This window comes from Aulostomus chinensis, chromosome 1 (genome assembly GCF_037954235.1).
Source record: "Aulostomus chinensis isolate RoL2024-O1b breed Wild chromosome 1, RoL_Achi_v1.0, whole genome shotgun sequence".
Classification (NCBI taxonomy): domain Eukaryota; kingdom Metazoa; phylum Chordata; class Actinopteri; order Syngnathiformes; family Aulostomidae; genus Aulostomus; species Aulostomus chinensis.
This window is the reverse complement of record NC_141320.1, coordinates 67,232,229-67,366,675: the sequence shown is the minus strand read 5'-3', so window position 1 is coordinate 67,366,675 and position 134,447 is coordinate 67,232,229. Positions and strand designations below refer to the sequence as shown.

Here is a 134,447-nt window from a genome sequence, read left to right as displayed (position 1 = left end):
GACACAGAGATGAAATGGTGGATGAAGCTGAGGGGATGAGAGGGTGGAGGAAACTTGACCGGCTTCAGCTTTTGTTTGGTGCTAATTAGCTGGGTGTGATGGGGGGGAGTTGGTTGGACAGGAAGCAGTGTGTGTGTGTCAGTAAACACATCAGGACAAAGTGGCCGCTCAGGAGGAACACACACACACACACACACACACACACACACACACACACACACTGCAAGGGCTCCTGACCTCAAACAAGGGGCAGGAAATTGGGCCCAGGGTTCCCAAACACAACAAAGTCACTTGGTCGTCACCAACAGCAACCAGGACAGATGAAGCTGTCAATCAACAGCTGGACGCTGCGAGTGGACGTGGCGAGAAATCCACCGCCAGACAGGCTTTTTAATGTACGAATGACAAATACAAGAAACAAAATGTAGCTGGAACTGCATTTGATGTTGGCAGGTGAATCACTGGAGTCAGGAGAGGGAGCAGAGTCGTTCTGACACACACACACACACACAGTCACCCCTCTGGACACACACTGTGGTGTGTATTTCCTGTCACATGCCATCTCACCGGGACTCATGTTTAATTATCTACCCAGCATGCCTCAGTGCTGGGAAACAACGCTCTGTCTAATGGGATGTGAAAAGACACACACACACACACAGATTAACACACAACATGTGAGTCTCTGCGCTCAGCTGACACACACACACACACACACACACACACACACACACACACACACACACACACACACACACAGTGGTTAATTAGTGCAATTAGCCTCTCCACTGTCCAGAGCTGTGTGTATTCAGGACTTGTTAGCTTGCGATGACACAAACACACACACAAACACACACACAAACACACACAAGCATCCAAATATACGGCGAGAACTCCGTTTATCAACTGGAACACTCACATCGTTGGCATCCAGACCCTCATCACCTAAAAGCCAGGAAGTAGAAATCTGGACCAGAAGCTGATCACGAACACACACACACACACACACGAACACACACACGAACACACACGCACACACACACCCCTCCCCTAGCAACTGCAGCAGTGGGGGAAGGCATGCGTCTCCAAGGTCCAGCGGCCTCACATTTCCTTTGCGTCTTCAGGAAGACAGAAGGCTGGAGCCCTGCTGATCACACACACACACACACACACACACACACACACACACACACACACACACACACGCTGGGTGACACCTCCAGGCTTTGTCCAGGGGCTGTGGGCCGTAGTCTCATGTCCAGCCTCTGTATTCCGTCTCTTGGCCACAGCAGGAAAGACAACCCCCCCGGGACATTCCGTGATGCTAGCTGGCCACGCCCCCCTAACACACACACATGGGAGGAAGGACGTCAATGAGATTCTTCCAGGTCCCCACACTGTCCCGCTGTCCTGGCCTGTGTCTCCCATCATGCATCTGAGAGGACATCAAGCTCAAATATGAACCATGTGACTTCATCCCCCAATCATGTGACACGTTTACGTCTTGGGTTTAACGAGCCATTTGCAGTCTCGCTGTCGCCGCCGTGTGAAGACACGAGCGGAGTTATGGCGTCCATGCATCATCAGTGATGAGTCTGTTCTCCATTTCCTGCCCCCCCAGGATGTGTTGTTATTTTGTTGAGGTGGGAGAGGGAGGGGGGACAGCTCAATATCTCCCCCGGGGGCCGACCCCCGGCCCCCCTGAGCCTGGACTAATCCCAGCGGCCTGAAAGAGCCTCTGTTGACACGGAGGGATTAGAGCAGATTAGAGCGGCGCAGCGCTGGATTAAACACATCAGCAGTTCATGACACTCCACTGGGAACAATGGCGTCCGTGGCCCTTTGCCTGTCACCTGCGCTGTCGCTCCGTGTCTTATTTTACGTGACAGGAAAAGCAAATGTTTGGTTTTATTCAAAGACTTTAATTTTGTAGTCACAGCTCGCTGCACTTCCTGTTTCAGGGAGGAGCGTGAGCGCTGGATCCGGGCGAAGTACGAGCAGCGTCTCTTCCTGGCGTCTCTGCCGGGCACGGAGCTGTCGCTGGGCCAGCAGCTGCTGAAGGCCACGGCTGAGGAGGACCTGCGCGCCGTGGTGCTGCTGCTGGCCCACGGTTCGCGCCAGCAGGTCAACGAGACCTGTGGCGAAGGCGACGGGCGCAACGCGCTGCACCTGGGCAGCCGCAAGGGCAATGTGGTCATCACTCAGCTGCTCATCTGGGTAAGATGATGATGTCACTTTAATCAGAAATTAATTGTTGATGATGTCAGAAGCTAAGCGGCCACTTTGTCTCTGCAGTATGGCGTGGATCTGATGGCGAGGGATGCCCACGGCAACAGCGCCATGGCGTATGCTCGGCAGGCCAACAGCCAGGAGTGTGTGGACACACTGGCGCAATACGGCTGCCCTGATGAGCGCTACCCGCTCATGGCCACGCCCAACTTGTCACGCCGCAACACCAACCGCAACAATAGCTGCAGCAGTGCGGGGAGCGCCGCGCTCATATGACCTTCACCGCCATATTTCTTCTTTGGGAGAACCCTTTATGTTGGGAACCACTACCTATTTTGACGCTTCTCTCCGCCCACCTCACCTGACACTGCTGATACCTTCAGACAGTGGGGGGAAAGAACCCAAAGCATGCTGGGAACTGTGGTCCACAAACTTGTCAAAAAGAAGGAGCATTTTGGGAAATTATCATGGCGGCTGGAGCGCTCATACCTCATCACGCCATCGTAACACTAACAGCCAGTTTCAAGGACTCGTCCAGTATCGCAATCAGAAACATATCTGTGACGAGCGTTTGAGAAGCCATGTGACCTCCACGTCATCATCCTCCTCTCGCCACCCCTTCGTCTGTACCCTTTGTTTTTAGGAATTCTTCTAACTTTCCCGCCTTTTTTAAATGTGAAAATATCTCGATGTAAAAAGGAAAACCAAGTTGTGCGATGGCCGCATGTTTTAATCGAAGGCTTCTTCCTGGTTGTGAACATGGCGTCTGGAGGAGGGCGGGCTCGTTTTGGGTGTATAAAGTTGTTAATGTGTACGGCTCAGGGACCCGACGCCATCGATGGTAAACGCCCAGCAGGTCGAACCGGGATGGAACCACGTTCCATGTTCAGGTCACAGTTTCACCTCCTCGTTCACGACGAACGCCACCACAGGGCCGACACCAAAATCCTGACATCATGGTGGCAATTTGGATTTATCAGGTCTGTTGCCATGACGACTTTCTACAGCTTCATGAAAGTGTTCGCCATTTCACCTGCGCTGATAAACAATTAGCATTAACATTTAGCCGCCATGTCAAGTTACTGAGCGGGATGTTCCACAAGCCATTTCCTGATGATGTCACGAGTCTGTACCATGAAATAATGCTCATGTTTCAATTTCACTACTTGTTGTCGTCTTGTAGGTGTGTGTCTGACAGCACGCCAGCTGAAGCTGGCCAAGTCCTAGCCCCTCGCTCCTGCTTCACGGGGGGGCTCTGTAGCTCGTGACTCCTTCACGCAGCTGGAGTGACGTTGGCTGGCGGTCCGGGCCGCTGAACTGCGACTGATGTCATGATGGTTTCGTTCAAAACCTCCAGAAATGTTGTTGTATCTAAAAAAAAAAAAAAAAAAAAAAGTGCAGCTGTGAAGCCTCGTGGAGAGAAAAGGGAATCTCGTTTTTCATGTGTTGATGGTTGAGGTCGTCAGTGAGCGGCGAGCAGAAGACGCCTCCGTCTCTGACCCGCGACCTCTGACTACGAAATCTGTAAATACTCTTCCTCTGTTAGAGTGACGTCGTGTAAGTAGAGAGAAAGAAGCAGTGGTTCGTGGCCCGTTGGTGGGGATCAGAAGCTCCAACCGGCGGTCCCCCCCCACGGAGCAAAGACGGGAGGAGGCCGACTCCTGGCGCCTGCTGCAGTTCCTCTGTGCCGCCAACACCGGACACTAATTTAGCCTGTTTAGCCATGCTAGTAGAAGCGCTACACGCTAGCTTAGCTTGTAGCCGTGGACACTGAATGTGCTGCTGTCACTCTGGGGGGGTCGGGAGCCGTCGGTCTGAGGCTTGAGCTGCACGCCAGTCCAGACATGCTGAATGTTTGTAGCTGGATGTGAAACGTGTCCACCGGCAAAAGAAGGGAAGAGAAGCTCGCCGCCACGGGGGAGGGAGGGGGCTGGACTGTATCCAAGCAATATTTACGCACGTCAATCACCATACTTCATACGTACTGTAATATTACCGCCCCACTTTTCGTAGAAATTTTAGAAAGATTAAAAAAAATACATTTTTAACACTAAAAAAAATTCCTTTCTGACTTTATCCTCTGATTGCGTCTGAGTGTGTGCCACGCCCCCTTGTTACCCCGCCCCTTGTTACCCTGCCGCTCATCTGAGAGATGAAAATACTGAACCAACAGGTTTGACTGCAACTTGTGTTTTATTTTGTGTTTTTATATCCGACTCGTCCTGAACCCTCAGCAGGGCAAAGACGTCCTTTCACAGAAATGCACTAAATCTGCATCAGGTGGTCCGTCTTCAGCTGGCGTTTCCTCGACGCGTCTCTACCTCTCTTTCTGGTGGAGGCGTGTGGCGTTCAGGCGTGTCTGAATATGTCTGGAAAGGCCACAAATGTAGATGTAGCCTGTTAGCAATGAAGCAGATGTTTGTAGTTCAGCAGTAAAATAATTTCCCCTTCAACATGAAAAGGAAGAAATGAGAACAGATACATTTGCGACAGCTAATGCTAGCAGTCTGTTAGCTCAGCTACAGCTAGCAGGTAACTACCAAGCAGTTTCCAGTGAATGGTGAGAACAGGAATGATGCTACGACTCGCTAGCACTTAGCAAGGACATATTTGATCGCACAGCTGCTCAGATCTGGAGGCAAGAAACTGTGTGCCTAAAATAGCATCGGCGCTAATTCGCTCCCGCCAGCGGCTCCTCACCTGTACATACACAGAAGTTGGGTTGTCTTGTGTTACCTCACACCCTTTCAAGTTTTTGTATATTTTTCTGTGGGTGTTCCAGTTCATCCATGTTTTAATATTCTGATTTATCATCCAGACACCTTATCATTATTATTATTATTATTATTATTGTTGTTGTTGAGTTTTGTTGGTTGTACAGTAACATTGTTGAGAAAGTCTACCTAATACAGAGTCTTCTACTGTCATGTGTCTCTTTTCAATAAAGACCAGAATAATGCTTCTTAATATAAACCATCACTCGCCGTCTCAGTCTGTGTGTCGTCTTTGTTTTGTTTCACAGCCGCTGAATGTTGCCGTCCGGTTAGCCAGCTCGCTACAGTAGCTAGCCAGGTAGCTACCTGGCTAGCTACTGTAGCGAGCTGGTGGTCACTCACACCTGTGGTTACCGGCGGCTGACGCCACTTTGACTTCTTTGTTCTGAGTTATTGAGGTTTTGCTGTGTCAGATTTTGATGGCTGATGTGTTTTTATTAAGATGGACGAGCGCTTCAGGCCCTGTGTCGCCGCCGTTCGCCGTCCTTCCACCTGAAGCAGCACAGCTCAGGTGCTCCAACGTCCAGCTCTTATTTCGCTTCACAAACCCACACTCAAACATGTTCTCATGTCACGCAACAGTTACGAATTCCGCTCCCAACAATGTGTCTGAAATTCACAAAAACCGGAGCGCCTGGACCCCGAGGGGCCCGGGCAGGTGGCGGCTGAGGAAAAGTCATGTCTTCAAAATGAAGTCTGACTCACAGCAGCGCCTCGTGGACGCTGAACTGTACGTTTATTTCAGTTCTGCACATTTTGGTGACTATAAAACAAACAGAAGCGTCTCGTCTGTGCCACCCTTCAGCGGCTGCTCCTCGGCGGGCTGACGGCGCTGAAATGACCTCACGGCGCTGAAATGACCTCACGGCGCTGAAATGACCTCACACCCCAGTCTGAAATTCAAGCAAAGCTGGCAGAGGAAGAAGTTCAGTTGTTTTATTCGATGATATGAAAAGATCTTTAATACTTGGAGCTTCTCGTCATTTGAAAACATTTCTCTAATTGTCTGCTTGTGTTGGCGCTCCTTCCTCAGAGGTTCCTGTCACTGGCCACCATTTTGCTGCTCCTTTCTGCTGTGGTTTTTTGTCATTTCTCTCTCCAACCGCGGCTTCTTCAGGTGCAGCAGCTCTGCTCCGCTGAGGCCCGTCCCAGGTGTCCAGGTGTCCCAGCAGCAGGTCCCTGGTCCAGCCCTCAGGAGTCTGGCGGTGGAGGCCTCCGTCTTCAGGCTTCATCAGCAGGAGCTCATCTGAAGCTGGGGGGCGGCGGCGAGCCCCCCCGGATCCCATCCATCAGCCGCGTGGCGACTCCACTTGATTACAACGTGGAAGCAGATTCATCAGAGCCCCTGCGACCGCAGCGCCGCCCCGGGGTGTCGGGGCCTCCATCTCCCTCCAGGCCCCGTCCTCAGTCGCTCCTGGGCATGACAATTGTGGTGACGTCATGGAGGAGTGTTTCTCCTCCCGTCAGTTTTAGACTCAAACTTCTGCTCTGTGTGTCGTCACTGCCGGGTTTGTCTCTTTCCGTGCATTTATACTTCAGAACTTTTAGATCTCAACAGCTGAACTTTTCGGCCTCGCTCCAATCACACGCGTAAAGGCACGTGGAACGCGTTTACGTCACAGGCGCGTCGACGTCGCCACAGCGACCCGGGACACTGAGTGTTTGATGGCGTGTCCGGAGGGGAACGGTCGACGACGGCTCGTCCGTTACCGTCTCCGCGTGGTCACGTTTTCTCCAGCTGTTAGCTCGCCGCCGCTAGTGCTATGCTAGCTGTGCTAGCCGGGGCCGGAGCAGGAGTTCAGCAGACGACCTCGAGGCTCCACGCAAGCGCAGAGGGGCCGCACGCTCGCGCACCTGCTACCAGGTAATGAGGAGCGACTCAGGCAGTCACGAGCCTCGGTCGCCGGTCCGGTCCGCGCAGGGACGGGGTTCGGGTGAGCGTCGGGGTTCGTTTAATCAGCGGCCAAATTTCCTCCGTGCTTGAGAACCGCGACTCCAGCAGTGACGTCAGAACCGTGAGTGATCGAGAATAAATAAAAATAAATAAATGAATCCATTTGTCGAGGAAACTCTGGAAGTCCCGCCTCCTGCTGCCGGGGCGAGTTTGTGGCCTTCAGAGGCCTCGGACCTGCGCTGCTGAAGACAGCCAATTATCATTAGTATTGTTCTTATTATTATTGTTATTGTTATTGTTATTATTATCATTGTTATTGTTATTATTATTATCATTGTTATTGTTATTATCATTGTTATGATTTGTAATATTAATTATGATTATTACGAGTGCGATGACTGAGATTATTTCGTAATCATCGTTCTTTTCTCAACGGTTGTTCTCATCATAAAACATCGCTGCAGGAGGCGCGCCTCGGCCGGAGGGGGAGAGGACAGGAGGACCGGCAGCGTGGCCCGGTTCCGAGCAGCAGACAGCGGCAGGCTGCGGTCCCGTCCAGGCCTGAGGTCGGAACCAGCGGGTCTCCGTGTTGATGCCAAGGTACCTGGAACTTTGATTTCTCCCTCATAAATCATCCGATGGTCGAACATCCCAACTCTTCACCGTAGAAAGTCAAAATAATTCAAACCAGAATAACAGCAATAATGATAAGAACGGAAATGATAACGAGAACAAGAATAATGAGAACAAGAATTATAATATCAATCATAGTCAGTTAGAAGAGCGCAGGCTCTGGCATGGGGGGTTTTGTTTTCCGGGTGTGTTTAGTTCTAATGATCCCGGTACCGGGTTCGGCCCGGGCTCACGGGCGGGTCTGCTCCATCTGCTGGTGCTGGCTCCTGATGGCGAAGCGGCTCACGTGCACCGGGATGGGCACCACGATCTTGGGGTTCCGGGACGGCTCCCCGGACTTGTTGTTGACGTTCCCGGCTTTGACCCGTTTCCACTTGGCGCGCCGGTTCTGGAACCAGATCTTGACCTGCACCTCGCTCAGCTTGAGCGCATGCGCGATCTGGGAGCGCTCGGTGAGCGACAGGTACTTCTTACAGTGGAACTCCTTCTCCAGCTCCAGCAGCTGCTCGCTGGTGAACGCCGTCCTCCGCCGTCGGTTCTTGCCGCCGCCGCCTCCCGAGCCGGAACCGGAGCCGCTACCGCCGTGAAGGTGCGGGCCGTCGTCCGGGCCGCCGCCGTCGCCGTCGTCTTTGTGCCCCAGAGCCGCGAGGTTGTCGTCCGAGCTGTAGTCCAGGTCGCTGTCCGGGGAGAAGCTGCCGTCCCGCCGGGCAGCCTCGTCCTCCTTCCCGGCCTCGTCCCGGGCCGGCCCTCGCGCTGCCGGGAACACACACACACACACACACACACACACACACACACACACACACACACACACACACCGGGTCAGAACCGGCCCAGTTCTGTCCGCTGAGCCTCAAAGTCTGGATCCAACTTTATCTCAATTTAGAATTTTTTTTTGTTCAAAATGACGCGATAATTATTATTGTAATAATTAGGGTTATAATATAATAATTATAATCACTGTTGTTATAATTATTATGATAATTATTTTAATTTATATTGTCTTTATCTTTAGCATTAATAATTATTATTATTATAGATAATAATTATTAAGGATTGTTATTATTATTAATAATGATAAATAGAATTAATAGTAGTAGTAATAATAATAATGATAATAATAATAATAATAATAATGATAATAATAATAATGATAAATCTCGGTGACACTCAGAATATTGTGACTCCCGTCCCCGCCAGGCCCGCGAGCCCTCACTGGACCACAATCAAATATTTAGAAACTAAAATTTCATTTTTCTACATTTTCCTTCTTTCGGCGCGGGCTGACATCCGGGTCACTCGGCCCACCTGTCGGCGTCTCGTCCTGCTGCTGTCAGACCAGAACTTCACCAGACGAAATAAAAACCTTGATCGACGTGAAGACCAGAAACCCTCCACGCGAGGGGAAGTGACGTGTTTGTTCTAAACTGCGAGTCGCGTCCCGGGACCCGGCGTTTACCGGGACCGCGTCACCGGGGCTCGCCTACCTGTGGCCGCTGGCACCGTCGTGTCCGTGTCGTGGAAGGCCGTGTGCGGGGGCTCCTTGGCGGGCAGGAAGCTCTTGCCGCCTCCGTCCTCCTCCAGCCGCAGCTCCGCGTGCAGCGCTGGAGAGCCGAACTTGCGGGCCGCGTCCTGGTGCTGCGGGGCGGGCGGGAAGCCGCCGGGCAGCGACGCCATGAGCGTGGAGGTGAGCGCCAGGCTGGAGCAGAAGCCGCCCTGCAGGCCGGCCATCTGCGGGTGGTGTCCGGCGGGCAGAGCCTGCTGCAGGGCGGGCGGCGGCGGCGGCGGCGGCTGCAGCACCACGGACCGGTAGGGCATGAACATCGGGTAGCCGGTGTAGACGAAGTGTCCCGGGCTGGGCTGCGGGGGCCCCCCGATCAGAGAGTCGATGCTGAAGGCGGTGGTGCTTCCCAGTGGCCGCTGCATCACCATGAAGGAGCCGAACGCTGCGCTCATAGGACCGCGAGGAGCTCGGGTCACACCGGGGAGCGGGCGGCGCGGGCGGCTGCTGCGGGACGGGGGCGCCCCGGGGGGGCCGCGGGCGGCTCTCTGAGGACTCCGGAGCTCAGAGGCGCGGCGACCCGACCGGAGCCGAACATTCCATCGGTGCTGCGGAGGAGAGGAAGAGGAGCGACTCTCCGGTCCGGGTCCCGGCGGCGCGTGGCGCTGACTGTCACTGCGCGCGCGTGTGTGTGTGTGAGCGAGCGAGGCAGCGGACGTGTGTGTGCATATGTATGTGTGTGTGTGTGTGTGTGTGTGTCTCAGCTCCTCCAAAGACGTTTGGGATTTAAATTGCGCTCCCCGCTGTTTAATTGCGCTGCCTCCTGCGCGCGGGCCCCGCCCCCCCTGCCGCGCGCCGGCCCCTGATTCGGCCGTCGCTGATGACGTGGCCTCTGCTGCCGGAGCGTCACGGTCAATAACAAAACACCTGAGAGTGGGTTTCTGAGGCCGGACGTGAGAAGACCACGGCCACGTCAGACACGCAGCTGGGGGGGGGTCCACTGGGCTCCTCCTCCCTGAAAGCGGTCAGAACCAAAGGTCAGTGAGTTGCAGTGCATTGTGGGACAGGTAAGAGAGCAGAACAGGTGAAGGTGAGATGACCTCAGGACCACGAGGGGACAGCTGGTGGTCTGAGTGGACCCGGACCAGACAAACCCAGCCAGGAGTAGTGACATCACAGCATCCGCCGCCCCTCTGCACATGCAGCAGGGTGACCTCTGACCCTGAGTGGAACCCCCTGAGGGACCCCCCCCAGTCAAGGGCACGCATGGATGCCCCCCCCCAGGGTCACGGGGACGTGGTCTCATTCCAGGCGGCGGCATGCAGACATTAAATAGCAGTATTTTTCAATTAGCGCTGACAAATTCAATCAAAACTCCATAGATTAGCGAGAACGAGGCGCGGGTCATTTACAGGCTTTAATCGCGCGGCCATTAGACGGATCGCACGGCGCTCTGTGTCTCGTTATCAATCACGGCAGCATCAATAGTAAAAGGTTGGGGGGGCTGCATCAGTGCAAGTTTGTGTGCACGGGGCGCGTGCTCGCCGCCGCGCTGCCGCCGCCGCACAGCAGCTAATAAATACCCTCTTTTGTACTTATAAATTATCCAGTTTAATTAACAACATGGATTATGATTGGACTGTGATTTAATTAAACCTTTCCTGCACGCACGGCGAGCTCGCCATCATCCATTATGGGGGGCAGGGGGTGGGGGGGTCAGCTGGAGTGTAGATGAGGAGCTGCTACCTGGCGGATCATCACCCGCCGCAACAAGCGGCTATAATCAGCATCTGAATGGCGGTGCGGCGTTTAAGGAAGTAAACCAGGTTGATGTGGCGATCCCCCCCCCCCCAAATGGCACAATCTCCCAGCGCTTGCTGATATTAGCGTGGCGTGTTGTAAAGTGGGGGGGACGTGGCGAGGACAGCAATTACAAAGCACTTGCCACAGCTGGGAAGCCCAGACGGACGCAGGCCGGCGGAGGGAGGGAGGGAGGGGGGCGGCGCCCCGCGGCTCAGTCAGCAGAGCGGCGTGGCGCCGTCAACCTTTCCATCAGCCTGCAGAGCCTCGTCCGCTCACTCGGCTCCTGGACGGAGGCTCCAGCTGATTGGAGGCCTCGGCCGGCCGTGAGGGGGCGGCGCCGCCGCTGACCTCAAGCAGACTTCTTGTCAATGAAAAGTGACCATCAAAATGAAGCCTGTGGTTGGTCGGTGACCCCAGAGGTTCCGCCGCGGGGGTCAAGCTCTGGTCAGAGGTCCGATGTTCGGTCATTGATTTCAACACGAGGAGAAGAAAACCGGAGCCAGGACCGCGAGGCCCAGACGGATCGGCCGCAGCTCTAAAAATAGAACACGACCTCGTGGTCATTCTGCTCCGGCTGTTTAGACGTGAGCGGATACTGATGACATCATGAGTATTGTCACCCTGCACCCCCCAGTGTGAGCACACGCCTCCGGTCACTGCCGAAGCTGAATGTGGAAGCTCAGCCGCTCCTGAAGCGTCAGCGTCTCCTCGCGAAAGAAGTTTTGGGAAAGAAGAGTTTGGGAAACAGTGTTTGGCTGGACGTCTGATGGTGGCGGCGGCGGCGGCGGCGTGGGAGCCAGCACTCGTGCGTAGCTCATGTTGTTCGTGAAAACAACAGAAGGAAGTCTGATTGATGCCCGGTCTTTTCTGCAGCTGCGCCGTTCGTCGGAGTCTGGACCTCAGGCGCGCCGCCACAGCCGCACGCCAGGCGGAGCGCCTGCTTTGGTCCCACAGCTCAGATCAATCAACATCTGGAGCGGCGATCGGATTTTTGATTATCAGAGCTGAGAGGGACTGAGGTGACCTCTGCCCTGACGAGGGCCGGTCCAGTGAGGGAGGACGCTGATGGCGGTGTGTCAAGTCTCTCCTGGCAGCAGGTGAGGTCACTGTCGATTGGTCTCTGCAACACAGCCGCCGAAAATATTGAAGTGATGGGCGTGTCCATGTAGCGACCCCAGCCAACCAGACTCCACCCAGAAAACGGAGCTTCTAAGAATCGTTGGCACGGATGGATGTCAGGGCCAGGAATCAGACTGGTGCTGCTCTCCTGGGAGTTCCCGCCAGCTCATCTGTTGTCAGGCGGATCGATGAGCAGCGATCGTCCCGCCATCGTGAACACGTGGCAGCGCCGAAGAAAACAAGACCCACAAGTTTATGAGCCGGACCGGACCGGACCGGACCGGACCGGACCAGAGTGCCGCCGGCCGCTAAACGGAGCGGCCAGTTTGAGGATGAGTTGGAAGATGAAGGCGACGTTTAATCCCACGTCTGACGAGGCCGAGCGATACCAGCGCCAGGGGCCGGCGCCAGGGAGGAGGACCGTGAGAGCTGCGGGAGTGTGAATCAGGGCAGGCTTGATGATGGCGTTAGCGTGGTTATGTTGAAAGTGGGCGTGTCAGGACACGTAAAGCAGGATGTGTCTGTCAGGGGAAGCCGTGATGGGATTCATGTGCAACTTTTCTCATGAAAGACAAAACCCTCATTCACTCTCGTCCAGGACGCGGCGGCGCCTAACAGAAGCTGACACAGTTGAGCCGAAGGAAACCAGCACAACGAGGCACTCTAACCCAATTTTAGCCGCCGCCGCCGCCGCCGCCACCACCATCTCTTTGCATCCTCGCAGCCTTGATTCCTGCTGTCATAATGTGATCAGTCTGGGCCTGCCTACATTCGCCAGATCTAATTAGCTCAAACTGCCGTCTGATTTTTCTGTGCTGCTGCAGCATCTGGATGCCTCTACCTCGCCGTCTATACTCGCCTGTTTTTATGGGCAGGGGTCAAAGGTCGAGGTCACTAAAGAGGAGGGAAGGCTGTAATAACCGTCATTAGCAGCTGCAGGCACACCTGCTCACGGCTGTGACCTCGTTTTAAACGGTCACAAGCAGCTGGCCGCTCAATGTACGGTGCTCCACGTCATCGCGGGGAAGTCTCGTCCGGCCACGAGAGTTCAGCAGCATCCAGAGAGAAAACGTGAGTGAGACGGACAGCGAGAAGTCAACAGCGGTGCGAACCCCAGACAGGAGGAGTATGATGGAGCGGCGAGCACCGGCCTCCCCTCGCCACTGATCCAACATCATTAGCAGGGAGAGAGACAGTATGCTTCAGCCCGCTCTCCCGCTAATGAGCCCTCGCCGTTCATCCCTCACGCCGTAATTAGTGGCGAGCTCGGCACTCGGCCCCCCGCTTGCCGCTAATGGAGTGAGGAAGGCACAAGAGGAGCGTCATTAAGACGTGTGAAACTCTTGAAACATCATCATCATTCAGGCTCCTCCGGGACGCCGTCCGCTCCAGTCAGAGCAGGATGGATGTCCTGGCGGGAGGAGGTCTGGTCGGCAGTCAGCCATCTTTGTAGTTCGGAGCACGACTCACTCAGAAGGTTCCGGTTCAATTGTCCTCGTGATGTCACAGAGTGTTTGGTGTGCCAGGGCGATGATGTCACATGAACCAGAGCACTGGGGGGTCACATCACTTCATGACAGAAGAATGTTTTGATGTCACCTGTGTGTGATGGGTGATGGGGCGTGGCCACGAGGTCAGGGAGGTGATTGGTTGTCAGAGGCGGGTCGTGGTCACTCTGGTGATTCTTCACAGCTTCGTGATTGAAACCTGAAGATGAAACATTCAGATTCACGCCATTCAAACTCGCCGCCGTCGTAATGTTAGAACGTCTCCTCTGAGTTCCTGAACGATGGCGATGACGATCACTGGTCCCGGCGCTGCTGCAGCTACAGCTTCAGGCTGAACCATCTGAAAACGGGGGACAGCTGCTGTGTGTGTGTGTGTGTGTGTGTGTGTGTGTGTGTGTGTGTGTCGAGAGGCTAATCATATAGCTGCTGTAGCTCCGCCCCCACGCCCCTAAAGGAACGCACTGAAAACTTTGTTCTGTAGATCATGAAACGAGTTTTAATGACACGATCAATAACGAGGCCATGTTTAACCTCATAAAGTGACATCATCAGTTGGTCTGAGGCGTAACCCATAGGTTCCTCCTCCAGCTGGTGGCGTCCTTTTGTCAACATGGCGGCTGCTGGAAGGTGTGTGTTAACCCATGTGAGTGTAGAATCGTACACTTAATATTCCATCACCATCATCCCAGGGCGGGGCCAATCTGAACGTCCAATCAAATGGGAGGAAGATGAGATTGACTGTAAAATAAACAACCATCCTCCAGCTTGTTTGTTTACTGGCCTGCTGCCGAACGGCGAGCTGCTGGATGTTTATGATGCGGCGTGCAGGAACGTCCCTGAACTGAAGGTCGACCCGTTTCCCCCTCCGTCAATCAATCTAACAGAGGCGGAGCCACCACGACACAAAGGAGGCGGATATTTACAACGCAGCATCTCCTCAGCGGCGTGAGCTGATGGTGGATTCCCGAGAGGGTTCGTCCCGGGGTCGCCGGCTGATCATCACCAGCGACCCCGGGATGTTGCATCCATCACGTTTAATTGAACCTTATTTCAAAACTCTGCGCGCCACGAAACCGCTAACGTGGATGCGGATGATGTCACTGGTGCGTCATGGACAAAGCAGGAATTAGAAGCGTTTTTTTTTTTATTTTTATTTGAGTGCTGTTGTGATGTCACACAGTCAAAAGGTTGTTTCTATCTGTCATTCCAGATGGTGGCGCTGTTCTCAAGACTCACAACTGTAAGTGGGACCTGACAAGGTCCTGCTGTCAGTGACAGTGTGTGTGTGTGTGTGTGTGTGTGTGTGTGTGTGTGTGTGTTAGCTCCAGGGCTAACCAGTGGCGTGGCCCCTGGTCATCCTGGACCTGCACCCGTGTCCCTGAGCTCCAAGACTCCTGACTGAAGACAGAGGACAAAGACACTGATGCTGAGGAAGATGAAGAGGAGGATGAGTTCATCCTCTAATTAGGACTCTGTGTGTGTGTGTTTTCTCCTCAAGGGACCACAACTGGAACAAACGCGGTGGCGTCTTCCCGCTCCAGGGCGTCTTTCTTGGCGAGGAAGGCGGCGGTCCGGACACTTTGTGAATAATTGGATTAACAGCAGAAAAGGTGAGTTTACTTCCGCTGGCTGAGCCCACCTGCTCCGACATCCATGCAGATGAACGAGGTCACATCCTGAAGAACACCCAGCTGATGATGTCATCATGTGCTGGCCACTCCTCTCATTACGGTAAACAGATGAGGAGGGCACTGTCTAACTAGACCATAAATAAAAGTGTACACGGGTTCTCAAGGTGGGCTCCGGGGCCATCCTGGGGTCCCTTCAGTGCTGAATTCAGCACTCATGTCTCCAGGGTGGAACACTTCCATGAATGTGGATCCTCTGTTTACATGACAACCATTAATAACCATGAACCAGGAGACGCCGCCTTTAATGGTAATGAACCGGGTCGACCGGAATAACCTGGGACCAGGCCGGCAGCGGAGTTGTTCAGAAGCTGCGTCTGCAACAGAAACGTCACCTGGAGACAAAGAGGCAAAGGATCTGGTTTGTACCGTGCGTCCCGCCAAAGCCACGCCCCCACAGTGATGACCTCAGTGTTGGTGGGCCTCTCAGCTGTAAGAAGAAACCTGAGAGAGGAAGTGGGTCACTGCTCACGAGCTCGTCAGCGTCCGTGTCAACAGTCGTGATCCGTGCTGGAGCTCTGCTGGATGCGCGCACATTGAGCTTCACGCTGATGGAGCCTGGCAGCGAAACCGCCTCAAAGCACTTGCTCACTCCGGGCCATCTGCCCTCACCTGATGGAGCAGGTCGACCAAGATGGACCCTCTATGATGACTCTGCCCACCATTCAGCAGCCTAAATGTCACCAGAAGCCCAAGAAGGCTGCGTCCGAATTGCCAAGTGGCAACCTACGGCCTACCGCTGCACGGCACAGTTCAGACACCCTGGATTGGTGGTGAAGCACGACCTCTGCTGGCAGAGCACAGATACTGCAAATAGGTAGACAGCACCAACGAAAGCCCCACCTGCTGGCCTGACTGTGGTACTGCACTCCACTCTTCCCTCATCCTCTATTATTAAGCACACTAACACACCTTTAGTCATCAACAACTATAAATGTTGGTGTTCATCAGAATGGGAGACTGTTGGTGGCGCTAACTTGGCTTGAGGGTCCACAAGTTTTTAGGGGACGAAGAAGAAGTCCGCGGTGCATTGTGGGCCATAGGTTGCTCCGTAGGATGCACCTGAACCGACCTACAATGTGGGCGTGTTTAGGCTGGAGTTTAGGTTGAGAAGTAGGTCGCTACTCACGCCAGGTGTGGTTTGGGACAGCCTCCGTCGTAGCAGCAGGTCGTAGGCTGCCACTTGGCAATTCGGACGCAACCGTAGATTTGAAGGTCCTCCCAGAAGTTCTCCCAGCACTGCGGTGGCTGTGACCTCCACCACAGCTGCATGCATGTAGGATGGACAGAACCTCAGGACAGGTGAGGAGAACTGCCATCACACTGAGAGAAGTTCTCCTGGTGCTTTGATTGTTCTAACTCAGGGGTCAGACCTCACAAGACTGAGCTTCATGTCGTCCTTCCCAAGAGACACAGGTGTCTTGGAGTCAGTTTTGTGACGCTGTCACCCAAAGGGAGGGTTGAATGGGACGAACGCAGATGTGAATGTGCCAAGTGGAGCTGGAGGGTTAGAATGGGGCTGAAGAAGAGGGGGTGAGAGCCAATCCACCTGTAGAAGAGTACTTGTGCTCTGTACGAGGGCGTTTGGAGCCTCCCTGGGCCAGCAGACGGCGACCGCGTGTGCCAGAGACAGAGATTTTAGTTACTAAAGGTAAGATTTAAGTTACTTTGCTAACTAGAGAGAGAATCTGTGCTTCAGTCACACCCCCAACTTATTTTAGTAACTTGTTACTTATTTACTTTAAGTAACTAAGGTGGCGACTTAATAAGTTTCTAAAGTAACTTATTTTAGTAAAGTAAACCTATTAAAAGAATTACTTATTTTCCTTGAGTAGCTAAAAATTTCTCCACTCTCACAAACACGACGCCATCATCACCTGAAGGACAGAAATGACAACATGACACACATCAGTTCTACAAGCGGCGTGGTTCTGGTGGCGCAGTGGCGTTAGGCTTTGCAAACACATGAACCTGGTTGAAGACAAGAGGTGGTGGGATCGATTCCACCCTCTGGAGACAGTTTTGAGACGCCGTCGCCCAAAGGGAAGGTTAATTGGAACAAAGAAAGACAGCTGTGTGCCAAGTGGAGCCGGTGGTGCAGTGGTGTTGTGTTGGCGTGGAAGGGAGGTGATCAGTAGACGAGAGGCGGTGGGATCGATTCCACCTCTTGGAGTCAGTTTTGAGACGCCGTCGCCCAAAGGGAGGTTAAATGCGACAAACGAAGTCATCGTAGTACGAAGACACCCTGGTACGATGGTTAAACCAACGGACTGGAGCGCGGAAAACGGGCGGTTCGAATCCCCACCAGGGAGAGTTGGCACGGATGTCTCTCGGAAACGGAGCGGGGTGGGGGAGCTGCGGCGCCAAGAACTGAAAACCAATGAAACACAACAAAGCTACGGCTAGGGGGAGCCAGGACGCAGGGACAGTAGGGGGGTGTGGCCGTCCCCCCTCTCACTTTTTTTGGGTACAAGTAATGAGAGAGTGGTTGTAGTAAGTAAAGTACTAAAGTAAGTTTAGTAAGTAAGTAAGTTGTTAAGTAAGTTAAAAAAAACTTACTTACTTTAGTAAGTTACTTTCACTGTTCACAGTAAAGTAAGTACTTAGTCATTTTTAAGTAAAGTACTAACTAATGTTACTTAAGTAACATTAACACAAGTATGTTAAGTACTAAAGGTAACGTAAGTAGTTAAGTACTAATGGTACTTACTTTACCTACAGTATGTACTTTACAGTTACATTAAGTAAAGTAAAGTAGTAAAGTAAGCTAACTTTAACAAGTTAGTTAGTTTATGTTTATTCATAATGTTAGTTTACTTAAGTCATTTACTAAAGTAACTAAACTTGAAGTTTTGTGAAAGTACTAAAGTAAGTTACTTTAGTAAGTTGTTAAGTAAGTTAAGTTTTAGTAAGTTACTTACTATTTATTTACTGTAAAACAGTGAAAGTAACTTACTAAAACGTAACTGTGTGAACTGTAAGTTTTTTTAACTTACTAAAACTTACTTTACTTTACTACTTTCACTGTCATTAAAAAACTTAAGACTTAACTTTAACAATAACAGAAATTAGTAAGTGCAACTTTTTACTTACTCTACGTAACTGTAAAGAACTAGTTAGAAATATACTTACTTAGAAATTACTAAGTACTTTACTACAACCACTCTCGTTACTTTGCTTCAATACCATACCCAAAAAAAAGTGAGAGGGGGGACGGCCACACCCCCCTACTGTCCCTGCGTCCTGGCTCCCCCTAGCCGTAGCTTTGTTGTGTTTCATTGGTTTTCAGTTCTTGGCGCCGCAGCTCCCCCACCCCGCTCCGTTTCCGAGAGACATCCAAGCCAACTCTCCCTGGTGGGGATTCGAACCGCCCGTTTTCCGCGCTCCAGTCCGTTGGTTTAACCATCGTACCAGGGTGTCTTCGTACTACGATGACTTCGTTTGTCGCATTTAACCTTCCCTTTGGGCGACGGCGTTGCAAAACTGACACCCCGGGGGAGGGGGGGATTGATCCTGTGGTCTCAGGTCCACTGTTGTCCACAGTTCCGTGCCAGCTCTCACGCCACTGCGCCACCACTTGCCACCCAAATGTCTTCGTTTGTCGCATTTAACCTCCCTTTGGGCGACGGCGTCTCAAAACTGACTCCAAGAGGTGGAATCGATCCCACCACCTCTCGTCTACTGATCACCTCCCTTCCACGCCAACACAACACCACTGCACCACCGGCTCCACTTGGCACACAGGTGTCTTTCTTTGTTCCAATTAACCTTTCCTTTGGTTGGCGGCGTCTCAAAATTGTCTCCAGAGGGTGGAATCGATCCCACCACCTCTTGTCTACTAATCGTGACCATCTGATCTGACCTGAGCAAACCCTAACACCACTTCGCCACCACACCTGTGACACTCTGCTGCTCACATTTAACCCTCCGCTTTGGGCAGCGGTGTCTAAAACTGATTTCTGGTGACAGAATCGATCTCGTGGGCTCTGGTCTTCAGACCGTCTCAAGTCTACGCCAACGGTGACACCGCCAGAACCACGAGGAACATGGAAGTGTTGTACTAAATTTATACAAAGTTCTGACAACCAAAACGTCGCACATTTTCCAGAGGAACAAACTGGAACCGGCGACATGACAAGAACCACAGCTGGATGTCAACTGTGAACCGGTTCAATAAACACGTCAGAACTGAGTGTAGGGACGACACGGGCCTCGCAACACGTCAACTAGCAACGTGAGACGGGGGTGAGTTTAACAGGAGGATGAACCAGTTCAAGTCCAACCCACCTGGAGGTGAAGGTGTGTTCACCTTTGCATTGATTGATCGATTCCACTGCCTGAAGTCACTTCAGAGAGAGTCACCCCACAGAGGCCTGTGAGAAGAGGCCTTAGGACACCGGTGCTGAGGTGGCGAAGCGGATCGTACGCTGGTTAAACCAACCAAAGCAAACGTGGGATGGCAGCGGTTCGAATCCCAGTCATGGTTAAAGTACACGGATGAAGGCAGAGCTACGGTGGGCGCCTCTGAAAACCAGTGTTGAATAAAGAATCACATGGGGGAGGACGTAGTCACCAGTGGTCCAGGGCCCGGTGAGTGTTTGAGGTCACTTCACACTTGTATTCTTTATCTCACACACAGCTTCTTCCACTGTCTGTGTGTGTGGAGGGGGGGCAGTGACATCACAGTCCTTCTCTCTCATTGATCAGAGGTGTCCTGCCCAGTTGTGATTCCATGGCTCCATCTGGTGGCAAAAGAGGAAAACTGCAAGCTGTCAGACAGCAAGATGAGCTGGGAAATCCTGGGCTTCCTTTAAGGTCAGAAGGTACTACAGGTACTACAGGTACTACTACTACTACTACTACTAGTGTCTGATAATAGAAAGTAATGCAGTGGTTCATTATTTTCCAAATGTGTCTGTCTCTTAGCACGAGTTGTCAAGTTCACAACATGAGTTAAAGCACATCGACACTGCGGCGCCTGGAAGCTTTGGTTCCACGTGAAACCGCCAAGAATGAAGAGGCTCTGACGAGGAGGACGTGGTGGAAAAGTGGCACTTCTGTTACCTGGAGCCGGTGACGTCGCGGCATCGGGACGGAGCACTCAAGCAGGAAATGACATCACAGGACAGCAGTAGAAATCATAAGCAACAACATGTACATTTACTGTTCAACACCGTCATGTTCATTGGTATTTAAAGGGTTACTTCTTAATATTAAAATTAAATCTTGTTCAGAAATAAAGAGTCAGTTTGTTGCTTCAAGTCTGAAAACTCAAAAAGGAGCAGTTTGAAGGAACTTCTTCACGATGGTTTATTAAATAATCCTCATGGCTTTGACATCCAGAAATATGACATCATCGCGAGATCGGATGAACTGTGTTTTCAGAGCATGAGGATGTAGAATTCTCACGTCGCTGTTTTACAGCTCACATGGAAGGAAGGGGACGTACAGTCTGACACGGGCGGAGTCCTCTGACGCCGTCACAAGCACTTTACATGAGGGGGCGCCAAGCGAAGCGGCTCAGTTTTGATCCTGAAAATCTGCCGTCATCTGGAAGACAAGAGGGTTCATGACTGCAGTGAACGCCAACGTTAGACTGAGAGGACAAAGACGGCAGCACAGAGCCTGCAGGGCTGGGGTCACGTCCCTGTATCTACTAATAGGTACAGGGACGTGTGTGCGTGGCTCAGAGGTACAGAGGCCGTCTCGCAGGTTCCATCCCCACTTCCCCCGGTAACCATGTCCAAGTGTCCTCGAGCAAGACACTGAACCCCTAATTGGCCCTGGTGACCCGTCCAGGGTGAACCCTGCCTCTCACCCATAGGCTCCACCCCACCCCAATGGATATGCAGTCTAGAGAGTGGATGAATGAGGGAGGGAGCTGTGGGACGCTGCTCACACAGAGGCGGTCTGGTGTGGTCGGCCCCTCCCCTCTGAGCCTGCAGGGAAGCGGCTGAAGCTGTTGGTGTGGAGGGAAGCGGCAAGAGAGCTAAGAAGTGGAGCAGCTGAGCAAAGCTCTACCTCAAGATCAAACTCTTCAAGTCCAAGCAGATTGGTGGTCTGAAAGCAGAGAAGCACAAGTGTAGACACACAGAAGGTTTGACAGCCGGAGGCACAAACGAGTCCTGAAAAAAGGACAAAAGTTGCTCGTGGACCGAGGCAGCAGCCGCCATCATGCCTGCCCGCCACAGACCACCAGTAACTTTCTATTCAGCTGCCACTTTGACTCAACTATTCATCTCACTCTCATCTACTCACTCCTAAAAGTGACTCGCGCACATTTTCATCACTGGATTTCCAAAAAGCTATAAAAATACAAGCTGTAGGAAAACAGCAGTGATGGAGGCCTCCTTCCAGCTCGTCTTCTCGCCGCCACCTTAGGGTGAAAGCTGCTCAACAGATAAAGTTCACCATTTTTATTGAAACATTCCCATTTTATTGAGGGAAAGGAAGGAGGACTTCTGATGCGAAGAGACTCAAAAATGCTCCATGATCTCAACCTACGCTCCCAACGAGCGGCGCTCTGTCGATCCGGCCTCGGCAGCGCTCACGACGCCAACAACTCGACTGTCACACTGGTGTCCAACTGTGACTCACCGCAACGTCTATGTCTCTTGAGCCGAGAGACATCTCCAAAGCTCTGTAGTCTTCCGGAGACATGGGCATCATGTTGTCCTGCATGGTTGACGGATGTCTTCACCGGACAGGACACGAGTGTTAGGGACCACAAGACTGATGATGACATTCATGATGGATAAGATGGATGCTCACACTTCAGAGACGGAGATCAGCTCTGTCTTCAGGTACTCCCGCTTCTCCGTGCTGTCCACGTCCATCAGCTCCACAGCTGAGTCAAAGTTTGCTCCATTAAAACCTTCAAAAGGACACTTGGAATCATGCAAATGGACGAGTGTGTGTCTTACTCTCTGTGGGTTTGGGGTAGTACTTCCCGAAGGCCTTGTCTTTCGGGATGTCAGGGTAGAGGAAGCGCAGCGGGTTCTCTGGAATGTTATCAGCCGCCATCATCTTGTAGGTGCGAATGATGTCAGGCAGCGAGACGGCGCTCAGCTCCTTCTTTGTGTAAGGCTCCACCGAGTGGAAGATGGGCTTTTCTGGGTGGAGACGGCAACAAGACATTTACGCTGAATCAGAAGTCAGCGTGCCACAGTAAAGTCTGCGGCAGGTCAGAGTCCCAGGGATGGACACGAAGTCGGGACCAGATCTCAGCTCACCGTGCACGTCGAGCTCGATCCAGGTGAAAGTGATGGCTCCCTCTCTGCTGCTCTCACTGAACCGGAGCAGGAAAGTCCCCGGACACTTGTCGCTCAGCAGAGCCTTCTCCCGCTCCTTGCTGATGAAGCCCATGATGGAGCTGCAGAGATGGAGGCTCTTAGAGCACCATGACAGTGGAGAAGCTCTGGTTCCCCTGAGTCCCGCTGGCTGGACCTACTCACCCGTCATTCCAGTAGGACAGCAGGTGTCTTTTGATCAGATCCAGGATGCCTTCAATCCACAACCAGAAGGGGAAAATTTTCTCATTGGCACTTTGCTGCTGGACAAAATAACCCAGAGAGATGATTGTTACAAATGCGAGCTTTCCTTTGCTGCTGGAGCCTGAGGCCTGACTACGGTTGTGGAGGGCGCTACTCAACCACGACCTACGACAGTGATGGGATGTACATCACCGACTTGATGCCTGCTACTGATTTGGAGAGTGAAGTGTGATGAGGCGCTGCCGCTCACTTTACAGAACTTGGTCCAGGGGATGAGTCCCTCTGGGTTCCTCTTTGCTTTGGCTCCTGCAGAGAATCACAGTCACACGTCACTGTGGAGTTCAACGATTCACGGGTCAGGTGGAGAACACGGACGGGGTTCTGACCCAGCAGTTTGTCCGCCAGCATGTTGAGTTGCTCCTGGTTCAGGCCTCGCTTGGTGACGGAAGAAAACTGCCAGCTGAGAACCTCCGAAAGCTGAGACCACTTCGCTGGTGGAGGAGACAAGAAGAACTTCAGGTTCTGTGGAGACAAAAAGCCTTTTAAAAGGGGACAGTGACCACTTCAAGACCCTCATGAAGCCAGCAAAGCTACGCCGAAGTCAGTGGGCGGGTTTGGCACGGACCCATTTCCCGTTAAATGAAACAAAGAAGCCGTTGTAGTTCATCAGCGTTGCCGTGGATCTTTGCTCAGGAACTCAAATTTGAGTTGTGATTTAGAGCTTTTGATCCACTTCTCTGGAAATACTGCATGGACCTTGGGAGTCTGTGAGCCAGGTAACTTCAGACATGTGGCCCGTGACATCACCTTGGAATCAGTGGTCAGCATGTTGTACCACAGGATGGAGGCCCAGCCGCTGGGCAGCTGGCAGACGTTGGAGATCACCACCACAGGCAGAGAAATGGCCTGCAACGACATCAGGTGGACAAAGACCACAGTCACAAGAGACTTTAGTGCCAAGTACGATTTTACACACACGAGGAAGTTTAGTGGTGCTGTTGGTGCATGCAGTGCAATCAACTACATTCTTTAAGTGCAGAACATACAACAATAAAATCTATACACTCTGTTGTACCAGTTGGCGTCACAGCTCTGACTGGCAGGACGCAGTCAGAGCCGCACGGCTCACCTCCAGTTTGATGTCGAGTCCAGACTGGTTGAGCTGCAGCTCGGACTCGAAGCTGAGCGAGTGGAGCTCCTCGGTGACGATCAGAGGTCCCTGGACGCACCAACCAACCGCAGACCAAGTTTTACAGTTGAACCCAACACTTATTCTTTCAGCAGTGATTCAATTCAATCAACAGTCCAAAACGCCACATAATGAATCAGCAAGTCATCACGTTTTAGTCCCTGAACAAATGAAATGGCAGCCAGCGTGCATCGTGATATTAAAGCCGTGCCGACTGCATCGGAGCAGCCGCTACATCTACAAATATCACAGCGGTTCTCACCTCGTTGGTCCGGTTCCCAGCAACTTTCTGCTCTTTCAGTTGCTACGAGGGAAAGACACCGAGTTACCAAAACACACCAGCTTTCCTCCAACGACTTGTACTTCCTGCATATTCTTCTCATTCCCAGCTTTTTATTGTGAAAATTCAACATCCGATTTTACAGCGTCTTTCTTCATACACAGTTAGAACACATTTGAGTTTCTTTTCACCTGAAACACACAAATTGCACTCCTTCGTTCTCCTCACTGGTTCATGAACAAAGGGGAGGGTTGAGTGGAACATTTACCAGATGGCGGAACTCTGCTGCCAGGCTGCCGTTCGACTCCTCCATGTTCATGACTTTGGTGTTCGTTCCCAAAATGTTGAACTTCCGAAACCTGACATGTGAACAAGACGACGATGAGATGTGTTACCGTTTGGAACAAATCCCCAGGTGCATCCGGCGCTCTGCCTGGTTCCTTTGGTTGATTTTGAAGGACTTACTTACATTTTTCCATTCAAGTGCTTATAAATGTTTGGAGACGTACCCTTTCTTTTCTGTGACGTCCCTGAGGAAATGAAGACGCATTGGATCAGAAATGCATCCACGCTCAAATGTGAGCTGGCGAGAGGAGGAGTAAAGCTTACTTATCGAAGAGAGCCTTGACCTTGAGTTGGTAGTTAAACTCCTGCAGCTTCACCAGAAACCTGCACAGACAGGAAGTCACTGAGCGTCAACGGAGCAACAAACCACCTACAAGACCCGCAGCCCTGCAACCTCATTTATGAAAGGGCGTTCCTGTTTGGTTGCGTCCTCAAAGTTGGGATCGGCTTTGTTTCTCCTCTAATTTGGCTCAATTGTTAAAGCACAAGTGGAATTAGTAACTGCACACAGCAGCTGGCCACAATTTTTGATGAAATCCATGGAATTTTATCATTATCATTGTTACAATATTAAATGTGGATTAGTTGGGGAATGAAGCCAGTTGTATTCTTCAAATCAAGATGACAACTTCTCTGACGCTTCGGAGGAGAGAAGCTGAGAACCACGCGCTCAGCCTCGACAGCATCACTGGTCTCTCACCGCAGCTTCACGGTGAACTGCACGCCTGTCTTCAGCACCAGGGGCCTCTGCGGGTGGGTGGGCATGCAGGGCTGCCTCTCCACAACCAGAGAGCTGCGCACATCAAGCATCAGAGCCTTACAACAGCATCAGATGACCACTGACAGCCAATCAATGACAAGCGCAGCAACAAGTACTTGGAGAGGAGGTTCTTGAGGAGCTCCAGCGCTCGGGTCTCCAGGAAAACCTTCTTCTGTGTGATGGGGTCGTTGTCGTAGGTGAACTTCTGCTCCAGCTCCTGCAGCTTCTTCAGGTGCTGACGGACCTGCTGGAGAATCTCTGCTACTGTGGTGAACCTGCACGAGGAGGAGGTGTGTATGTGACGGACTCGCACTGACGCCAATCCCACCTGTGTTCAGGAGTCGGCTGGTTCTCACCAGTTCTGCAGCTGGTCCATGCAAGCATTGGGAGGCCCGCCGATGCAGGCGATCTGCTGACGCTGCTTCCATTCAGGCAACTCCTCGGAGATCAGCTCTGACAGCAGAGTTTGAGTGACGTCCAGGAGTTCGGTCAGCTGGAAGACCACGTCCTGGGAGCAGCGGGGACAGACGGGGTTACACATTTCCCCCTCACTTCATCTCTACACTGAAGGTCGTTTCAATAATTTCTCTGCCGAAATGAGGCGGAGTAGAAGTTGTCGTCTCCAGCATTGGTGCCAACTCTCCTGAGGTCTAACTCTACAAACCTGAGAAGCAAATAAGGTCAGTCTTTGATTTCTACTTTGGGAATATCAGGTGTGTTCACTCGTCCTGGTTCAAGTCCACCCATGCGGTCCAGCCGCTCAGTTGGACAGCTGACAACTGCCGCTAACTTTTAGTTTCAGTGTGCAGGGAAGAGAACCACTCAGGAAACATCTCTTCCAGGACAAATGTCCCAGGACATAAAACCTCTCTTCCTGAAAAAGAAACTGGAAGCGAACTGATGATAGATTAAGAAATAAAAGCATCAACCTGTCGTTTGGCTTTCAGTTCGAAGCACATCCTCCCGATCATCAGCTTCTCCTTCTCCAGTTCCTTCTGCGTCATGCTGTTCATTTCGTTCTCTTCACAGACACAAAAACTTGAGTTATAAATCACACCATCCTGCTCAAGTTGAGGGGAGACCCTGGGAGTGAAGGCAGGATGGAGAGTTTGGCCCCACCTCTGTTCTTCAGCGTGTTGAATTTGAAGTCGTAGTCATCCTGCAGATCTTCTAGACTTTTGACGTTTTGATCCGCCACCTGAGAGGGAGATTCGACAAAATGCTGCACTTTCATGACTTCTTTGCTGATATGAAGAAAGACGTGTGGCTGGGTCAGGAGGACTGGAGTCTGAGCCCTGCTGCCTGCACCAGCCTCCCTACACCCCTGCTCGTCTCCATGCTTCCAACAGCTACTGTGTCACCTGGACTCTCTCTTTCATTTCCTTGACTTTGTTATCCAGCTTCTGTTTCTCGATGACCATGGCCGACACCGTGCCCTCGCGATCCTGCTGCGGAATGTGAAACTCATGAATCCACTGAAGCACAAGCACACACAACTGTGAGAAAGAAAGACATCCAGCCTTTAACTTTACCTCGACACTCTTGGCGCTGGCCAAGATTCTCTGCTCGTCCTTCAGGTTTTTGGAGATGATCATGGCCATGTGGATCGGATCTTCCTGAAATCGATCCTTAAAAAACAACAAGAAAAAAAAAACAGTCCTCCTATACTTCGAATGTGTCACCAATTTTCTCCAGATTATGGAATCAAAAATGCTTTACTGGGTCGGTGACTCATGGTGTTCTCCCTGACTCCATGCTGTCAGTGGTCCTCGTCCCGGTCATAAAAGACAAGGCTGGTCAAGCATCTAGCACTGGTAATTACAGACCTATAGGCCTTGCTAGCATTCTCTTGAGAGGTTAAGTGTCTGTCTGTCCTCTACTGACAATCACTTTGGCTTGAAGCCGAGTCACAGCACTGACACAAGCACGTATGCCCTGAAAGAGGCTATAGAGACTTAGAAAAGCCAAGGCTCTCGTGTGCTTGTGGGTTTTGTTGATGCTTCTCCAGCATTTGACCGGGTTCACCACTATAAGCTCTCCAACAAGCTCAGAGTTAGGGGTGTCCCTAGTATCCTAATACACATGCTAGTGTACTGGTATGCCAACCAGAGTGTGCAGGTAAAATGGGGGAGCATCCTGTCTACCCCTTTCAAAGTAGGGAATGGGGTTGGGCAGGGAAGGATTGTATCCCCAGTCCTCTTTAATGTGTATATGGCCGACCTGTCTAAGCAGTTGGGGGCGTGCACTACAGGCTGTGTGATGGGTGACACCCTGGTCAATCACTTTATGTGTGCGGACGACCTCGCCCTGACATCGCCCTGCTCCAGTGGGTTCCAACAGTTACCCAACATTTGCTCCAACTATGGCATTGACTATGATGTTAAATACAATGCCAAGAAGAGTGTGGTCCTAGTTTGCAGAACTACAGATGACCTTGAACCTAAGTTTCCCACTTTCTACCTTGCTGGAGATGCACTGAGTGAGTCTAACGATACAAAGTATTTGGGTCACATGATAACTGACTCTGGAAGATGATGCGGACATGTCTGGACAGAGGAGATTCCTCTATGTTCAAGCTCACGTGTTGATCCGTGAATTCCACTGTTGTCCTGTTGATGTAAAGGTCGACCCATCCAGACCCTCTCTGTACTGCTCCACTGTGGGTCGACTTCAAAAAGGAGAGCCTAGGCAAGCTTAAAGTTGCGTATAATGACTGACGGATCCTTCTAGGAGAACCAAGGAGCACGAGAGCAAGTCAACTCTTTTGCAATCTGGGCCTCACACCTCCATGGCCCTGCTGAGGAACCGTGCGTATCGTTTCATGAGACGGCCGGACCGTTCTCCTCACATTACTGCCCTGATGACAGACCCGGGATGCAGTCCTGTCAGGTTCACCTCAAAAATCAGGGAACACTGGCACACGTGCCTCTTTTTTTAAATGACTACTTCCTTTCATCTTTTTTTCTCTCTCTTCTTCTACTGTGTACTGTTTGTGATCATGTGTGGGCTATGAGCCAGTAAATAAATAGAATAAATAAATAAAAAACCTGCTCTGACCTGCAGGTTCCTCTTGATCTTGCGGATGTTGTGCTGCAGCAGGAAGTTGTTCTCCAGGGCGAAGCGGCTGTGTTGGTCGTCCAGCTGAACCAGGAGTTCGTGAAAGCGAACAGTGGCCAGCGAATCCTGCAGCGCCACGGTGTCCCTAAGAAGGCCAAGACAGAGAGGAAGACGGCAACTCAGGTGTGCTCAGGCAGGACCATCCAACGTTTTAAGTATTAATAAAGAAAATGCCTATCAAGGTGACAAATGGTTTGTTCCGTGCTATCAAATCTAGTCTACAATTTTATAAAAGGGGAAGGATCCCGAGAGCGGCAGTTTGAGGTCTCACCAGTCGATGCTCTCGATCCACCTGCTCAGGTACTGCCGGATATCCATGGGAAAGGAGTCATCATAGAGCTGGTCCACCTGCTCCAGGTACTTACTGTCCAGCATCTGAAGTTGGCACCACTGCGCCATCTTCTGGGGAGCAAGTGCAACTTCATCAGTGTTGACAAATTTCCCTTTACAAACAAGAACTCTGATATTTCTCTCCTTTAAATCAAAACCGACATACAGAAGTCCTTCACTTTCATTCACTGAGAATTCGGGCAGGGGTCTTTATCACAGCCAGTGATGACACAAACCACAAAAAACTGACAGAACAACAACATTCCACGTCAGGGCAGCACGGTGGAGCCCCGGCTGCAGCACGGGGTCTTTCTGGGTGAGTCTCCATGTTCTCCTGTTTCTGCTGGGTTCTCTCTGGTACTCCAGCTTCCTCCACAGTCCAAAGACATCAAGAGGGGACCAGGTTAATCCAGACCCTAGACCAGGGGTGGGAAACCATGTGCCATGGAGGACCACGTGTATGCAGGTTTTCCTTCTGACCACACACTTCAACGGGTGATTTCACTGCATTAACAGACCTTCAGCCACGGAGGAGTGTTAATCAGTGGCCCTCCATGGCACCTGGTCCCCCACCCCTGCTCTAAATTGACCGTAGGCGTGGCTGTGGGATGGTTCAACCATCCATGGACCTCCCTCTTTGGATCCACTGACACCAACTTCTGCTCAGCACAGAACAAAACGAGGCGCTTTGTCTGAGTCAGTTATCGTTACTGACTAATTAACCTTAGCATAAGTAACGATAGCGTTACTAACTAACCTTAGCATAACTAACCTTAGCGTTACCAACTGACCCTGCCAACCTTAGCATAACTAACGTTAGCGTTACTAACTAACCTTAGCATAACTAACATTAGCGTTACCAACTGACCCTGCCAACCTTAGCATAACTAACGTTAGCGTTACTAACTAACCTTAGCATAACTAACATTAGCGTTACTAACTAACCTTAGCATAACTAAAGTTAGTGTTACTAACTAACCTTAGCATAACTAGCATTAGTGTTAGTAACTAACCTTAGCTTAACTAACGTTAGTAGTACTAACTAATTAACCTTGCTAACCTAAGCATAACTAACGTTAGTAGTACTAACTAATTAACCTTGCTAACCTTAGCATAACTGTGAACTTCATTTTCCTTACTGACGTTAACGCCCTGCTCGCCAGGTCACGTGGTGTAGGTGACCTTGAACTCGTGCCTATGAACATGAATAAATACATGAACGTACCTTGAATATAGAAAATAATATGTGAGAAACGCAGGCTGCCACAGGACGTGTCCCTCGGATGGTGACGACTACGACCAGCAGCAACGCAGCCTGCCTCTGCTGAAGTAGTCAGCCAATCACCGCTCAGAACGCCGGGCATCTGCCCGCCCCCTGCTCGTGACAGCCAATCAAAACGATGAAAAACGGCTCTTCCGTGACTCGGTAAGCCACCCAAAAACAACAGTGATGAACAGAGAGCTTCCTCACCTCAGGGCTGTCACCTGGGCGCGAGGTGAGGCTCACGCGTGTGGTTTGTCCTGATCTACCGGGCAGCGCCAGCGCTCGGGTCCAATCCGCCATGAACGGAGCTCAGGAACGAGACGGGAAACCTTGGGGCGGGAGGGAACTCAGCTGAAGGAAGAGCCTGCAGTGACCACGTGTTTTCAGAGAAAGCGGCTCGGAACTTGTGAAACCTAACTGCTGAGGAAGAGTTTCACTGTGAGAATTCAGAGTAGAAATGAAAGTAAATCATTTTACAATATTTCATGCTTGGACAATCGATTTATTAATGATGCAAACAATCATGAAAGGATGTTTCCTCTTGGTGGACCTGATTCAACACCACCAGCATGAATCACGATGCTTCATTCAGTATTGACACCTGTGCCCTTTGGGTCTGACAGCCTTCAATATACAGTGGGTCATAACATCAGGAGGGGAAGGTGTCTGACACGATCACAACACCAGGGCCACTGTTGGCCAACGTCACATCCAAAACAGGTCCAGAACCTTTGAGAACCCCCACTTTAGGTTTTTGAATCTTTTTTATAAAAGGAACCCCCCCCACCAAAAAAAAAAAAAAATCTGTTTTCTACATTTCCATAAGTTGATCAAGCAACGTTTGTAAAGATCAAATGATTTCAAGCAGAAAAAAAGACCAGATAACTCGTTAATATTGACATTTTTACCAAAGTTAACTCAAGTTCAACCTTCTGTCCCAACAGCAGGCGTTTTGGGTCAGAACCCCCCTGTGACACACAACAACAGCCAGGACATCTGCACTCAGCTTCACATCGAGACCCCCCCCCCCCCCACACACACACACACACACACTTTCATCAACTGGGATTGTTCTTTTCTTTTTCAGATCTGAAACAACCACTCAATTTCACAGGTCAAAGGTCACGTTTTAGTGAGATCCATGTGAATAAATCCATGAAAAGTGTGGACGGCGTAAAAGCCTGCATGACATCACTGATCTGCAGTTCCACTACTGCCCACTAGAAGCCGCTCCAGTCCCCCCATCAAACATCTCAACCTCTCACAACACATCTGCCAGCGGCCTGCTGAAACCTCCTCACAGAATATTGTCTTTGAGTGTCTCAGCAAGGCGTTTGCAAACAAGCACGGGGGCAGGGAGGGATGGCCTGTCAGCTCCGTGTCATCCGGTTCATGTTTTTTGAAACCAAGGCACGCGGAGGACGTCCCACTGGGTTTGTTCTGGTCAAGGCTCAAATCAGGACACGTTTTCCTGATGTCCAACAATCTGTTCTCTCACGTAGTTCAACAACTTGATAAAGCAACAGAGACAGGAGCTGCAGTTCTCCTACACAGCACAAATCATTCTGGTCAGACTCCAACTCAACCGTTACATCTGATTCTTTGTAAAGAGATTTTCTAAGAGTTTAAATGCTCAAGTCATTTCATCAGAATCTAACTCTTCTGAGACGTTTCAGCCTGTAATCACACAGGAAGACATGGATCTGATGAAGGAATCCTTTTTGAGTTCCACCTTCATCGCGTCCTACAAGCAACATCAGTTTCTGCTGTTCTTTAAAGGCTTTAATCAACCCTAACGTCAGCCTTCGGTTACAAGGTCACGGTCATTCCCCGAACTTCAGCTGATGTTGTGACGTTAGCATTAGCTGCTAGCATGCTGTCCTCAGGCAGCCTATAAATACTCCAACCAACATCCCGACTGTCACCAGTGGTCACTCTCCATCCAACTTCCTGCCGTCAAGCTTTCCCAGCATTACCTACTTTGGATGGAAGCTCCATGGGTTTCAGCTTAGTTACTTTGAGCCGTGTGACGACGGCCGCATCCAACAGACTAAGTCTCTAATACAAAAGTAGCATCACTCACGGACCAGTTTTATTTTGCTCAAGTCAATTTTCTGCCGCCATCAAGAACTCCTGCTGAAAACTTGCTCAGTCACCCTGGAAACAACTGGACGAAGCGTTGCCATGGATGGAACAGGTTAACAAAGGTTCCCTGCTGAGGGTTCTCTCCCTCCAGCCGAACGGGCTCGTTCTCTATGATGAAACTGTGACAGGGGGCAGGGACAGTTTGCTTATCTACAAATACATTTAGTGGCCTTTATGTTCCGCCTCATTTTATCAGTACGAATAAATGCAGAGTGCATCGGGAAAACCTGTTGATTGGCTTCTTCAAGCAGATTTGGTGCAGCATGTTTGTGTGTGAATGTCGCTGCCATGCTGGACTCGCTAGTTCTGCAGGGAGCCTCCCTCAGGAGCATCCGCAGTGGTCCACCACCATGGACGGGATCTTCCCGTAGATGATCTGCTCCTTGCGGTTGAAGTAGAGCATGTTGATGGGTGACATCTTGGTGGGTGTGCAGCAGGGACCTGCTGTGCCTCGAGGGTTGGCCTTGTTTACCAGGTGGGCATGCGGGTACTGCTGAAGGTGCAAGAACTCACACTCCCCTGAGCAGTAGTTTGCTCGATATCGCTTGGGTGCGATGATCCAGTCCCAGCCGAACACCTCGAAGTCGACGGTGAGCGGGTAGCGGCAGCAGCGTGTTTCCTCCGACTCCTCATCACAGTTGAGGCCTGCGTCACGGCGGGACCTCTTAGGGCTGTCCAGAATCTTCACCTCAATAAACGGTTGCTAGAGAGGGATTCAAAACGCACAGGTGAGCTAAAAACTAGCGCAGGTTCACCAGGCACAGAAAACGCAGAGACGACAACAGAGAGTCTCAAGTCAAACAATTGTGTGATGCGATGGAAGGGAGAGGTGGAACCCCCACAGTTTAGCATGGTTGGTTCATAGAACATTAACGTGTGCTGCCATTTGTCCGGCACTGTCCTGCCCTCTGGACTGTTTCTTACTCAGGGAGGCTGTGGGGTTACAGTCGTTCCCATAGAGACGCACAATTGGATGTAGAGGCTGTGTCACGGAGACAGGAACTGTCGGACAGAGCAGGGCGTTGGTGGTGAATGAAACTGCAGCTTTGCACAGACAGATGGTCTCAGTTTGAGTCCCACGAACCCAACCCAGCGTTCTGGATGAGAAGCCTCTGCCTGACACCACGAGCGTCTGTGCAGCTCCATGCACACACCGGACAGCCAAGTCTGCGAGCCAAGTGGATTCCTGCTTCTCACCCCTGCGAGTTCGTTTTTTGCTTTTAAAATCGTACGCCATGGCATTCTAAGATATTCTGTGTATAAATCCTCATGATAGAATCGCGTCACATCACACTGATGAGTTCATGGGAATGAAACCTCAGTTGGAACACAATCCCTGGAGACAGCCGAGCTTCCCGAAGCTGTGTGCGCTTCCAGGTGATGCCAGGGACGCAGACACGACAGCTTGTCTGTTCCCGGGGAACCTGGAGGCGGGGCAGGTATTTCTGCCATGCTTGATGACAGAGGTAAGCCCCTCTTCTCCACACAGAACAAATGAATGTGAATATATCAAATAAACTCCTCCTAAGGACGGTTTCTGTCATTCTGGACTCTTCATGCTGATGTCTGAGTGATCATTAAAAACCAGAGGAACCAAATCTGCTCTCACCAGGCCCTCCTCTCCCGGCTCTGCTGAGGTGACAGCCAGGTCTTCTCCTTTGGGGTCGTAAGCGTTGATCTCGATCCCGTAGTTGCTCTCCGGTTGACGCAGCCAAGCTTGCAGCAGAGACTTGATGTCAATACTCTGCCAGGAGCCAGCACCGGCATCAGTGTCAATCTTCAAGGAGCGGACTCTGACGCGAGTGCTGTTGCCCTCTCTGCTGGGTTTGAGGCGGGAGATCTGCAGGAAGACGGTGGTGACCATGTTGCCGGGCCGCAGGTGAACCCACAGCTGAGCGCTCAGGATGTTCTCAGGATGAATCTTTGGACTGAGGCTGAACAGACAGTAGGAGGACAACTGGTCCGGGGCCGCTGGGTCAGCTGGGAGGAATTACATAAGTTAAATACCCACATCAGGGAAAGAGCCAAACCTTCATCATCAGATGGATCGTTGTGCATGGGACAAAACCCTCAATCACCACCAGCAGTTTGAACATTTAGCATAAATATCTAATAATAATACATTTTGTTTGGCGCCTCACAATAAAAGATACAAAAATAAACTACAACACTGAATAATAAATACAAGACAAGAGAGAAAAGGAGGGGAGTGCCAGGTTCTGTCACGGACAGGAACGAAGCCCTGATGGTTCCACAACTCTGATGAACCTACAGTTTATTCAACAGCATCGCCGTGAAATCGGAGGCGTTGATCTCTCTGGGAAATCTCGGGGCTGCCTTGACAAAGACAAGTTTACAAAGACGACTACCACTACTCCTAGAGTACTTCTACGACACTCCCACAGGTGACTGCAGTCCTCACAAGTGGTTTCAACACAACTTGGGGGGTCAGTTTCTGCTCAGCTACTTTACTCACAATGTCCTATTTATGCACAACAGTTGTAGATAATTCCCAGTGCAGACTAACAAAAGGGAAGAGTTGGCTTGTTTTAGTTACGCTTGGTTGCCATGGTGATGATGGTCTCCATGGTGGCGTGGTCCTCATCCTCCACCCGCGGGTCGTACTGGTCCAGGAGCTGTGTCAGAGGAGGTGCTTTGGGGAGCAGCTGGTGGATCATGTCCCGGCTGATGTTGGGTGCCTGCTCCAGCCGCAGGATACTGAGGATCTGGGACTTGATGTTGTGGATCCTCATCTGCTTGATGTGCTCCCGGAAATCGCAGGCCAAGCACTGCTCTCCGTTCTCCGCCAGCAGCTTGGAGGTCTGGTTGAGCTCCAAGGAAGAGCCTGCAGAGAAGAGGAGAGTCAGGCAGAGCAAGACGAGCATCCTGGAGGGAGGACGAGGTCAGTGCTGTGACGCTGTCTGTTGTGAGATTGTCTGCTGGACTTGGGACTGAATGATTGGCTGCTAGGAGGGTCCAGTTTTAATCAGAAGGGGGAGTTAAAGAGGTAGTAGATGTTCCTCTCACACAGTGAGGCCAAAATTCCTTTACATGCAGCCGATTGGGTTCAAAATGAGTGGAACTTTCACTTCTTTCAGATGCGCGTCTCCTTAGGCAGGAACGTCACGGTCCACCGGTCGGGCGAAGTGTCCCCTTCCTACACTTCATACTGACATTTGTCTTCATGTAGTTTTGTCCAACACAAGAGAAATTAAAGGAAGATCAATCTGAAAAGCAAAACTGTGTACAGAACAGTTTTTATGAAAAGTGTCAAATGTTTCCACAGCTGCTTTGATTCTGGGTGGGGTTTTCTCTCCTTTTTTTTGAAATTATTTTCATTTATTCTTTAAAAGTGATGTCAGTGGATTTGGAGATTCCTTTTCAACTAAGATCAGAATTCCCACCAGATGGCAGCCCAAGCTCAGTCTCCATGTCGAGCAGCATCTTTCCTGGCTGACCTGGGGTTTCCACAGCCCCTGGGCTCCCAGCAGGCGTTCCAACGGGAAGGTGAGGTGTGCGATGAGCTCCTCCCACCAACCTGCAGCAGGTGGGAGGTGGGTGAGCCGCCTGTCTACCAGACCAGCAGCAGGAGGATGAACAGCTACAATCACAATTTTCATCATAACTATCATTCATAATCAGATTTAGCTCAGACATGAACCGACACCGGACTCTGTTTACGATGAGTTACTTTGGTTTTTCTTTCAAATTACAGCCTCAGAAAATGACACGTATGCAGCGAGTCAATGTTTTATCAACATTCGGTTCCACAACTTCTTTCTCTCGATGTAAGAGTTGATATTGTCATGGGGGTTTTTGTAAGAACCTCTGAGGAGGAAAGACATTTGAAGGAGTTTATTTACAGAGGAATGAATGGATGACTGTGCTGGGTCAGGGTTGTTTCTGGAGTCGCGGAGTCTCAGGAACTTGTGGAGAGAGTGAAGAAAGGTGAGGAGAAGATTTATGGACATGGAGATGAAGATCCACCAGGTAGGGATGAATGGAATCCGGGAGAATGAGTCCGTGTGGAGGTAACTCAGAGGAGTGTTGGGTGAAAGGACAAGAGTTTGTCGGAGGGCAGACAGGTTATGCTGTGGCCGAGGGAGAGGAAGGAAGAGGAGCCTGGTGAAGCCAGCCGTGGGTGGAGGAACCCCAGAATCTTGGGGAGGGCGGGTGCAAGATCAGGTCCAGAACGCTAGTAGAGTTTACCACTGTAGGTGAACACTCCGGAGCTGACGAGTTCCTCTTAACCTCTTATCCTTTCCCAGAGTGATGCTGAGAAACAGGTGCATGCATTCATCACTTCTAGGCTGGACCACTGCAACTCTCTCCTGTCAGGATGTCCTAACAACTCTCTAAAGAGTCTCCAGCTGGTCCAGAACGCTGCAGCCAGGGTTTTGACGGGAGTTAGAAGAGAGAACACATCTCTCCACTTTAGCTTCTCTCCACTGGCTTCCTGTAGGATCTAGAATCCACTTCAAAATCCTTCTGCTGATTCATCAGGCTCTCAGTGATAAAGCCCCATCCTCTCTGAAAGAACTCAGTCCCTCCTGTCCCACCAGAGCACTCCGCTCCCAGAATGCAGGTCTTTTAGTGACTCCCAGTATCAATAAAACAGACTGGGAGGTAGAGCCTTCAGGTACCGGTTCCTCTACTGTGGAACCAGCATCTCTCCATGGGTCAGAGAGGCAGACCCTCTGACTACTTTTAAGTCCAGGCTTAAGACCTTCCTCTATGACAGAGCCTTCAGTTAGGACTGGTTCAGGTAGCTCTGAACCATTGATAGCTATGCTGCTACAGGCTTAGACTGCTGGGGGACACATCAGGTTACATGGAGCCCTCCCCTCCTCTCCCTGCCTCCCCTTCCATGAACCAGTCTACCATCCAGTCCCCCATCAAGCTGGCTTGCTCTCCCTGCCTCCCCTTCCATGAACCAGTCTGCCATCCAGTCCCCCATCAAGCTGGCTTGGTCTCCCTGCCTCCCCTTCCAGAAGCTTCCTTCTTCAGCTGTTATTAACATTTCCATGTTTCCTCCATTCTGTGTTATAAACTGTTGTCTTGTCTGTACCAACATCTCCTGCACGTCTGTCCCTCCTGGTGAGGGATCCTCCTCCCCTCCTCACCCTGAGGTTTCTCCCATTTTTCCCTGTTAAAGGTTTTCTATGGAGTTTCTCCTCAGTCGATGTGAGGCTCTGAGGGCAGAGGATGTTGTTTTGATGCCATGAAGCCTGGAGACAAACTGGAGGGGAAAACAGGCTACAAAGAAAACTGCCTTGCCTTAACCTCAGTCTGATGAGGCTTGATGATCTACAGGTGTGCACCACACCTGCTGAAGCCCACCCTCCTGCAGGGCTGCAGCTCTACAAGGCCCTCTGGTGGAGAACTGCAAGAACTGAGAGGTGAAAGGAACTGCACACAGACTCATCACCCCGGATCCCAACAGAAGATTCAGAATATAAAAGCTTCATCAAATGTGGATTAAAACAGTAACGCACCATTTGGGGTTCTGGGCAGACAACTGTTGTATCCCTGGCATTGAATCTACAGCCCGATGAACTGAAGACATAATTTTTCTTATTGAGCAACAAAGAAAGCCGATTTATTGTTTAATGATTTCAATCTGTTTCATGGTTTCTGCTGGGACACTCGAGTTAGGAGCCAGCGCTGACCCGTGCGCGCTGATACAACCGTCTGACTCGTACACGACCACATTTTGAGTCAACGTTCACAGTCTGGACTGCATAGATGGAGACGTACAGGTAGAACTCATGAAAAAGGCTGTGTCTTCCCCAAAAAATATTTAATTCCGTTTGAGAGCAAAGCATCAATCATTTTACAGACGTGAACATGATAGAGTGGATCTCCCGCTCAGGTGAGTGCTCTTTTGTACTGCAGCTTGCTTGCCTCAGCCAACATTCAGGCAACTCAACATGTCTGCTCCCCTCACTCACGCCCAGCAGAGCTCTGCAGCCCAGACTGCTGCTGCACCGTCGATGGTTCAGCAGGTCAAGCTTCACTAGACGTCTGCTGGTCAGTATGGCTGCTCGCTGCAGGACAAACTCAGGTAAAACCATAAAAATCTTGTTGCTGCGGCACAGTTGCGTCACAAGAGGAAACACCTGAGCCCGTCTGGCAGTCCTCCACCCGCATGGCAGAAAGCACGTCAGTCACATTCCTATTGACTGCTGGTGGCATTTCAATGGAATCTTATAGCTTTGCAGCACAATTAGAACTCGTTGGACGAGCAGCTACATGTTTAATTATATGTTGGTTTTAACATATTGAAGGTTAGCTGTTCTACCAGTGCCCACGACCACGGGAGGCCCTGGGTTTAGGCCCACGCTTCTCGTGATGGCAACCACCATCATTGTCGTTTCCCTCACGTCAACTGCTTTCCCCACTGTGTTCATCATCTCTGTTGAGAAGAGTTTTCCTCGGTAAAAACAAATGAAACTGGATATTCTACCTTCACCTGTGCCTTCAGAACTCCCCCACACGTTGCTCGTCACATCGGCTGATGATTCCTTGATGGTTGAGCATTAAATAAAAGAAAACAGGGAGGAGCCCAAACCAGTCGGACAGCAGAGATTAAAAATTACAGGCTTGGCAAAGCGGCACTTTGATGTATCAAGAATTTTAACTTTGAAATCAAACTTTAAGATGCAAAAAGGCTTTTGATAGCATTGCTGGATTCACTTCATTAAAATGTTGCCTTTCAGCTTTGAAGAAGCTTGGCTTTGTTTGGTTTAGGTTAGGTTAGGTTAAGTTAGGTTAGTGGACTCTCCACCAGAAACTGCATCGCAGCAGCTGTTCCCCCTAGGGTCCAACCTGTAGAACTACAAGTCTTGTTCTAGATTCTGACCAGTGACAGAAGGTTTTGGCCTCTAATTGTGTTCATCAAAGTAAATAGGAACTTTTCGTGTGCTTCTGCTTCACTGGGAAACACATAAACCGACTTTACACCAGACCTGTACCTGCGGGAGATCTTGGAAAGTTTTCTGGAAGCCTTGCAGTCTATGAGAGTCCTGAAACAGAAGAGTGAGCTTGTGGACTTAGATGGACGCGAGTCACCGCCAGCAGCCTTCCTCGAGTGTGGAGGAGACGCTCTCTCATCAATAACGTCCCTCTTGAGCAGCAGCACTCTTGTTGGAACACATCACGTATCAGGTGGGTGCAGTGACAGGTGCGTCTTGTCGTATTTACCTCCATTACAAAGCCACAACCAGCGCTCCCGTACGTCACGTCGAGTTTGTCTTCGCACTGTGGCGGTGACAAGGTGAGGGTTGCCATGGTGAGCCTGTTCCCTGGGTTTCTCCTCCCGGTGGTCTCCCACCTGACTCTCCTGTGTGGTCGGGGAGTTTGTGTTTGTTAGTGGCTTGGTTTTCTTCCTGTTTGTGCTCCCCATGTTAGAACGCGGTCTTCAAGGTCCACGTCTCCTCCTCGCCTCTGCATTTGAGTCCACCTTCCTTGACAGGGAAGCCTTGCCAAGTTCATTTAGAACAACTGTGAATTTTACAGTCGCACTTCTTTGTATGATGATAGAAGTCAAGCTCTGACTGACTGAACTCCTGGGCTGAGAGTTCCCAAACTGTCAACCCCAATAAGTGAGCAGAACTCAAAAAAACCTGAGGCAATCTGTTGCCACGATTATTTTGAGCTCTGATTTACTCAAACGTTTGAGTAAATCAGAGCTCAAATGTTTGGAGTTTATGTTAAATACGCTTCTAATTTTAATTTAATTAAATTTACCAATTAAGCCAACTCAAACATTTTCAGTTTCTGCAACTCAGGATATTCCTTCATCTTTCTCATTGCAATAATTCAAGAGAACCTCATCATTTCAAGTACGAAAACTCAGGACTTTATGTTCAATGAACTTAATATTTATTAGTTGCTTCTTTTGATTTTTTTAATTACCATTTACCCCCAAACTTGAAATATTTGTGGCAACTGATTTCCTTAAACAGAAGTATTCCTGACTCACCCAAAAAATAATCAAATTAAAAGTCAATATTTTTTCTATTTCGGAAACATACAAAATATGAAATAAAAAACAAATAAAAACGATTCAACAGCAGCAAGTCTGCTTCGGTCAGTGATGGCGACCCTCTGCCCTGCGTGTTCCAGATAGTCCCCTCTTCCAGCACACCTGATTCGGACGATCAGTTTGTTCAGATGCTCTGCAGCCTGAGAACAAACCCTTCATGTGAAATCAGGTGTGTTGGAAGAGTAGACTATCTGGAACACGCAGGGCAGCATGTTCCCAGGACCAGGACACTGCTTTAAGATGAACCAGGCAGCTCAAACTGTTGATACAACATGACCAGGAGGCCATCAGCAAGTCTTGGGTAGTGACGAAAACTGAGTTTAGAAAGATTTGCCCACACCTGTACCTTTCAGCACTAAATGAGACAAATCTGAAAGACAACAGTCCTAAAAACAATAAAGAATTACAAAGAACTATGAGTGCGTGCTCGGGCCCCAATAACAAAGGCACACTTAGGGCCATCTGGTTGTTAACTTCAGTATAAACAAATTACTTATAAATTCTTCATAACAAAATGCTACAATTTCAAAACTGTACAATAACATGTCCAACGGCAGTGTGTAGCCCTGCTTTGGCGATCTGCTTTAAATATCAACTTTAAGACCAGCAGTTGAACAGGAGTCACAATGGACCTGACGTGACACATTCACATTCTCAGTGAGCCAATCAGAATCCACCAGTCTTACACTGAAAACATCAGCTCATTCTTGAGAGTCTGCAGCTCGGGTGGCAGTTTAGAGTCATCAAGACCAAGTCAGATTTTCTGTGTGACCCAAACATGTTGGTCAGTCCCTTGGGACAGCTGAGATGAAGTGCCTAGATTAGGCCGAACATTACCAGGAAGGCATCAGCAAGCCTGGGGAGATGGACGATCACCTCACCCTCGAGGATGACATCACTGACGTTGTCAGGAGGGCCACTGACCCCAGGTCAGGCTCATCCATTTCATCCTGAACAAAATGAAAGGGAGATCCTATATTAATCACATTTACTGAACCTACGGCTGTGGGAACTTTGCTTAGTTCATTGTCATATAAATAACAATAAATACACAAACACACATACACATGTACATATACGCACACACACATATATACATGAATATATACACACACACACACATATATATATATATATACACATGTATATATACAAACACACACACACACCTATACCTATATGCACACACATATACCTATATACACACACATATATACCTATATACACACACATAAATACCTATATACACACATATATACCTATACACACACATATATACCTATACACACACACACATATACCTATACACACACACATACCTATATACACACACATATATACCTATATACACACATATATACCTATACACACACATAAATACCTATATACACACATATATACCTATACACACACACACATATACCTATACACACACACATATATACCTATACACACACACCTATATATATACATATATACCTATATATATACCTATATATATATACCTGTATACCTATATATATATACACCTATATATATATACCTATATATATATACACCTATATATATATATATACCTATATACCTATATATATACACCTATATATATATATACCTATATATATATACACCTATATATATACCTATATACCTATATATATACACCTATATATATATACATATATACCTATATATATACACCTATATATATATACCTATATATATATATACCTATATGCCTATATATATACACCTATATATATACCTATATATACACCTATATATATATACCTATATATATATACACCTATATATATATATATATACCTATATATATATACACCTATATATATATACATATATATACCTATATACCTATAATTATTATAGAATTACAACGGCCGCGATTTTTATTTTTTCAATCTTAATATTCAATCAAAGCAAGTCTGATCCAGTGTTTAAGACACTGCAGTAATTGCTGTCCTACTTGAGCGACAGTCCTCCTCACCAATCACAAGTGCTGCGCTCTCTATTCTGACCAATCCGAGGTGTATATCGCGAATTAATCGCAATTGCAATATTGCCCAAAATTATCGCAATTACATTTTTTTCTCAAAATCGTTCGGCCCCAATATGCACACATGAACGTGTGTATACGTGTATACGCACGCATAAACGTGTATACACACGCTTTTATATATATATATATATATATATATATATATATATATATTATATATATATATTTCTGTAAATATCTGTCTGTTCTGTAAAAACCTATTCTGTTCTCTCCTCTCTTACTGTGCTATCTCTTGCTATGAGTTCAATTAACATAAACCTGCACCGGAACACAGAGGTAAACAAACAACATGGACGTCGTCTAGTCGAACGTTAGCGTTGTCGTTGGGTGCATTGCTATGTTTCTCTTTTGCAAAGCAGACAAACTCGGCGCAGACTGGAAAATGTCCGAGCGCTGATGCAGCGAAGGAGGATGGAGTTTTGGGCTGGACTGGAAGGGAGCCCAAGAAGCTACAGGTGAAGGCTGACAGGCGGCACCGAGACAAAATCAGGATGTGAGAGGACGGTCGCGTGAAACCTGACACGACGCGGGTTGCCTTTTTCACAACGCAGGCGACCCGAGCCGCTAATCACCCGGGTCGCTTGGCGAGTCGGTCCACGCGGTTCGAAATGCCGAGTCGACCCTTTTTCGAGTGCCCCAAAACCCCTGTTGACCCGCCTCAACACACACACAAGAACTCGAGAGGAGCCACCTGGCTCACGCGCCCTTCAACATGGGGAAGCTACATGAAACTGTGTTGAAAACAAGTCCAATATGTTTTAAAATGAATGAATCAAGTGTCTCACTATAGCAGAGCTGATATGTGACACGGGACTGCAATCCTGTTGGATTGCATTTTAAAATAAATCATAAACGTACAGTTAAAACAATTTAAATATACAAAAAACTTGTAAATGGGGGCTTATTTTGCTAATAGATTCAGTAAGACGCGTTGAACTGGCCCATTTTGGAAATGTCCAATTTGAAATATCCTCTAAAGCTCCACAGCCGGCACGCCAGCTGCTGCCCTGAGGACTCCTGTAGCTGAGCGATGAGCCTGGCGTGGCACCGCTTCGCATGCTACTGCTGCCCGAGCATTGAGCACAGCACTGGCGCTAGGGTTAGCTTCTGCTTTCACTCACAACACCCACAGAGCTCCGACACAGACTTCGAGATTTAATTAAGAGTCCTCTCATTCACTGTATCCTACTGTCCACGACTGCACGCTGGGCATCACCAGTTTTTACAACTACATTGGCCTAGCCATGTAGCTTGTACGGTAACTCCGGGATGACTTTGCATGTTAGCTTGCTAAACGAACGGTTGACCGTTTTACATGGCTAACGTGACTTACTTTTTCCGTTTTAAAACTACATTGAAACTCCAGAAACAAACATTCAAGCAAGTTTTATGTTGACGACTTACAACTGAAAGGTGCAGAACTCAGTGTTAAGTACTCCGCTCATGAGTCTCCCGCTCTTTTCCTCATACTACAAAATAAAATGTGGGCACTTCCGGTGGAAGCGATTTTCTTTTTGTCAATGTAATTTATTATTAACTAGCCAACCTTGGAACATAATTTTTTTTTTAATAAACGTGTTCATTCATACACACTGAGTATATTAGCTGTATAATAACATACAAATCTATTGACTTATTCTTAATTTCATTTTTTTTCTTTCTAAATATATAAATTAATGTTTAATCCACACAGTTTGAAGTAACCTTGACTTAGTTACTTTAAGTAGCAGTTACATAAAATATAAGAAAGTTAATATTCGTGTCAGGTTTATCTTCGCAAGAGAACATGCGCTCGCTTGACTACATTCATACCTCACCCGCCTCCAATTTGCATGGTGTTGTGGTACGTGTGTGTAGTTGTGTAGCGCTGCATGAGGTTGTTGTGCCTCTCTGTCTTGACCTGTGAGGGTCTGCAGATGCAAATCAACTCTGAGCTCGAATCTGCTACGGCGCATCAAATTCTAACATTCATGTTCTGAAGTGCACAGGTCCCTTTCAAATTAGTCAAAGTCAAAAGATCAATAGATCCTCGAAGTCGAGCAGCAGACCTGGACACCTGAGACCGCCATCTTTGCTGAGGCAGGGGTTTTGTACCTGCACTCATCACATAACTTCATCTTCAGGTGAAATTCTCACTGAGCTTCAGACTTTAGCAGCTTTTTGAGAGAAACACTGATTCAGTCACCATTTCTCAGATTCGTGGACTGCCCAGGAAAGTCACCCCCCACTGGACTGTCCTCCACATGTCGCATCACTTCCTGGGAGGGAGGAGCCTCAGAATGATCACCTGAGGTGGATCCTTTTGCTCTTGAGCTAAGCACCTGGCTGGCTGTGTGTGAGACCTATAAACCATTCACCCCACCACAGGAGGGACTGGGACTGGGACTGGAGCTCCTGTCAGCCTGACAGCTCCATGGACTTCGGTGCCAGTGAAAGGGTTTGGTTCACCTACAGCGTCCCGTCCTTGACCTTTCACCCCTGGTTTGACTGACGACTCCCTCCTGTTGGTCCTTGTTTTGATTCTCCCTTAAATTAAAGATTTCTTTGTTCAAAGGCTGCTCAGTTTCCTCGCTGCCCACGAGTCTTTGGAGAAGAACTTGAAGTTCAAGTTGATGGTTTTTCTCTGTGACGCAGTCAGACACCCAATCATGGTGAGGGGGTGCTGAAGACGGCGTGGCGCCGCCAGGAGGCGCTGTAAGGCAGGCAAGCCGCAAGTGTGTGTGTGTGTGTGTGTGTGTGTGTGTCTGTGTGTGTGTGTGTGTGTGTGTGTGTGTGTGGTGGTGGTGGTGGTGGTGGTGGGGGGGGGGGGGGGGGGGACGGGGGGACACTGAGAAGAGGCTCGGCTGCCGTCGTGAGCAGATCGAGACCCGAACAATCAATGAGTCCCGTCACCGGAGCAGCGCGAGAGCGTCGGAGCCTCCCAGCGACTTGAGGAACGTTGGTGAGTGACAAAGACTGAGAACACGGTCGGTTCTGGAGGGTCCGGGGTTCCCAGGGTTAGTTTGACCTGATGGGAACTCGTGATGCTCCATTTCGAGCTGCAACTGCAGAGCGATCAACTCTTCTCTTTTTTTCTTTTTTTTTAACTTCAAAAGAAATTCAGGTTGAAGCGGTGGGGGGGGGGGCGCGCTCGGGTGACGTCAGAGGCTAGATGAGACGTAGCACGTGACTCCAAGTTATCGTTTAGTTAGTTTCTAAAATGAAATCCGATGAATTCTCCAGTCATTTTTGATGACTGGTGTGGAACAACCCCTTGTGATCACTTTTCACAAAATGTGCTTGAATTATCAATCATCTCCTGATGCTTGAGTTTCATGGTCGTCTCTCTGGTTAAAGAAAGATGTAAAAAAGTCTAGAGGATGAACCTGCTCTCAGAGGAACTGGTCTTCTCAGGCTGAGCTGATGTCCATGGAGCCCCGTCAGCAGACGGCATCATGGACGCCATGGACAACAGACGCCACCTGAGAGCAGGACAGATGAGGTGGTGCAGGGAGGTGGAGCAATGGCGGGACGCAAGGCATCCCAGGGAAAAGGAGGGGGGTGAAGAGCTGGTGGAGGTGCTGCTCCGAGGAAAAGCCCCCTGGGGCTTCACCCTGAGAGGAGGCAGCGAGCACCGGGAGCCTCTGGTCATCACCAAGGTAACGCCTTTTTGGTTCAGGCTGCAATGTTCCTGATGAAAGTGTGTCTGATATTTGCTCCGTCACCTTCGGAGGAATGAGGGGATGCTTTCATCAGACCTGCTGCCTACGTCGGCCCTCGCTCGGGTTGCAGGCTGAGCAGGAGTTAATTTTTAATCGGAGCACTCAGGTTTCTGACCAGCTGCCTGCTCCTGAGGCCAGCGCCCAGGTGAGCCCAGTCTGCATGAGTTGATGTCATCATCAGGTGTCCACCAATGTGTGTTTCAGGTGGAGGAGGGCAGCGCAGCAGCAGCCGTCCGCCTCCGGGCCGGCGATGAGATGGTGAGCGTGAACGCCGTCCCCCTCAGTGGCTCTCGCCAGGAGGCCATCTGCCTGGTGAAGCGCTCCCACAAGAGCCTGAGCCTGGTGGTGCGCAGGTAGGGACAAGGAGACGGCGCCAAGAGGTGCAAGCACAATGAGCTGTGCGTCCTGGCCTGGAGGCTGCCTGATCCAAGCAAGGCTGCCCTGTAAACCGGGGATTCTCAAACTAGGGTCTGGGGACCCCCAGCGATCCTTGATGGTCTCTCAGCGAGTCCTCAACAAAACGAGGCATATTTTCATTCCACATTCACGAGCACACAATTATCTCAGCACAAGAATCCACACAGCAGCACCATTCTAACCTCTGAATGTAAGATTCAGAAAAGTCGTTTTCTCTCATTCATTGTGAATTATTCCTAATATTTTGGTGGGGTTTTGCTTTTAGCTTTTTACCAGATTGCCATTTTTTTGGCCATAATTTGGTGCTGAAGAGGTGACATTGTTGAATCGCTCAAGATTTCATCAAACTAAAAACATTTCCATGACAAACAATCGAAGAAACAAAAATCGCCAACAGATGATTATCGCTGATTTTGCTTTAAATGACAAAAGGCAACATCAGATTTATTTTCCAAGTTCCAGTCAGATGTGCTTGCAATCATGCGGCTTCACCTCAGTTTTGAGTGCCAAGTAAAGGAGAACAAGAGCAAGTTTGAGAACCTCTGCTGTAGAAGTCAACACCCGTGTCAGGGTTTCGTCAGGTCAGGTCAGAGGTCAGAGCTACCGTACCCTGAGAATGGGTGAACAGCAGTTTGAATTGGTTGAGGCCTGAGAAGACAGGAGTTGATGAAATCGTAGGAAGGAGCTCGAGCCGCTCTGCTTTCATTCCAGCTCTCCGCTCGGGCCTCTCACTGCTTGTTTGCCCACTGGGGGTAAAACAAAAGCCTGTATTGTGGCGATGGTGGAGCTCCAGCCAGCGCTGTTATTGCAGAGCAGATAATGACTCCTAAATGAGACGGAGAGGAGTCCCATCTGAATCTCAGCCTCCAACCAGCACCGCTCTGTGTTGGTGGGGCTGGGAGACAAGCAACCTGTCGCCCACTTCAGTCTTCACGTCAGTGTGCAGGTGGGGAAGTCAGGAGCTGCTGCCAATGGGCGCGAAAATGTTTATTTCAAACAGACGTGGTGTAGAATTATGATGTTCAGTGTTTATTTCTGGCCTCGTACAGCCCTGAGAGCCAGAAGCAGGTTTCAAAGGCACGTTGTCATAAAAAAAGGCAAAGACCACGTGGAGCATTTCTGTTTCCCCCGACGAGAGCTCGTTGAGCCATTTCACTACGCTGATGTCCGGCCCTGTCAGAATTACACAAAGCTTGAATCCAATTAGGAGTTGCAAAGCCACAGGCCAGGGCTCAGCTTTTCAAGGCGGGTCGAGTCAATAAGAGGGAAAATGTTGTAGTTGGCGAGTTTTAAAAGTCTGTTTCTGCAGGTGGAATAATCCGTCTCAGCACACAGTAAACGCCCTGCTCGTCTCAAGACAGGATATTTAGAAACTCCTCCTGAGAGACTGTTAAGTCCCCCTCGGATGGCTACTGTGCAGGCCCAACCCCCCTTGCTTTTAGGAAGAGTGGTACAGTCCATGTTGCCTAGGTGAGTTGACAGTGCTTAGTGGGATGTCAGCAGAGCTCATTGTTTGCGGGGGCTTTAGCTTCCCCGTCCGAGGGTCTGTTTGTCCAACCTCTCTGGACAGGTTGGGTCTTCATGAGATAGAAGAAGGTTCCACTTGCAGGTACTTCCTTCTTTCTTTCATTTCCTCTGATTCAATCACAAGCTCTCCTGAGAGGAGGGATTAGATCAGGCACAGTTTGATAACCGCGGCTGGATGACCTCTTAAGGTTCAGGGGCAGTTTGACCAAAGGAAGCTCCTGACGAGCTGCTTGACGTGGAAAACGGAGGATTTCTGACAAGATCAGTGCAGGTAAATGGATGAAGTAAATCTGTGTATGTGCGGCTCAAATGTGTCAAGGCAGCGCTTAAGACCATCAAATGAAGTGTTTCTAGAACGGTTTGAGAAACAAGTAGTGTACATATAAATAAATGTATATGTAAACTCATATTTTGGCTTAAAACCACCACATTCCAAAGCGCGTTCAAGCTTCCAGAATGTAAATATTTCCACTCAAAAAGCAACGGAAAGTTTTTACCAACCCTTGACTGTTCTCTCACGTCTTATCGCTAAAATCAGTGAGTTCACGAGACCTGGCCTGCAGCTTGTAGTTTGTTGAAGTACCTGGATCCCCAGGTAAACGGAACCTGGAGTGCCTGACGGGGTTTCTTGATCTAAAACATTTATCAGATCTTCCAGAAAGTGGGTGCTTTTGACTTTGGTGGGCAACTCCACCTGAACAACTGCGAAAACTTCCTTTTGTTCTGTCTGGAACCCTGTGAAGGGAGGAGTGTACCATTTTGAGTTTGCAACATATTTTGCCACCTTGACCACATGTTTTAAGTGGTCAGCTGATATCTGATCATATTTTAAAGCCGCAACGAGTCCAGACACAGAGCCAGATGTTCCTGCATGCTGCATTTCAGTGTCCTCCCCTTTTGATTATTTAATTTTATTTCATGTTGCCAGCACAGGCAGTGACGCTCTGATAAGCCCAGCTGTGATGACGCTGGCACTTTCTTTTGTGTGGGTGTGTTTAGAGCTCAGCGGGGCGAGATCAGTCTCAGCGGTGGCGGCTGCCGCTGCTGGATGTTTGGGCTCCACCGACAGCAAGCTGGTGAATCAGCAGAATATATCAGCACTGAGCTGCTGGATGAGCACTGGAAAAGGCGATGGAGGGATGTGATGAGTGGCAGTGAGCCGTGACTGAGGGGACAAATTAATCAATCTGAACACGCTGGTGTGTCCCAGTCTTGTCGGACCCCCAACACCAAAAACACAGAAGGGTGTGGGTGTTTGGTCCGCCTCGTGCAGACGGTCACTGTGGTGCTTCATTGGACAACAACATCAAGGATGTTTCCAGAGGTGACATCCATCAGCACTTTTGTAGCTCTTGATGAATATTTAATTTTAAGTGGGAGGGATCTTGAGATAATTTTGTCAAAGTCTGATATAAAATCCCCAGTGAAGAATCGCTGGCTAAATAATATGATCAGTGTAACAATGTTTCCCATTTTCCTTCACACTCATGATTCGTGTTCTTCAGCCTCTCCTCCCTCAGTGGAGGAGTTCATTGACGATGGCGTCTCAGTACCCCCCCAACATGCTGACATTGGTATCTTTCACAACAGACGTGGACGCAGGCCAAACATTCCTGTGCTTCCTGACAAGGACGCTGAATCAGATCTTCAGCAGGGAACCTGAGATGTGAGCTGCAGCGTTGTGCTGGAATGCTCGTCTACGAACCTCAAACGCCAGGCTGGGACGCTCCTGATACTGCCTCCCGCTCTCGAAACTTCAGCTTGGAGCTCAGTTTAAAACGTCAAAACAGCAAAGCCAGTTGCTTTTCCCAGAGCCCATGAAAGCATTCTGGATGCTTCACAAAACCGTTGACATGGCAACCCGTTATCGCTCCCCCTTCTGATAAGGCGTGAGCTGTTTCCTTGCAGTCAGAATACAAACACTAGATTACAGCAAGGACACCGGACAGGACAATAACTCCTCCCCTTGCCTCAAATCCCCCTTTATAATCCCTGGGATCTGCTCAGCGGCACAAGGTGGAGTGGTTGTGTGCTCGTGCTGGGGGGAGGACGGGGGGGCGGCTGCACATCAGTTGCAGAGTTTCCAGATTCCTCAGAGCTCATCTGGTTCAGACTGGTGGGAGTTCTGGTGTCCAAGTGCTTCTTTTTCCTGCCCTGAGGTGGAGTCTGCAGGGGGGGAGTGATGGGAACTTAGTTCAGACACTCAGAAGCGTTTCATAGTAGGTGAGTTGGGATGTCATTCTTGAGTGTGACCTGCTGTTTAACAAGAAAAAAGAATGACTGTGTCGTGAAGAATGGTGTAGCTTGATGCAGTTTGGCTTTTGTCATGTCGTTGAGCAAGTTTTTCTTTGTATGAAATACATGAATATGAAACTAAATGTGTATTTTAGGTACAGAATATTTATTTGAAAGGATATTTTTTCGTATCCTCCCAGATTGACACCAATATCACCTACAGGGAAGAGCCAGTAATGTGAGGACCTGCAGTCTTGAGTTCAGCTTGCTGCTAATAACGAGGTTTTTTGCCGCTGCACCTCTTGACTTGTTTCACGCCCTGTCGATGGCGGACGTCCCAGCAGCCACTGGGCCATGTACGTTTCAGTTTAGCTTTTTTCTTGAACAGCTCATATTCCTGGGAGTGGCATCGCTTCCCTGTGGAATATCAGTGACACACCAGCTGTATCCCCTGACAATAGACCCTTGATGCTTCACAAGAACACCCATTTGCATGTCTATAGTGGAGAAGCTTGTTGGGAGGCACCACAACTCTCACTTTATTAGGGAAGCGAGGGAGGCTTTAGAAATCAAACTCATACTGTAGGAGGACCGAACCAGCGGCCACTAAGAGGAAGAGTCTTCTTTTGCTGTTCTAGCTTGGTACAGGTCCCTGCCGGCTACTGCAGTCTCTCATTTCTGTTTCTGGATTGTCATCTTTTCATTTCCTTCTCTATCCATTATATTATTATTAATTTTTGTTTCTGTTTTAATGTGTTTTTGTTAGTATGAAAAGGTTAAATATTGCAGCAAATACTGGACTACAGAAAGCTCAACAAGTCAGCCTAGAAATCGGAGGCAGGTACTGCTAGGAGGTCATAACTGAGATGATGCACCTTCTTCGCAGCGACTTGGAGACTTTGACAGGGAGGTGGTGAACAGAGATGTCCCACTTGGAGAGGATGGCAGGAAGGGAAAAACACCTCCCTGCATTCCTCAGCTAAAAGAATGCAGCATCTCGACCAGGGCCTGGCAGGGCTGGAGCTCCAGTCAGGGTGTCTGAACTCCTGACTGAGCGGGATCTGAACTTCCCAGAGAAGCATTTTAAAAGTGCTCCTTACTTTAAAGTCTAATTTGACTCGTTGATGATGTTTGGATGTGTTATAAGAAGTCCACTGCATCTCCTGATTGTTTCTTCTTTCTCCTGTCTCTGCTTACATAAATTGATGAGGGCAGATTTGCCTCCGTCCTGCAGACTTGCGCAGCTACAAGTCGAGTCTGGTCCATCTGACTTTGACATTTCTGTCTTCTTCTGTTGTGAAGGGTTAGGGTTGCACAGGTTGCGTTCTTGCAGCAGCCAATGGCAGGCTGGCTGTCACTGAATGAACTCTCCTCCACTTTTGACGCAGCTTCAAGGGGCTTGGGGGTTATTGATGTGTTGGCCCGCATCGCTCATGTGGAGTGTTGGATTGACTTTGACGTCAGTTTTGAGCAGGTGGATTTTTCTCCGTGGGATTTCTGGTGCCTCCAGGTAGTTTTAAGATTAGAGGCTAATGAAGGGGAAGAAGGGAAGAAGCCACCAGTGGAATATTTGAAGATTTCTTGTTAGTAGTTCAACCGCGATGCATTGCTGACAGAAACAAAGTGTGTTGTGTTATCCTCTAATGTCCTGAATGGTCCTGAGATGCTGCTGTCTCCCTTCACCGTCTCTCCCTCCTTCACTCGCCGACCATCAGGGCAAACATGGTTGATGTTGTGTCGCCACACACGATGCCGTCAGAAACCGAGGTTCATGTGGCGAGGAGCTTTCTCACCAAGATTTTGCGAAGCTCTATGAGGTACCAGCAGTTGTTTTTTGTTTTTTGACCCTCGTGTTCTTTGGTTCCCCGTCTGTGCCTAGTGCTTCGTGCTCCAAAGGATTTCTCGCCTCATCAGCTCTCATCCGATTCCCTTCGTTGTAATTTGCACATTGGTGGTAGTGTGATGTTCAGTCCCCTCATCAGTCCCTGTTGTGTCCTAGAGATCACACCACATCTGTGGAAGTGTTTTTTTTATTGTTTTCTCTGTAGTTTCACTATAAATTCAGTGAAGCTGGAAACTTTATTAAAGTTGAAAACTCTTTTTGCAACATGCTTTCCAGGAAGAACCGCTTCAAAGGGTAAGTTTGAGAGTGAAGTGGATTGTACAGCAATTTAAAAGAAATCTTTCTACTGAAGAGTGAATGATTGAAATGAGAAAATATGATGTCAAAGTTTGGCAGTTGCACCCACAAATGTAGAAAAAGATGTCCTCTCACAGTCCATCTGCTGGACCTTCATGTGTATGTTAGTGAACCGCAAATCCAACTTGAATCCAGTATGAAACTTAACTAGAACTGGAGTCGCTGTTGAACTTCTTAGGATGACAAAAGTTTCTTGGCACCATTTGGTCTGAGAGTGGAAGCTGCATTCATCCATCAACATTTGGCCTGTGTTGCAATCGTATAGTTCCCTCTGCCCTTCCTCCACTGTCCAGTATGTAATAAAGTCACACGATTAAAGGACACAACACATCTTTGAGTAATGGAGTATGGGACGTCTCCAGGGTGAATGATGGGACCCCCAAACGCAGCTAAAATGTTCACTTTTCAAAGTCTTCATGTCAGTAGAGTTTGGAAGATGGCAAATAAGCTGAGATGCCAAATGCTGCCTTGAGCTGAGAGTATTCTTGCCTTTCTGCTCCACAGGAAGAATGAGCCGAGCTGGCGGCCCCATTCCTGGCACTCCTCCAAGCTGACAGAAGAGGACTCTGAGACCACCAAGGGAGAGGTCACCTCAGCACTGGTCTGGCAGCCAAAACATGAAGCAAGGTTAGCCTGCATTTAGTACTGATTATTGATTACTTTTTTACTCACGTCAGGTTGATTTGTGTGTCACCAAACCCCAACCAAAGTTCTGTCCTGACACTTCACAAGTAGAGCAGGTCCAGCACCTCCCTCCTTCAATGAACCTCCACCCAACAACTCTCCATCAGCAGCACATCCTGCAACAGCAGCCACCAGAATCTTCCTTGACCAGCAGGAAGGTGGAGCAGATCCAGGATCAGTGGGGACGGAGAGAGAGCAGGAGAGCAGGACAGAGACAAAGACAGAGAATGGAGGAAGACAGAGAGACAGAAGGAAAGAGAGGGACAGAGATAAAGAGAGAGAGAAAGGAGGAGAGACTGATAGACAGAGACAAAGCAGAGAATGGAGGAAGACAGAGAGACAGAAGGAAAGAGAGGGACAGAGAGAAAGAGAGAGAGAAAGGAGGAGAGACTGATGGACAGAGACAAAGAGAATGGAGGAGGACAGAGAGACAGAAGGAAAGAGAGGGACAGAGATAAAGAGAGAGAGAAAGGAGGAGAGACTGATGGACAGACGGGGACGTGAGCAGGTGGAGCTACGGGTGGCAGCTGGAGCCTCTTCCGCCTCTTCTTTAGTAAAGAGGGATGTTTGGTTTAACAACTACAAGAGTGTCAAATAAAATTCTTGGTGGTTATCATTCCTGATCTAGAACCGCAATCCAGTTCATTTTGTCTCCTAAATAAAGAGATGAATTCAGTTGAAATGCAAATCAGAATGTTTGAAGCACGATGGATGCTGTAACCCTGATTCATGACGTTGTTGCCTTTCATCTGATCTCATATACCAGGCCCAAAGACTCATCCTTTCAAGGGGACCAGAACAGCCAGCGTCTGCTAACCAGCCAGCTCAGCTCAATGAATAACATGGAAAAACTGGAGCGTCCAGCCCATCCCTACCCACCAGGCCGTCTTTCACCCACTAAATATACCCACACCACTGAGTCGCCCAGTGGACCAGGAGGCAAAAGAGACACTGGATTCAGCTGTTTGTCCAGCAGCTCCAGCCCGCCTGTCCATGACCCTTGCACACTTGGAAGGAAGGTCACCAGTATTGAAAACATTTTCTTCAAGGGCCTTCAGAATGAAGGGTCATTTCCAGTTGAGCGGCCCAGGTACCTGCAACCATCACTGGGCACGAGTGGCTGGGAGGGCTCACGGCTCGAGGAGCAGCCCCCCTCTCGAGCTTCCACTTTAGCTAGGTCAAGCGTCGGTCCAGTGTGGCAGGTACCAGAGAAGAAGAAGTCGCAATCTCCTCCTCCTCCACTTCCCCCCCTACGTAGTGACAGTTTTGTAGCTACAAAGGTGTTCCCTTACTGTGAAGGGTCTGATGGCCCAACAAGGAATCATGGCAGATCAGTTGACAAACAAACTGAATATAACAACTTGAACGGTGTCAAATCTCAACCGGAGAAAACCTCAGAGGTCAGACGTAGCTTCAACCCCCTGCCCACCAAAGACTTCCTCCACCCCAACACAGCTGCTGATCACAATCACCATCAGCTGCACCCCAACAAACACTTCTCCCTGTCCAGCAGTGACATCAGACCATCCCATTACACCCACTTACCTGCCCATCAAAGGCAATACAGTGACGAAAGTCCCTTTTACCTGCAGACGCGGTCAACTGCTCCCACCAAAATTCAGAGCGTGGGAAGCTACTACCGCAGTCTGCAGGATTTGCCCTCAAAGGCCTCCAGCCGGAAACTGGTCCATCATTCCACAGCATCCGTCACAGGTTCTGCTGCAAACCCAAACCTGGAAAATGGGGCACACAACAGATACTACAGCCTGGCAAGTAAGCAGTCAGTTCAGACTTCTGAGAACCAGGCCAGGCAGGGCACGGTGGAGAGCCGAAGCGGGGACACAGAAAAAACCCACTGGGTGAACAGCAATGAACAAGGCTTCCCAAGTTCCTCTAAGACAAATATGAAGGCAAAGTATTCTCTACCTCATTGCCAGATGCCTTACAGTGAAAATAAGGAGCGCAATGGCCATTGCCATTCGGCCAATGGTCTACACTATGACCACCATCCCTCTGAAGTTTCTGTTTGCAGCCGTAGCCCAGAAGATCCTGCAAAGAGAAGTGAGGGGCACACAAATGCTATGAAAATACTCTTCCCAACTCACCAGAGTAATGATCATAAGGTCGGTCTTTCAAAGCATCATGACCCGTGGGTGCCTCAGGAAGACCACAGAATATCCCCCCTAAAAACTCCACTTCTCCACTCCCTGACTCAGGAGAGGAAGAGTTTGGCTGAGAGGCAACCAACAGCGATGACCACGAGTTCCACGTACACTCAGGATGTCCTTGACACTGTGGCTGCCAGCAGTGGGAAGGCAAACAGGCGAAGTGACCGTTATGCCACCACCCTCCGCAATGAGATCAAGGAGAAGCGAGCTCAGCTGCAAAAGAGCCGCAGTGCTGCAACCCTGACTTGCGATGCGGAAGATGAGGAAGCAGAGGAGTGGAAATCCACCGAGACTCTGACGTCTTCAGGAGTCTTTTCTTACAAGGACCATCTGAAAGAGGCACAGGCCAGGGTCCTCCAGGCCACTTCTTTCCAGAGACGGGACCTTGAGCCACTTGGACCTGAAACAACGGTGGGTAAAACATCTAATGGTCGCATAAGAGGACGCAAGCGCTTCCCCTTGGCCAAGAGAACACACTCTTTCTCAGAGCCTGACAAAATAGACAAAGTGGGAGTGGAGGGAGGGCTTCAAACAGGATCTTTTGGAGAGCGGAGGAAGTTCTTTGAAGCCAAACCAACGTTTTCCAAGCCTGTGCCCAAGTCCAGTCAGACTCCAGACATAAAAGAGACAATTTCGCAGGCCCACTCATCTGTAGACCCTAAATGCCCCAGTCTTGGATGTGAGCAGGTCTTACTGGAGCAGCAAAGGCTTGGGACCTTTGCTGAGTACCAGGCCACATGGAACAAACAGAAAAAATCATCCGAGGTGAAGACACAAGGGAGATATCACTCAGCAGAGAACATCCTGGATGCAGATTCTGAGGAGAAAGCTGTGTGCATCCACGAGAGATCCAGATCATCTCCCTCTGCGGATTTTTACACACAGGTGAGCGAAGTGACCAGTGAGATAACTTCTTCGTAATACATGTGCGTGAGTGCATAAGAGCACCTTGCTCTCCAAAACTCTCACAAAAATAACTCATGTTTGTCATGTGATGTTTTACTTCCATGGGAAGAATTTGTTCAGCAAATTTGTTCTAGAACTCTGTGGTTGAGATTAGGGAATCAGTGACAGTGTAAGAGAAACACGCCACCTCATTGTTTTTGGTATCACAACAGGCAGGTGATCATTCTGGCCGAACACACGAGGTCTTCATGCAAAGAAGTAAGATCAGGTGCTTTTGTTTTCTGTAGAAACCCTAAAACCTTCTGTTTTTTGCAGAATATTCCTTCAACGTGGAGAGACCCCAAAGCCAAGCAGAACAGTGATTCTACCAGGTGAGAGAAGGAATCTTGATGTAATTGTAAGATAAAACCCTGATTAAATGCTCAAGGAAAAGAAGGAAATTAGAAGCACATGGGTAGAACAGGCCAACATCCACTCTATAAAGCAAATATTTCAAATTTTGCAAGGAAACCTGTTCCCAGCAGTACGTTTTTAGCTTGGGAAGGACATGCATACCCACTCTGACCTGTGGATTCCTGCCATCCATCATAAGGAAATGCTTTTGAGTTTTTCATCTAAATGGGGAATGTAGCTGGTTGACGTGATCTCCGCGTAGATGGAGAGCAGTTCTCCTCTTCCTGTTTCAGGTTTCCCGAGCCAAAACAAAATCATCATTTGTCCTGCCAGATATCATTCCAACCTAATCTTCGTAGCTCAGTCCAGGTGAACAGTATCTGCTTTGGTAAACTCTACCCAGATTCACAAACGTGTGCGTTTCAGATGATTCACGCTCAGTAGAGGGTGTCGGTTACCTGAGGCCAATGCTGGACTGCCACTGCTACTGTCTTGTTTTTCCAGTTGTTTCACGATTGTCAAATGTTATTTTTAATATAAGGGTTACAAGCCAATGATACTTTTGAGACTGAATGTAATTTTACTCTGTCAGGAGGAACTATTGTCATTGTGTGTTTACACTCTGGTGCTGGACTAAAAAAAGAGCTCGAAACCTCCCGTTTTATCTTGAGGTGCTGATGATGTTTGTCTTTATTTTGACCTCTAGAGGAAAGTCCGAGAGCAGGCAGCAACACCCGGTTAACCACAGCCCACAGTCGGCCCCGTCGGCCCCCCGACATGAGGGCCCAGGCCCAGGCCTCTCTGACCACAGGACCAAATCCAATGCTGCAGATCCCTCCTGTAGGCTCAGCCCCAACCCTGGCTCCCAGCACCCAGCCCAGCCTTCACAAATCAAGGGCCTCTTGTCGCCACCCAGGCCCCATATAGGCCTCGAAACCACATCCTCAACCCAGGAATTCCTCAGTGGCGCCCAGGCCGACCCGTCAGAGCTCCAGCCTGTGTCCAGTTCCAGCTCTGACACCCAGGGCCTTGCCCCTGCCCAGAGCCCCACCCTGGCAGGCTCTCCCACCCTCTGCAGGATGCTTGAACCAGATATGAATAAAGGAGGTGTGGAGAGTGAGGACAAGAGTCAGCGACAGCCAGCACCCTCCTCACCTCCTTCCCCGTTGTCCTCCTGGACAGCGTCTCTGGCTCTCCCTGTGGCGGATGGAGCACGCTCTCCCTCACCGCAGTTTTCACCACTGAGGCTGACTGACAAGCCACCAGTCGTGTCTGTGCAGGATGACTCACCACTCAGGTAAGCAGCTTATCTGAAATACTTCGGCTGGGCTTTGCCTCTTCACCTCCCCTCGTGGTGGAAATGTTTTCCCTTCTGCTCAGATAGAAACGGCTTCAAGAAATGCCACAGAGGGAAAGCTGGAGTTAAACCAGTAAACTGTGAGAATATTGAAAAAAAAAATCTGTATTTGAAAATGTTAAAAAATTTGAAATATTATGTAAATGTTCATGATTTGCCAATCGTAAGTTTGTAGTTGATGTCCTCTCCAGTCTGAGCCAAAGTGAACTGGAGGCTGTAATTTTTGTAAGCCACACGGTTGCTGTGACCTTTGGTCTCCATTGCCTTCCTACTGTATGATTCATTCTTGAGTTAGACACCGTTGACTTCATGGAAAAAAACAACCCTCCATGTTTCCATCTTGCTCGGAGTTCTCTGCTCCTCTTTTCAGACATGCTTTTCTCTTCAGTTGATATTTGGATATTTAGAATTTTTCCACCCTTTCCCTGGTGGCTTGATATTCATGCATAAGTGGTAAAACTTTGCTGAATTGTAATCAACCGTCCCAGATTTGCATTTGTCTCCTAAAAAAGAGATTTTGAGGGAAGAACCTCAGAAGAAATTTTACAAAATAGGTGAACATTAAAGATCAGTACTTTGAGATGTTGATGTATTCATTCCTGTCCAGGTCTGAGAGTGAGTCAAAGCTGGCGGAAGTGATGGACGGGAGCAGTTCAGTCAGGAAAGTCCCTGTGAGGATCGTCCACTCTGAAAGCTCCCTGGAGCGGGAAGGTCAAGCCTACCTGCCTCAGAACAGCGAGACCTGTGGCCTCTTCAAGCTGCTGCCTTTTATCCCATCTCTGGGTGACACAGAGAGCTCCACCTCCTCTCTGTTCAATCCCTACTGCCGTCGGCCCGCTCAGGACCCGGGTCGCACTTCAACAGCAGCTCGCTGTACCGGCAGCCCTGAGTCCAGCTCACTCGGGGCACAGAGCTCAGAGGAGGATGCGAAAAGGGAGGAACTGGCGAGGGACATCATGTGTAAAGACAAGTCCTTGGCTGACATCTTGAACCAGATCGGAAGGAAGACCACCATGGACCTCATGGAGGGACTATTTCCTCCAGAGGATCAGATCCTGGAAGGGGCCCACCAGCGCCGAAGAGCCTCTGCTGGCTCCAGGCTTCTGACCACGGCCAGGTGGGCAGTTGTCTCTGTCAGGCCAGTCTTCAAACCATTTGAAATTGAGTTTTGCTGGGTTTATCTGGAGTCGGCAGGTGCTGACACATCAGATCAGGACAGCCTTCCTCTAAGTGTTGTGGGAAGTTTACTTGGGTTTTCTGGCAGAAAGACTGGTAGGAATGATAGATAACCTTCAACAGCAGTTCAGCAGTTCATGATGGATGAAGGGATGAATCACATTATTTTCAACCAGGAGCTTTAATCCAAATTCTGCTTTGGGCTCCCATTGTTTTTAAAGTGGTTTCCTTCTGCTGAGATAGTTCCCTGAGCATGGCTGTGGGGCTGAGCTGAGACAGCAAACTGCCTGGTTCTGTTCAGGAAATCATCATGGTCTGGGTGGAAATAGAACATCTCTCTACGTTAGCCACATAATACCAAAGGCTCTTGGGAAAAAGCCTTCGAGGCAGACTTCTAACGTGCTGTCCCAGTCAAATTTCACAACTTAGTATGACAAAATTCTTTTGGCTGCCATTCACATCAGGCCAGAGGAGGGAACTAAAAACTCCAACCAGGGGTCTGGGCAGTTGGACTGCCTGGCTAAAAGGTTTGTGTTCATGTCCAGCCTTCCATCATCCTGCCGTCTGCTGGTTGGTGGGTGTAACATGTAGGCCAGCCAGCGCTACTGGATTGAGTTTACTGCTTCTGAGGGAGAATTGAGAGAGAAACAAGCTTCTTCTCGTGTGTGTGTGTGTGTGTGTGTGTGTGTGTGTGTGTGTGTTAGGAGGGAGGAGGAGGATGTGTCTGGTTCTGCAGCCGCCTCGCTCGTCCCCACCTCTTCTTACTACAACACATCAGCCCCAAAAGCTGAGCTCCTCATCAAGATGAAGGACATGCAGGAGCAGCTGGAGGAGCAGGACTCTGAAGATGAGCTGGATGTGGATCTGGCCAGTAAAAAGGTATTTAAAAGCCCTGATTGGGACTCGGTGTCATAAATGATGAATGATGTTTGTCACATTGTGTGCCCTGTGTTCTTACCCTTTCCAGCAAGAGTTGATTTCCAGCCTGGCGAGGAAGCTGGAGGTGCTGCGGGAGGCGCGGCAGAGCCTGCAGGAGGATGTGGAGGACAATGAGGCTCTGGGCCGGGAAGTGGAGGCCACAGTGCAGCGTCTCTGCCAGCCTAACCAGCTCGACAAGTTCCGCATGTTTGTTGGTGACCTGGATAAGGTGGTGAGCTTGCTGCTGTCACTGTCTGGCCGTCTCGCCCGGGTGGAGAATGCTCTCAACAGCCTGGAGGACGAAGCCCCTCCAGAGGAGAAGGTAACTGGCAGCCTTACAGCTGTTCAGGTCCCGTCGACATTCTGGATAATCTGATCCCTGCTCTACCTCCCTTTTCTCCACTAGCGCACTTTGATGGAGAAGCGCAAGCTGCTAATGCGGCAGTACGATGACGCCAAGGAGCTGAAGGAGAACCTGGACCGCCGGGAGCATCTGGTCTCTGGTATCATGGAGGCTCACTTGGACCCTGAGAGCCTGGATGACTACCGCCACTTTGTGAAGATGAAGTCAGCACTCATCATCGAGCAACGCAAACTGGAGGACAAGATCAAGCTGGGCGAGGAGCAGCTGAAGTGCCTGGTGGACAGTCTGCCGTTGGAGCAGAGGTCGCTGCTCTGATGGCTCTCAGAAAGTTCTCCTTCTGCCCTGAAGGTGCTGCGGTCGCATCCCACTTCAGCTGCGTCTGACAATTTCTCGAATCAGAGACTGCATTTCACAGGATGTTTTTGCACATGATGAGCCATCGTGTCGTCATGAACTGATGTCTGTGGATCAGAGACATGCAAAACGTGAGAAATGCAAGATGCCTTTTTGCGGAGTGTTGACTGAGGACTTTCCTGCTTTATGTAACTGCATTAACTCTCGAATAAACCTGAGCTGTACAGGTAAGATCCCTGGCTTCCGACGGAGCTTCCTGGCCTGTAAAATTTGCTGTTTGAATGAAATAATTGTCACAGGACGAACGCTCACTCGTACGATCCGCTGCAGCCAGAAACTGTGCAGGCCTGAAAGTGCAAGTGCCTTAAAGCTGCGTTCCTTCAAACGGCCAGCGGGTGCAAAAAGACCTGTGTCATCATAGATTGTGACATGAAATGGAAGCACGGGTCTGACTAACAACGCCACTCTAGGCAGCAGAGAGCTCATTCATGCCGCCAGTGACCCCCACTCCCATGTCACTGCGACCGCAGTTGAGAAGGTCAGTTGTGTGGAAGTCTGACGGATAAATACGAGCATTGAGTGGCGTCTCCCTGCACCGGCGTTCACAAAGCAGTTGGTGATGTCACGCTGGCTGACCCCACACTTCATACGTGAGTCCTGCCGCTAGAGAGGAACAGCGCCATCTGTCTGCTCTGTCCTAAAAAGCAATTGCCCAAATCAAAAATGGCAGCAGTCTTGAAGCTGGTCTCTTAATTTTACACACAATTCTGGGTCTGAGCTGCCGTTCTGTACCATGTGACTGCCGCCTCCTCGTCTATGACAGCGAATTTCTAGGATGGAGGGAGAAACAAGTTTTATTGAAACCTGTTTTGAATTTGGTGTCCAATTAAACCCAAGTGAAAGTACACATGAACCAAGGGGACTGTTTTCAGTCTTTATTTTTGTTACTTCAGGCTCACTCCTCCATGTGGCTGGGTTTGTCATTGTTTGTTTTCAGAGATATTTTCTACTAAATGATTGTAGCCTCCTGTAAAACGTTCTTGGAGACAGGAAGTGCTTTTCCTGACAGGTACCTGAACTCCTCTCACCGTGTTCCTTTTCTCTGATTGAACCAAGAGTTGGACTCTAATATTGTCGCTGATCAGCTGATGACAAGGCACCGCTCCTGCTCTCTCTTTCCATGTTGTCACTTTACCAGCTGATGGGACAGGTTTTGACTTTGTGTCTTTCACGTCACGCTTGAGTTGGACGCTTTCTCATCTCACTCCTGGAGGTCTGATTCGCCCCAGCGGTGCAGATGAGGCTCCCGCCGCTTTCCTCATTCAAACCCTGCGGATGGTTTGACTGTAACCTCACAGGTCGAACTCCTTGGTTCGCCGCTGATGAACTTCTGCCTCCGTGAGAGGCCAGAGGAGCAGCTGGTTTTCTCTGGAGGAGGTTACAAAAGTTAGCACTTTACTCTCTCGTTGGGTCCTTTCAGGGACACCTGTTCATCTGAAGACGTGCCCCCTGTGGCCTCCGGGGACTGGCGTGGGTGCACGGCCCGCGCCTCATGTATGCGGTGCACTCTTTCACCACTTTGAAACCAATAAAATGATAAACCAGAGCTCCGTTTCTTTTTGTTTTTCTTGCCTTTTTTTACCGGAACAACCAGCATTTATGACACATGTTTTTTTTTTTGTATGACAGAAACGGTTTTCTCTTCAGCCTGGAAGCTTTAATGTTGGACATTTTCTTCTTTATCCTATTTGACACATTTGCTTATTGGACTTACAAAAGCTGTCGTTTGGAAGAGGTCATCGATTCATCACAGTAACAGAGGGTTTCAGAAGAAAGAAGAAGTGCACAGAATTCAAAGCTGAACTGTCAACCCCGCCCGGCTTCATCAGAGTCCATATACTGTCAATGTTTCACAGAGTGACGGGACACTCAGTTCCTGAGAGCAGGATGAGGAAGTGTTGCCTCTGAACACACAAAGGAAAACTCTCTTGACCCGACACTCAGGAGTGACTCGGCGCTCCAGATCCTGGCGAAGGAAACGGGGACTTCTGGGGTCTGACCGACTGGAGCTGAGGGAAACCTTTAACGTGCTGGTGAGACTGATCTGAAGGAGAGTTGGTTGGAGTGTTTGTTTGTGTCATCACTCCATGAACGATTACAAGCACAGTTTACGTGAACTCGTCTTATTTGTATTATCTTTGTGCTGTCAGCGCAGAGAGACACCTTCCAGGCAGGTATTTGTGTGACTTCACCTGAGTCTGTCTGCTCTCAGGGGAGTTGGAGCAAGAAGAGGGAGGATGTGAACAAGGACGGGACGGTGCGGTTCTTCTGGCTGCAGGTGTTGGCTGGGATCAGGACAGTCTTGGCGCCGTCAGGCTCCGTCACTGTGATGGCCTACTTGGCTCACACCGCCCATGCCCAGCTCAGTGCCCTCTGCTTGGGCTGTGTGGGCTGGACTCTCACCGCCGTGGCCTTGGGACTCGTCCAGTGGAGGGTCTGGCTGGTTTTGGACAGCGAGGTGATCAGCTCAGGGGTGGCCTGGGTGGGCATCTGGAGGGCCTGCTTTAACAGCCACGCCCTGGCGAGCCCTGGCTCCACTGTCATGTACTGCAGGTACATTGGCCTGACTGAAGCATTCACACCGCCTGAGATTGCGGCGGGACAAGTCCTCGTGCTCTTTTCTCTGCTTGTGGGGGTTTTGGGGAATGTTGCTGGGTTTTATACCCTGAGGAATGTCTACTTTGGGATGGAGAAAAACCTGCAGTGTTGCTTCTTCACCACTGGGGCACTGTTCCTGTCAGCTGCAGGGGTGTCGCTCGTACCCCTCCTGTGGAACATGATCTCCGTGGTGACCAATCAGACAATCAAGTTCCCCCCTGACTTCAAAATGCCCCACAGCCCTGATTCACAGCATGTGGGGTGTGGGATTGGGGTAGGGATTGTGGGCACATCCCTGATGATCATCAGTGGGAGTATTTTCTGTACCTACAGGTTACCAGGGAGGTCCCAGCCTGGCAGACCAAGGGCAGAGGTGCAGATCGGTGGTTGGAGCAGGGATGACACTGTCTTCCAGTCCCACGAACACGGATGAACAGTTGGGTTTCCTGCTGAATTATTTGCTGAAGGGGAAAGTGGAGGAAGCTGCCTCTCCCTACGAGTGGAGGTTGTTTTGTTTTTTAAATTAACATCTTTAAATATACTGTTTCACAATAATATATTGAAAAGAAATAGGATTAAACAACAAGTTAATGAGTATGAAAGAAGAGGTTGCTAAAAATGAGGAGCAAATTTGAGATGTCACGCAGTTTTCTAGGGAAGAGACAGCACGTTGAGTTTCTCAGTCAATAAGATGAACTGAGAGCTTCATCAGTGCCTGTGCAGGATCGTGTGTGCCTGAAATATTCTTAAAAGGTTTCTCTACTTCTGCATCTTTCAAATATCCTGATTTTTAACCTCTTTGCCATTCAAACTTTGATTACAACAGACGACTTTCATCGTTGACAGCAGCAGGACGCCGAGAAGCCCAGAGGCTCATGACAAGAGGAAGCTCTCGCGCGCTCCTCCGTCAGTCACTGCTCCCTGATCAACCTCGCATCAGACATGTAGCACTTTACAACCTCGGGGTTACTTATCACCTACTTACTGCTCCTTGATTGGACCCAATGGCTCATCCTTTACCCTCTGGGGTAAAATGACTCACCTCCTGACGACAGGCTTGCTGGCGACACTGGAGGACGCTGGTTCCTCTGAGTCCAGAGCTGCTCCGTCTGAGGCGTCTCCATGGAACTCCTGTTGGGTTTTCTCATGAATAAAATGGAGTGCCAGAGTTTGAAGAACGTACGGTTCTTCCAGTGGGAAATGGAATGTATGAAACAGTCGCCATGACACTCCAACAGCCACAAAATGAATCTTTCTCCTGTCATCGGAAGCTGCGGTGTTGATCCCCGCAACGACGAACCTCATCTTCATGTTAGATTCATCCTGATAGGGTTTATAAGCTCCAAGTTATCGAGCTATCAGCTCTCGGTTCTGCTGCTGCCTCACCAGTCGCCCCCGCATGAATGTACACACCAGCAGAGTTTTTCTTAAATATTTTATTCAAAAAGGGGGGAAAGCAAAAATCTCATCTCCATAATTTCAAACCATCTGTATCAATGTTCCTCTAGTGGTGAACAATCCCTGCACCTGAGTGAGACCAGTTATGGCTCCAGTCCCAGCCCTCACTGGGAGCTGTGGAGTTCACCTGAGCCGTGACTGATGTACGGATGAAGCATGGCAACAGGCGGTCAGGCTGGAAGATCTCATTGGAGCAACGTTTTGGATCCTGGGACAGTTGAAGTTGCACGCTCCTCTGGGAGGTTATGACCATTTAATAGTGCTCCTATCACCAAGTCACTGCCTCCTCTTATTTACAAAAACTTGCCTTTTCAGTTACTTTCTACTTTGTAGAACGTAACGTATTTTTCTGAACGGTGAGACAACGTGGCAGTAGAGACAAAAACATCCCAGAGGTGCAATCCAACCAATTCCATCCTTCCTGAATTTGACTCAACCTTTTCATTTCCTATCACATTAATTTAGAAGATAACGAGGTTCAGGGCTGCTGGCCGTCTTGAGGAACGTCGTACAGTACACAGATTAAGAGCTTCATTCCAAAACACAAAAAGAAAAGCTTTACAAACCAGAAACGCTGACAGCGCAGTAAATGTCACTGTTTGCAGATGAGCGTCATCTCAGGTGAAAGAAGTGCCACGCTGTCAGCAGGGAGACCAGACGAACATGTCCATAGCAGGATACAGAGGATTCACTTTGACAGAGTGAAGCCTCGAATATGAAGAAAAGACGACACTGGGGATACGTTTGTGTATCATTCAAACACACTAATACTGAATACAACATATACAAGTAAAGCACAATTATCATCGTAAGAAATGTATCAACGATTACCAATTTACAATTTCAAGCTGATGGAGGCTGTCAAACACACGCCGGATCCGCCCATGATTAAAACAACTGTTGAGTGATTGTGAGGAACTGTCACGCCACGCCACCGAGGGAGCTTCCTGCCTCCGGTACTGAGAACGTCTGCTGAATGCCCTGAACGTGAATGAGGAAGTGTGGAATGAATGGCGCTGTGTACAAAGGGTCGCATCTCTGTAAACAACAAAGCCAACTTCAACTCCCAACACGAGGGACACGTGGTGACGCAAGACCTGAAAGGAAGAGCGCATCAACAATGACGCGGTCGTCACCGCTCAGCTGGTGCTGATTTGTTTCAGCCTTTTTGGTGCTGCAAATGCGAACTGCAAAAACGCCCTTGAAGCTTCAAGAAACCCCCAGGGTTCCTCTCAGAGAAGTTCCCAGAAGTGTGCTGGTGGAAAACACCTGTCGGGTTGTCCTGAAAAGACGCTGGTTTGACTTTCACAGGAAGCCGTCCAGCGAGGCGAGCCAGCGGCCAATCAAATACGTGCCTGCTTCCTGGTGGAAACAAACACCTGCAGGGGAACTTTCCAGTGTTCTAAAATCCTTGTTTCACGTGTCTCCATACTCCGCCCTTCTAAATTTCATTCCTGATTCACAGTAACTGACGCGGTCTACTTGGTTACACAGCTCGGGAGCCCGCAGGCGCCCTGAAAGAGAACTCAAACACAGGGGGACGCCTGCAATCCTTGACTTGTCTTGCAGCTGAACCTGCACCAGCACGATGACAGAACCCGCTTTTTCAGTGACCTATTCCTTTGATGCAGACGGCTTTTTGATCCGTCGTTTGCTGTTCCTGATGCTTCATGAAGATGGGATGAAGACAAACTAACAGACTCATTGGGTGCTGGACTCGTGTTGAGTGCTGCAGCTCAGGTCATCAACATGAGCGCCGCTGCACTCCCAGGAGCCAACCAGCTCATCCCTGCCTCATCCCTCCCTCAGTCTGTTCACCTTTCTGCCCTGATGTGTGGAAGCCCTGATAGAGTTTGATCCAGATGGTTTGAAACTGAACAAAAATACGTACATAAAAAATAAAATATAAAATAAGAAAGAGTAAGAATGCAGGGGGGTTTAATCATTCCAAAGTCCACCGGTCTGTTCTTGATACACCTCAATGACATCCTCGTCCTCCATTCCCAGCTGGAAAACAAGCAGCGAAGACACCTTTTAGCTGGATCAGTAATTGTCTGCATTTGAGGTACAATTTAGCAGAATTTAGCAAAGTGGAGAAGAGATAAAGGAAGTGCGTTATACTGGACACCAGTCATTTCAACGGAGGGGGCAACTTATCCACCTCTTTCGGAGTTTGGTTGTCTGCGATTCTCTGTCCTTCGAACAGAAACCTTAGCGTGCTTGCTGGGACCCCCTGAAGAAGAGACACACAACAGGCACGGTCAGAGATGATCAAGAAGACACTTGTGTCTGTCTCCTTCTACTCTGGACCATCTTTGTGTCTGCAATCAAGTTCACTGATTGATAGATGCTGGTCATGGAGGGTGGAGTGGAGCTCCAGATGTTCTCCTCCTACCTGTCTCTGGCTGTACGACTCCTTCAGCTTTTTTAGATGCGTTGTCATTTTCACCTTGAAGTGGATTTCACTGCTGTCCTGTGGACAGAGACAAAGTGAGGGTGAGCGGCAGTAAGGGTGCACCACTGCAGAGCTCCAGAAGAATTAAAAATATTCCCCACCACAACAAAAAGAAATAGCTCACCAAACAAACACCAACATTGTTTCGACCGAGAGTGAAAGCTTTGGGTCTAAAAACACGCAGAGGTCGTCACGGGAACAAGATGCTCAGACGGAGCAGGATAACGGACTACGGGAAGACGGGAGTCAGGGAGCGCGCCGCAGACAAACCTGACCGCCAATTTATCTTAAGTCAAACAGAGAATCTGTGGGGTTCCAAAACGGTGTATGAGAGGTCGGACTTGTAAGTGAACAGACTTGGAAAGACACTCCGGATCAAGTCTTTAGGGTGCAGTGACGCATGCTAAATTTTCAGTAACATTATTTACATACCCTTTAACATCTTAATTCAAATGTCATTTTCTTCCATATTTAATCAAATACTGTCTTTGAATGCTAAGGTTGTTTTTTTACTCTGTCTTTTTATTGATTTTTACACAAAGACAGTGTACAAAGCACACAAATGTCAACGCGGAGGTGAAGATGCCATAGACACAAACATCATAACCCTTTCGCCCCACCCCTGCAACAGTACCACCGCACCACCAACATAAATACATGGTCGTAATAATACAGGACGAAAGAATGAGAAAAATAGAAGAGAGAAAACAAACACAATAGTAATAAGAACTGAAACGAAACAAAAGGGTATCATCAATCAGGAAAGGTCCTTCTGAGCTTTAGAGTACACACAACACTGGATCAGTCTGCTGATCTCCAGCCTCTCCACATGGTTGAAGAAAGGCTCCCAGGCAGGATAAGGTGACTGAATACGTCCCCTCCTGGAATAGCGAATCTTCTCTAATACCAAATGAAGCAAAGGGTCATTGACCCACATCTTAAGGGAAGGGGGAGGTTCCTCCTTCCATGAAAGCGTGTCAGTCGCCTTGCTTTGAGAGTTGTGACTGCTGTCATGTTTTTGCCTGGCGGTTAAGGTGAATATCTGGTGGGGCTGTTCCAAATATGGCAGTGATGCCGGATGGTTCTACAGGCACAAAGGTTCTCTTTTCTTCACTTTGCCAAGCGCTCTGTAGAGAAACTTGCCTGGCCTGGCGAGCGGGAATGTAGAACACCGCTCCTCACACCTGACAACTACCTGTCATATCCATTCCTTTAAGGTCCATCTCTCTCAGAACCCCCATTCCTAGTCGAGGCGCTTTAAAAGTATCCTTTATAAATGATCAAATCTAAAATGTGGAAAACGGCTCCGGTGTGTATAAACCTGCTGTCACGTCAATAACAAGTCTTTCAATGTGAATAAACTGTGTTGGAAAACGTCATTATTAATTTTTTACCAGTCAAACAAACAGGAATATCTGCTGACTTTGTAGACGAGGAACCAATAAGAAGTTCCCACTAACGCATACCTGAGATGCAGAAAGTGTCAAAGCAATGAGAAGAACTAAGAGCTGCTCAATGGGACCAATCGTCCCAGCACCCCCTCGTACCTGACCGATCACTTTTAATTTGATGTACTCTCCATCCTTCTTATCACCCCCGTCTTGGCTGGATGGTTTTGTCTCCTACAAAACAACAACAATAACAAAAATCCACAAAATGTTTCACTATCTTAAACGCCACACACATTTCACACAGGCCTTGAGTTCAGATACACAAGTAACATGAGTCGAAGTTACAAACGCCGGTGACAGTAACGGTCCCCAACTTCTGGTGACGCCTGTTGTTTCAAAGGATAACTTGGAAAATGAGCTAAATGCAAAGCTATCTGCTAAGCTAAACAGCTAAATAGGTAGCGAGATGTGGGCCTGAAGCTACAGTCGCTAACAGTTAGCATATTAGATAACCAGGTAACAGCCACAAAACACCAGTATGTCTATTTCCTATATCTGGTACATAAAATGTCCAAAAAAAAGAGCCTTTGACGATTAATTCTCACCGTATCTGACATGTTTTTCCTCTGAGTGTAGTGCGAGAAATACAACGACAATAGCTATGGAGCAAGCTATCAGACGCTACTCCGCTCACTAGCTCGGTGTAGTGAGAATATCACATCCGGAACTGACGTATGTCAAGTCCTTCTTTCAAAATAGTTCCAGGTAATGGATTTTATTTCATTCAATTTTGTTTTATTTTATCACTAGTTTAAGTTAAAATTGGGAACAAAAGGAGGAATTCTGTTTGAAACGTGAATTTTACAAAATTATATATATATATATATATAGATAGATATAGATATAGATATATAGATATAGATATAGATATAGATATATAGATATAGATATGGATATATATAGATATAGATATATATAGATATATAGATATAGATATGGATATATAATTACTTGCCAAAACCAACAGCCAAGAAGGTGACAAAAAGAAAGACTGAAACATCTGTGTCGCTAATTAGACCAAGACAGATAATTTGGCAAGTTAATTTGGATGGAGAAAAACATCAAACTATTAACAGCCATTTAGTTTTCCATTCTATTCAAATTCAGAATAAAAGGATTTTAAAAATAATTTCTAAACGGTATTTTAAAATCCTGCATGATGTTTAAGTCCATATTGGTACGATTCCACGGACGGATTCTTTATTTTATATCCCCTGCCAATTCATAGAAAACACATTTTGCATGATTAGTGGTTGCAAAGTATCAGTCAACAAATATTTTTCCCTCTACAACTGCAAAAATCATAAATAAAAGAAGCGTGAACATCTTTCAAAGGGTTTTCTGTCGTGATCCAGGACACATTTCTAACAACTGACAGGTTGTGTTTTCGTTGGACTCTTCCAACGAGGTTGGGGGTTAAGACCAGTCAAGAGCGTTGGTATCGAAAACAATGTTCCTCCTTGGGAAATGTCAAGATAAAAGCTCAACGATTCGTTTTCACGCAGCGAGGACTCTAGCAGTTTTATTTTGTTTGCCAAACGTTCACACTTCCGGTACAGTCTCGTCGTCACCTGTTACCTTGACGTAGCTGAGACAACAGCGAGCAGAGCTACCGTAGTCGGCCAGCCATGGTGCAAACTGCCACAAAATGAAGTCTGTCTGATAAATAGCTTTTATTACCAAACAGAAAACGGAGCTACCCAACTGGACGAATGGTTCTATCGGCACGTTTCTTCCAGAAAACGTCTAGCGAGCGAAACTGACAGCCGTCGGGGCCTCGTCGTCGTGGCCCAGCAGGACTCGAGTGAAGTTGGGAGCGGACTGCCAAACTTCTGCTTCCTCCAGCGGCTCTCCGCAGGGCCCGGGGCTCCTGTCACCGGCCCTGTGGATGAGGAAGTGAATAGAAAATACAGTTAATCCCCAGGTGAGGTAATAAACATGCACGGTCCATCACTTTGATTTTCCTATTTATTGGTCGTTTAGTGGCTGCTCGGTGCGGGGAGCTTTGAATAGCTAGGTGGCCAGTTAACTTTAGCATTAGCTTAGCTTGATAACTTCCCGACAGCTAGCTGGACACGGAACTCAGGGCTATCATTAGCCACTCGGCTTACATTACCTGCTACATTTTTATTGTCAACTTGGCTGGTTATTATATTTTAGAATGCCAAGTGATTTATGAGGCACATCGTAGCGTAGATCGCGGTGGCAATTGGGCTAGCAACAGTTGTTTTTTTAGAGCTTGTGGTGCTAAACCAGCTAACGCTAATCAGTGCATTTGAAGGTAATCATCTACCGTAGAGGCCATAATATTGGCAGTAATGCTGGTATCGACTTGGAGGGACCAGGGGCTTTGCATCGCTACGCTGCCAGTTCTCTTTTTGCAGAGGATGCGACGTCTTCTCAAACTGGGAAGTGATCAGTTCGTCACTGGTGACACTGTCAAATTAGACGTCACCTGCTAATCAGAATCAATCAGCGGCGATCCTTGACTCTCATGAGTAATAACCAATCAGCTGCTCATCAGTAGGGGCCATCTTGAATTCTACGCTCAGACTGCACAGAGATGCTGTGGGCTGAGTTTCCTGCTCTGTTGTCCCCTTGAACGCGTGACCAGCTCAGGCCCGGTATCAACAAACATCCGTGGAGGATCCCGGTGCTCCCCTAAGCTCTGGCGAGGTAGCGCGTTTTTGTTCAGGAGTTCTTGTGTGAGGAGGATGAGGGTGAAGCATGAATAACTGACACTCTGAAGTAGCAATATTCAGAGTCATGTGTGTGTCTAGGAAAGGCTGGCTCATGTTTTTCCCCTGTACATGGAGGTTATTCTGACAGTTATGACTCGTGATTGTTGTGGTAATAACGGTTCATAGACTATAAACATGATGGTGTGAATGTTGCTAGAGAACCAGCCTGTAGCTGCTGCGTCTCTGTAGCACCACAAGATGTAGAACTCAGGATTACAAGTGTCACAAGTCAGGTGTTGACGTAGAACTGCACTTTACACTGGTGTCATAGAGAGAGGAGAGGGCCATGCCTTCAAGTAGCGAGTCAGAAGTGGACCTGCTGTAAGAGCCAGCGGGAGCGGTGGCGTTGTTGCCTGCACCCAGGAGAAGATGTGCAGGGTTACACCAAAGATCCCAAATGATTGATCTGAAAACCTGGTGGGAGATGAGCCAGAGAGGAGGCCAGTGGAAGGTTGTACATGTCCGACCACATCTGGGTCACATGTAGACCACTCCTCTTGCACTTGGCATGTTGTGACAGAGTTGTTGTGGCAAATGTGTGTGTTGTGATGATGACGGTTAAAACGAAGCAGCAGTGGAAACTGGCAGTCAAGTGTTTGTGGCAGTCGCAGCCAACAGAACCCCTGATAAAGCATCACATAGGTAACAGGCTAGAAAATCCTGTGTTACGCACGCACGCACACACACACACACACACACACACACACACACACACACACACACACACACGCACGCACACAGAGTTGGTCAGATTGTAGAAGGCAGTTCATCTGGCTCTGTTTTTAGATCTGCTGATCAGTCAGCAGCTTCAGGCTCAAACTTGTGTCCCGATGGTCTGCACGTCAGGATTTATGTTGTCTGCTGCTGTTGCAGGAGAAAGGAATCCCTTTGATGGGAGAATCCTCTTTCCTGGCCGCTTGGGTCAATCGCCGTGCCATGATGATGGGTACGTATGTGTTTCCCCAAACTGTGGCTGTCTGGCTGAAAACCAGCATCATCTCATGTTTAATCTTAAAACCCAAAGAATGTTTTCCTCTCATGTCTCAGGAAAGCAGTTTTCTTATTTTTCTGTTTTTGTCTCATGACCTTTCATCACCCTTACGCAAAAAAGCTGTTCTTTTCAAAATCTGGACCTCTTTCAGATGAGCAGGAGGCGCTGAACTCAATCATGCAGGACCTGGCTGAACTGCACCGCTCCAGCCGTCCAGCCATGTTCCTCTCGGACCTGGGTAAAACCAAAGCCTCCTCGCCCAAGAACCAGGTACCTGCCGGCTGCTCTCAAGGCTGCGTAAATGCATCACAAGATGCATTTGACTGAAAACACTTTTACTTTGTGTTAACTGCAACTTTGTCTCCTGGATTTTTCACAATTAGAGACCAATTTGATTTGAGATCCTTCTTCTTGTCTCTCAACCTCAGTTCACTCGTCACTTTGTAACAGTTTCAAACCGCGGTGGAGCATGAGCACATCATGAACGTTAAAGATATGAACAGGCCCAATGTAGAAAATAATCAACCAACAGAATCAGATTTGGGAGTTTGTCCTCATTCCTTTATGCCATGATTCCATTTAGAAAGACAGGGGTTGGTTTCTGCTTCTCTCAGACGTGTCCTGGATCGAACACATCGGGCTCTTTTTGCGCTTCGTGGCCTCTTCGGTCTCTGTGCTTATCACCAGACGGGTATTTTCCGCTCTCTTCCTAAAGGCGGGGTGACCTTCGCTCATCAATGTACAAGAAAACCTCCAGAGAGTCCCTGCGGCTGAGCAGATGAATGCGCCGGCCCTTTACTGGGACGTTATTGAGAACAACAACCCTAATATTTGAAAGTTCTCCATTTTGTTTTCTGATGACTTGTCATGTGGAGAAAAGAGCTGAGCGGGACATGCACGCTCCTTGAACACTCTGAGATCGTGTTTGTGATGCCAGGTCATCAGGAGATATCTTGTCCGTTCATGTCTTTGGGTTTTTTTTCTACAGAATGACGTCAGAGTGAAGTTCGAGTTCAAAGGGGAGAAGAGGTGAGACTTCCTCATGTGGTGCATACGGTTGAGTGATGTTTCACCGTGGCCTTTTGACCTCTGAACTCTCTTCATCTCTGCAGGATCTTGCAGTTCCCTCGACCGCTCAAACTGGACGACCTGCGAGCAAAAGCTAAAGTGGCTTTCGGTCAGACGATGGACCTTCACTACACCAATAACGAGGTAGACAGCCGGTCCATCACTGAAGAAGCAGGTTGGATTGGACACCAGCGTCAGTGACAGGATCACGATATCATTTGTCTATTTTCACTCTGTAGTTGGTGATTCCGCTGACGACTCAGGACGACCTGGACAAAGCCGTGGAGCTGCTGGATCGAAGCGCTCACATGAAGAGCCTGAAGATCCTCCTGGTGCTCCAGATCTCCTCTCAGGTTCGTTGTTGCGGAGGTTGCGAACCTTCCACTCTGACCCTCATCTGGAGTATCACTGTTTGATTTGTTTTTTCCAGAACTCTTCCTCTAGTATGGACCTGCTGCCGTCCCACGAGGAGCTGGACAACACGGGATTCAGGGTGGCAGACAAGAAGAACATGCTGGCGTCAGTAGGTGAGGAATGTCCGATGTTGTCAGAGAAATGACTGCAGTTTCTGTAACGATCCCATCCTAAATAACCTGGAGGTAACGACTTGAGCTTTGCAGACCGGCAGCCGGCCTTCTGGAATGCTCAGGGAGAGAAATGTGGTTGGATAATCCAGCAGAACACCTTGGAATATCGATTGAGTGGCTCACACCTGTTGACCCATCCAGTAGATGCTGATTGTGTCACCGTAACAGAATATGTAACAATACCTTCCCCTCCATCTTCAGGCTCTCATTCGACAGACCGTAGCTCTCCTCCGCCAGGATACATTCCTGACGCGCTGCACCAGGTGGCGAGGAACGGTTCCTTCACCAGCATCAACAGCGAGGGGGAGTTCATTCCTGAGAGCATGGACCAGGTACGCCTCTTCAGTCCCACCTGTGTTGTTTCTATTCATGGTTTGTGGCGGTGAGACAGCGACATGTTCGGTACCGTGGCGTTGCTGATGTTGCAAGTTTGTCCAGCTCATCCTTGGAAGCTGAAGATGCTCCAAGTCTTCTTGGATGTTTGTTCACTGCTGATAATGAATGCTGGCTCCAGAAAAAGCAGCTCCTATTGTTCCCTTGGTGCTGTAGTTGCCATGGTCACCCAGTGAGCCATGACTACAGTGGCATACAGCTGTTCATGTTCATGCAGAGGTGGAGATGTCTTAAAGCACCTTTTCAGAGGCTGCCGTTCATTATAATGACGCCTTGATTTGTAATGTAGCATCTTTGAACAGTGAGGGAATTTGCAGAAACAAATAAGCATTAAGAGGAATTCAAATTGAACCCTAACCTAAATAATTTACAGAAAATAGAAAATCAGCTTAAAGCTAAACTGTAGAGCAAAATTTAGTCCTGCACTGAAGATGATTTGAGATACCCAGGGTGGGAGTTCCTCTTCCTGAGACTCTTCTCCTCGTCCTCAGATGTTGGACCCGCTGTCCATGAGCAGTCCGGAGAACTCTGCGTCTGGAAGTTGTCCGTCTTTAGACAGCCCCCTGGACAGGTGAGGGGTGAACATGACCGGGCTCGGCTCACACAGAAAGACATCTGGTACTCAGTCGTTTCTGACTGTTGTCTTTGCTTAACAGCGAATACCCAAAGTCGAGGATGCCTCGAGCACAGAGCTACCCGGACAACCACCAGGAATTTCCAGGTAAATGTGTGTGTGCTTTTAATCTTCAGTGGTTCTCACATGTGATGATGATGATGAGAGCCACACTGGTCATCAAAAGTCACCTGTAGCACCGAGACGAAGGTGGAGCAGATCCAGGATCAGTGGGGACGGAGAGAGAGCAAAAGAGCAGGACAGAGACAAAGACAGAGAATGGAGGAAGAAGAAGAGGAGTCAGTAACACGTCTGAGGACAGGAGGAGGAGAGAGAAGCCCAGTGCATCATGGGAGATCCCAGCAGTCTGAGCCTAGAGCAGCAGATCTAAGGGCCAGCCTAAGCAGTCCTGACTATAAGCCTGATCAACAAGGAGGTCTTAAGTCTGCTCTTAAACCTAGAGAGGGGGTCTGGGTCCTGGACTGAAACTGGGAGACGGTTCCACAGGAGGGGAGCCTGATAGCTGAAGGCTCTGGCTCCATTCTACTGTTAGAACTCGAGGAACCAGCAGGAACCCTGCATCCTGGGAGTGAAGGGTTCTAGCTGGATCATAGGGGACCAGGAGCTCTGTCAGGGATGAAGGAGCCTGATTGTTGAGGACTTTGATGGTGGAAGGAGAATTTTAAATTCTGTTCTGAATCTGACAGGGAGCCATGCAGAGAAGCAGTCCAGGAGAGACCTGGTCTCTGCTACCAGTTCTAGTCAGGGGGGCAGCAGCGTTCTGGACCAGCTGGAGAGTCTTTAGGGACTTATTAGTCCAGCCTGGTAGGAGGGAGGTGCAGTGATCCAGCCTGGAAGTGACAAAAGCAGGGACTAGTTTTTCTGCGTCTTCTTGAGCCAGGATGTGTCTGATCTTAGCCACCTCCATTTGGCAGATCTGGAGCGCCACTATTTTGGGCTCATTTCTGCACATTTGGAACGTCTTCCAGATGCTTGACTTGTTTGACTTCTTACCTGTGCAGTGTTCTTAAGGCTTGGCTGTGGTGCGCTCAGTGTCAACGCCAGGTTCAGCAGTGCTGGTGATGTCACTCACAATGAGGAAGTTTAAGCTGCCTGATAGTTCATGCTTTGACTCGTATTGTTGCAGCACCACTGCCTCATTTAAGGTGACCGATTTAGCCTCATGGACAAAAACCCCAAACAATACCATGGGATGCTGATTTGGGCGTTGGTTGCCATGGCAGTGAACAAACTGTTGAAGCCCCTGGGTCGGCACTCGTCCTTGATCATAAACTCCTCTCCTCTTCGTCTCCAGAGTACGACATCCCGGTCTTTGACAAGTCAGGGAAGGGGGGGACGTACCCTCGGCGATACGGTATTCCTTTCGGCCTTCAAGATTACAGTGATGGTGAGTCATTTCCCTCAAACAGTACCAGATGACATGTGAATGTTGCTGTGAGGCGTGTTTCCTCTGTGTCAGGGAGGAAGACCTTTCCTCGCGCTCGGCGAACACAGGTTCACGGTTTCCGCTCGCCAGTCAGCTTCAGCCCCACAGAGCAGTCACCCAGCACCAGCAGCAGCAGCAGCGTCTTCACCCCCGACCTCGAGGATGCCCCGGGGCCCGCCAGGCGGCCGCGAAGGGGCAGTGACATCGAGCCCAACCAAACAACCACCCCCACCCTCTCTGTCATGGACATCAGCCCGCCCAGCCGCTGTGAGTCGTCACGATGAGTTCATGATGAAAGATGTCTGACCTGCTTTTTCTGTCACTGATGTGTGATGTATGTTGGCGTGCAGCTCCACGCGCTCCAACCAATTGGCGGCTGGGGAAGCTTCTCGGTCAGGGTGCATTCGGGCGGGTTTTCCTCTGCTACGATGCCGATACTGGACGGGAACTGGCCGTCAAACAGGTCCAGTTTGACCCAGAGAGTCCGGAGACGAGCAAGGTCAGATGGCCTGAGACGTTAATAACAAGCACGTTTCTACCCGAGTGTGGTCATGTGACTTTATGCGATCACAACATCTAAAAGGCACATCAGTCAGATGCGGTCTTAGGGGAGTGAACATGCCAATACCTTGATGTTGGTGTTTGTGAGATTCATGGAGGTGCAGCAACAGCTGGTGATGTTTGTGTCTGAAACAGGAGGTGAGCGCGCTGGAGTGTGAAATCCAACTCCTAAAGAATTTGTGTCATGAGCGTATCGTCCAGTACTACGGCTGTCTGCGAGACACGATGGAGCGAACGCTCTCCATCTTCATGGAGTACATGCCTGGAGTGAGTGCTGACTTCCTGTTTTGAAAAGAGAACGCTGAGGCGCTGTGTGGGGCGACAAATCAGCTTCCTTCTTGCGCAGCTTTGTCATGTGTGATTTTTGTGTTTAGGGTTCCATTAAGGACCAGCTGAAGTCATACGGCGCGCTGACGGAGAACGTGACGCGGCGCTACACCCGGCAGATCCTGGAGGGCGTCTCCTACCTGCATAGCAACATGATCGTCCACAGGGACATCAAAGGTGAGGTGGACAGCGCTTGTCCTCATGTAGTCTTGCTGGTGGACGCGGCTCACGGCTGTGCTGCTGTGTTCAGGGGCCAACATCCTCCGGGACTCGGTGGGGAACGTGAAGCTGGGAGACTTCGGGGCCAGTAGGCGGCTGCAGACCATCTGTCTGTCAGGAACAGGCATTAAGTCGGTGACCGGCACCCCCTACTGGATGAGCCCTGAAGTGATCAGCGGTGAAGGCTACGGCAGGAAGGCCGACATCTGGTATGACCGTTGCAGTCCTGCTCCTCCTAACTTGATTTACAACCTTGAGATGTGGGATTGAGCTTTCGTAGTTCCGTCATTTGGAGTATTTTCAAAAGTGTTTCTTTCCTGAGAATCTGAGATTTCTTTGCTCCTGCCCTCAGAAATACTGAGAACATTTTTGCAAAATGTGAAAACTTGCTACTGATCCAGTTGTGGTATTTGTCCTGTACCAGGTCCCACAACTTCTACCAGAATATGAAACCATGACACTTTAAGATTTGAAAAAAACAAAAAGCCCTCAGGCCTGCAAGTGAATGCTGTTTCTGGATGTTTGTGAGTGTTTCGTCTTGGCTGTCTGATGGTAGAGTCCTCTGTCTCTGCACTGTTGGCTCCTCAGGAGTGTCGGCTGCACTGTCGTGGAGATGCTGACCCAGCGACCCCCGTGGGCTGAATTCGAGGCCATGGCAGCCATCTTTAAGATTGCTACGCAGCCCACTAACCCTGTGCTGCCCGCCCACGTGTCCGACCACTGCCGAGAGTTCCTCAAACGCATTTTTGTGGAGACCAAGCTGCGGCCGTCTGCGGACGAGCTCCTGAGGCACATCTTTGTACATTAACCTGAAATTCCCACCCGTCTGACGAACTGCCAGATACGGCCTTACCTGCTGGGGCGGCATTGCCTCTGACCCCGCCCCCCCCACACTGAAACCATATTGGACCAGGATAACTGTCTGGAGGGAGCTTGGGTGTCAGGGGTCTCTGTTTGAATGAGACTGCCACAGAAGACACTTTGTTTTATTTTTTCCGCAAGTTGCACCTTAATTTCTCAAACAAGGAGGAGTCGAGCACTTCGTCCTCCAGCGATGAACTCTCCTCTCATTTTTAATGTTTGTACCGTTTCTCTTCAAACGTTTCCTGTTTTGGAGTCGGTGTTGTGGACCTACAGAAGCCTGCACCCATCTCGCGATCCCGACCCCAGAATGTAGTCTCCATGGCGATGACCTGGGCCCGCTGCTACAAACAGAACACTCCACATCCCTGCCTGCTTTGCTTCCCCTTGGCGTCCCTGTCTGTCCACCTTTCCCTCTTCCCTCAGTCGCCGTCTCTGTTCTTTGCCACGTGCCTTTTCTGTTTTTGAAGCAGTTGGAATGAGAGTTGGTGGATAAACTGCCTTCACAGCAGGAACACGGAACCAGCTGATCATGTGGCTGTTGGCCCCGCCCGTTCGGTTTGTCTGCCAGCCAACCAGGTACCCTCCCACTCGTGGGTTGGGCTGCTTCAGGGTGAGCTGACGTCTCCTCCGGTGCATCCCGTCTCCTTTGCTTCTTCAGTCGATCAGACTGGTCGACACGTGTCATGGCGGACTTCAGTCATTTTCCACTTCTAGGATGTCACTGGCGAACACGTGAGTTCATTTAACCCTAAAAACGAGACTCTGTGTCTGCAGAGGAGGTCGTCTGCTCTGAATTCCCCGACAGTTTGATCAGTGGGAGCAGTGAAGCAGAAGAAGAGCGTGTGAGGAGTGTTGGTGCTCTGATCGATCCGGTGTTGCCTGGCAACAAGCTGGCAGTGGTCCTGATGCTGGCCAGTGTTCTGTAGCTGCTCTTCATTGAACCCACGGTTCCATTTCCAAGTTTCTCTTGTGGCAGCCGGAGCTTCACTCCTGAACAACAACCTGCTGTTGTTACCAAATCATCCACCTTGTCACTTTAAGGAGCCCGGCCCCTGCAGTGTCCTCCTGGCCCCAAACGTCTGTCCTCACACTCACAACTATGCAGCAGTTAAAGTCAGTTTGACTGTTCGCAGCTCCACGGTACAGAAACGCGAGAGGGCGAACGACTGAGGCGCTGACGAATGTGGTCCTTCCACCCTCCATCTCACTCCTGGTTCTACTCTGCCTTCTGATCCACGCGGGCTTGAAATGCCTTCGATAAAATTGTCGGTACTTAGGAAGCAGTCGAGCAAAGTGCTCGTGTCAGGAACTGTGGGCGGGGTCATGACAGCTGACGAACACCGAATGACCACCATTTGAGAGAAGCGCGGGCGTCGCGTCTGGTCTGCCCTCTGCTCAGGAGCAAAGCTGCTTCAGTGTGATGGTGAAGTCCGGTGGCGGCGCTGGCGTAGGGAGACGTTTGCAGTGACGTCATGATGTAGCTATGAAAGACCAGAACTTTGACCGCTCACAAACTGGACCTCAACACCAAACCAGACCTGGCAGGAGGCTCAGCAGTGTAGCTGGGGATGTGGAGATGAGCGACCCGCCAGGCTGCTGGCCGCGTTGGTCCCATCAGGCTATCGTTGGCATCTGCACTGAATCCTGGCGAGGAGCAGGTGGAGCCCTGGGAATGTCTGGAGTCCCGTTCTTTCAGACAAATCAATGAAATGTCTTGCAATGTTAGAGTCAGTGAAGAAAAGAGTTCCTGCATCTGCCTTAGAGTTGAATGTGTTCACCCTGAACCTCCACAGGTGGCTGATGGAAAACAATGAATTTCTCGATCTTGTAGCTTCCCTCAGTGACCACTAGATGGTACTAAAGAGCCACATTTTACTGCCAGCACCTTTAAAAAAGCAGAGGGAAGCCTCAGGACGGCTCCCGAGAGGCTGAAGGCACTTGGTGACGTGTTTGATGCACTCAAGATGGAGAACGAGTTCCCGCCATGGAAGCAGGAGTGGTTTTATTGACGTGACCTGCTACGGTTCTGGCACCAGCACTGCACCGACCATGATGCACTACCTTTGGCCCAGTTCAGACGTGGCGCTGGCGTGTGTCCTGAGTGATCGCAGCTAGAAGTTCATGATGTCATCAGACAGCCTCTGACCAGGCGCAGCAGGTGCATGACCAATAAACGAGAGTCCTGTTAGCCTGTGGAGCCGGACCTGTGGTCCAGTCCACACAAACACACACACACACTCCTCTAGTCCAAACATGCAAACACACACACACACACTCCTCTAGTCCAAACACACTCGTTCCTCTAGTCCAAACACACTCACACACTCGCTCCTCTAGTCCAAACACACTCACACACTCGCTCCTCTAGTCCAAACACACTCACACACTCGCTCCTCTGGTCCAAACACACTCACACACTCGCTCCTCTGGTCCAAACACTCACACACTCGCTCCTCTAGTCCAAACACACTCACACACACTCCTCTAGTCCAAACACACTCACCCACTCGCTCCTCTAGTCCAAACACACTCACACACTCGCTCCTCTAGTCCAAACACACTCACACACTCGCTCCTCTAGTCCAAACACACTCACACACTCGCTCCTCTAGTCCAAACACACTCACACACACTCCTCTAGTCCAAACACTCACCCACTCGCTCCTCTAGTCCAAACACACTCACACACTCGCTCCTCTAGTCCAAACACACTCGCTCCTCTAGTCCAAACACACTCACCCACTCGCTCCTCTAGTCCAAACACACTCACCCACTCGCTCCTCTAGTCCAAACACACTCACACACTCGCTCCTCTAGTCCAAACACACTCACCCACTCGCTCCTCTAGTCCAAACACACTCACCCACTCGCTCCTCTAGTCCAAACACACTCACCCACTCGCTCCTCTAGTCCAAACACACTCACCCACTCGCTCCTCTAGTCCAAACACTCACACACTCGCTCCTCTAGTCCAAACACACTCACCCACTCGCTCCTCTAGTCCAAACACTCACACACACACTCGCTCCTCTAGTCCAAACACTCACACACACACTCGCTCCTCTAGTCCAAACACACTCACACACTCGCTCCTCTAGTCCAAACACACTCACACACTCGCTCCTCTAGTCCAAACACACTCACCCACTCGCTCCTCTAGTCCAAACACTTACACACACACTCGCTCCTCTGGTCCAAACACACTCACACACTCGCTCCTCTAGTCCAAACACACTCACACACTCGCTCCTCTAGTCCAAACACACTCACCCACTCGCTCCTCTAGTCCAAACACACTCACCCACTCGCTCCTCTGGTCCAAACACACTCACCCACTCGCTCCTCTAGTCCAAACACTCACACACACACTCGCTCCTCTAGTCCAAACACACTCACACACTCGCTCCTCTAGTCCAAACACACTCACCCACTCGCTCCTCTGGTCCAAACACACTCACCCACTCGCTCCTCTAGTCCAAACACTCACACACACACTCTCTCCTCTAGTCCAAACACACTCACACACGCTCCTCTAGTCCAAACACACTCACACACGCTCCTCTAGTCCAAACACACTCACCCACTCGCTCCTCTAGTCCAAACACACTCACACACTCGTTCCTCTAGTCCAAACACACACACTCACATTCGCTCCTCTAGTCCAAACACACTCACACACTCGCTCCTCTAGTCCAAACACACTCACACACTCGCTCCTCTAGTCCAAACACACTCACACACTCGCTCCTCTAGTCCAAACACACTCACACACTCGCTCCTCTAGTCCAAACACACTCACACACACTCCTCTAGTCCAAACACACTCACACACTCGCTCCTCTAGTCCAAACACGATCACACACACTCGCTCCTCTAGTCCAAACACACTCACCCACTCGCTCCACTAGTCCAAACACACTCACCCACTCGCTCCTCTAGTCCAAACACACTCACCCACTCGCTCCTCTAGTCCAAACACACTCACCCACTCGCTCCTCTAGTCCAAACACTCACACACTCACTCCTCTAGTCCAAACACACTCACCCACTCGCTCCTCTAGTCCAAACACACTCACACACGCTCCTCTAGTCCAAACACACTCACCCACTCGCTCCTCTAGTCCAAACACACTCATCCACACTCCCACTCTCTCCGGTGCAGCCATGTTGGGCTGCTGCTTTCTTCTCGCTCTTGTTTACTATAAACTGTGTGGCTCACAGGTTTGATGCTTCATGAATGGTGACACAAGGATCAGAACCAAGGATCAGAACCAAGGATCAGAACCAAGGCTGCGTGGGTCGGGACGCGTCGGCCCCACGTCTGAACGCGGCCGCCAACTCACTGATGCTCTCATGATTCTTTGTCAGCCGTCGCTCGTTCAGCTCAGTGATTGTTTCTTTGCACATTTTAAAGACTTTTTTTTTTTACACGTGTGTGTGTGTGTGTGTGTGTGTGTGTGTGTGTGTGTGTGTGTGTGTTACTGCAGTTGGACTTCTACATGAATGTAATGTCTCATTTCTACCATCAGATGGCCTCCTTCACCACAGTGGATTAACTTTTTCGCTACCGGTACCTGCAAGCGCCACGATACACCTGTACTTTTACAAGTTTCCTCTTCAGTGTCTCAAGCCACTGCTGCCACTCTGGGGTGTGTGTGTGTGTGTGTGTGTGTGTGTGTGTGTGTGTGTGTGTGTGTTTGTAGATGTGCATTTACTGCAACTTATGCTCAATTGACACTGCGCCCGAAATGCCTTGAGCATTCTCAACCTGGGAGGGGGACATAATAATGATAAGAAAATACAAATAATAATGTACAAATGTAAAAAATGAAAGGTACCCTTTTTGTTTTTCTAAAGAAACTTCTATCCCACATGTTTGGTCTCTGTGTCTTGTAAAAGAAGCCATGTTTATAATTCTAATTGGTTTGTGACCAATACGCCTGTTTATATCAGATCTGTATATCAGTGGTACGCATAATTTTTTAATATATATTTTTTATTTTACTTTTTTTTTTAAATGGGAGATTTTATGCATGGTTGGGTCCTGAGAGACACAGCGGTGCCGTCGAATGGTTGCTGTTTTTTGGCAAAATTCTGGAGTATTGCGACAGCTCTGTGTTCATAATTTACAATTATGAAAACATTAAAAGATATTTATTTCACATGTTGGTGTGTTTTATTTGTGTGTGTGACTTGAGTCCATGAATACGGTCACAGAAACACAGTCGTGAATAAAATGAATCAAGCTGGAATCAATCAAAGCCCTCTGGTGGAAACAGAAGGTTGTGGGTGGAGCAGCGGTCCTCCCTGTGGCCCCCATCAAGAAGGTTGTGGGTGGAGCAGTGGTCCTCCCTGTGGCCCCCCATCAAGAAGGTTGTGGGTGGAGTCCCGGCTGCAGCACGGGGTCTTTCTGGGTGAGTCTCCATGTTCTCCCTGTTCCTGCTGGGTTCTCTCTGGTACTCCAGCTTCCTCCACAGTCCAAAGACATCAAGAGGGACCAGGTTAATCCAGACTCTAAATTGACCGTAGGCGTGGCCGGGAGAGCCAATGGTTGTGTGTCTCTATGTGGTGGCCCTGCCATGGACTGTGACCCTGATCCAAGAAATCAGCTGTGTGGGCACAGCTTAGTTGATTTAAGGAGATTCAGGTGTTGCTTTTGCTTGGTTGGAATCAAAACCTGCAGCCACATGGCCCTTGACTGGACCAGTCTGACACCCCTGATGAGCAGTATAGAAAATGGATGGATGGATACATTGAAGTGTTGACCATTGTAGTTCCTGATTGTGGCCACTAGAGGGCAGAAACGCCAAAGCGCACAACAAACATAGCCCCCCACGGTGGCTGGTGGGCGCTCCGGGGGGGGGAATCCCTGGCCAACCCTTCTTTTCGCACTTGAGTGCTTCTATTTGGTTGCGTTTTCTTTCACCAACATGAAAGGAATATCCATACATTTATGTAACATTCTCTTTAACGGCTACATGAAGAGTAGAAATGGCCAGAGACCATAAAAACGAACATGACGGTAAGTCTGTAATATGAACACTTATCAAGTCAAGTCACATTATATGTTGCATTCATTGAACCAGGTTTTCTTGATTATATTTCTTTAAAATCTAGTTTTTGATCTCTGGTATGTGATTACGTAGAGTGGCCACAGGAGGGCACTCTACAAAATGCCAACGCAGCGACGTAATGGACTCATATGACCACAAGAGGGCAGTAGTCAAAATGCCATTGACGCTGTTGGATGTATTTCTCTTGAAAAAGTTCATTTATTTGCATTATATAGGATGACCACAAGAGGACAGTGCCGGCATGTTAACGCCAATCACCACACATTTGTGAATATTCGAAGAAATTGGGATGCGATTCCGTCCTGTGACCGCAAGAGGGCAGTGCCGACATGTTAACGCCCGTCATCACAATTTTGAATATTCGAAGAAGTTTTTGATCTCCGGTATGTGATTAGGTACAGTGGCCACAGGAGGGCACTCTACAAAATGCCAACGCAGCGACGTAATGGAATCATAAGACCACAAGAGGGCAGTAGTCACAATGCCATGAATGATGTTTAATGCATTTCTCTTGAAAAAGTTGATTTGCATTATATAGGATGACCACAAGAGGGCAGTGTCGGCATGTTAACGCCAATCACCACACATTGTTAATATTCGAAGAAATTGGGATGCGATTCCGTCCTGTGACCACAAGAGGGCAGTGCCGACATGTTAACGCCCGTCATCACAATTTTGAATATTCGAAGAAGTTTTTGATCTCCGGTATGTGATTAGGTACAGTGGCCACAGGAGGGCACTCTACAAAATGCCAACGCAGCGACGTAATGGAATCATAAGACCACAAGAGGGCAGTAGTCACAATGCCATGAATGATGTTTAATGCATTTCTCTTGAAAAAGTTGATTTGCATTATATAGGATGACCACAAGAGGGCAGTGTCGGCATGTTAACGCCAATCACCACACATTGTTAATATTCGAAGAAATTGGGATGCGATTCCGTCCTGTGACCACAAGAGGGTAGTGTCGACCAGCCGTTTCGACGCCACCGGACAGTCAACCAGTGGGGGAACTTTCAGGTTGTCGCCCCTTGTCAGTCGTGTTTTTTCCTTCTTCATATCGTTAGTAGGGAACAGAAACACCGTCTGACAGTCCCGGTCATGGGCTCCCCGACGGCCTCAGCCTGGCCTCTGCGCCTCGGTGTGTTCCTCTCCCGTTTCCAGCCGGCCCGGGTCAGTTTGCTTCGGACCGACGCCTTGGCGGCCTCTTCCCCCAGAAGGAACCTGAACGTCCAGGCAACGACGGAAGCGAGTAAACTGAAGAGCATCGACGACCTGCCGGGGCCCAGCGCGTCCACCACGCTCTACTGGCTCTTTGTCAAAGGGTACGCGGACAAGAGCCACCTGCTGCAGGTACAGAAGCAGACCTGCTGGCGCTCCAGCTCCCGGTTCTGAACTCCCAGTCTTTTCAGAGATTTCTAATTTAGCTTTGTTCATGAGTCCAGAATGTATTTTCATCCAGGCACGACCACGTTTTCGATTAAGATGAATATTGTAGCATCGCAGTTTGGTGCTGTTGGGCTCCATCAGGTCCCTTGATGAGTGGGCAAAAACGTCACTTTCCCGAATGACAAAAAGAAGCACCTGACAGGTGAATCAGCTCCTGGTCTGATTCCCCTGTCAGGTTTGTATTCCTGCCTTTCCTTCTGGCGTTGTGTGGTCTTTTTATGCAGTAATCAAGAGGTCCAGAGATCTAGAAAGACAAACTCCACATGAGCATCACATAACTGGAGAAACGCAGTGTCTGATTGTGGATGTCCCTCATCACTAACGAAGACATTCAGGCTTCGGAGACGTCTCCTCAGGCCAGCGCCAGGTTCCTGATGGATGCGTCTCTGGCGGCGGCTCGTCTGACGGTCACTTCATCTTCCAGGGTGTGCAGAAGAGTTTGTATGGACCCATCTGGCGCTCCAAGTTCGGCCCCTTTGACCTCGTCAACGTGGCGAGCCCGGATCTCATTGCTCAGGTGATCCGACAGGAGGGTCGCTACCCGGTCCGCGCCGAGCTGCTGCACTGGAAGGAGTACAGGGACCTGCGGGGGCAAGCCTACGGGCTGCACGTGGGGTAAGAGACCGTTGTGAGGTTACCGCTGGTAGCGCCGTATCCCACGGTGACCTCAGATGATGTCACACTCAGGTGCCGTGTTCACTGATGAGGGTGAAGGAGCTCAAGGCTTCCTAGATCCCAGAATAATCCATGAATGACGGTTATTATTGATCGCTTATTGCCTGCTGAGATTAGAAAGAGGGGAGGCTGCAGACAAACGTCCGATCACTCACGCTCCTCCCCCTCAGCACCGGGCCGGACTGGCACAGAATCCGCAGCGCGCTGAACCCCAGGATGCTGAAGCTGAAGGAGGTGTCTGCCTACGCTCCCATCATCCAGCTGGTGGTCGATGACCTGCTGCGACGCGTCCAGCTCCTCTGCAGTCGCAGTCAGGACCAGGCGACAGTTTCCGACGTGGCCGCTGAGCTCTACAAGTTCGGCTTCGAAGGTGAGAAGGTGAGACACGCTGCAGGGGGGGCTCATTTAACCCTCTCCCTGAATGCCACCCATGCAGGCATCGCCTCCATCCTGTTTGAGACCAGACTGGGCTGCCTCCAGGAGGACATCCCGAAAGACACACTGCGCTTCATTGCCGCTGTCAACGACATGATGACACTGTCTGAGACGCTGGTCATCTTCCCGCGCTGGAGCCGTGGCGTTCTCCCCTTCTGGAGGCGCTTCGTTCAGGCCTGGGACACCCTCTACGACACAGGTAGGCGGCACTGGGAGAGAGCAAGGCTCTGAGCGGGCCTACGGTTTTGTGACGTGTACGTGGCGTGTTTGTGGCGTGTTTGTGGCAGCCCGGACCCTCATCGACAGGAGAGTGGCTGAGATCGAAGCTGAGATGAAGGGCGGCGAGCTGACGGGGAGCCTGTACCTCACCTACCTGCTGACCTGTGACAAGCTGACCAGAGCCGAGATCTACATCAGCATCACCGAGCTGCTGCTGGGAGGAGTCGACACGGTGAGGAGGCTGCGCACGTCACAGGACGCTCCTCAGGTCATGAAAAGAGTCAGCAGGAGTGGACGCCATTCGGCGCTGACTCAGCTCAGGCTTCATGGTTCGCCTCCAGTCAAGGGAATTCAGCAATGTTAGGAATTTCCTGTTTCTCAAGAATCACAAGCCTGAAGAGAGAGATCAGGTCAGAACAAGACTCCTCGTGTGAGGACGCGCACCAGCCGATGCTCGTGTGAGGACGCGCATCAGCCGATGCTCGTGTGAGGACGCGCATCAGCCGATGCTCGTGTGAGGACGCGCATCAGCCGATGCTCGTGCGCGTCCTCACACGAGCCGATGCTCGTGTGAGCAGCTGAGCAGGTCCGGCCACATTCCCAGCCGGGGAGCGCCAGACGTGTTCCTGCTCTGACCGGGTTCATGTCGTCCCAGTGAGACGCCAGGCTGAAGTCAACATGGGACTGAGATGGAGGCTGAATGACGGCCATGATGGGACGCTAACAGCTCTTCGTTCTCCATGTGTGATGTCCCCCCCCCCTTAGACCTCCAACACCTTGTCGTGGGTGTTGTACCACTTGTCCAGGGACCGTCAGGTTCAGGAACGACTGTACCAGGAGGTGAGCACCGTGTGTCCCGACGGACGGAAGCCGAGTGTCGACGACCTGCGCAGGATGCCCTACCTGAAGGCCGTCATCAAGGAGACGCTGCGGTGAGTCTCGAACCTTCACATTTGCATGTCATCTCCCAAACGAGATTCCCGCTCCAGCTGGCGTTGCTCTGTGTCCTCCGCCAGCTTGTATCCAGTGGTTCCTGGAAACGGACGCCTCATTTCAGAAAATGAGGTGGTAGTGGACGACTACTGGTTCCCCAAGAAGGTAGACGGACGCAGAGCCTGATGCAGGGCCGGTCAGAAAGGAAACGGCCGTGTTGCGATGAAACTCTGCTGTCTTCTTAGACTCAGTTCCATCTGTGTCACTACGCCGTCTGTCATGGTGAGTCAGAGTTCGCTGATGCTGAGAGCTTCGTCCCTGAGCGTTGGCTTCGTGCGAAGATGCCCGGCCCCGGCGGCAGCCTGGCCCCCGGCGGCTACCAGCACCACCCCTACAGCTACATCCCCTTTGGGGTGGGCGTGCGAGCCTGTGTGGGGAAGAGAGTGGCAGAGATGGAGATGTACTTCGCTCTGTCCAGGGTGAGTGGCGGGACGAGCGTGAGCGAATGCGTGCGCTGATGTCATCATGTTCATTCTCACGTGTCCTACAGCTGATGCAGCACTACGAGGTCCATCCTGGAGACGGCGGGACTGTGGAGCCTAAAACACGAACCCTGCTCATCCCAGCGCAGCCCATCAACCTGCGCTTCCTGTCCAGGGCCTGAGGAACGCGTCCCTGACGGCCACGACGCGGCGTCCATGTCGTCAGGCTGCTGCTCAGCCGTTCATGTTTGGATGGAAATAAGAAGCAAGACAATATAATCTTCATACTGCAGCTTCTGTGCCCTTTGAGACAAACTGTGACAACGGCTCTACTAATAAAATGCCTTTCCTTGCCTGAGGTCAGAGGTCACGACCTGTGAGACCTGTCCTGCTTGCCCACTGCAGCCACAAAGCTCAAAGAAAACTGGACGAACTTCCTGTTGAACGATCAAACACAGAGTAGAAACCTGTTCCAAATACCCGGGTTTAGAGAAGGTTATCCTGAACTGTGTGTGTGTGTGTGTGTGTCTGTGTCTGTCTGTCTGTCTGTCTGTGTGTGTCTGTCTGTCTGTCTGTCTGTGTGTGTCTGTCTGTCTGTGTGTCTGTCTGTCTGTGTGTGTGTGTGTCTGTCTGTCTGTCTGTGTGTGTGTCTGTCTGTCTGTCTGTGTGTGTGTCTGTCTGTCTGTGTGTGTGTCTGTCTGTCTGTCTGTCTGTCTGTGTGTCTGTGTGTGTGTGAGAGAGAGACTTGTGCTCTTTGCTCAGAAGTGTGTCATTCAGGATCAATAAGAGTGATCCTGCCAGCTCTGGTTTGATATTAAAGTCGATGTGTCCGTCCTCTGGGCGCACGCTGCCCCCTGCTGACAAGAACATGGAAACACCCAGCAGGTCCATCTGGGGAACTTTGTGAGGTCGGAGCTCATTCGTGTGACGTCACTGCCCTGAAATGTATTTCATACCCAAGAAAAAGGTGGATTTGATGATGTCAGCGTGTCTTTGCTTGCACTTTCCTGTTTCCAGCAGAGAAAAATAAAAAGTGAAAGTCCACCAACTCGCGCTGGTTGTTGTCTCCCGGTCAGCTCCTCCTCTTGACTCGCAGCTGTGGGCTCCTGGAGCCACAGCAGCGATGCAGGGATGAATCAGAGAATCTGTCGCTGCATATTTGATCTCTTCACGAACTGGACTCCTGTTTTGACTCGTTGTTCATGTGAGGACTTCCTTCCATCAGATTATGCTGTCAAGACTTGAGGCGGCCAGTCAGGACAGGCAGCAGCCCGGAGGCTCCAGCGCCTTCATGCGGGGACTCGTCCTCGTCCACGTCCAGCCGCGGGGACGCGCGGCGTGTGCTTGCAGGGTCCGCCTCTAGGGGTCGCTGCGGGTTCTCGGCTTCAGTGAAGGCACGCACGCTTCACGTCCGGGCTCGTCATTTTCTCGCAAAGGCGTCCGCCTCCTTCACCCGCCGCACCGAGTTGATGCGACCCTCCGTCCGGATCAGGAACCTGGACGGTCCGGCTGCTCCACTCCTCTCACGTGCGCGTGAATGCGGCATGTGATTCCCGTCCGGAGCGTCATGGAGGACTAGCGAGGTCAGGGATCCTCCGCCCTGCACGCTGCAGGTTGAGACACCGCACCGACGGGAGTACACCCTGACCCGGGAGGAAAGGATGAAGACGGTCGGCGTACCGGGCTCCGGAGGCTCCTTCTGCAGTCATGGCAACGCCGACGATGCGCGTCAACCTGCTGGTGATGATGGTGAGTGGACGCTGACGCGCACTGGGGGGTCTTTTGTCTCAGAAACACGCACACACCTGCTGACAAACACCGCGTCAACACGGTGATTTGGGGGCATTTTGACGGAACGGGAGGCCTTGGTTTTTCAATCAGACTCTGCCGGGTTGAACCCGGAACATTCCGTCTTGTAATGAGGTCAGCCGCTGATGCCTGACCCGGATGGCGCATCGGGGTCGATCAGCCTCAGTCGCCTGTCACGAGAGCAGATTCATGCCTGTCTGCAGTTGCAGGCTCTCCCAGGGGCCCTGAAGGGCTCCCCGACCACCAGTTCCAGTCTCCTCAGACAGTGTGACGTTCAGGTGTCCTGATCAAACCCCGGAGACACCAGGACTCCTTCACGTCTCTAATCCACTTAACTCACGGCAGCAGAGATCAACATGTTAAACATCATTGTGGGAGGAGGGACAGGTGTGTGTGTGTGTGTGTGTGTGTGTGTGTGTGTGTGTGTGTGTGTGTGTGTGTGTGTGTGTGTGTGTGTGGAGCTAAATGAAATCCCAACATGAACCAGAACCCGCTCCACGTGGTCTGTTAGCATGCTCGTCCCTCAGGCGTAACATTGAGCTCTGCCACCACATGGATTTTCCTGCCAATGCTGATAAGAGACAAACACCTCAGCTCTCATGGAGGGCGCTGGACTGAATTTAGAGTTTTGCATTTTGAAAAGTTCTTCAGAACTTCTGCACCCACACAAAACTGCATAGTTAGAAAGAAGAAGACGTTTCAAACATCTCAAGTCTCCTCTGGCGCCGGGAACTCTCCGTCAGGCCCAGTCCCAGGATCTGCTGGCTGGAACGCAGTGAATTGTTAACCATGGAGACGATAAGTGTGTTTGGACCAGAATCTTTGCCAGACTGAGAGGATGTGGGCAACGACAGCAGACCTCCAACGGCTCCACAGGCTCTTTGTATTCACCCGGCGTCCTGCTGCCGTGGCGAGCAGTAGCACTGGAGCTCTGCAGCCGCCGAGGGAGTGAAAAGGCCACAACATGTCGCCTGGGACGCGCCTGAGGGTCAGCACGTCGCCCTCCTCAGCCTGAAGAAGGCAGAGCTTCTCAGGCAGGTCAGCTTCTCATTTCTGGCTTTAAAAGAGAGAAGTGGATCAGAACAGGATGCAACTGTCCACTCCTCCACCTCCCAAAATGTCCTGGTGTGGAGGCCCAGGAGCCTCAGCGAAACGACAACGGCCAGATTTATCAAAAGTTCCGTTGTTGTAGGTGAAATGGTTGGGCACACACACACACACACACACACACACACACACACACACACACAACAGGTTTGGTCAGTGAGACCACATGAGAAAACGCTGGACCCTAACCGAGCCACGCTGTGGATCTTTGCTTTCCCATGTTGCATTTTTGCAGTGTGGACATAAACAGCAGGTTCATGACTTGTGAGGCGTTCAGGGCCCTGCAGCGATGCTAATTAGTGTGGAGTCTCAGAGCCCAGACCAGATGTTTGTGAGGGATGTTGTTGTTGGAGCTGCCAGACACCAGAGCTCCATCTCCATCGCTCTGGAAACGCTGGAGCAGCATCGACCTGACGCACGCAGCGTCACCGGCACGTGAGGCTGCACGGAGAGGATCGGACGGTTCTCCCGCCCCTCGCTGTTCTCAACTTGGAATAAAACACAAAATGCATCCCCATCCCAAAGCAGCAGGGTGAAGTGCTGAGGAGATCTGACATGTTTGCACTGGTGTAGACAAAGCATGAATGAAAGTGCAGCACCAGGAGACACCCCTTCAGCACTGAGGAGCGGCGCAGCTGCTGCTGACGCCAGTGCTCGTTTTCTTCTGGGCGACACTCGGTCTTCATCTTGGGAGGTTTTGGTGTTTCCCAGTGAGAGGACGGGTTGTGTTCAGGCTGAGTTCATGTCAGGGAGCTCCTTTGCACCCGAGGTTCTGCGAGGCCATCACGCACCTCAGAGAGCAGAGGCTTCCTGCTGCTCTGCCCCGTTGTGTCTCTCTTCCCCGGGAACAAACATCATTGGTATTCCTGAGCGGATCCTGCAGGGTGGCGGGATGAAGACGATATGAGAAAGAGAGGCCTTTGTTGTCGGAGCGCGGCGGTTACGTAAGAATGCCTGTTCACCTCAAAGCAGACAAACATGTTTTTTTACCAGTCCGAGGTGGTGGGACATGCAGCTGCAGCACTGCTGACACCTGAGGGGAGACAGATGAGAGCGCCCCACGCTGGACTCTTGCTGGCCTCGTTCCACTTGAGAGGAGCCCAGTTGGATCCGTCTGCTGTGTCTCCTGACCTCACATCCACTCGCATCTCTGGATCCATCCAGTTTCCAGCCAAGATGCTCCAAATTCTGTTCGCAGCTGAAATAATGAGATTGTGTTTGCATGAACCAGTGTGAGGGAGCCGCTCCTCATTAGCTGTTGTCCACCTCAACAGAAAGACTTCATTGTGTTCCTGTTGTGTTCGAGTCGAAACACTTTGTGTGTCTGAGGACCTTCCTCTTTAAAGATCAGACTCGTCCATGAACACGAGTCTCGGTGGGCTGGGAGAGCAGTCGCTCCCAGCGCTGAGCGTGGACAAAGACCTCCATGTCTTCTCTTCCCATCAGCAGATTCTTCAAATTTGATCCAATCAGGACAAAATGACAGACATTTTTAGACCCGGCAGCCCATTCACACACGGCCTTATGTAACCTGCTCAGAGTGTCTGAGGAGGCGTGAGAACGTGCCTCGGCCTCGCCGCCGGGCCTTGCGGGTGTCAGCGATGACGTGATTTTCATCAGAGGACGTCAGGAAATTGTCAAAAAAGTGGTGAGAAGAGAGTCGCTTCCTTCCATTTGCTTTTTGGAGAGCGTGAGGAGGATTCAGGCATCGCTGCCTCTCTGCCACTCCAGTTGTGACTCAGACAGCAGAAGGACGGCGCCGGGTCGAGTTCGCACCACGAAGACGTTTGAATTTAAAAGGTGCTTTCCGAACACGTCAGTAGAAATTTTGTAGTTGGAACAACTGAGCTGCAGATGCGTGAAAATGTGGATTTTAGAAAAGCCGAAGACTGAGAAGTTGTTAAATTCCCTTGGCAGTAAAACCCAGCAGTGAGACTCGCTCTTCCTGACTTCCTGTTTCCCAGCATTCCCTGGAAAGCAGAATTTCTTTTCATGGTCAAGCTGATCCCCCCCCTGAGCCCTCGCTCTCTCTCTCTCTCACACACACACACACACACACCCCTGCACATTTCCACAGCAACCCGGGCCTGTATTGATTGACACGTGGCGAGGGTTGGCCGTGGTCGTGGCAGGTTATCGGCAGCTCGACTGACAGCAGCAGCCTCTCTGCGCGCCTCCTCCCAGACTCGCTGGCGGTCGAGGGGCGGCTCGCTGGCAGAGCCTCATCAACAGGCCTGGTTCTGGCGGCTCGGCCGGCAGCCTGTTACCTCGGATGGCTCGCGAGGACTCAGAGAGTCTGTCTGCATCAGCGCTCGCTCAGCCTCGTCCTCACATGAACGCGCCGCCACTCAGACTCTGAAGGAGGGAACATGGTGCAGCCTCGGCTTCCTCAGGTCAGTGAGAGAGTCGGTAGCAGTTCCTGGTTATCACCCGGAGGTGGAAATGTCACGCGGTGATGTCACGTGTCCAGATGGTCCACTTTGATCATTTTAGTGAACTGACACTTTTGAAGAGCTGGGGTTTGGTGTGATGGCGTAAAGGTTTCCATCCGCATGTCAGTGGAGGACTCAGGGATCGGATTGTTTTGTTACCATTCACATCATTTCTGCCAAGCACGCAGGAGACGTCACCATCCAGGCTCCGTCTGTCCCCCTCAAATCCTGACAAGACTCCAAGTGGTTTGAGGAGAGATCATTAGGGATCGAAATGATGTCGCAATTCAGAATCATTGCCGTTTAAAAGAGGACACTTTCAGTCAGTCATTCATTCTGGGGTTGGGATGCGTTTGCAGCTGATGCGTTGTTGCGTTCGCGGTCAGTGTCACTCATCAGTTTGGATTCCTCTCAGCCCGGTGAAGTGCTGGTGTTCTTCTGAATGTCACCGTTTCTCAGACCTCGTGTGTTCGCCGGGAGTCGTGGGAAACGTTGCCAGAGTGTTGGGACGGAGCTGAGGTGCAGTGAGTAATGCATCATGAGGCTGTTACATAACCCAACATGGTGGGTCGCCCACCGGGCTTTCATCCGCCTCGCTGTCATTTGGCTGCCTCTGTCTAGTTTTCTCTGCTTTCAACGTGTTTCTGTGTGAACTGAGAGGAGCCTGAGCTCATCGGAGCCGTCAGGTTGAGTCTGACCAGATCTGAAGAAGTGAAACCGTCGTGTTGGGGAAGGAAACCACGCTTGATGAGCTCTTAATAATGACTTCATACTTGCTGTTCTGTTTGATGGGAGAGTGTTGAGCTGGTAGATTTGTCAGCTTGTTAACAGTCGGCGCTCAGCTGCAGCAGGAGGTTTACCATGGAGGTCAAACCCGATGCTTCGCTCCCAGCCAGCCTGTGTTTCTGCGCATTAATGGACTGACTTGTTTATTCATGAAGAGGCTGTGTTTCTGCCTCCCAGTGATGACGTCAGCACAGGAAATGGCCGCACATCTGTGTCACTGCGTCTGGGTCTCCCTGAGCTTCTTTAAAGGGATTTGGTCGTCGCTCTACCAGTCCACAGACCAGGTTTTTATTTAGAGGTTCCCGCTGCGGTGATCAGAGGCTGACAGACACTGAGACGGAGTCTCCTCCTCCAGTCTGACATCACTTCCATGTCTTCCACTTGCTGTCACGTTCAGTGCGGCGTGTCCTCTAGGAGTCACTCACCTGGAGAATGTATTGATTATGATATTTAAAATGGAACGGTTCTTACACCTGAACACAACATGCAGCTGCTCCATGGAAGACGACGGCTCTGAGCTCTCAGGGGGAGGTCAGGCACCTGGAGGAGGTGCTGTTCATCAGACACGCAGGTACAAATGTAGGGACACAACAAAAAACTACAAGATACTTCAACTGCTGCAGGTGCCCAGAGTGGCCCAGGCCAGACCCCAAAGGGCTGAGTGTGGTTCATCATGTGGGCGATGGCTCTCCTGCAGGCTCATCCTCCGTTTTCTTTGCATCTTCAGGTTCATCCAAGGTGAAGCTGGCAACCTGCAACTCTCCAAACGAACACCTCTCACCTGACCGGCAAAAACTGTGTGCCTCCTCAGGTAACAGCACCTGGTCTGAACTCTTTGTAGCCCCTAGTGTGTCAGCGCGGGAGTGACACACACACACACGCACACACACACACACACTCACACTCACACTCACACTCACACATACTCACGCATTCACAGAACAGGCTCCAGCACTGATTGGCTCTCATGCTGTTGCTATGGGAGATTAAGCCGCTTCTCCATTGGTCAGGCTTCAGAGCAGCTCCAGCTAAGTGTCAGCATCTGACCGTTGTCATAGCAACAGACAGGAAGCAGAGACGGGGAGAATGGTGTTGTTGTTGCTGCTGGTTTAGACAGCAGTAGAAGAAGAAACCCCTGTTATTGATTTATTTATTTATTTGGAGAGGATCATCCATCTGCAGACGAGCTGCACATCTTTATCTGTGGTGCACTGTGGCTTAGTGCTTGTACACACACACACACACACACACACACACACACACACGGCAGGGTCACTGGGCAGTGACCTGCTAATCCCGAACCAAAAGATGATTATGAATAACATGTTTGGGTGAAAATGAGGATGAAAATGTACAAAGACTTTGAGTACGTTTTAGCTGTGTGTGTGTGTGTGTGTGTGTGTGTGTGTGTGTGTGTGTGTGTGTGTGTGTGTGTGTGTGTGTGTGTGTGTGTGTGGAGGTAAACCTTTTGCCTTTAAATAAGGTGATTATCAAAACAGTCAGTCAGAAACTCTGGTAAACAGAACAGTCAAGCTAACACACACACACACACACACACACACACACTCAGTCAGTGCCACAAGTAGAGAACTAATTAATCATAATTTGTTCCTCATCTAAAATCCATGTGCTGGAACTCTTGGCAGTTGCCCCTCTGATGCTCAGCTGCAGTTCTCCTGATAGAGGAGAGAACGTTTAGAACTTGAGTTTTGTTTTCACAGCTTCTGCTTGGGACTTTTCAAGCTTGCAGCTGTTGATGAGACTTCCTGTGGTTGCAGTTGTTCCCTCAGGTGTTCCCTCAGTTGTTCCCTCAGTTGTTCCCTCAGGTGTTCCCTCAGTTGTTCCCTCAGTCGTTCCCTCAGTCGTTCTCTCAGTCGTTCCCTCAGGTGTTCCCTCAGTTGTTCCCTCAGGTGTTCCCTCAGTTGTTCTCTCAGTTGTTCCCTCAGTTGTTCCCTCAGTCGTTCCCTCAGTCGTTCCCTCAGTCGTTCACTCAGTCGTTCTCTCAGTCGTTCCCTCAGTTGTTCCCTCAGTTGTTCCCTCAGTCGTTCCCTCAGTTGTTCCCTCAGTCGTTCTCTCAGTTGTTCCCTCAGTCGTTCCCTCAGTCGTTCCCTCAGTCGTTCCCTCAGTCGTTCTCTCAGTCGTTCCCTCAGTCGTTCCCTCAGTTGTTCCCTCAGTCGTTCCCTCAGTCGTTCCCTCAGTCGTTCTCTCAGTCGTTCCCTCAGTCGTTCCCTCAGTCGTTCCCTCAGTTGTTCCCTCAGTCGTTCCCTCAGTCGTTCCCTCAGTCGTTCTCTCAGTCGTTCCCTCAGGTGTTCCCTCAGTTGTTCCCTCAGTTGTTCCCTCAGTCGTTCTCTCAGTTGTTCCCTCAGTCGTTCCCTCAGTCGTTCCCTCAGTCGTTCTCTCAGTCGTTCCCTCAGTCGTTCCCTCAGTCGTTCCCTCAGTCGTTCCCTCAGTCGTTCCCTCAGTCGTTCTCTCAGTCATTCCCTCAGTCGTTCCCTCAGTTGTTCCCTCAGTTGTTCCCTCAGTCGTTCCCTCAGTCGTTCCCTCAGTCGTTCTCTCAGTCGTTCTCTCAGTCGTTCCCTCAGGTGTTCCCTCAGTTGTTCCCTCAGGTGTTCCCTCAGTTGTTCTCTCAGTTGTTCCCTCAGTTGTTCCCTCAGTCGTTCTCTCAGTTGTTCCCTCAGTCGTTCCTCGTTCGTGATGTGTTGGTGCCATGACAGACGGAGACTGAACCAGTCCGTCGCTGTTGCTGGTGGTTCAGCTGAGGAGCTTCGTGCTCACGTGGCACCTCACACACCGGTGAAAAGGACTTTTGTCATCCTACTCATCAAGGATGGTTGTTTTCAGGTTGCAGTCGCTGCCAGGAGGATTGATTGGTGGAAAAAGCCTTTCCAGAGATGTGTGTGTGTTGGACCTGCAGGGTGATGCTTCTTGTTCCCTCTCGATGCCTCCTGTCCAAACACAGCAGGGCTCTGATTGCCCATCTCCAACACCCGGCATCGAGCTATAATTAGCCGCTCTTCCGTCATCAGGGGGAAGCCAAACTGTGCTTGTGTGGGAACAAAATCTGTTTCACGTTGGGGACTGCATGTTATGAACAGGGTAACCGGGGCTCAGCTGCTGGCAGTGTGGTTGATCCTTCGGATCACGCCGGTGGTTTTTAGCCTGTTAACTCCAAATCACGTGCAGCTGATAAAAACTGCCAGGCTTTTTCCAAATCGTGCTTTCAGTGTCTAAGATTTAGTTTTTGCGTGTGGTTTGGTTTATTGGTCGAACAGCCTCAAATTTTGTCACCGTTCAAGTCAAGATCTGCTCAGAGCCTCTCACGGTTTTGCTATGTTCACGTGAGGTCCTGTCCAGGGCCAGAAGACTGCGCGAGTCACTGAATGTTGCAGCGCTGCCTAGGATGATGCTACGTCACATGCAGCCGCACACGTGGAGGTCAGGCTGACAGGAAGACAGACTGAGATTATTCAAAATGCAAAAAGTCTGTAGGTTGGAAGTCGTCGCGTCACCCAGGCAACCTTGAAGACGCCCTGAGTTTTCCGTGCTCCTTTCATTTCTGTCTCTCTCCTCCGTCTGCAGGTGACACTGCTCTATAGCCGCCCCAGTCCTTCGCCTCCCACCTGATCACCTCTCATCTCCTGCCTCCTTCACTCCCTCCTCCTGGTCGTCATGACAACCACCCTGGAGACACTGCTGGCCCACCCCAACCGGGGGCTGAACCCCGGGCTGCTGGACGGCTGTGAGAGCTCGGCAGGGCGCCACAAGGTGGTTCCCTCCGTCGTCTGCTCCATGTGCTGCCTCTTCGGCATCATTTACTGCTTCTTCGGTGAGTCTCCGTTTCCTCGAACAAGCCAGAATAACTCGGCTGGGGAGGACGCGTGTCCTGTGACAAAGCTAGCATGAGAAATGTTAGCTGAGGTCTCCGTAACGGAAGCCAGTCAGGGGTTTTCCGGCTCGGGCAGGTTCCAGTCAGCGTGGTTGAAGTTTAATACCATTTCTTCTTCCAGGTTATCGCTGCTTCAAGGCGGTGATGTTCTTGACTGGCCAGATGTTTGGCTCGGTGGTCATCTTCATGCTCTGCTACAAGGAGCGCGTGCTGGACACCCAGCTGAGCGTGGAGGCCTCAGTGGGTATCGGCCTGGGCATCGGCACGCTCTGCGGCCTGGTCACCATGCTGGTTCGCAGCGTGGGCCTCTTCATGGTGGGCCTACTGCTGGGCCTGCTAGTGGCCGTGGCTACGCTGGTGGGCATGGAGGAGCTTTCCGACAGCCCGCCGCGCTCCGTCTGGGTGCCCCTGGGCGTGCTGCTTGGCCTGGGCATGCTCTTCGCTGTGCTCACCCTGCAGTGGCAGCGGCTCTTCACTACGCTGTCCACGGCGGTGTTCGGAGCGGCGGTTATCTCTGTGGCACTGGACTACTTTGTGGAGCTCTTCGCCCTGGTGCTGTACATGTATGAGCGGATGAAAGCGGCACCTAGCAAGCCGGTGTGCTGGCTTACATGGGTGGTGCTCGGGGTGTGGCCTGCCCTCACCCTGCTGGGTGTCATGGTCCAGTGGAAAGTGACCGCTGAGGGATACTCGCATACCAAGGGTGAGGATTTTGATGCTTTACTGTCATCAGGGTGATCAACTGATAGGTTGAGTGTTGTCCTTGGAGCTCGTGGCCCTCCAGAGTTTTTGTATTTTGATTTATTTCATGTCCTTGTTTCTCTGCTGCTACTAGAATATGTTAGTGATCATTGTATATTCCCCCATGGACAAGACTTAGGCAGGACTGAAGTCATCTTATGTCCCAAGTGAAGAAGAAGAAGAAGGTTCTTTAAAAAGATGAAATGCTGTGCAAGCGTAGGATGAGCGACTGACTGCTACCTGCTTCCTCCCAGTGGTCATCAGCCGGCAGCAGAGGAGGATGCAGGTGATGCGCATTCGTCAGCGGGACGACCGCTATCGCAACAAGAAGAAGAAGAAGCAGCAACATGGCTCCTCCACCCACCAAAACCACCAGGCCAAGCAGCTCCACCAGGAGCCCGCCTACCGCCGCAAACCCAACCCTATCCGCCGCTATGACACTGATGTCCTCTCGCCGGTGAGGAGCCTGGTTGTCGCTGTGTGTTGTGTTGTGATACTTGTCATTTAGCGTTTCTGGTATGAATTAATTTTTAAAAAAGTCAACAGAAACATCAGGTAGGAAGGAGCAGAGGTGTGAGTGGAGGCTTCTTTTCTAAGCTTAAACACAAAGTTCCTGCTGTTTCCTCTCTCCAGAGCTACATCCAGAGTTTCCGAGACCGACAGGTGCAGGCGCAGCCCTTCCCGGGTCGGCTGGTCGCTGGGCCCCACACCGTGGTGGATTTGGGCTACGATTGCCCCACGACGCCGCTCACCGGTGCCGCAGGGCCCTCGCTACGCATCTGACCACTCCTCCACCTCCTAAAGGCCTGAACACGCCACTAACCAGGGAGATCCGTGACTCTCCAATCAGTCGTGGTGCGATCACACCTGCGCTAAAACTTAACCACACAATGCAAAGCTGTTGGGTTTTAACCTCCTGGGTTCAGCAGCACCCCTCTAAGTATTCATGGCTGGATTTAATGCAAATGTTTAACCCTTTACTAATTGGGACTGAGCGACTCCGATGAGACTGCCATCTCTCCACTGTCAGTAGGGACAAACGCACAAATGCATGCATGCACATTCATGGACACAACCTGAAGGGTGAGCGCGGACGCCCACAAGCGGCCGCTGTAACCATCTCAAGTCAAACCAGATCAGGGATCAGAATCAGTGAAAACTGCCTCAGGCTCTGACACAGGCGCCATGCAAATGATCGACTCCGCCCACATTCAGCGTGAGGTTCCCACCGCCAGTGTTCTTCCTCAGCCTGGAGGCCTCCTAGACGTCCGTCATCTCTAAAGGGAAAACTTCTATTTGCTGTCTGTGCCATTTGGACTTCAAAACCTGACCTTTTTTTGAGGGGGGGTTCTATTGTCATTCTTGGTGCTGGATGATACATTTCTTCAAGTGTCAAACCGCTCCAGGGGATTCTGCTCTCACAGGTGCCTTGCCCCTCCTAGACTGTACTCCTCAGCATCAGGAGGGGGGTTACTGGCAGATCCCTCACACATGGAGTCTTCAAATGGGATCTTGGAAGGAGCCAGCAGGGTCAAATTCTGGAGGCGACTTGTCGTCACAGATGCCTGGATGTGTGAGGTGGATTGTCTTGGAGCCGACAGCCATATTTACGCGGGCGCCTCTTGAGAGCTCTCAGAACGCACTGCATCCCAAAAAGATGGCGAGGGTTACAAAGTGCTGGAAATGCAACCCCTGAGTATCTTGAACCCTGAATTCCACCCTTGCAGTGCACGTTTCACTCTCAGATGATTCCAGCTGCTCAGCAGAGCACCAGTGTGTTTCGTCCAGTGTTCAAAGCAGTCCCCTTCACCAGAGTGACATGACCAAACCCAAGGATTCACCTGGAAAAGACACATCAAATGATGCCAAAATAACGACGTGATCCTGGAGGTCTGACGATGAACTGATCTTTCACCAGGTTTGTCCACAGGGTGATGAGTAAACAGCTTGGAATTTGCTGACTGTCTGAGCGGAGCGGCGCCCTCCTCCTGTTGGGGCTCATGAAGCCGTCAGCTGAACCTGCCATCGCTCTCCGCTGCTTGTCTGTCAGAGGGATCGTATTCACCACACCACGTCTTGAACGCCTTCCAGACGCACGACCAGGCGGAGCTGTTGGTGCCGTCTGGCCCTGAGTGACTGCTCGCCAGCTTGTACTTCGACCAACAACTCCTCCTCCCATCGTTTGCAATGATTTTATTTATTTGCACAACACTTCTGTTCACGGTGAAAATGTGAAGTTGACTGTTTTTACCTTTGAGGAGGGAAAGCAAGCAAGTGGGGAAGGATGCGATTCGTCCTAGGGACACCAAGCTGCATGTCCTCATCCCTCCGTCCGTCTCCACCAGCCGGCGAGGCTTCACTCGCGTCCACCCAACACCCTTTAACCCTCCATGTGCATTGGTGTGACATTTGTACAGAAGACACAGCACTTACTAACTCTTTGGTTTTGTAGGAACTCAATGGTTACTTTCCAGTGGGATGTATTTATTTGCTCATTTTTATTTATATTGTCAGTCTGTGTAGGAGAGCGATCTCAGCATTGCCGGCCAGTAAAGCATCCGTTTTAAAAGTTTAATTCTGATTATTAAAGCATGCGTTCCTTTGGGCCTCCCAAAGATCAAAGTGTGCGAGTCGTCTCTTGACACAAGGGTGTGCAGCGTGGGGTTCACTTCACTTTTATTAGCAAATAGTTTTTGAAAGTCACAAGGGATTAACCCCCCCCCCCCACTATCTCCTTTTACTTCGCTCAGCCTCCTCCTATCTCTCGCTTCATCTCCAGACACCTTTTAATCTCCACCTTCATCTCCTGTATCTGTCCTCTCTGCCTCCCATCGCTGATAAGCGTCTCTCATCAAGGCCATGAAACGGTGACTGTGACCTTGAGGAACGAGACCAGAGCGCAAGGATCCATATTTCTGCATTTTCTGCCTCACAAAGATCAAAGCTGTGCACTTCTTGTAAGAGAAAATGTTCAAAATTAGACAATAAAGCAGATTTGTTCAGTTGCGGCTAAATAGCAATTTTTTTTCTGTGACATTTAGCTTCAACTGCAGAACAGGAAGTGGAGGCGCCCGTCAGCCACAACACTAAAACCATCGACAGTTGAAACGAGCAGAGTCTCTGCTTAGTTTGATTGGTGCATGTCTTTATTTCCCTCGTCCGTCCAACTTCTTTCTCTTTGCTAATCGTCTGCAGTTTGCTACATGATGTCTTGCTGGTGCTGCGTGGACTCGCTGACAACCTGGGGAGAACAAAGACGGGGGTCAGACGACATTCCCACGGACCTGCAGCTCTGCTTTAGTGTTGAACAAATGTTTCTCTGAGTGGAGCGCATACTTCAGGAATTACTAACAGAACAAAGGTTTCGGCATGTTTAAAGATAAATAAGTCACTGAATTAATAATTAACGTAGTTTAATTGAGGCCCTCACGCGTCTATGACTTTGATCCCCTTTTGGCGATGAGAGAGAACTTCTTGATAGCTTATCAGAGCGAGAATGTCTGCCCTTCATCGTTGAATTCATCAAAGTCCTTTCACAGAGGCGCTCCGGCGGTAAAACAGGAAGTGTTGCTTGTCACAACCTGCCCCTGAGATGTGTTTTCCTCAGGAGCCGCCATGTTTCAGGTGGGACGGGAGGTTTGTGTGACGCTGGGGGCTGAACGAGTCGCTGCACGTGCTCGCATAGAAGGATGGCACAAGCGCTCCCACAGGGTCAAAGGTCACATGGTAATTTGTGAATCAGAACCAGACAGGAGCCTCAAGCCTGTGTCTGTCAGTGCAGACGTCCGACTCTGTAGAGCAGAGCTGACAGTCGGCACCGACCCGAGCCATGAGAACCCACTGGCGTCAGAATAAAGGAGGAGGAAGCAGTCGAGTGAGAAAAGGTGCTTCCACAGCGCAGCGTTTAGAGTTTTGTCAGCGCTGAGACTGGCGGCGAGGGTTGTGTGTTACCTCTCCGTCACGCGTCTCGATGGTCTTGATGAGGACGGTTTTCTTTGAATGCATCTCAGAGGCTCGCTGCTGGTGCTCAGGGCTGGTCTCTGTTCAACACAAGCAGAGATGTTAGCGGTGTCTTCTCAGGACTGAAACTGGCAGAGACGGTTTTTCAGTCGAACGTTCATTTTTAAAACTCCATGTGAACCTTGACAGTTTTCTGCTGGAAGTAGCTTGGTACAGAGGACCTTTCTCCTCTCGCCATCATCTGAAAACGGTGTCGACTGCTCTGGTATTTATGAAACATTTTCTTGGATATAACAAGACCCTGCAGATCAGACTTGATCCTCTGGGCCAATCTGAATCAGCTGACAAAGCAGTTTCATGACTAAACTCAAGCCCAGCATTGCTTCGTTCAGTTCCCTTCAGTGGTGAGTGCAGGTGGGAATGCTGGTACCTCGGAAGCTCAAGCTGGAGTAGGTGTGGACGGGCAAAGTGATCCTGCAAAGACAGACAAGCAGGCAAACGATGAAAATAGGATGCTTCCTACTTAGGACATCGACGCTGGCCTGCCAGGACCAACATTACCTGCTCTCCTCCCCTTCCAGCAGCTTCCTGTAGGTGGCGATCTCCACATCCAGCGCCATCTTTACATTGAGCAGGTCCTGGTATTCGCGGAGGTGGCGCGCCATCTCATCCTTCATGTTGGCGATCTCTGTCTCCAGCCGGGTGATGGTGTCCTGGAGGCCGCCAGCGTCACGGCCATGACGGTCCTCCATGTCCCGCATCTGCCTCATCAGGGACTCATTCTAGGTGTGTCACAGGTGGGACGACAAACAGATTAGACGTGTGTGTGTGTCCGTGTAAGAGAGATGGACAGACAGACAGACAGAGACATACGGTGCCTTTAAGTGAGTCAATCTCGCAGGTGTAGGCCTGGATCTGGTGCCGGAACTCCATGGTCTCCTGCCGGGCCTGCTTCAGAGCCTCATTGTTCTTACTGACTGCCTGGTTAAGGTCAGACACCTACAGGGACAGCAGGTCAAAGGTCAGTTTATGATTATTTATGTCTGTTATTATTACACATCCTATTATTTACTGCTTTCCAGTCGTGGATGAAATCTTTACATCATCAAGTCCAAGTTCTGAGCCTCTCTGAGGGGCTGTCTCTCTTTGGCTTCCTGCTCACCTTGGACTTGTACCAGTCCTCAGCCTCAGCGATGTTCTTTGCTGCAATGCCCTCATATTGAGCTCTGATGTCCCGCAGTGCTGCAGTTAGGTCCGGCTTGGACATGTCCATCTGGATCTGGACCTGAGACTCCTGCATCTGGGCCTGAAGCTCGCGGACCTCCTGAAGGGTGAGGAGCAGGGTGGTCAGGTGTGGCTGTGAGTCCCTGCTATTTCCCCCGAGGGAAACAGCAACTAAAGCCCTCAAATCTGACAGCTCTCTGCTTCACACCTGCTCTTGAGTCACAGATAGCCGTGACAGTGCTGGACCTAAAACCCTGCCACTGCCAGCTGACTTGGTTAAAACCCTTCAGCAACACAGAGACCGGTTGTGTTTGGTCACGTGTTGCAGGTGGGTTAGGAACCAGCCGCTTGGTTGTGCTTTTGTCCGTCTGGCTGCCAGCATCGAGGCTCTGCTGCTCAGAGACGCTGGCACACAGTAATTTTAGCTGCACATCTGCTGTGGGAGACTTCACAACTCTGCTGCCAACATGCGAGCTGTGTGTGTGTGTGTGTGTGTGTGTGTGTGTGTGTGTGTGTGTGTGTGTGTGTGTGTGTGAAACTGTACTCTTCCTCCATCCCGTTTGTCATCGCTGACACACTCACAGACAGATGCAACATCAGGCAGACAGACGGGGGCTGCAGTCAAGAGGACAGTGAGAGGAGTCTCAGTGAGCTGAGACAGAGGAAACTTTAAAGACCTCCTCATGGATCTTCTTCAAGAAGGCGATCTCCTCCTGCAGCGTCTCGATGCGTCTCTCCAGGTCGAGACGTGCCAGAGTGGCAGCGTCCACATCCTGCAACAGTTGGTGGTTCGTCACTGTTAAACTGATCGCGCCAGCCTCACTTTACTGCTTCCGGAGCTAAATGTTTCATTACTGTCACGTCAAGCTTCACTGGGATCGCATTTGCAGGACTCACCGCCCTGAAAGCAGCCAGGTTGTTTTCAGCATCTTCTTTCTGGACGATCTCTTCCTGGAGTCTGAAAGGACGATCACATTGATACTAATTGGAAACAGATATTATCAGAAACCTCTAACAATAATGTCTGTGTAGGTTCTCATTCATCCAGGTCATCGTAGATCGAAGCGAAGTAAAATCTGGTCAACTGGACGTAAGTTTATCTTGAAGACGTTTCACCTCTCATCCGAGAGGCTTCTTCAGTTCTAGTGAAGAGTGTGGAAGCTCCAGCTTATAAACCTGACAATAATGCTCATTTTATTTATGGAGCCACAAACCCATCTTTGCACTGAGAAGAAGAAGAAGAAGAAGAAGAAGAAGAAGAAGAAGAAGAAGAAGAAGAAGAAGAAGAAGAAGAAGAAGAAGAAGAAGAAGAAGAAGAAGAAGAAGAAGAAGAAGAAGAAGAAGAAGAAGAAGAAGAAGAAGAAGGTCATCTCGTCTTATTTTATTTTTAACTCCTGTTGCAGTCGAACTCTCACCTCTTTATGAAACTGGAACTTAAAATGTAAACAGCTGAGAGAGAAAGGACAGATCATTGGAAGCACTTCAGATACACGTCGTCTCTTTCCCCTCCTTTTATAGAAGACAACAGTGTAAACATGGTGTGTGTGTGTGCGTGTGTGTGTGATGAGCTCGAACACCGTCACACTTCATCCATCACTCTGACAGGCAAACACCAGACCCAGTTTGTCACCTCTGCTGAGTTCACTCATGAACGAATGGCGATGCTCACGTCTACGTTTGAGCCCTGCTTGTTCATGTTTATAGACCCACTAATTTATTACTTTAAATTCCATGAATGATTCAGTGGAGTCTTCATTTTAGGAATCTCCTCTGTTACAGACAGCCTGTACAAGAACTTCCAAAGTTGGATGCAATAATACTACAAACAGATAGGGGGCAGCAACCGCTGACAGCTAACCACTGATCCTCACGTGTTGCCTTCCTGAATCACGTAGTCGCTACCTCAGCTCTTTTTAGAGCGCCGCCATGAGTGAAGGCTCATACATGCTTCATCTTGCCCCTCCCACCTGAGTTTGAGTTTGTCCAGGTCATCGGCCAGGTTGTCCCGCTCCACCTCGATACGTGACCTCTGGTTGGTCAGCATCTCCACCTGCCTCCTCAGCTCATGCATCTCCTCCTCGTAGAGGTCGGCGATGCGTGTGGGTTCACGGCCACGCAGACGCTCCACCTCCACTGTCAGAGCCTGATTCTGCTGCTCCAGGAAGCGCACCTTCTCGATGTAGCTGGCAAAGCGGTCGTTCAGGTGCTGCAGCTCGGCCTTCTCGTTGGTCCTCGTGGTCAGGAACTCCTGGTTCAGGGCGTCGGCCAGGCTGAAGTCCAGTGTCTCGCCCATGCCGGCGTAGGAACGCCCTACCGACACTCGTGAGGTTGCAAGCGGCCGGCTGTAGTAACTGGAGGAGACTCGGTAGGCCGGCGCTGAGCTGGTGCGGGTCATCTCGTAGACCCTGGAGTTGACATGGCTGCTGCCTCCACTGTGGCCCAGCAGGGAGCGGTTGAGGGAGGGTGAGGCGAAGGGGCCCTGGCCAAAGGTGCGGCGGTAAGAGGAGGCGCTGTGAGCAGAGGAGCTGTAGGAGGCCATGCTGGAGGAGACGGAGTCTGGTGAGGGCTGAGACGGGAGAGCACTGAGGAAGAACTTACTGCCCCCGACTATTTGTAGTTACCCCTCCCTCGCGTTTCACCTCCACTCCCTCATGAACTGGCATCCATGTATGTCTCTGCCTCTCCTTCTTTTGTTCTTTCTCTCTTGCTACCCACTTCTTTCCTCTCCATTACTCCTTCTTCCTCTTATTCTCCTCTGAAAACAAAGCGGTTGTGAGTTCTTAACATGGACGCCATTTTCAATTCCCGTTCAGTTTGATTTGAATTGAAGTGAACCTCTTGTTTGGCTCATTTGCTCAATCTTTTTTTATGATTTTAATCTTTTTTCCCAACAAATGAGTTGCATTTCCTTCAAAAACAGTGGAAAAGCCAGGCTAAATGAACAAGAATGTAGCAGCTGCGTTGCCTTTCAGTGTTTACATGCTTGAAAGGAAGACCTTAGGCAGTAGAAGTGACACTGAAACAAACCCATTTTTTACCGAGTGCTGATTGGAAGACCCCAGGAGGTCCCCAGACCCCACTTTTAGAACCCCTGGTGTAGGTGACTTGTTAATTCCCTTCGTTGTGCTCACAGTTTCAGTAAAAATGCCTGCGTGATCTCAGGACATAACAATGTGAGGATGCAGTGGCTTTCGGGCCGTCGTCCTCACATGGCGAGGCGGCGGCGCTGTTCATGACAGAACCCGTGGGGGGAGGAGGCCTCCATGAACCTGCCTTTAAAGGAAAAGGCTCCCATCCCGAGGAGCTGGTCGCAGATCAGGACCCGAAGAAGCCAACGTCCTCAAGCAGTTTTTGCTGTTGACGCTGATATCGTGAGGATTTGTAACAGTAGAGTCGATCCATGGCGGTGGGGGGTCCCCCCCCCCCTTCATGCTGAGTCATGGGTTTAAAATATATTGGAGGGACAAAACTCTGAGGGCCTGCTTCAAAACACAGGCGATGAGTTTGTTTGGGAATGTTGTACACAAGAATACAAATGGGAAGGAACAAGCGAGTTCATCAGGACCAGAGGGTCTGGCTCCTGTCGCCTCCGATTATGAGACAGCAGTTTAGAAGAAGATGGAGTGCAGAGCAGCCACACGTGGCGTGAAGTCGCTGCTTTCACAGGTGCTGCACCTGCTGCTGCTGTTGGAGCTCCACAGGATTCATTAAAAAGCCTTTAACCCTACAAGTGCAGTTTCGAGCCCTGCAGCGCCACTTCCCCCCGTGTGCTAGTTTGAGTCAGTCCAACTGTGAGAGTTGTTTTTCTGATGACATGATGATGGTGGTTCCCGTGTTGCGGTTACAGCACTTGTAGAGACCTTGAGACCAGGACAGTGCCAGCGTGTGAATCAAGATAAAGACGCCGTATGATTGTGATGCGTCGCCACCTCCCAGCCTGCTGCTATCACATCTATTCATAGCGCCTGGATGCCTGCGAGTGTGGGTCTGCATGTTGAGAGGTCTCCATCCCACTGGGCTTCCTCAGGAGCAGGAGAGCTGACAACTGAGGTAAACATATTTCCTGACTGCCACTGCGCCGCCGCCTCCTCCTCCTCCTCCTCCTCCTCCTCGCTCGGTGCTCACAGCTATATAAGGCTGGTTCCTGTGGTGATGAATGGTGGCGTGGGGGCAGAATCTAACACCAGTGAGTCACAGAGAGAGAGAGAGAGGGAATAGGATGGGGGGGGCGTTTTAATAATTAACGTAAAATAACGAAGAAGTTAGGGAGCCTTTGTCGTGCTGCCCATTGAGGAGTCATGGTGTCCACCTCCCCCTGAAGTGAGACGCAGCTCTCGATGGTGATCAGTTCAACATGCTGTATGTTGAATTATCAGACACATTTTCTTAGCTAAGGTTCAAGTTTCTTCATTGTTACTGTTCAAAAAAAGACAAGGCAGCGAGGCAACTCCCTGAAGTACAGACAAAATGGAGCAAAGACAAAAATACTGCAATGTACAGTTTTTCTATTCCAGCAAGAGGTGGAGGAAGTGTCTTCTCTGGCTGAGGAGCAGCTGCTTAACAGGGGGATGAGGCAAAAACAGGCAGGTCGCAAATAATAAAAGAACATCAAATTATAGTTCCGGGAGCTCCACTCTCTTTGAATTCAGTATCGTACAATAGATTTGTATTTGTTTCAAATGTCTTTTTATTTTTCACGTGTTTGGATGAAACAAACATCCTAAAAATTGTCAGTTTTGGGATCGGATTTTTAAAATTGTATTTCATCTTGTCAGACAAGTCAAAGTGGACCCTGTTGTACGTCCTCCGGTGCGGTAGGTGGCGGTATAACCAAGAGGTTGCTATGACAGAGCCTGGCCGCTAGATGGCCCTCCGCCTCTGCTGCTGCTGCCAGATCAACTGACAGGAATCTCTGCTGGGTTTCGTGGTGTCACTTCGCCGGTGTCCGTAGATTCAAAGTCCGATTAATGCAGGTAAGTCCTATAAACACGATCAGTGTGTCTGCGGGATGTGGAGGTGTTGTTCCGCCGGAGAAACCTGTTTTGACTTGCGGATGAAGAAGCGCGCTGAACAGGTAGAAAGCTGAGGCGCGGCTCAGGTTAGCTAGCAGAGCTCGGCTAACATCTGTGCATCCGTTATCGGACAAAGTGAAGCTTTCCATTTGTAATTTTGTTTGTGTCAAGAATGAAATGAACACTCGGACCACCAAACCGACTGTTGCGGTAGCGGGCAGCGTGTCGGGGTGGATATCCGGCGGGTCAACAAGTGGGAGGTGTTAAAAGTTGGACTTGTGAGTGTTGTGGTCGTTCACAGGTTCTCTGGTTTCCTCCAGCCTGCGATCATGAAGAGCTCCAGGGAAGCCGTGCAGTCCGCGGCCAAGGAGTTCCTGCTGTTCGTCAACAAAGGAGTTTCTCCTTATCACGGTAAAGTCTGAGAGAGCGAGTTGAGCCCGGAGCCCCGGAGCCCGGGGAGGCTCGGTCAGCTGAGCCCGGAGCCCCGGAGCCCGGGGAGGCTCGGTCAGCTGAGCCCAGAGCCCCGGAGCCCCGGAGCCCGGGGAGGCTCGGTCAGCGGAGCCCAGAGCCCCGGAGCCCCGGAGCCCCGGAGCCCGGGGAGGCTCGGTCAGCGGAGCCCCGGAGCCCGGGGAGGCTCGGTCAGCTCGCTGCTCTCCCAGGTCGTCCTCACACCAGCAGCCTAACACAAGTTCAGAATCATGTCGGTGCATTTGTAGCTCTAAAACGCAGTTCTGGAAACATCTCCAACATACTGAGTGTCCCCTGGAGTCAATAACGTAACTGCCTCTATCTTCGTGTCCATATTTGGGTTTCCGGACTCTTGGCCAAACGCTTTCGTTCACATCAACGTTGTTGAACCAGTTGCATTCACTGAGCCAGAATTGTGACTTCTGCTGGTTCAGGACTGCGTGACGTAACTTCAGCTGGACAGATGAGTTCTGAACATCTGTAAAGACCAGGTCAGTTTTTTGGATTTGGGCTGAAGTGCAGTGAGTGACCAGAAGTGCGTTTGTCAGCATGAAGGAGGCGCCACGCCGTTCAGAGGCGACCTTGAGCTGGAGATAAGATTCATCAGATCCGTGGTATCTTTAGTGGTTGAACTTTGTCTCAGGCGGCCCTCAGTAAAGAATTATGAATTTATTGATCAGGGAGATGATCTGAATGAACAAGAGGAAGGAGTGGCGTCGGCTGCCATCAGCAGTCACAGACAGAAACCCCTGTCTGACAGTGGTCGTGTTTCTCCTGTAGTGGTTGAAGAATGCAGGCGGCGTCTGTTGAAGGAGGGATTCATCGAACTGAAGGAGACGGAGCAGTGGGACATCAAGCCGTCCAGCAAGGTGAGGCTGGGTCACCTGCAGCCACCCTGAGGGCTTGATGATCTAGCGGCATCCAGTGGTGAAACTGGAGATTGCAATCCTTCCTCTCAACCATCGTTGGTGATTTTACTGTCAGGCTTTTTTAAGTCCAGCTTCACATTTGATTGAGAGGCGTTGTTAAAGCCAGGATGGTGAGAAGCCAACGAACGCAGTGGTGATCGCTGAACTCGCCGTTGGTTGCCTTCTTCTTCTTCTGTCTGCAGTACTTTGTGACCAGGAACTTCTCCAGTCTCATTGCCTTCGCGGTGGGGGGAGGCTACCTGCCAGGGAACGGCTTCTCCATGATCGGAGCCCACACGGACAGCCCCTGCCTGCGGGTGAGAGCCCTCGGCTGCAGTCCTTCCGTTCTGACACTGACGGCATGTGAGAGACGCGCCAGTGATTCCGTCACTTGGACATGTACTCATCACATCACTGCTGCCTTCAGGTGAAGCCCAGGTCGAAGAGGATGAAGCAGGGCTGTCTGCAGGTGGGGGTGGAGTGCTACGGCGGCGGCATCTGGAACACCTGGTTTGACCGTGACCTGACCATTGCTGGCCGTGTGATGGTGAAGGTACAAGGGTGATGACAGTGGATCAGAACCCACTAAACAAAGGGGTCACTCCAAGTACAGAAAATGTAGCTCTGCTCAGCTTTGTGAAGGAACAGCTTTGTCAAGAGCTTCCAGCCGCTGACATCAGGGTCAGTTTGTGCTGAACACCTGTACGCCAGAGAACAGCGCTGTGGTTTCACATCCTGTCTTCCTTTTTGTCCTCCTGCAGAGTGATGGCAAGCTGGTCCAGCGGCTGGTCCACGTGCCCCGTCCTCTGCTCAGGATCCCTCACCTGGCCATCCACCTGCAGAGGGATGTCAACGACTCTTTTGGCCCCAACAAAGAGAACCACCTGTGGGTATCCAGGGAGGCCGGCTCAGTTTACAGATGTTAGGTTTGATGTCGTGACACAGATGTGATGCTGTGGGTGTTTCTGCCTCAGTGTGCCCATCCTGGCCACCGCCGTCCAGGAGGAGCTGGAGACGGGCAGCGCGTCCTGTGGAGATGCTGCCACTGCTTCCAGCACGGTAGAACACGTCTCCCGCCGTTTTCTTGTTTCCGTAGAGATGCAGAACTTGATGTTGATATGAAAAATGACCCACTGTCAGTAAACGTGTCTTCAGCGAGTGATGAAATGTGCATTTATTTTGAAAATGGGAGATGATTTCTGTGCTCTGCCAGGCGGAGAAGCACCACCCAGCACTGGTGAAGGTCTTGTGTTCGGAGCTGGGCGTGGAACCTGAAGCCCTCCTGGACTTCGAGCTCTGTTTGGCCGACACTCAGCCCGCGGTGAGGGAGCCGCTGATCTCCCACCAACAAGAATGAAGGATGCAGACGTGTTCTGATGACTCATCAGAAACAGTCTTGTCTCTGCAGGCGCTGGGAGGCGTGTACGAAGAGTTCATTTACTCTCCTCGTCTGGACAACCTTCACAGCTGCTACTGCGCCCTGCAGGTCAGACTCAGAAGCGAGAAGCGTCTCTCCCCCCCCCCCCCCCCACATCCTGGTTACATGGTGTCGCCAACATGTGCCGACTCGCCAGGGGTTGTGTCAGCTTTGAGTGTCATGCCATTAAGAATTAGAGTCATTTTAAAATGTCTCCTTTTACTCAAAGCCATGGAAGTGAACCATGTCTCTGTCTGACGGGACAGTTTCTGTCCCCACACCTCAGTCCTGACTTCTCCTGTGTGTCTGACATCGTTGCGCCAGGGCCTGGTGGAGTCGTGCTCAAGGGACTCTCTGGTTAAAGATCCCAACGTCCGCGTGATCACGCTGTACGACAACGAAGAGGTGAGGCCGCCTTCGCTCTGTGTCAGATATCTGATATCAGATGTTGCAGTGCGCCCTGGAACCACGAGTGTGTTTGGAAATGTTCTGTTCCATCTGGACTGAGGGCCTCATGATGTACGTCTGGTAGGTGGGGTCCGAGAGTGCCCAGGGCGCCCAGTCCAACCTGACCGAGCTCATCCTCAGCCGCCTCTCCGCCTGCAAGTCAAACCTCACCGCCTTCCAGCAGGCGGCGCCACTCTCCTTTATGATTAGTGCTGACATGGCGCACGCCGTGCACCCCAACTACCAGTGAGTAAGAACACAGGAGGAGCATCACATGATGAAGGTGCAGTCTGGTGTAGGAATTAGTTGATGACTTTACTTGAGATTGTGTTAAATCCTTTTAGCTCTGTGTCAGAATCGCGAGTGTGTTCTAGATGTTTGTGTAGAAGCTGGGGAACAGGGAGTCCTGGGGGTGCGGGGTCACCCCAAAGGTCCAGGATGACCCCGCACCCCCAGGACTCCCTGTTCCCCAGCCTCTCCCCATGTGAAAAACTGCTGCAGGAACGATCCGACCCTGGGACTGCACTCATGGTGGATTTATGACAACATGAACACAAACAGGACTCCAGTCCACCTGTGCCAGGCAGGCTGATCTGATTATCTCCCAGTCTCCTTGTTCCTCCACCAAAGCACAGAAACACGCAGTGTTCCTAACAGAAGTCATGAGAACAACAGGATGTAGCGATGGGCGGAACCTCATTCTGTCCAACTGTCCTTCACAGGGAGAAACACGAGGAGAACCATCGGCCGGCTTTCCACAAGGTGAGCGCCTCCTCAGCGACCCTTCGTCAGGAAGAATAAAGAAACAAATGTCTGACCCGAGCGGGACGTTGACCATGATGTCATTTCCTCCAGGGCCCAGTGATCAAGTTCAACAGCAACCAGCGCTACGCCACCACGGCCGTCACTGCCGCCGTGGTCCGAGAGGTCGCTAGGCAGGTCAATGTACCTCTTCAGGTGTGTATGAGGGAGCGTGTGTGTGTGTGTGTGTGTGTGATTAGAACATGTTTGCAGACGAAGGGCTGAGCTCTACTCACTTCTTGATGAGCCCCCCTGGCAGGAGCTCCTAGCAACCTGCTGTGATTTCCAAGGACAAGGAGACGAGGAAAGAGAGCTGGCGAGGAGTAGAGACTCAACCAATGGCAGGTCCTGAACAGACGGAAACAAGAATACCACGAGTGACACTCTGCTTTTACAGGAAAGAAAGTCAGCCAGTCAGGAAAGGGAGTGAATCCTGATCGTCATCAGTCGTGACTGGAAGTTCTTGTTGATGGAGCAGTGCGTGACTCTCACCTTCACGCTCAGATTCGATTCTCTGACTGGCAAACGTGAAAGAGGGAAAGGGCCGGACTGAGGAGAACAAAGAGGCCAAACAGGAAGTCTCCTCCTCCTGTCCTGTCAACAGAGAGTTACCTCTGCTGGGGAGGTCAAGGCCAGGCAAAGGTTGTGTGTGTCGGCGCCGCTGCTGAGGTTTCATACCGACAGACTGAGACGCCTGTGAAGGTCTTCAGCAGAGTTCGACCTCTGAACCCAGCAGTCGGTGGGAAGACGAGATGCTCTGACCTGCTGATCCCGTCTTCCCTTCTAGGGTTAGAAAGCACCGTTGTGTTCTACTTCATCTCCTGGCGATCTCTCTTCCTGCAGGACGTGATGGTCCGTAACGACAGCCCGTGTGGAACCACCATCGGACCCATCCTGGCGGCCCGGCTGGGCGTACCTGTGGTGGACATCGGAGCCCCGCAGCTCTCCATGCACTCCATCAGAGAGATGTGCTGCACCTCCAGCATCCAGCAGAGCACAGCCCTCTTCAAGGTAATGCCTGTCTGGGTGTGTGTGTGTGTGTGTGTGTGTGTGTGGGGGGGGTGTCTGGTGGGACCCCCAACACCACCCCCCACCCCCACCCCCACAGGGGAGGTGTATCGTCGTCGCTGTGACCTCACCTCACCTCTACAGGCTGGTAGTTTAACAGTTGTCCTGAACCTCCGCTGAATCCTGTCCTGACGTGAGCCTGGACAGAAGGAGGAGGCGGGACGGCAGCACAGCACTGTTGCTGTCATTCCTTCCTGATGCACCTGTGCTGCGGCGCCATCTGCGTCGTGTTGCCTTGTCCCTGTGACGTGCGGTGGAAATGAAGTTGTATCTGGTCTCACTTTTCCTCCTGGTTTGTACGCGTCTGCGAGCTTGGGCTGATTCGCGAGAAACCGGCGCGCTGCTGCACTTCCTGTTTCCTCTCCTGTGCATCAGACATGGTTGCATGTTCTTTAATTTCACCTGTTCTCATCTCCATTACCACTTCCTGTCTGCTTCCTCTTGCAGGGTTTCTTTGAATTGTTCCCTGCAGTGAGGAAAACGCTGGTGGTCGACTAGAACCCAGAGGAGGACAACAGTCTTCTCTGAGCGAGTGGCGTCACGTCCACGCTGCCATCCAGGATCCAACATGTTTGAAAAATGTCGTCAAATTTGGTTGAATTGCAGGTTTGAGTGTGAACAATCGGCATCACCTGTCCGTCACCACAGGAACCTCCACATGCTGGGATGAGTCCACCCATCAGCACGCTCCCCTGATCTAAAAGAGCTGATTGAAATAAAATATTGAAACTTTTTTCATCCGGTGTTTATTTTCTGTTTCCTCTTTGTGTCACGGAGTCATGTAATAATTCCTGAGAACTCAGACTGAAATGTTACTCAAACCGGAAGTGAGGGAATCTTGATGGTCCCATTTTTGCTTCTGTGACACATTCGGCGCGGATCCCCCTAAAAAAAAACCAAGTACTTCGACCCAGCTCTTGAAGGAGGTCCTGCTCGGTGGCGCCCCCTGCGGCCGTGTTCCGCCACCGACCCGCCTCTCTGAGCGTGTCACTCCTCCTCTCATCAGTCCAGCAGCAGCCTCGCCTCAGACATGGAGAGCTGGTAGAAGCGCAGCAGCCGCGGCTCTCCTCCTCCTCCTCGTCGCTCCGGTGGACGGTGGCTGCACCATGAGGTCTCCGCGGCTCTGGGCGGCTCTGTGCCTCCTCCTCACCGCATCCTGCCGCCTCTGCGCGGCCGCCCGACACGGTAAGGAGCCTCTGATCAGATGTGATGATGCACTTGTGCTGGCGATGAACTCACCACATCCAGACGGCGCGTAAACCCGCGATGACGTCAGATCTCGGCCAGTTCAGAACTCCTCGTAACGCTGAGTTCCGCTCCATTCCTGCCGCACGTGTTGGCTGAATGCGTGCCGGACTTGAGCAAGTTCCTCCTCAGGGGGTTCTCCTTCATGTGGAGGAGCGTCGGAATTCTCACCTGTGTTTCTGTGCAGAAATTGCGTCACTGACGCAAACGCTGCGTGCAGTGGATGTTTTGGCTCAGCCTGCAGGAGGAGAGCGGCAGGCGCTGGTCGCGTGGTTGTTGAGGTGGAGACGTGACTCACCCGCTCTGCCGCAGCTGCAGGGGTCGTCTCGGTCCCAGCTCCGGGATCCGCACCAGCTGCTGCCTGCCTGGCCTCCCCAAGCTAATGACACTGAAATCACTTCCTGCTCTCACTTCGCTGAGGACCCGCTCCCCTGGGGCCCGGGCCCCAGCAGAGGGGACCATGTTCCAGGGGGGCTCCGCTCTCGCTGCTGCTCTCTGACTGCTGTTGTTAATCTGCCATTTCTCATTTTCAAGAGAGGTTGACGTGGCAGCATCCAGCCTCCGTTTCTGACACGCGCGTCCTGTCTGTGCCAACCCAGGAGACCCTGGACCTCCGCGTCCCCCCCACCACAGGCCCACCGGCTCTCCTCTGCCGGCAGAATGGTTTTCGCTGATTTTAGGTTTGGAGCTGTGTGGTCACTCCTGGGGGTTCAGACCCTGGGTTCTCAGAACAAGCATCAATGGGGGGGGGGGGGGGGGGTGCTGCAGCCTTGCTCTCATCTCAGGGCTGTAAGAAAATCCATCCCTGCCGTGCACAGTGAGCTCCGCTCAAAGTGACTTGTGTGAGCCACTGCAGAGGTTCAAAGGTCAACAGAGCTGAGGGGGGGTCACGACCTCGCTGCCTCCACTGCCACTCAGCTGTCCTGCAGTCTGCAGCCTCCTGGCTGACTCACGCCAGCCTCAGTCTCCTCTGCAGCAGCCACAAATGCCAACAGAGCCATTATGAGCTGAATTCAATCTGTCAGGCTGCTAATGGAGGATAACGGCAGCGCGCAGACACTGATGATGATGATGATGATGATGAGAGGAGGATGCGCTGGCCTTGCCAGCTTTGGAGATGACAGTGAGTCAGCTTGTCTTCTCCACCAACCCTTCAACTGAAATCACTTCTTTTGTCCTCCAAAAAATACCAGGCGTCAGCAGACGAATGGACATTTGATTTATTGGCTGTTTGTTGGTCAGATCTGTTGTCTGCTGAGGAAAATGGTGCTGCTCACGTTGGGAACACATTCTGCTCCGCTGAGCTGCTTCCTCTCATGCCTGCAGCGCCTGATGCCAGTGATGAAGCGTAGCCACGTCCCTGTCCAGCCGGCGAGCTTGACCGAGGCGTGACTCCCTCGTTCGGGTGATCGTTAGCGAATCAGGATGATCTAGTCAGTTTCTGCTCATCGTCCATCCTGCGTTCTACAGGTAGAACATGAGAACAAATCTGGCCTCCAGCTGTGCCTGCAGGAGCTTCCCAGGATCGTTGCACACCGCCCCCTCTCCTGCTTACTTTGTTCAGGTGCAGTGTGAAGTGAACCAGAAACATCGGCTGGAGAGCTCAAGCCACCTCTGCTTCCACTCATTCTTTCTGGGGAGGTCAAATCAAACGGGAGCTCATTGCTGTGTCTGTTTCCATGGCGCCCTGAGTTCAAAACCTGAGCGCATTTACGACCTGAAACTGTTTCGTTCCACTTTAAAGACGTTCCCTGCGTCTCCTGAGCCCGGCTCACTTCACGCTCTCCTGCTCACGGATATTTGCATTTCTGAGTTGTCTTCAAAATCTTTGAGTCCAATGACAAAAGGATTTCTTTGAGAGACGACAGAATATTTCAGAAATGTCGTCTGCAGCTAATTGTCACGATGTAGGCTGTGCAGCAGCTGCAGACTGACACCTTTCATGATTGTTCTTGTTCGTGGTGGTGTTGTCGTCCATGTGTGCACAGGTGAATGGAAAGAACAGTTGACAGCCCTCACTGAAAGAATTTCCTTGTTCTTGTTTTGAATTTTGAACAAGAATGACAAGGACAGTTGTTGGTTGTGCCAGCCCAGTTAGATGAGGAGGTGTCGCTGCCAGGTGGCTGTCAGGGGTTCAAGAGTCGCTCAGTCTGAGTTTGAGTACCGCGACAATGCCACGGAGAGAATCTTCAACCAGGAAACGCATCTAAACATGGAGGAGAGAGAGTCTCCATTCATGCGTCCAAACTCCACATGATGACTCATCTGTCCCCCCCTCCGCCCACACATCCATCCCTCCTCCCTTTGCCCCTCCCCCGCTTCCTTGCCTCTATCTCCGTCATGATTTCAGTACCTGCCGTCGCCGTCACCAGGCTCCATCAACTTGAATAGGCATGAATTCTCTGTAATTAACATCTGTAACCAGCAGCTGGATCTCATTCATTCATCAGCCTGGGGTCGCTGGCGCTCCTACTGGATGCTCCCACTCGTAGTCCGGTGACCTGAGCAGACATTTGTGATCAGGGGAGCAACCACGTCAGTCTGAAATAAACTCTGGGGGAACAATCATGAAAACATGAGGCTAAAATACAAAACTCCACGCAGGCATGTGGGAGGTCCGGTCACGCTCCCATGCAGCCTGCTGCCTCAGGAGGAGCGGCTTGTTGATGCAGCCTCTCTCTGGTGAGGCAAACCATCTTGTTGATGTACTAAAATAAGAGGTGAATCCATCAAGACATTTAAGAGATACTTCATTGTTCAGAAATCAATAATCCAATATGGCTGCCATCACTGGAGAGCGTGTGCAGGTCTGTATGTACACCGTTATTACAGGATACATGAGGAACACACAGTATTCTGTCGGTCCCTGATGGAAACCTGGTTCTGGAGCAGTTTACTGCTGAGAAAAGTTAGCTGGAACACACACACACACACTCTGAGACGCCCGGCGCACTCCCCCGGAGGAGTCCTGTCGTCGACGCCGTGAGTGGGACGTTGAGTTTCACAGTTTCACATCATGACATTAGTTTTGTTGAATGATCTACAATGACATTGACAAGAAAAAAGCAGGCAGCAGTAAACGAGGACAGAGCAGCGCCAGCGCTCCTCAGTGGGGTTTCTCTCTCTGCTCCTGGCTCTGCAGGTTGTTTGTTCGAGAAGAAGCTTTGCCCCAGAGATCAGCTGTGCGACGATGGTGAGTGTTTGAATGTCACGCTACACGACAAACTCTCCGAGTTTTATGATAGCAACTTTTACAACCTTTCTACAAACACACACAAGCTCAATATGGCTGCTTCCACAATAACACCTGCTGCACACTGACTCGTAGTGGGGAGGAAAGTGTGTGTGTGTGTGTGTGTGTGTGTGTGTGTGTGTGTGTGTGTGTGTGTGTGTGTGTGTGTGTGTTTGACAAACTTGTTGGATTCCAGAGGAAATTACAAAAATTGTAACTACCAGTAAATTGCCCTCAACACCTGCAAGCTGTACTCAGGTCTTGTCGTTGGTATCCTCTGGAGCAGGCTAACCCTCTGCAGCAGGCTAACCCTCTGGAGCAGGCTAACCCTCTGGAGCAGGCTAACCCTCTGCAGCAGGCTAACCCTCTGGAGCAGGCTAACCCTCTGGAGCAGGCTAACCCTCTGGAGCAGGCTAACCCTCTGCAGCAGGCTAACCCTCTGGAGCAGGCTAACCCTCTGCAGCAGGCTAACCCTCTGCAGCAGGCTAACCCTCTGCAGCAGGCTAACCCTCTGGAGTGAGTGTCTCTCATTTATTTATTTATCAAGTAGTTTATTCCATTCATTGATAAAGGAAGAAAGAACAATAGAATATAAGCACAAATACTTTTCAAATCCTGAATGAAAGAAGAGAAATCTAATAAATCAAATTCTGAACGACGCCATTCCAGCAAATGCTTGAGTAGAAAAATCCATCTCAACACAGCTGAATTCAGCGAATGCAAACACAACCTTTGTGTGTGTTGAAGTCGCGCCTGTGGTGACGTGTGTGAGTGACGGCGCTGGAATATGAGCGTGTGAAACGATGTTCTTCTCTATGAGATTCATCCCAGGGACCAGAAGGAGAGAGAGAGAGTGTGAAAGACACAAAGTGAGAGGAAAAGCGAGAGTGCAACGTAAACAAGGTCTCCCTCCGTCAGCTGTTATCAGCCAATGGCTGCATGTGCTGCCTGTCTCTATGGTAACAGTGACATCAACTGCCTGACGACTGTGTGTCTCCCTTGTTGTGTGTGTGTTTGATTAGAGATGGAGGGAGACAGGGGGATGACTCACCACAGCGCACACACGCACGCACACACACACACACACACACACACACACACACACACACACCACATATGTAGTGCATTTACTGTGTATCATTTCTGCCGACTTCCTCGCCCTCCCTCGGTGAGCGTCAGCTCTGCTGGTTCATGTTGAACCTGTAGTAGAAATTATTCCTCCATTATTTTTCATTTTTACGCAAAAAAACCCACAAAAATATCACGATTCCAGATCAGCAAACCAGATTCTCTGCTGATTTTTCTCGTTGTATTTGATTGTAAACATCTTTGGTTTTGCAGAATGAATTCAGGTCATAAAAAATTCAAACACGAGGGTTGAATGCGTTTCCTTGTTCTACGAGTGACATCATCATGCACCGATTCTTCCTGTGCAGACGGTTTGTTCGGACGGTGCCGCAGTCCGAACCAGGAGCCCGTCCAGTACCAGGTCTCTGTGCCTCTCCTGCACAGACTTCAGGAAGTCCTCAAAGACCTGATGGTGCAAGGTTAGTCTCAGTGACATTTGAGGTTTCGCACTCTGCTCAGAAGTAGGGAGGCAGAGTTGGGCAGGAAGACGCTCAGTTTTCCTTGGCTGTGTAGGTCTGACCTGGAAGGACCACGTCACCCAGGCGATAATTGCTCGAGAGTTGAGTCACCTTCCCACCAGCCGTTCCTCCTCGAAGCCTCGTGAGAGATCGACCAAACAGTAGGAAAACCTGCTCCAGACGACCACAGCACGTTGTTCTTTGAAGAGTTCTACTGTGAGGATGACGGACCGGTTTAATTCCTCCAGGTTTCAGGGACCCAAGGAGTCTGCTGATCCAGAGATGACACAACAGTACATGGATTACATGATCCTGGATCCCTCTCGGTCCTCAGTCCACATGCAGACGCCCCTGCTGGACCCGTACACCTACCGCCAGGTGGGCGCACCTAGCATCCACACTCACCGCTGAATCTGTTAGCCTGCAGGTTTTAAGCTGGTTTGCTACATGATTGAGTCTCGGCAGCAGCCTGATGCTGCAGACGCCTTCTCCAGGAGCAGCGAGTGAAGGAAGTGGAGACCAAAGCTAGGAGGAGATTAGTGATGATGATTGGTGGTGTTGTTGCTCTGCGTGGTGGATGAATCGACCAGGTGTGTTTGCTTGTGTCGCTGCAGCAGCAGTACGGCTACCAGGAGGAGGAGCGCTCCCTCAACTCCCTGGAAGACAATCCAGCCTTCCCGTTCCTCGGCTCCCCCCCTCGCTCAACATCCCAGGGATTCCCTCTGGACAGAGACCGGCAGCTTCTCCAGAACCTGGTGTCCTTTTACCTCACCTCTCCTCCCTCCTCCTCCTCCTCCTCTTCCTCCCCTGCGCAGGCCCTCTCCCACCATAGGGGGGCGGCGGCATCAGCGTCAGATTTTCCGTCATCGCTGTCCGCCTCATCCTCCTCCTTCTTCCCAGAGATTGACTTCCCGCTGGACTACAGCGAGGACTACGCCTCCCAAGTGGCCCAGCTTAGCAAGCAGCAGGAGGAGGCGGGGAAGAAGGCTCAGACGGAGTATGACACCTTGGCAGGACTCGATGGTGAGAGAGAACAGTACACTGTAACGGAGGAGCTGATCTTGACAGACGTCACAAAGGGTTAAAAGCTGAGATGTTGCAGAGGCAGAAAGGGGATCTCACACCAAACCTCAAGTCATAACTAGTCATCGTAAATCAATCAATCAATCAATCTTTATTTATATTGTGCCAAATCACAACAAAAGCCATTATAAGACCCCTCAAGTGGGCGGCCATCTGCCTCGACCGGTTGGGGTTGAAGAGGACAGAGAGAGAGAGAGAGGTGGGGGATAAGAGGACAGAGAGAGAGAGAGAGAGGTGGGGGATAAGAGGACAGAGAGAGAGAGAGAGGTGGGGGATAAGAGGACAGAGAGAGAGAGAGAGAGGTGGGGGATAAGAGGACAGAGAGAGAGAGAGGTGGGGGATAAGAGGACAGAGAGAGAGAGAGAGGTGGGGATAAGAGGACAGAGAGAGAGAGAGAGGTGGGGATAAGAGGACAGAGAGAGAGAGAGAGGTGGGGGATAAGAGGACAGAGAGAGAGAGAGAGGTGGGGATAAGAGGACAGAGAGAGAGAGAGAGAGAGAGGTGGGGATAAGAGGACAGAGAGAGAGAGAGAGAGAGGTGGGGGATAAGAGGACAGAGAGAGAGAGAGAGGTGGGGATAAGAGGACAGAGAGAGAGGTGGGGATAAGAGGACAGAGAGAGAGAGAGAGGTGGGGGATAAGAGGACAGAGAGAGAGAGAGAGAGGTGGGGATAAGAGGACAGAGAGAGAGGTGGGGGATAAGAGGACAGAGAGAGAGAGAGAGGTGGGGGATAAGAGGACAGAGAGAGAGAGAGAGAGGTGGGGATAAGAGGACAGAGAGAGAGGTGGGGGATAAGAGGACAGAGAGAGAGAGAGAGAGATGGGGGATAAGAGGACAGAGAGAGAGAGAGAGGTGGGGGATAAGAGGACAGAGAGAGAGAGAGAGAGAGGTGGGGATAAGAGGACAGAGAGAGAGAGGTGGGGGATAAGAGGACAGAGAGAGAGAGAGGTGGGGATAAGAGGACAGAGAGAGAGAGAGAGAGAGAGAGAGGTGGGGATAAGAGGACAGAGAGAGAGAGAGGTGGGGATAAGAGGACAGAGAGAGAGAGGGGTGGGGGATAAGAGGACAGAGAGAGAGAGAGGTGGGGGATAAGAGGACAGAGAGAGAGAGAGGTGGGGATAAGAGGACAGAGAGAGAGAGAGGTGGGGGATAAGAGGACAGAGAGAGAGAGAGGTGGGGATAAGAGGACAGAGAGAGGAAAGAGAGAAAGAAAATGCTGGGGTTGGAAGTAAACCACAGCTAGAAACCTGCATGCATGCCAACTACTCGGTATGTTTTTTGTGAAAGAATGTCTTGTAATTAACAAGTCAATCAAGTTCAATACACAGACAGTTTAATGTAGCTTCACTCTCCCCTCTACAAATCCACTCAGCCAAAACAGAAAAATACAAAAACCCAAAGGGAAGTAGCTCCTACACCCTAACCCTCTTGGTTGCGGTCCTCAGAGAGCTCTCTGCAGCAGTTGGCCCTGCTGCTGGATCACTACGGCCTGGACCTGACGGATTTGTCCCCCGAGCAGAGGGACAACCTGCCGTCCGCTCTGAAGCAGCTGCAGCTGGAGAGCTCCTATGGCCACAAACTCCCCAAAGGTCTGTCGCCTCACGGCCTCCTGGTTTTACATGTTTCCATTGTTGGCCTGATGAATGCGTCTGTGTCCATCTTCCAGATAAATATGGGAGCAGTGCTGCCACAGGGAAGAAGGTGAGCTTGTGGCAGCTGAAGGTCTTCTAAAACCATGTTAACTGTTTCTGAGCCACTTCAGGTTCAGTCCCTCCTCTGAAGGGTTTGGGGAGATTCAAAATATTACAGTTCACCAGTGAAAGAAAAGAATTCCTGTTGATGAGCTCTTGTCACTCTTATTGCTTCTGTCAGGTCTCAGAGGGTTCAATGGAGCACAAGATGGCCCCCCCGGAGGCTCCCCCCTCGACCCCTGAGGCCGCCAAACCAGTCACAGCCCAGAGGGAGATGCCCTCCATCTTGGCAGCCAAACTGGAACAGAACTTACCAGTTTCCAAGGCTGAGGAGTACGGCTACATTGTCACCAACCAGAGGTAGCTTCCTCCACCCAGTCGACCAATCAGAACACACGAGTGAATCAGTGTCATGTGAGTGGACGCCAGAAGTGCGTTTGGAGGTGGAAGGACTCCTCGCGAGAAACACAGCTGAAGATACTAGTTAACTCTGGTAATCCAGCCCAGTTTATGACTTCAGATCAAATCATCTTAAATTATTTATGGAGGTCAAACAACATGAAGTAAAAGGATAGAAGTAAAATAAACAGGAGGAAAAAGGAATAACAGGTGAGTGGATGAAGAAATGACTCACTAGAAGGAAGTCTGGATGGGAGAGCAGCAGCTCGGCCTCCACCTCCAGAGTGCGTTGAAGTGTTGATGTGCGGGGAAGTTTGTGTCCCTGCAGCTCCAGAACCTTCCTCATGACAACAAATGATCAGAACCCCTGATCTTGACTTCAGGGGGCCGAAGCTAAAGCCGGCCTGGAGCGGCGACCTCAGCAGAACCACGACAGATCAGAGGGGAGACGCTGTGCTGGTTGAAGTGAACTGAAGGACGAGCAGCAATCAGTTTATGAACCGTTGGATTTATGAATTATTCAACAGTTTTGTTCTCTTTTTTTCGTATGAAAATATACATAAAGGACGAATGAAATCTGAACACTGGATCTGCTCTTGTGTTTTACTCTCTGCAGTGTGGTCGGGCCTGCCATCACCTTCCGCATTCGACCGAATTCCAAGGACCCGTCTGCTGGAGACGTGGCGGGGAAAGCTGGTAGGTTAGGGCTTCTACTTTGTCTAGTTTAGTTTAGTTTTTAATAATTAAAGAGGGATCATTGAGGAGAAGCACATTTAATTCTGATGAGACAGTCATAATTCATAATTGTTTAATATCGGTACAATATATCTGATTACCAGATGCAGAGAAGAACTTCCTGGAGTCTGAGACGGGCCTGAAGGTGCTGCAGAGTGGCTCTGGAGAGGTGAGCGTCGTCCAGGTGAAGATGTCAGAGAGGAGGGAGGGGCACAGTTAGTGTAGTGGTACCACCTCTACTACAGCAATGGTACAAAGCTAGTACCTCTACTTCAATATTTACTACTTCTGTTGTCATGACTGCTGATGCTGCTACAGTTTGGCCACCATTACTTTTGTTGTCATTATCAGAAGAATTTTTCGTGTTACAATGAACAATAATTGGACCTGATATGTAAAACCCACTGCCTGATGGAGCAGTGGTCCTCCCTGTGGCCCCCATCAAGAAGGTTGTGGGTGGTGCAGTGGGCCTCACTGTGGCCCCCAGCAAGAAGGTTGTGGGTGGAGCCCCGGCTGCAGCACGGGGTCTTTCTGGGTGAGTCTCCATGTTCTCCCTGTTCCTGCTGGGTTCTCTCTGGTACTCCAGCTTCCTCCACAGTCCAAAGACATCAAGAGGGACCAGGTTAATCCAGACTCTAAATTGACCGTAGGCGTGGCTGGGAGAGCCAATGGTTGTCTGTCTCTATGTGTTGGCCCTGCCATGGACTGGTGACCTGTCCAGGGGGAAGGCTGCTGGGATAGGCTCCACCCCCACCACCCTGAACAGGAGAAGAGGGAGAAGATGGAGGGATGGATGATGGATGATGGATGGATGGATGGAGGGATGATGGATGGATGGATGATGGATGATGGATGGATGAAGGGATGATGGATGGATGGATGGATGATGGATGGATGATGGATGGATGGATGGATGGATGGATGGATGATGGATGGAATGATGGATGATGGATGATGGATGGATGGATGATGGATGGATGATGGATGGATGGAATGATGGATGATGGATGGATGGATGATGGATGGATGGATGGATGATGGATGGATGATGGATGGATGGATGATGGATGGATGGATGGATGATGGATGGATGGATGATGGATGGATGATGGATGATGGATGGATGATGGATGGATGGATGATGGATGGATGGATGGATGATGGATGGATGATGGATGGATGGATGATGGATGGATGGATGGATGGATGGATGGATGATGGATGGATGGATGATGGATGGATGATGGATGATGGATGGATGATGGATGGATGGATGATGGATGGATGATGGATGGATGGATGATGGATGGATGATGGATGGAATGATGGATGATGGATGGATGGATGATGGATGGATGATGGATGGATGGAATGATGGATGATGGATGGATGGATGATGGATGGATGGATGGATGGATGATGGATGGATGATGGATGGATGATGGATGGATGGATGGATGATGGATGGATGGATGGATGATGGATGGATGGATGATGGATGATGGATGGATGATGGATGGATGGATGATGGATGGATGATGGATGGATGTATAACCCAGACGTTATGCATTAATTGGTCCAGTCCTCCTGCAGGAGGAGCATTTGTGTCCTTCATACTCCTCCTACGTTTCATCATTTTCTTCTCATCAGTTGAAGTGGCGATCAGGGCGGTGCGGCCGTGTTCTGACTCGGTGTGAACGCTGCTGTCTTGTTCATCTCCTCCCTGTGGCTCTGCTGCTCTGAGCTGCAGACATTTGAAGGGCCATCATGGTGTCTGTCTCTCTGAGACACTTGAGGAAATTATGAATCAACTCCAGTGTAATCTCGTGTCTCACATATGATGCACACTGAGGCCTCTTCTTAGTAGCAGGTGAACACACACACACACACACACACACACACACACACACACAGCTGTAAGATAGCACACAGTCACACACACTGAGGGAAGGCACCTCAAATTCCTGACGCTCACAGACGAGGAGGAGCAGGAGGGGTGAGAGGTCAGGGCAGATAATTTGGAGGAAGAGGACAGAACGGAGGGAGGAAAAACAACAAGAAACCAATTTTTAAAAAATCCCAAGTCTGTTCTCTTTCCTGTTTGTAAAAGTCCAGCTCAGGTTCTCCACAAACTGCAGCAATGTGGTTCTAAAATCTTAAAATATATACATTAAGTTTGTCTTCTCTGGAACCCACGTGGTTGCCATGGTAGCAGTGAGAGGGATGGGGCGGCATATTGGAGGAGGGGTCACATCTGGGAGCTCAGCTGTGTGAGCACAAGTTGCACCAAGTTTGGATTCAGGTTCCCCTGAGCCGGACCAGCAGGATGACATCAGCTGATGTTCATCAATTGTTTGTTTGTTTTTTTTCCTCCCACCAGAGGAGTGATGGAAAAGCGTTGCCCCTGGCGACCCGAGTCCAACCCGGCTCCCGCTGGGTGTTCGCCACACTGGTGGCCATGGCCTGCATTGGCAGCATCCTGGCGGTGGCCATGACCATCGCCTGTCTTCGTCACCACGCTCACCGGCTGGCGGCAAAGAAACTGGGCCTTGGACCTGAGGGAGGCAGCTTCAGCCACCAGGAGTACCAGGTGAGGGGGTGGAGCCATCAGCGCTCATCAGGTCATCATGCAATGAATGCGAAAGCAGGATTAAATGCAACATACAACATGATACATGCACAACTGGCTCACCAGGACCTGTGTCGCCAGCACATGGCCTCCAAAGGTGCGTTTGGACGCCTGGAAGCTGCAGCTCTGGGTGCTGTGGGAGGAGCGAGCGGTGGGGGGGCCGGTGGAGGTGCCGGCACCGTGGGAGGGGCGGGAGCAGCAGGAGGCGGAGGAGGGGCCGACTCGAGGGTGAGCAGCGTGTCGTCGCAGTTCAGTGACGGAGCCCAGCCCAGTCCCAGCTCCCACAGCAGCACGCCATCATGGTGCGAGGAGCCAGCGCAGGCCAACATGGACATCTCCACAGGTCACATGATCCTGGTCAGTGCTGAACAGATCCTAGTTCCTGTTTGCTCATTTATGGTCCAGGACACTACTTCCTTAGCCAGCCCTTCGCCACTACCAGAACATGAATACTAATGTATAACAACAGAGCTACAACAATAATGATGTTAATGACGATACTAATAGTCACATCTTCATCAAGGCCTACATGGAAGACCACCTGAGGAACAAGGACCGTCTGATGAAGGAGTGGGAGGCTCTGTGCTCCTACCAGGCAGAGCCCAGTGGTGTCGCCGTGGCTCTGAGTGACACCAACGTCAAGAAGAACCGCTGTCCTGACTCGGTGCCGTGTGAGTCCCGTTGGGCGTAGTTGTGTTGCCGTGGTGCAGCCAGGCTGGCGTCTGAACATTTCCTGTACTCGTACAAGTGTTTTACCCTGAGGTGAAATGTTGTTGTTCTAGACGATCACTCCCGGGTGAAGCTGAAAGCAGAGATCAACCCCTCACGATCCGACTACATCAACGCCAGCACCATAGTGAGTCCCCCCTCAGCAACCAGTCACTATGGCAACCCCAATCGTTCTTTCAGTCAGAAAGGGTTTCTGGAAAGAATGCAGTTGTCCAGTTTAGCCTTTGAAACCCTCTATGACCTCTGACCCCATCCTCTCCTTTAAGATTGAACACGACCCTCGGATGCCGGCCTACATCGCCACCCAGGGCCCCCTGACACACACCATCTCTGACTTCTGGCAGGTCGGTTGGGTTATGACGGTTCACCCTCCTGTCTTCGTCAGGGTTAACTGGCTGCTGTGTGTCTCGTCGCTAGATGGTGTGGGAGAGCGGCTGCACTGTGATCGTCATGATGACGGCTCTGGTGGAGGACGGAGAGAAGCAGTGTGACCGTTACTGGCCTGATGAGGGCTCGTCCCTCTACCACATCTATGAGGTGAGTGGAACTGCTTGTTGAGCCTCACATCTCCTGGGATCCTCCCCTGTTAGCCCACCCGTCCGTCTGCAGGTGAACCTGGTATCCGAGCACATCTGGTGCAACGACTTCCTCGTGAGAAGCTTCTACCTGAAGAACGTGCAGACGCAGGAGACCAGGACGCTCACGCAGTTCCACTTCCTCAGCTGGCCAGCTCAGGGCATCCCCACCACCACACGCCCCCTGCTGGACTTCCGCAGGTACTACCTCTGCGTGTGCGTCACAAAAAAAAAGGGAAATTAAGAAATAAGCAGGAAAAAACACGGAAGGTGCTGGTTTGTCTGCTGTGGGCTAAGTTCTGTCTAAACTGAGTCAAAAACACCGTTTTCTTTTCCTTTCTTTCTTTTTTTTAAATGTGGAAAGAATCCATCTGCCAGTGCTTGAACAGATATCCAAGAGAAACGAAGTAGTTTCAGGAACATTTTAGGAGTAAGTCACCAATAAGAAGCACACACGTAGGTAACCTGAAGCTGCCTCATGGAAAGGACAGACCAGGTGGGAGTGGGAGACTCCTTGCGTTGATGAGACAGAGTTTGAAAGGAAATGAAGTTGCCTCATGGTGAAAGGAGGACATTTTTCCACTACTTCAGCTTTCAAAGAGTTTTTACACAATTTCAGTTCTGATTTCACACAGAAATCAGTAGTGGATCTCAAGAGAAGCAACCAGGGATCAAATTGGCTCTAGAATGAAAATGCACAGCCCTCCAAGGTGTCGCCTCTGTCCTCCCTCTCCTCCCTTCTTCCTCCTTGCTTCTGGTGAGACGGTCACATGTTTGGTCCTCAACATATCTGTCTGTGTCATTCTTGGGATCTGCAGCTAGTAGTCTGGGTCCAGTTGCATAGTCACAAAAATGATCACCGACTGATGTGGCTGCAGCAGGAGGTCCATCACCACAATCCCCTAATCCTTCCTACCTTCCTTCCTACCTTCCTTCCTACCTTCCTCCCTACCTACCTTCCTTCCTACCTTCCTACCTTCTTACCTTCCTCCCTACCTTCCTACCTACCTACTTGCCTTCCTTCCTACCTTCCTCCCCACCTTCCCACCTTCCGTCCCACCTTCCTTCCTACCTACCTTCCTCCCTACCTTCCTACCTTCTTACCTTCCTCCCTACCTTCCTACCTACCTACTTGCCTTCCTTCCTACCTTCCTCCCCACCTTCCCACCTTCCGTCCCACCTTCCTTCCTACCTACCTTCCTCCCTACCTTCCTACCTTCTTACCTTCCTCCCTACCTTCCTACCTACCTACTTGCCTTCCTTCCTACCTTCCTCCCCACCTTCCCACCTTCCGTCCCACCTTCCTTCCTACCTTCCTACCTTCCCACCTTCCTACCTTCCTTCCTACCTACCTTCCTTCCTACCTACCTTCCCACCTTCCTACCTTCCTTCCTACCTTCCTTCCCACCTTCCTTCCTCCCTACCTTCCTACCTTCCCACCTTCCTACCTTCCTTCCCACCTACCTTCCTTCCTACCTACCTTCCCACCTTCCTACCTTCCTTCCTACCTACCTTCCCACCTTCCTACCTTCCTTCCTTCCTACCTTCCTACCCATCTACCTACATGCCTTCATATCTAGACAAGTTGTAGTTTACCTCCTCTATTTTCATGACGATGTATCAGGCCAAAGACAAACCGCTGGTGTTGTGTGACTTCTCCTTTTCTTTGGAACGTGTTGATTTCTCATAGTAAGAACTGCAAATAAGGTTTGAAGACTGTTGTTGAAGAGAAGTCAGGCACAAAAGTCCAGTGTGTATCATTTTCTGAATTTGCAATCATCTTGCTTTCATTTCTACTTCATGTGATTGCATAGATATTTCACTTTTTGTATTTTCACGTGCTTTCAGGAACAATATTCTTTCATTTTTGTTTCTCCTCAGGAAGGTGAACAAGTGTTACCGAGGTCGCTCGTGCCCCATCATCGTTCACTGCAGGTGGACATTTTGAGCTTCAGTTCATTTTCTGCAACGTGTTTTTACTTAACGCGCAAAATAAAGGGTTGTGATTCCTGCTTTTCAAGCTCCGTTGTTGTCTCAACAGTGACGGGACGGGCCGGACAGGGACCTACATCCTGATTGACATGGTTCTGAATCGCATGGCTAAAGGTGAGCTTGAACGTGTCTGCTTACATGTTGGTGTCATCATTATAAATCACGAACATCTGATTTGCTGGTGTGATTGTGAGTGTCACCTGTTGTCCTGCAGGTGTGAAGGAGATTGACATTGCCGCGACGCTGGAGCACATTCGTGACCAGCGGCCTGGCATGGTTCGCACTAAGGTGAATAATTCATGTGTTGAGGATGTTTTTATCGCTATTCAATATTTTCAATTTCATCTCATGCCCAGGTTTTTCATGATCATGACAGACATTGTCAGGAGAAGAGGGGCTTTTCACCCTCTTGTGGCCAGAATGAGTATTACAGGAAATTGAGAGGAAAACATGACTTTCAGGGCCCTAATTCAGCGATCAGTGGCGCCAGGCAGTTGGCGGATGGCGCTATGTGTGTGCCATGTGCCGTCTTCAGCCTCATTTTGGTGTTAGGGCTCCTAATCAGAGTGCAAACCACAGTGCTAAGAGCCTGTCATTCGACCCCTGATTATTCTCGGATGTGTTTCGGGTGTGGCATCAGCCAAACCAATCAGAGCCTTGTGTCATCCCCTTTAAAGCCCAGGTTTCAGCGGTGCGCCATTTTCACCTCAGGTGAAGTGCGCACTCCTCATCAGGAGAAATGGACGTCCTCGTCCGCTAGGTGGAGGAGCGAGCACATCTTATATTTATAGATGGGAGCAGCTGGAGTCCAACAAAGCCATCAGAGGTGGAGCAGGTCAGGGTGGAGGTGGAGCAGGTTCACTAGCTGGTTAAAGGGCGAGGGAGCTTGGCGTGAAGATGGAAAATGTGAGACGAGCTTTGAGGCTCCAGCTTGCGCCATGTCAGGGCCTTACACTGTCAGGTGAAGAATAAAAAATGGAGCTGCTAGGCTATGTTGACGAAATTCCAGTGCAATAACTTACATTTCCGTAAATGATCAATTGTTCAAGCTGGAGAACACAAACAAATGGTGATCAAATGTTTGTCGTTCTGCTGTTTTCAGGACCAGTTTGAGTTCGCTCTGACTGCTGTTGCAGAGGAAGTCAATGCCATCCTGAAAGCTCTGCCCCAGTAAAACCCGTTTGAAGACCCCAACTCTCCCGCTCAGACTTTCCTTTCCTCTCTGCGATGATGATTGACAAAACGAAGAATGACGTGCTTCTCTCTCTGTTCGTTGCCTTGAAACATAGCGGTGATGTCATGAAACACTGAAGATAAACAGATGACTTTAAGGCTGAATCTGATTCTGGAATATTTGTGGCATAAATATGGAGCTAAACAACCAGCAAATCTGAATGAAAATGAAAGCTGGAAAATCAAAAGTAGTCTTAGACGCTGCAGCTATCTGAATAAAATACTTTCAAACAAAGACGTGATAAAGGTGCATGTGAACGAAGCATCAGGGTTTTATCTACCTGTGGAGATCCGGCCTGAACCTCCAGTGGCTGATTTGAAGCCTGAACATTTCTGCTTGTGTGTGGTTTGTTGCAAAATGTGGTGGTTGGTTTTGTCTCAGTGAGAAAGCAAAAAAAAAAAACAAAAAAACAAACCTTTAAAGCACCAAAATTGCTGGATTATTGAAAGTCCGCTCTGTAAAAGTACATTTTATACATCTATGATTTCCTGGTAAAATTTGAGATGTCCTACGAGGAGCTGAGGCATGATAAAGAATTACTGCTGTCCTCCAACCCCCCGACAAACTCCTGCAACATCCTTCTCTTTGTGTGCCATTCAGATTGTTTCAAGTCACTGGATATATTGTTGTATAAGTCACGCAAGTCAGAAAATGAAATAAAAAAAAACAAGAAATGCTATCCTATGGAGAAAAAAGTATTTTGTTATTGTGACATTTTAAATAAATCTTTTTGTGTTTAAGTGCTGCAATCAGTCCCAATGACTTTGTCTGCTTGTTTGCTGCTCCTAAAGTTTGATACATTTCACATTTTCTACTTCAGAAACTAAGCTAATATGAATAGCTGCTTTGAGCAAATCTTCACAAAAAAAACACATAAAACATTTTAAGGGAAGTCACTAAGCCTTCTGAATGTACTGTATGGGGTCAAGGGTCAACACCTACAATCTGCATAATTCTAGTGACACTGTCAGTGACAGGAAGCAATATGAAAGCGCAAACTTGGTTAATCATCATCAAATAAGTTCAATAATGCAGATGAAAGTGACAGCAACAGTAAAATGCACGGAACAGTAAGATTTACACCAACAATTAGACATTACTAGGAAAACAACAGCTGCAGAGGAGGATTCATCGTCATGAGGCAAAGACACAAGAAGTACGTGAATACATGAAATCAAATTTTGCAGCCTGTGTCTAATACTACTACTACTACTACTACTACGAATAATAATAATAATAATAATAATAATAATAATAATAATAATAATAATAATAATAATAATAATAAGATAATAATATCAAGCGGAACCTTTGAAACGTATTTCTGTTTGACGTCGGTGTCGGAATTCTTAACTGTCAACAGGAACCGGCGGAGGAGCACCGCCTCATGAGTCGAGCGGTAGTACATTTTCAACATAAAACTACCTTTTCAACCTCGAAGCAAGTTGCAGTGTGTTAGAGTCTACCGGGTCCAACATTTACCGAGCATAATGTCGTCCTCAGACACGACGAAGCCCAGAAAGGCGAGAGCTTTGCTAGCCGAGCTTTGCTAGCCGAGCTTTGCTAGCCGAGCTTTGCTCGCCGTGCGTCGCGTCGCCAGCCCCGCCTGCTGGGCTCGGGTGCTCCGAAGCTTTTTTGGACCAGATGTCGCCGAAGTGTGGAGGAGTCCTGAAGTTAAAGCCAGTGTTTGCAGACACGATCGCGGGCGTTTGTAGCTGATAAGCAGGGAAACTTTCAACTGTAAATTAAATGAGTAGAGTTTGGTTTGACGGCTTCTGCCTCCCGACCGTGAGAGGACAGCCTCCTCCCACGGTGCCCTCTCACCCGCCGAGCGGCTCCGGCTTCAGCTTTGCTACGGTTGTACAGTGGTACTATCTAAAAGTTAGTCGTTTGGTATTTGTGTCATGTCCAATTTGGCGTGAGTCAAACCATCTGACGAGAAACACCTCGCCTTCCCCTGAAAACAGCAGCATTACCGGGCAGAGAGGAGCCGGTGACCCGCAGGAGCAGCCTCCAGGAAGGCGGTGATTATGCGGCCAGGACGGCGTCTCTAACTCGGATTTTACTGATCTCAGTCCAGACTTTAAGGGTGCATTCCTGTGAGGTTAGTGATTTAAAAAAAACCAAAACAAAACATTTGATAAAAAAGAAAATTACACCGTGTGTTCGGGTGTGGGTTCTGACTGGCATCCACTTCCAGAAAAGCTGTTTAACCCACATTTTATGACGAGAATGAGACTAAAAGTCAGTGTTGCAACAAGAGCACCCTGAACCATGAGAGGTAAATGGCACTCAGATGTGACGGCTGCAGTTTAAATGGTTCATTTCATCACCAGCATTTTTAGGAGCCCCTCAGGTGACATGGCAAAGGTTTCTGGAGTCTGGGAAGTTTTACTACGAGAACTTCGATGTGTTTGAAAGCACCAGCACTGATGCTGTTCAGGGCGTACGATCAGCTGTGTGGAGAAGTCTGAGTTCTGTTAACTCCTGCTCTCTGTTTTAGGGAGTTCGTCTGGTTCCATGATGGAGGCCAGCGAAGCCACCGCCGACTT

At 50.2% G+C, this 134,447-nt stretch overlaps 15 protein-coding genes across 55 annotated transcripts in view; 10 read left to right on the top strand and 5 right to left on the bottom strand.

Moving 5' to 3' along the window:
• Positions 1–5,200, top strand: part of agap1 (ArfGAP with GTPase domain, ankyrin repeat and PH domain 1) — a 58,503-nt gene extending 53,303 nt beyond the window's left edge. For all 5 annotated transcript variants that reach the window (XM_086202609.1, XM_086202608.1, XM_086202610.1 and 2 more), the window contains 2 exons: positions 1,962–2,217; positions 2,296–5,200. In XM_086202609.1, coding sequence (XP_086058735.1) covers positions 1,962–2,217; positions 2,296–2,505 — 466 coding nt within the window. In that variant the 3' untranslated portion in view covers positions 2,506–5,200. The remainder of the gene's footprint in view (positions 1–1,961; positions 2,218–2,295) is intronic.
• Positions 5,201–5,342: 142 nt separating this feature from the next.
• On the bottom strand, positions 5,343–9,789 carry gbx2 (gastrulation brain homeobox 2). Its single transcript, XM_086202599.1, has 2 exons — positions 9,018–9,789; positions 5,343–8,283 (listed from the first exon to the last, which is right to left on the bottom strand). The coding sequence occupies exons 1-2, from the start codon at positions 9,484–9,486 to the stop codon at positions 7,760–7,762; spliced, it is 993 nt and encodes a 330-aa protein (XP_086058725.1). The 5' UTR covers positions 9,487–9,789; the 3' UTR covers positions 5,343–7,759.
• Positions 6,581–20,379, top strand: LOC147272871 (uncharacterized). Of its 9 annotated transcripts, none has more exons than XM_086202605.1 (6): positions 6,586–6,867; positions 7,362–7,497; positions 14,960–15,071; positions 19,119–19,739; positions 19,857–19,964; positions 20,076–20,379. In XM_086202605.1, exons 1-4 carry the CDS (start codon positions 6,767–6,769, stop codon positions 19,211–19,213), a joined length of 444 nt encoding a protein of 147 aa, XP_086058731.1. In that variant the 5' UTR covers positions 6,586–6,766; the 3' UTR covers positions 19,214–19,739; positions 19,857–19,964; positions 20,076–20,379. The 9 variants fall into 9 exon arrangements, 8 of the variants coding, with proteins under 8 accessions (XP_086058726.1, XP_086058729.1, XP_086058728.1 ...); XM_086202604.1 differs by having other exon boundaries at positions 19,857–19,990; XR_015113692.1 differs by lacking the exon at positions 19,119–19,739 and having other exon boundaries at positions 6,581–6,867; positions 19,789–19,981.
• stat1a (signal transducer and activator of transcription 1a) lies at positions 19,066–29,989 on the bottom strand. Of its 7 annotated transcripts, none has more exons than XM_086202593.1 (25): positions 29,889–29,989; positions 28,605–28,735; positions 28,274–28,418; positions 26,749–26,844; positions 26,578–26,661; positions 26,336–26,414; positions 26,146–26,237; positions 25,573–25,724; positions 25,333–25,491; positions 25,157–25,249; positions 24,721–24,780; positions 24,621–24,641; positions 24,380–24,470; positions 24,094–24,135; positions 23,772–23,861; positions 23,450–23,548; positions 23,029–23,164; positions 22,893–22,948; positions 22,604–22,701; positions 22,382–22,521; positions 22,073–22,261; positions 21,921–21,996; positions 21,747–21,843; positions 21,171–21,274; positions 19,066–20,699 (listed from the first exon to the last, which is right to left on the bottom strand). In XM_086202593.1, the coding sequence occupies exons 2-25, from the start codon at positions 28,730–28,732 to the stop codon at positions 20,696–20,698; spliced, it is 2,331 nt and encodes a 776-aa protein (XP_086058719.1). In that variant the 5' UTR covers positions 28,733–28,735; positions 29,889–29,989; the 3' UTR covers positions 19,066–20,695. The 7 variants fall into 7 exon arrangements, with proteins under 7 accessions (XP_086058719.1, XP_086058717.1, XP_086058720.1 ...); XM_086202591.1 differs by having other exon boundaries at positions 19,067–20,699; positions 26,578–26,664; XM_086202594.1 differs by having other exon boundaries at positions 19,069–20,699; positions 22,604–22,698; positions 29,889–29,988.
• Positions 29,990–32,243: 2,254 nt separating this feature from the next.
• On the bottom strand, positions 32,244–43,696 carry LOC147272869 (growth/differentiation factor 8-like). Of its 2 annotated transcripts, XM_086202589.1 has the most exons (5): positions 43,604–43,696; positions 39,276–41,069; positions 34,630–34,917; positions 33,682–34,052; positions 32,244–32,775 (listed from the first exon to the last, which is right to left on the bottom strand). In XM_086202589.1, exons 2-5 carry the CDS (start codon positions 39,475–39,477, stop codon positions 32,395–32,397), a joined length of 1,242 nt encoding a protein of 413 aa, XP_086058715.1. In that variant the 5' UTR covers positions 39,478–41,069; positions 43,604–43,696; the 3' UTR covers positions 32,244–32,394. The 2 variants fall into 2 exon arrangements, with proteins under 2 accessions (XP_086058715.1, XP_086058716.1); XM_086202590.1 differs by lacking the exons at positions 39,276–41,069; positions 43,604–43,696 and having other exon boundaries at positions 34,630–36,587.
• Positions 43,697–45,023: 1,327 nt separating this feature from the next.
• On the top strand, positions 45,024–62,650 carry LOC147272868 (protein Shroom2-like). Of its 11 annotated transcripts, XM_086202576.1 has the most exons (12): positions 47,820–47,926; positions 48,033–48,115; positions 51,795–51,896; positions 52,199–52,216; positions 52,784–52,906; positions 53,730–56,016; positions 56,353–56,408; positions 57,137–57,727; positions 58,395–58,904; positions 59,668–59,842; positions 59,931–60,203; positions 60,288–62,650. In XM_086202576.1, exons 3-12 carry the CDS (start codon positions 51,802–51,804, stop codon positions 60,558–60,560), a joined length of 4,401 nt encoding a protein of 1,466 aa, XP_086058702.1. In that variant the 5' UTR covers positions 47,820–47,926; positions 48,033–48,115; positions 51,795–51,801; the 3' UTR covers positions 60,561–62,650. The 11 variants fall into 11 exon arrangements, with proteins under 11 accessions (XP_086058700.1, XP_086058704.1, XP_086058701.1 ...); XM_086202574.1 differs by lacking the exons at positions 47,820–47,926; positions 48,033–48,115; positions 51,795–51,896; positions 52,199–52,216 and adding exons at positions 45,024–45,140; positions 45,593–45,837; positions 46,105–46,253; XM_086202579.1 differs by lacking the exon at positions 51,795–51,896.
• Positions 62,561–69,383, top strand: LOC147272866 (claudin-34-like). Of its 3 annotated transcripts, none has more exons than XR_015113460.1 (3): positions 62,561–62,692; positions 62,872–63,762; positions 64,084–69,383. XR_015113460.1 is itself a non-coding variant. In XM_086202587.1 (3 exons), the coding sequence occupies exons 2-3, from the start codon at positions 62,989–62,991 to the stop codon at positions 63,688–63,690; spliced, it is 324 nt and encodes a 107-aa protein (XP_086058713.1). In that variant the 5' UTR covers positions 62,561–62,692; positions 62,872–62,988; the 3' UTR covers positions 63,691–69,383. The 3 variants fall into 3 exon arrangements, 2 of the variants coding, with proteins under 2 accessions (XP_086058713.1, XP_086058711.1); XM_086202587.1 differs by having other exon boundaries at positions 62,872–63,212; positions 63,591–69,383; XM_086202585.1 differs by having other exon boundaries at positions 62,872–69,383.
• Positions 64,674–69,303, bottom strand: sumo1 (small ubiquitin like modifier 1). The gene is made up of 5 exons (XM_086202588.1): positions 69,167–69,303; positions 68,718–68,792; positions 67,111–67,188; positions 66,877–66,948; positions 64,674–66,722 (listed from the first exon to the last, which is right to left on the bottom strand). Exons 1-5 carry the CDS (start codon positions 69,176–69,178, stop codon positions 66,654–66,656), a joined length of 306 nt encoding a protein of 101 aa, XP_086058714.1. The 5' UTR covers positions 69,179–69,303; the 3' UTR covers positions 64,674–66,653.
• A 787-nt stretch (positions 69,384–70,170) lies between the features above and the next one.
• map3k2 (mitogen-activated protein kinase kinase kinase 2) lies at positions 70,171–83,594 on the top strand. 2 transcript variants are annotated; one of them, XR_015113323.1, is made up of 18 exons: positions 70,171–70,545; positions 72,236–72,308; positions 72,505–72,623; positions 73,342–73,382; positions 73,466–73,565; positions 73,661–73,774; positions 73,852–73,948; positions 74,210–74,340; positions 74,893–74,972; positions 75,058–75,122; positions 76,330–76,422; positions 76,495–76,728; positions 76,812–76,960; positions 77,158–77,289; positions 77,397–77,526; positions 77,600–77,777; positions 78,157–80,590; positions 82,654–83,594. XR_015113323.1 is itself a non-coding variant. In XM_086202573.1 (17 exons), the coding sequence occupies exons 2-17, from the start codon at positions 72,254–72,256 to the stop codon at positions 78,374–78,376; spliced, it is 1,938 nt and encodes a 645-aa protein (XP_086058699.1). In that variant the 5' UTR covers positions 70,171–70,545; positions 72,236–72,253; the 3' UTR covers positions 78,377–83,594. The 2 variants fall into 2 exon arrangements, 1 of the variants encoding a protein (XP_086058699.1); XM_086202573.1 differs by having other exon boundaries at positions 78,157–83,594.
• A 1,870-nt stretch (positions 83,595–85,464) lies between these two features.
• Positions 85,465–89,755, top strand: cyp27a2 (cytochrome P450 family 27 subfamily A member 2). 2 transcript variants are annotated; one of them, XM_086202566.1, is made up of 9 exons: positions 85,465–85,860; positions 86,381–86,571; positions 86,802–87,001; positions 87,068–87,265; positions 87,354–87,517; positions 88,051–88,217; positions 88,302–88,383; positions 88,464–88,697; positions 88,769–89,755. In XM_086202566.1, the coding sequence occupies exons 1-9, from the start codon at positions 85,609–85,611 to the stop codon at positions 88,880–88,882; spliced, it is 1,602 nt and encodes a 533-aa protein (XP_086058692.1). In that variant the 5' UTR covers positions 85,465–85,608; the 3' UTR covers positions 88,883–89,755. The 2 variants fall into 2 exon arrangements, with proteins under 2 accessions (XP_086058692.1, XP_086058693.1); XM_086202567.1 differs by lacking the exon at positions 88,302–88,383.
• A 235-nt stretch (positions 89,756–89,990) lies between these two features.
• tmem198ab (transmembrane protein 198ab) lies at positions 89,991–102,447 on the top strand. 4 transcript variants are annotated; one of them, XM_086202569.1, is made up of 6 exons: positions 89,995–90,449; positions 95,562–95,645; positions 98,414–98,660; positions 98,842–99,423; positions 99,716–99,918; positions 100,095–102,447. In XM_086202569.1, exons 3-6 carry the CDS (start codon positions 98,504–98,506, stop codon positions 100,242–100,244), a joined length of 1,092 nt encoding a protein of 363 aa, XP_086058695.1. In that variant the 5' UTR covers positions 89,995–90,449; positions 95,562–95,645; positions 98,414–98,503; the 3' UTR covers positions 100,245–102,447. The 4 variants fall into 4 exon arrangements, with proteins under 4 accessions (XP_086058698.1, XP_086058695.1, XP_086058697.1 ...); XM_086202571.1 differs by lacking the exon at positions 89,995–90,449 and adding an exon at positions 92,764–94,009; XM_086202570.1 differs by lacking the exon at positions 89,995–90,449 and adding an exon at positions 94,050–95,405.
• desmb (desmin b) lies at positions 101,923–107,607 on the bottom strand. The gene is made up of 9 exons (XM_086202568.1): positions 106,613–107,607; positions 105,543–105,603; positions 105,323–105,418; positions 104,584–104,745; positions 104,295–104,420; positions 103,983–104,203; positions 103,852–103,895; positions 103,413–103,501; positions 101,923–102,702 (listed from the first exon to the last, which is right to left on the bottom strand). Exons 1-9 carry the CDS (start codon positions 107,182–107,184, stop codon positions 102,661–102,663), a joined length of 1,413 nt encoding a protein of 470 aa, XP_086058694.1. The 5' UTR covers positions 107,185–107,607; the 3' UTR covers positions 101,923–102,660.
• A 1,886-nt stretch (positions 107,608–109,493) lies between these two features.
• On the top strand, positions 109,494–115,497 carry dnpep (aspartyl aminopeptidase). 2 transcript variants are annotated; one of them, XM_086202565.1, is made up of 15 exons: positions 109,494–109,618; positions 109,959–110,068; positions 110,906–110,994; positions 111,237–111,350; positions 111,461–111,586; positions 111,795–111,919; positions 112,008–112,092; positions 112,247–112,354; positions 112,442–112,519; positions 112,775–112,855; positions 112,983–113,143; positions 113,620–113,659; positions 113,753–113,854; positions 114,542–114,709; positions 115,214–115,497. In XM_086202565.1, exons 2-15 carry the CDS (start codon positions 109,987–109,989, stop codon positions 115,262–115,264), a joined length of 1,410 nt encoding a protein of 469 aa, XP_086058691.1. In that variant the 5' UTR covers positions 109,494–109,618; positions 109,959–109,986; the 3' UTR covers positions 115,265–115,497. The 2 variants fall into 2 exon arrangements, with proteins under 2 accessions (XP_086058691.1, XP_086058689.1); XM_086202563.1 differs by having other exon boundaries at positions 109,509–109,618; positions 109,978–110,068.
• Positions 115,498–115,756: 259 nt separating this feature from the next.
• Positions 115,757–132,644, top strand: ptprnb (protein tyrosine phosphatase receptor type Nb). The gene is given in 21 exon segments (XM_086202562.1): positions 115,757–115,951; positions 119,154–119,204; positions 120,680–120,790; positions 120,885–121,207; positions 121,447–121,852; positions 123,357–123,500; positions 123,578–123,612; positions 123,784–123,962; positions 124,618–124,697; positions 124,841–124,905; positions 127,117–127,326; positions 127,432–127,722; positions 127,889–128,036; positions 128,148–128,221; positions 128,361–128,438; positions 128,512–128,631; positions 128,704–128,870; positions 130,551–130,604; positions 130,711–130,775; positions 130,876–130,949; positions 131,764–132,644. Coding segments are annotated over 21 exon segments (2,826 nt in total). The 5' UTR covers positions 115,757–115,872; the 3' UTR covers positions 131,836–132,644.
• A 583-nt stretch (positions 132,645–133,227) lies between these two features.
• Positions 133,228–134,447, top strand: part of nhej1 (nonhomologous end-joining factor 1) — a 10,045-nt gene continuing 8,825 nt past the window's right edge. The window contains exons 1-3 of one of the 4 annotated variants that reach the window (XM_086202559.1): positions 133,232–133,294; positions 133,863–133,999; positions 134,399–134,447. The exon at positions 134,399–134,447 is cut by the window's right edge and continues 157 nt beyond it. In XM_086202559.1, the coding sequence (XP_086058685.1) occupies positions 134,416–134,447 (32 nt within the window). In that variant the 5' untranslated portion in view covers positions 133,232–133,294; positions 133,863–133,999; positions 134,399–134,415. The other 3 variants (XM_086202561.1, XM_086202560.1, XM_086202558.1) reach the window with 3 other exon arrangements.

What these genes read in the sequence shown, in the direction of transcription:
- LOC147272871 (XM_086202600.1), top strand. Translation starts at nt 6,767, where the DNA reads ATGCTAGCTGTGCTAGCCGGGGCCGGAGCAGGAGTTCAGCAGACGACC. An exon ending in GCTCGCGCACCTGCTACCAG is followed by an intron (nt 6,868 to 7,361) that starts GTAATGAGGAGC and finishes ACATCGCTGCAG; the next exon opens with GAGGCGCGCCTCGGCCGGAG. An exon ending in GTCTCCGTGTTGATGCCAAG is followed by an intron (nt 7,498 to 14,959) that starts GTACCTGGAACT and finishes TTTCTCCTCAAG; the next exon opens with GGACCACAACTGGAACAAAC.
- gbx2 (XM_086202599.1), bottom strand. Translation starts at nt 9,486, where the DNA reads ATGAGCGCAGCGTTCGGCTCCTTCATGGTGATGCAGCGGCCACTGGGA. An exon ending in GACGGTGCCAGCGGCCACAG is followed by an intron (nt 8,284 to 9,017) that starts GTAGGCGAGCCC and finishes TGTTCCCGGCAG; the next exon opens with CGCGAGGGCCGGCCCGGGAC.
- stat1a (XM_086202591.1), bottom strand. Translation starts at nt 28,732, where the DNA reads ATGGCGCAGTGGTGCCAACTTCAGATGCTGGACAGTAAGTACCTGGAG. An exon ending in AAATGAAAGAGAGAGTCCAG is followed by an intron (nt 26,415 to 26,577) that starts GTGACACAGTAG and finishes TCTCCCTCTCAG; the next exon opens with GTGGCGGATCAAAACGTCAA. An exon ending in GATCGAGCTCGACGTGCACG is followed by an intron (nt 22,262 to 22,381) that starts GTGAGCTGAGAT and finishes GTCTCCACCCAG; the next exon opens with AAAAGCCCATCTTCCACTCG.
- LOC147272869 (XM_086202589.1), bottom strand. Translation starts at nt 39,477, where the DNA reads ATGGGGAGCACAAACAGGAAGAAAACCAAGCCACTAACAAACACAAAC. An exon ending in CATCACCATGGCAACCAAGC is followed by an intron (nt 34,053 to 34,629) that starts GTAACTAAAACA and finishes AATTCCTCCCAG; the next exon opens with CTGACCCAGCGGCCCCGGAC. An exon ending in AGCCGGGAGAGGAGGGCCTG is followed by an intron (nt 32,776 to 33,681) that starts GTGAGAGCAGAT and finishes ATCCCTCTCTAG; the next exon opens with CAACCGTTTATTGAGGTGAA.
- LOC147272868 (XM_086202574.1), top strand. Translation starts at nt 45,634, where the DNA reads ATGGACGCCATGGACAACAGACGCCACCTGAGAGCAGGACAGATGAGG. An exon ending in AGCCTCTGGTCATCACCAAG is followed by an intron (nt 45,838 to 46,104) that starts GTAACGCCTTTT and finishes TGTGTGTTTCAG; the next exon opens with GTGGAGGAGGGCAGCGCAGC. An exon ending in AGGCTTCTGACCACGGCCAG is followed by an intron (nt 58,905 to 59,667) that starts GTGGGCAGTTGT and finishes TGTGTGTGTTAG; the next exon opens with GAGGGAGGAGGAGGATGTGT.
- LOC147272866 (XM_086202585.1), top strand. Translation starts at nt 62,989, where the DNA reads ATGGCCTACTTGGCTCACACCGCCCATGCCCAGCTCAGTGCCCTCTGC.
- sumo1 (XM_086202588.1), bottom strand. An exon ending in AGTCGTACAGCCAGAGACAG is followed by an intron (nt 66,949 to 67,110) that starts GTAGGAGGAGAA and finishes TCTCTTCTTCAG; the next exon opens with GGGGTCCCAGCAAGCACGCT. An exon ending in ACAACCAAACTCCGAAAGAG is followed by an intron (nt 66,723 to 66,876) that starts GTGGATAAGTTG and finishes CTTGTTTTCCAG; the next exon opens with CTGGGAATGGAGGACGAGGA.
- map3k2 (XM_086202573.1), top strand. Translation starts at nt 72,254, where the DNA reads ATGGGAGAATCCTCTTTCCTGGCCGCTTGGGTCAATCGCCGTGCCATG. An exon ending in TGCTCCAGATCTCCTCTCAG is followed by an intron (nt 73,775 to 73,851) that starts GTTCGTTGTTGC and finishes TGTTTTTTCCAG; the next exon opens with AACTCTTCCTCTAGTATGGA. An exon ending in TCATGGAGTACATGCCTGGA is followed by an intron (nt 77,290 to 77,396) that starts GTGAGTGCTGAC and finishes TTTTGTGTTTAG; the next exon opens with GGTTCCATTAAGGACCAGCT.
- cyp27a2 (XM_086202566.1), top strand. Translation starts at nt 85,609, where the DNA reads ATGGGCTCCCCGACGGCCTCAGCCTGGCCTCTGCGCCTCGGTGTGTTC. An exon ending in CTACAAGTTCGGCTTCGAAG is followed by an intron (nt 87,002 to 87,067) that starts GTGAGAAGGTGA and finishes CCACCCATGCAG; the next exon opens with GCATCGCCTCCATCCTGTTT. An exon ending in TGTACTTCGCTCTGTCCAGG is followed by an intron (nt 88,698 to 88,768) that starts GTGAGTGGCGGG and finishes CGTGTCCTACAG; the next exon opens with CTGATGCAGCACTACGAGGT.
- tmem198ab (XM_086202572.1), top strand. Translation starts at nt 98,504, where the DNA reads ATGACAACCACCCTGGAGACACTGCTGGCCCACCCCAACCGGGGGCTG. An exon ending in GGGATACTCGCATACCAAGG is followed by an intron (nt 99,424 to 99,715) that starts GTGAGGATTTTG and finishes GCTTCCTCCCAG; the next exon opens with TGGTCATCAGCCGGCAGCAG. An exon ending in ACACTGATGTCCTCTCGCCG is followed by an intron (nt 99,919 to 100,094) that starts GTGAGGAGCCTG and finishes TCCTCTCTCCAG; the next exon opens with AGCTACATCCAGAGTTTCCG.
- desmb (XM_086202568.1), bottom strand. Translation starts at nt 107,184, where the DNA reads ATGGCCTCCTACAGCTCCTCTGCTCACAGCGCCTCCTCTTACCGCCGC. An exon ending in AGGACTGGTACAAGTCCAAG is followed by an intron (nt 104,421 to 104,583) that starts GTGAGCAGGAAG and finishes CTGTCCCTGTAG; the next exon opens with GTGTCTGACCTTAACCAGGC. An exon ending in TCGAGACGCGTGACGGAGAG is followed by an intron (nt 102,703 to 103,412) that starts GTAACACACAAC and finishes TGTTCTCCCCAG; the next exon opens with GTTGTCAGCGAGTCCACGCA.
- dnpep (XM_086202563.1), top strand. An exon ending in CTGGCCGTGTGATGGTGAAG is followed by an intron (nt 111,587 to 111,794) that starts GTACAAGGGTGA and finishes GTCCTCCTGCAG; the next exon opens with AGTGATGGCAAGCTGGTCCA. An exon ending in CCCAACAAAGAGAACCACCT is followed by an intron (nt 111,920 to 112,007) that starts GTGGGTATCCAG and finishes TTTCTGCCTCAG; the next exon opens with TGTGCCCATCCTGGCCACCG.